The sequence below is a fragment of the Artemia sp. Qi Xiang Cuo genome, chromosome 10 (assembly GCF_049724085.1).
Source record: "Artemia sp. Qi Xiang Cuo chromosome 10, ASM4972408v1, whole genome shotgun sequence".
Classification (NCBI taxonomy): Eukaryota; Metazoa; Arthropoda; class Branchiopoda; order Anostraca; family Artemiidae; genus Artemia; species Artemia sp. Qi Xiang Cuo.
Window position 1 is genome coordinate 26,608,740 of NC_142803.1, and position 144,179 is coordinate 26,752,918.

At 36.5% G+C, this 144,179-nt stretch overlaps 2 protein-coding genes across 3 annotated transcripts in view; one reads left to right on the forward strand and one right to left on the reverse strand.

The window, feature by feature from the left end:
- LOC148947623 (uncharacterized) overlaps positions 1-15,055 on the forward strand; it is a 98,931-nt gene extending 83,876 nt beyond the window's left edge. For both annotated transcript variants that reach the window (XM_089096174.1, XM_089096173.1), the window contains exon 6: positions 14,699-15,055. In XM_089096174.1, the coding sequence (XP_088952300.1) occupies positions 14,699-15,004 (306 nt within the window). In that variant the 3' untranslated portion in view covers positions 15,005-15,055. The remainder of the gene's footprint in view (positions 1-14,698) is intronic.
- A 21,366-nt stretch (positions 15,056-36,421) lies between these two features.
- On the reverse strand, positions 36,422-118,463 carry LOC148947624 (ileal sodium/bile acid cotransporter-like). Its single transcript, XM_089095324.1, has 5 exons — positions 117,835-118,463; positions 57,525-57,696; positions 49,630-49,850; positions 46,049-46,313; positions 36,422-36,808 (listed from the first exon to the last, which is right to left on the reverse strand). Exons 1-5 carry the CDS (start codon positions 118,426-118,428, stop codon positions 36,474-36,476), a joined length of 1,587 nt encoding a protein of 528 aa, XP_088951450.1. The 5' UTR covers positions 118,429-118,463; the 3' UTR covers positions 36,422-36,473.
- Positions 118,464-144,179: the final 25,716 nt, after the last annotated feature.

Consider the following 144,179-nt stretch of genomic DNA (forward strand, 5'->3'; position numbering starts at 1 on the left):
GTGACCACGAATTGTCCGTTTTCCAAATGAGCCAGCGTTATTATTGGTTCTAAAGTGAGTGCCTTTTTGAGACGGTCTAGGGAAGTTTGAGCTTCCCGGAACAAGGTAACATTTTGGGAGTTCCCTTTAGTTAAATCCGTGAGGGGTTTCGCAATTTGGGCGTAATTGCGCAAAAATTTTCTAAAATAGCCAGTAAGGCCTAGAATTCCTCTTAATTCTTTCATAATTCTGGGGCGTTTGAGGTTTTTAAAACATTTTAATTTATCTGGGTCTGGGGATATCTCTCCTTGCCTCACCACTACTCCTAAAAATTCAATTTTAGGTTGAAATAAATTTACTTTTTCAGGCCGGCATAAATTGCCCTCTCTGAATTTCTCGAACACTTTAGCTAGTGTTGCTAAGTGTTGTTCAGCGTTTTCTCCTATACATATGACATCATCAACAAAGTGAATGATATTGTTTAATCCAATTAATAGATGCAATAAGGGTCTACATAGCGTGCTTGAACTTGTCTAAAGTCCAAAAGGTACTCTTAAGTATTCATAGGAACCGCATTCAGTTGTAGAAAACGCAGTTTTATAGACATCTTTTTTAGAAACTTTCTCTTGGTTATAACCTTGAGTCAGGTCCAGAAGAGTCATAAATTTGTTTTTACTTGAGGTAGAGTCAAGAATTTTATCTATTCTTGGTAAAGGAAATTTATCACTAACTACTTGTTTTTTAAGGGCTCTATAATCTACTACGAGTCTCCGGTCACCATTCTTTTTTGGGACCAAGATCACAGGTGCTTAATACGGACTTATGCTGGGACGTATAATCTCATTTTTTCTAATTCATGAATTTTATTTTTTAACCACTCTTTGTGCTTATACGGTACACAATATGGCTGTTCCGCGACAGGATTACCGGTCGTTAGAATTGAATGTTCATAAAACGGTATCAGTCCGATGTCATCTTCAGATTCGGAAAACACATCTTTGAAATTCTTCAATAATTCGCATAAATGTTTCTTAAGTTATAAGTCCGTAATATGATCTATATTAAATTTGTTTAAAAATTGCGATTTAGTTAGAGGGTATTTGTTAATTGACGTTTTAATGTCGTTAACTAGGTTTCTTTTGAAGTTCTCCCATCTATCTAAATCATTCTCCGAGATAACTTGGATTTGAACTAGACATGTTCCCTTTTTTATTGTAATTGTATCATTTTCGTGGTTATTAGTTACCCAAATAAAACCTTCTCCTTTGTCGTAAGAAATATTCTGTTCTTCGCATAACAGATTTTCAGGAATTTCATTCGACGGGATCGCGAGCCATATTTTGGATTTGCTATCCACTGGTTCAATCATCTGTGATATTTGAATTCTTTGCATCGTTTTGGGAGGGACTTTTGTTTTCCGTATTGCGAATCCATAATATTTTTCTTTATTTTGATTGTCTATTAAATTTAGACTGGCGCTATCCGGCAATAACATTGGTTGCGCCTGAACCGTATTTGGGTTCACTACTTTTTTCCATAATTCCACTATTTCCTTCATTTCATTTGACCTATATCGTCGCATATCTCCTATTTTTGTATTAGCCGATTTAATCTACTTATTGTTTAAATCTACGTCACTTTTTTAATGTCTCCTAGGAAAAGGCAGCACGATCCTGGTTATATCATTTCCACTGTGGCAGGAAACGAGTTGAGAAAGATTGTGTAAGTACACTACCATAAATTTTACTTTCTTTTGCGCCCGCTTCAAAAACTCGACTATGACCTGTTAAAGTAGGAAACTTGGAGTTTGCCGGGTATATGAGCCTTTCGTTCGCTACATCTAGTAATACTTTATTCGACCTAAAAAAAATTAGCGGCTATGATGGCTTCATACGGAAAATTGTTGCATATTATAAAGTATGTCAGAAAAATTCTATAATCCCTTTTTACGTCAGGGCAAGTTGAACCTTCTGTACTCAATTTTTGTCCCGTAACGCTTATTAAACTGTGGTCATCATCGTTTTCTCGTCGTGCGGTATACAAAAGCAATGTATTAAATACACATCAGATTGCGAAATTAACCATTGCACCAAAGTAAATAAGGGTCTTAAAGTGAATAATTTCCACAAAAAAAATAATTAAATATAGATAACTTATTATTACTGTTATTAAAGGACGGTACTACTATTGAAGTGAACCTATAAGATATTCTGGGCCCCTTCTGGGTCCAATTTATTATTCTGAGGGGCCTGACACATTTCCCTGCGGATCTATTTCATACGTCGGTGTCCGCAATAGGGACTTAGATTTGCCCTAGTGATCTCTAACCAAAGGATTTATATTTGCTTGCCGATTTCGCCATTTATCAATATGGTAGTTTGGTTGTTTCGCGCTACAACCAGGTACTGATGTGAACCGTAAATGCCACTGCCTTAAAAAATTTGCGTTTCCCGTCGGTAAATTTTTGGAATTTCTGTATATTATCCTTTCCACATTATCGTTCTGAAAAGTAATTTGGTTTTCGAATTGATAATTGTTTTGTCTATTGGGGGGAGGGCTACACAAATTCGGTTGGTACGCATTGTGAGGTACTGGTGGGTGTAATCTTCCCAGGCTATAGCCTTGTGCACCACTGGCACTAAAATTTGTTCTCCCGAACAAATGGTTGCCATGGTTGTGTGTAATACGGACAGTATCCCCTGGTACCATTATATCGCTGGGCTTAAAATATCACTCTCACAATATGTCCAAGTTGATTACAATTATAGCATATTACGATTGTGGAACTATTTGTATAATTGATTGGTTTAATGGGCTGAAAACGTACTGTTTTCTGCCTAGTGGGTTCTTGCGTTCTATTTCTTTGTGGCACTAGGGATTTATCCCTTGAAAAGAAATTTGGAGAAGCCTGATCTTCAAGGGAGGTTAGTCTTGCGGTCGATTCACCTAGGCTATTTATCTTTGTTTTACTGTGGTTTGCCACAATCATGTAAATTTCGACCCGTCGGCCGACCTCCTGTACAGCGATATCTAGCGTTTGAACATTTTTGGATACTACCATGCTACATAATTATGGGGTAAGTCTTCGCAGAAGGGTGTGCTGCATGATTTTTTCATAGAAGTCTCCTAAACCTTTTCCAAATATTGCTTCTACTGGAATTTGTATATGATGTAAATAGTTTCTCACAATCTATGAATGATCAAAGCTTGCAATTCCGTGTTTCAATTTTTTTGTTGAAATTGTTTCGATACATCTAATCTGAGCCTCGTTAACGGTATTTATAATGTATTTTTATGACAACATACATTATTCCCTAGAGCATTTTAAATTAGCTGTGGGAAGGCTAAAGCTTGCTCTTTTTATCTTAGGAGGAGCATACAGACTACCGTTTCTGCCTCTGTTTTTTTTTTAATTATAAAAATTTGTCCAATTGGATTTTAAACTCGTCGACATCTGTTTCTCCATCATATTAAGGAAAAGATTTTGTTATTTCTACATTTTTCGCGACCAACGTTTGTGCAATAAATAGTTCGCTTAATTCTTCTGACATTTTTGCGTTTGAAATATTTAAACCAACTTCACAAAATTATACACTCACAATACTTTTTCACTTAACCTATTTGAGGGAGACTGCTATCTCCTACGAGATATTCTAAAAGGGTTTCCTATTATAGCTTAGCGGTTATAGGCCTATACACTTTTTATTATAAGTCTGTATCTATCCAATGATTTAAATTTAAATTAAGAAGTTTGTAGCATAACTAGTTTGCATGTTTTCCTCCAAGTTTTCCAACAGCGTCACTTGTACCGGGGGAATTTTCTACCGGCTGCGCCACTTGCACCGGGGGAATTTTGTGTGGTTGTCGGCCCTGTACCACTTATGACCGTGGCACTTTTGACATTAAGGATTTAAGCTGTATTATTAATTATCGCGCCACCTGCGCCGTTATGGAATTGCTGCACTTGTACCGCTTAGGTTTTACCTTAAGCCGCTAAGTTGATATAAACTTGTGCCGCTAAAGGCTGCATCATTCGTAAGGGGGGAAAGGGATGAGTATAACGGAGGGGTAGAAAAATGACCGCGCCACTCCCTATGAGAGAAAATAAAATATGTAACTACAGTAGGTTAGAAGTTCTCCAACCATTAATCCAGGAATGTAACCACGCTTCCTTGGGTCTCCTTATGGATTACTTCTAGTGTTAATTAGAAATCAGATTCCTTAGGATCGTTTCCAATAGAGACATTTGAACTAGTTATCTACTTTGCGGTGAGATACAGGCATATAATAAGAACAAACACAAATAGAAAAGTAATGGGTTTATTGAGACTTACATTTTCAGGTATACAGCAACGTACAAATATAAGTAATGCGATCAGAATGATAAATTCAGAGTGTATCGCAGAATGGTAGGAATATAATGTCTCACTAAAAACACTTTTTCTTTACTATATCACATTCTCGAATCTGCGCTTTAATAGATATTTCCCTATTGGCCCAACGCCCGTGGATAGCCCGATAATGATTCATTATGTTTGAAACCTAAAATTATTGTACTAACTGACTGTCAAATAATTTATTTTCAATATTTTGATGATTAGACATTCATATTCCTATGATAACTTGAAAATTCCTCTGAAACTTTGTATAAGACATTGTCTCGTGATTTTTTTATTGCCAAGTATTTTCGCGAAATTCAAAACCGTCTCCCTTGATTAATGCCGTAATTCGACCGGTAGCTTTTCCACACTTCACATATATAAAACAAAACGTCTGGAATGCTGCGAGGCATTTATATTGGAAGTATCCTTAGAAGGAAACAATATTTTTATATTTTAAATATATCACATATTATTCACGGTACAATGCCATCAAGTTCATGCCTTCACCCCCTCCCGACTCATAAGGCTTGTAAGATTTTATGAAGTTTGGTTTATTCTTTGTTTTTTTTTTCATGAAGTTCGGTTTATTCATTGCCTTTGAAAAATAAATCGTTTTGCTTAGGATCCAGATCAAGTCCTAAAGGATAAGACAAGCATGGAGTGAGGGGGAAGCATACTTGACTTGTGAAGACTTGACCCAAGTTTGACTTGTTTTTTTTTCTTAATGTCAAGTTTGAGGCACGTGTTTGTCTTTTTATCCTTTCTTTGGATGGAAAAAGCACAAATGTAGACAATAACTAGATTTTTTTGCTTGGGAAACTCAAAGGGATGCAGCCATCTTTGATCCGCTTCACCAACAGAAAAGTTGCGGGGACTACACTGGTTTCGTTTTTCGCAATTAACTAAGTGCAGTTACTTTTGACGAATTGCCTATTGTAAATTACATATTTGATAGTAGTATTAGTAGTATACATAAGTAACTACTGTGTTTCTTTGTCCAAAAACATAAAATTTAGCTAAATTTTTGCTGTCATTTCTGAAAGCAAAGCATTTGAAATCGAAGGCTACATTACTTTGCCTAAAATACAACACCAATTATTTGATCCAAGTTTATTTTGTGGAAAGCCGTGTCCAGAGCCCCCTCCCCTCCAAAAAGTGTCTCAGGCTCCTAGAGTTGTCCTTAAAATACAGTAAATAATAATTGTTCCCCTATAACGCTAAAAAATATTCCTCCGATTTTAAATTGGTTTTTAAAAATACAGGGGTTAAAACTCTTAATCCTCAACCCGTGGAATACGACGTTTTGGGTACCCCTTCCCCTTCTGAATAAAAATCCTGGACACGGCCCTGATTTGGTTGTAAAAACAGACTGATTTTTTTTTTTATTTACTACAAGATTTAGTGTTTCCCACATATATAATTGGTTCCACACATGTAGAGTGTTTCCCACGTATATAATGTCCCACATACATAACCATTAGTGTGCAGGACGAATATTTTAGCCTAAACGATTGGAAACGATTAAAAGGTAGACAAGTTCAAAAATTTATGTCCCTGAAGATGAACAGCTTTATGGCTCTTGTTTACAAGTCAATCTTCGTGATACTGGAGGAATCCTTCAATATTTATACTTAACATTTGGACTGTAAAGACGAAAAGTCAAAATTTCAAGCGCATCTTGACATTTTGTTTTGGCATTTCAACGCTGAAAATCTATTCTGTCTATTTGATGGTGCAAATCACTTGCTCTGTAAGTTCGTAGTAGATCTGAGCACTCTCATGCAGAAGATGGACTATGCCTGTTAAAATCATCCTTCTCATATCTCATTGGCCTAAAGTACTTGCCTCGCAGATTTCAAGCAAATTGATGAAAAAAAGCCTGTTTGTGTTTTTTGTTGAAAAGTTGTTGTTGTTGGATATGACACATGCCCTCTTTGCTCCTCCTATAATAGAGATTGAAATTTTCCATATGATTCTTTTCAAGTAGGATGCAACTTTTACACTTTTTGATAAAAAGCTGAGTTGGATAGGGGAGAAAGGGATATTAGAGGAGTCAAGGGCCCATTTTACTCTTTAAAGGATATAGATTGAAACTATTGCACGGCGTAGATTGAAAAAAGGTGAAACATGGTTACCTTTGGGCTGATAGTCTTGACGTGGAGGTATAAAGGGCGTTGGTGATGCCCAGTCCTCAATTGGTTGTCCAGTCATAAAGATAAAAAGTTTTTGTAGGATTTTGGTTCAAACAAACTCCGGCATGAATAGGTTTGTTTTGAAACTTTGGTGGGAGAATTGGGGTAGGCTCTTGTCCACCTTAGTTCTTTAATCATAATTATTGAAAATCCGTGTGTAATTCTGATTCAAATAACGGGTAATATGCCTACCTTCCTCCTAGGAAGTTGGTGATAAAAAAGGTCGAGGGCTGTTACAGAGTTGGAGGATAGGGTCCAAGGCCTTACTTTGTGTCTTGAATCATAAAGACTAAAGACATTTGCAAGATTCCGGTTAAACCAAATTCAGAATGCCTACCTTTGTGCTAAAGAAAATTCGATAATGGGGAGTGAAAAATTGAAGGGCCTCTGGTACTTCGGTTGTTTATCGTACCAATTTAAATTCTTTATGTTATTCCGGGCCAAACAAGGGGCGTGGTGGCTATCTATCTGCTGAGATGTTCGCAATGGGAGGAAAAGTGGTTGGAGGAGCTACGTGCCTACTTTGTACCTTAAATAATACTGCATTGAACATGTTTGTATAATTTTTGTTCAAACGAGGTGCCCATGCCTAATTTTTTATTAAAAAGTAGAGAAAGGAAGTGAGGGAGAGGCTTTGGGCCCATTTTGGATTTCTTGTCATACAGGTTAAGAATGCTTGTATGATCAAACAAGGTGCACTAAGCATGCCTTTCTCCTAATAATCTGGAAATGGGGTAGGGGCCCACGGTGTGTTGGAGGAGGAGAGTTATAAGGGTTAGTCGCCCACATTGTTTCTCTATTCTTACAGACTGCATGATTTCTGTTCAAACAACATTCAACATGCTAAATTTTATGTTAAAAAGCTACCGAGGAGGGGGAGGAGCATTCAGCCCACTTAGTGCCTCCTGCTTACTTGTACCAAATAAGAACTTAGCTGATTTTAGCACAAACTTTCAATCGATTTTTCTTTCTTGTTAATTAAAAAAACTTTTTCCACAAAATAAGTTTTTCAAAGAAAAGTAAAGAACTCCATTAAACCAAAAATGAACAAAAATAAAATCAAATAATCTACCAAGCGTGAAACTACCACAAATTAGCATCGATAAATAAATGAGACCCAAAACGAACAGAAATTTCAATAAAAAACCGAGTTAAACTCAAAACGAGCAGAAATTAAGATGAGTAGGGCTCAAAATCCCTATGCCCTCCCAAGGCCAGAATATAATTTGCACTTGACTGAAAATATATAAATGTTTACTTTTATAACTTTAATAAATCAAATAATATTAACATCTTGATTACTAAGTATCAGTATTTGTATATTAAACTGACAATGCACATTCATTTGTATTTTTTTTCAGTAAAGTGCAAATTATGTTCTGGCTTTGGGAGGGCATAGGGGTTTTGAGCCCTAGTCATGTTAATTTCTGTTTGTTTTGAGTTTGACTCGGTTTTTTATTGTAATTTCTGTTCGGTTTGGGTTTCATTTATTTATCGATGCTGATCTGTCGTAGATTTCACGCTTGGTGGATTATTTGATTTTATATTTGCTCATTTTTGGTTTAATGGAGTTCTTTACTTTTCTTTGAAAAACTTATTTTGTGGAAAAAGTTTTTGTAATTAATTTCTGTTCGTTTTATAGTCTTTTCAGGGAAAAGGAAAATAATACGTTAAATCTTTTCGTTTTTCAAGACTTTATAGATTGGCCTGCAATTTGTAGGCTGGAGCAAAATTTTCAGCAATTTTTAACAACATACACCCTTTTAAAAATCTGGACACCAAAAGTAGTGCTTAATTTGGTTTCACACCTCCTCTAGTTGATCTGAAATAGAAAACTTGATACCATTCGCAAAAAAAAATCTGTTTACTTTCTTTGATAGCTTGGATGCACTTACACTGTTTTGATTTGGTAGAATTTTACGAGCAGAAGTAGCCCCAAAAGTTTGAATTTAATACCGTCAGTCATTCTTGGGATACTGCTAAGAGGGCTTATTGGGAATTAGCATTAACACATTGAATTTTGATTTAATCTTAAGGCAACATTTAGTTTTTAAACATAATGGGCAAATGGGAGGTTGGGCGTGGGCGGGGGATTAGTTGCCCTCCAATTACTTTCAACTATTAAAAAGGGCATTAGCCCTTTCCATTTCCAATCGAATGAGCCCTTTTCGAAGTTTCTAAGAAAACTTCTTCGATACGAAGTGCCCTGGTCTAAACAAAAAAACAATAATAATACGTTGTACCCACATCGGTCTTTACTATAAAAATGTCAAGCCTTCCAATCACTTTTGACTATTAAAAAGGGCACTACCCCTTTCAATTTCCAATCGAATGAAACCTTTTTGATTTTCTGCGACAACGCTTTCTATAAACACCTTATATGCCCCCAGGATATAAATTAAACCCTTTCCCTGAGGGCTGTGAGGGAGTTGTCATCCTCAAGGACCTAATTTCCAGAACTTTCTACTACGTTAAACAACATGGATATCTCAAAATTTATATTGGATATGTTTGGGGAAATGGTGGGCTTAGAAGGGAAATTAGTTGCTATCCAATCACTTTCAACTATATAAAAAGCACTAGCCCTTTCAATTTCCAATCGAATGATAACTTTTTGAAGTTTCTACGACAACACTTTCTATAAAAACCTTATATACCCCAGGGTATAAATTACAACCTTTGCCATGAGGGCTGTGGGGGGATTGTCATCCTTAAAGACCTAATATCTGGACCTTTCAAACACCTTTAACAAAATGGCTATCTCAAAATTTTTATTGGATGTGCTAGGGGAAATAGTGGGCGTGAGAGGGCAGTTTCTTGCCCTCCAATCACTTTCGACCATTAAAAAGGGCACTAGACGTTTCAATTTTCAATCGAATGATTCCTTTTTGAAGTTTCTACGACAACACTTTCTATAAAAAAACCTTATATGCCCTCAGGGTATAACTTACAACCCTTGCCCTGAGGGCTAGGGGGGGGGAGTGTCATACTCAAAAACTTAATTTCTGGACTTTTTTAACTACGTCGAACAAAATGGCTATCTCAAAAATTTGATTGGACGTGTTTGGGGAGATGGTGGGTGTGAGAGGGATATTGGTTATCCTTCAATCACTTTCGACTATTAAAACGGGCACACGCCCTTCTAATTTCCAATCAAATTAACCCTTTTTGAAGTTTCTACATCATCACTATCTATAAAAACCTTATATGCTCCAGGGCATAACTTATAACCCTAGTCTCGAGGGCTCTGAGGGGGTTATCATCCTCAAAGATCTAATTTCTAAAATTTTTAATTACGTAGAACAAAATGGCTGCCTAAAAATTTTGATTGGATGTGTTTGGGGAAAAGGTCAGCTTGAGAGGGGGGTTAGTTGTCCTCCAGTCGCTTTCGAATATTAAAAAGGGCATTAGCCCTTTGAATTTCTAGGTGAATGAGCCCTTTTTCAAGTTTCTACCGCAAAGCTTTCAAAAAAACCATATATGCCCCTAGGGTATAACTTACAACCCTTACCCAGAGACGGTAGGGAGGGGGGTTGCCATCCTCAAAGACCTAATTTCCGGAATTTTCAACTACTTTGAACAAAATTGCTATCTCGAAATTTTGATTGTATGTGTTTGGGGAAAAGGTGGGCGTGAGAGGGGGGTTAGTTGTCCTCCAATCGCTTTCGACTATTAAAAGGGACACTAGCCCATAGAATTTCCAATCGAATGAGCCATTTTTGAAGTTTCTGCGACAACGCTTTCTATAAAAATCCTATATGCCCCAGGGCATAACTTACAACCCTTGCCCTTAGTGTTTGGGTGGGGGTTGTCATCCTCAAAGACTTAATTTCCAGAACTTTCAACTACGCTGAACAAAATTGCTATTTCAAAATTTTGATTGGATGTGTTTGGGGAAAATTTGGGTGTGAGAGGGGGGTTATTTGACCTCCAATCACTTCCGACTATTGAAAAGGGCACTAGACATTTCAATTTTCAATCGAATGAGCCCTTTTTGAAGTTTCTACGACAACGCTTTCTATAAAAACCTTATATCATCTTCAAAGACATAATTTATGGACCTTTCAACTACGTTGAACCAAATGGCTATCTCAAAATTTAGATTGGATGTGTTTGGGGAAATGGTAGGCTTGAGAGGGGGGTTACTTGCCATTTAATTACTTTCGACTACTAAAAAGGGCACTAGCCGTTTCAATTTCCAATCGGATGGTTCCTTTTTGAAGTTTCTACGACAACGCTTTCTATAAAAAAAAACTTATATGTCCCCAGGGCATAACTTACAACCCTTGCCCTGAGGACTGTGGGAGGAGTGTAATCTTCGAAAACATAATTTCCGGACTTTTTAACTACGTCGAACAAAATGGCTATCTCAAAATTTTGATTGGACGTGTTAGGGGAAATGGTGGGTGTGAGAGGAGTGTTAGTTATCCTCCAAGCACTTTCGACTATTGAAAAGGGCACAAGCCCTTCTAATTTACAATCGAATGAGCCCTTTTAAAGTTTCTACAACATCAGTATCTATAGAAACTTTATATGCCCCAGGGCATTACTTACAACCCTTGACCTGAGGGCTCATCTACTTTGAACAAAAACAACTTTGAGATTTCAAAGTAGTTTTCAAATGGCAATAGCCCTTTGAATTTCCAATCGAATGTGCTTTTTTTCAAGTTTCTATGACAAAGCTTTCAATAAAAACCTTGTATGCCCCCAGGGCATAACTTACAGCCCTTACCATGAGGGCTGTGGGGAGTTTCATTCTCAAAGATATGGTTTCCGGACTTTTCAACTACTTTGAACAAAATGGTTATATCAAAATTTTGATTGGATGTCTTTAGATAAATGGTGGGCGTGGAAGGGGTGTTAGTTGCCTTCCAATCACTTTGGACTATTAAGAAGGGCACTAGTCATTTACATTTGCAATCAAATGAACCCTTTTTGAAGTTTATAAGACAACACTTTCTTTAAAAACTTTTTATGCCCCCTGGGCATAACTTACAACCCTTACCCTGAGGACTATGGGGGGGGAGAGGGTTGTCATCCTCAAAGACCTAGTTTCCAAAACTTTCAACTACGTTGAACAAAATAACTATCTCGAAATTTTGATTGGATGTGTTTAGGGAAAAGATGGCTTGAGAGGGGTTTAGTTGCCTCCAATCACTTTCGAATATTAAAAAGGGCACTAACCCTTTGAACTTCCAATCGAATGAGCCCTTTTTGAAGTTTATACGACAACATTTTCTATTAAAATCTTATATGCCCCCAGGGCATAACCTTAAACCCTTGCCCTGAGGGCTGTGGGGGAGTGTCCTCCTCAAAACATAATTTTTAACTGGAAATCAACTACGCTGAAAAAAATGGCTATCTCAAAATTTTGATTGGATGTGTTTGGGGAAATGGTGGGCGTGGAAGGGATGTTAGTCTCCTTCCAATCACTTTTGACTATTAAAAAGGGCACAAGCCACTCCAATTTCCAGTCGAATGAGCCCGTTTCTATGACAACTTCTTCGAAACGAAGTGCCCTGGTCTAAAGAAAAAAAAATAAACAGTACATTGTGCCAATATTGTTCTTTACTTAGGCAGCGCGATTGCGCTGCCTATGTTGTGTACCAAAACACTGAAGTTTTCTGTCTCTTGAAGTTTTGAAAAGGGTGTGTCCCATGATCGAATTTTGTATGAAAACTTAATATAAAATGTTTTTATCAGCTCACCAAGGACCATTGTTTAGCACTGAAAAATTTGTAACCCACTTAGCTTAGAAGTTTTTCTTGGCTTTTGCCCAACTTTCTAATATTACTACTAACAAATGAACAAAAACTAAGCTCCAATTTCCTTAGCGGTGATAGAACTATCAAATTTTAGGATATACACGTGATGCCATTTCTTTGCCTCAGTCCCAAACGTAGAAAATTAAATGACAAATTCAGCCGAAATCATAAACAGAATTAGGTTTTAAAATTAGATGGCAGCACTTTTGAACTGATGGGAACATTCTTCCTTTTTCGGATCTATTCATTTATCTACTGTTTACTCTAAGAAATTATTTTGAATGGGGCCTGGGAGCCATTATAAATCTTAAGCACTTTTAAATTTTAACCTACCTTCAATTAACACTTGCCTCCTTGAACGGAGCTTTTTATTTGAAAGCAGAATCACGGCTCGAAGAAACTAACTTTGGGGGAACAACTTCAGAATGTTGTCACTGACAGAGACTAAAATTTCTCTTCAGCTTTCACATTTTAGGCTCTGGCTTAAGGATAGAAGAAATCTGTCTTTTTTGGACCCTGGCAAGAATTGTATGCAGCTGTCCAAAATGTAAAGTCTCATTCATCATTCTGGCTGGAGGTCCACAATTGTCACAAGAACAAAATTAGTTATGCGCTTGCAACATTCTTATAGTCAACTGAAGCTGTCGGTATAATAAAAAAAAAGTGCTGGTTCCACAACAGAATGTGATAATGCATATTAGAAAAAATACTAATTGTTATTCAAATGATCAGTTGTAAACAAAATAAAATATTTTCATATCTTTTAGAAAAAGCATGAACTATCTATAAAAGAAAAAACTCTACGTAAAACTGATAAACAATGGTCCCGAATCTCAAACAGCTAGTCAAAAAGACAGAAAAAGATACTTACTTTAGTCATAAAGGGTCATGAATTATGAAGAATAAGATTGTTGATATTTTTGATTGGACTGTAGTTTAACAGTGATATTCAGAAGAGTTCGCAAAATGCTGCCAAAGGTCCAAGAGATAATCTGTTTTTTTTTTTTTTTTTTTTTTTTTTTTTTTTTTTTTTTTATAAATGACTTAGCTTAAAGTAAGAATAACGTGTATCTATATGTAAATTAATATTCAATGAATTTAGAAAATAGTATTTATAAAATATTTCATGATAAATTAAAACATAAAAAACATTTTAAAGGCAAGAAAAGTGGAAATCTGCTTTGGATTGACATATATGGATCCTCTTCTCACTATTAAAGAAATCTCTTTACCATCAACAGTTTTAAATATATTCACATGCATAAAATAAAAGTGTTTATACTTCTCGAATAAATAAGGTTAGTGAAGAGACTTCACATACAAAAATTATACATAACCAGTCTTGTTTTCTATATTCAGTTTTCAGTTCTTTTTTAGTTCTCAGTTCGGTTCTTTTTCAGTTTTCAGCTTTCTGTATTCAATATTCAGTACTTGTTTTCTATATTTCTATTTTCTATATTCAGTAGCATAATTATCAGGAATTTACAGATTCTTTTCTTTCACTTCATTATGTTAATTTACAACTTAATTGCTCCTTAATTGTTAAGGGAAAACCCTAGGAATAACCCCCCCCTCCCATATTTTATTTACCAATGTGTCACACAGGGGCCACAAGAACTCTGACAAAATATTGAAGCACTTCGCAAATTGTACTGGATATGACAGTTTGGTGCTCACTAACCTTGCTTTATACTCTACACCTCTTTTATCTCATTCCTAAGTCAGTTTGATATTAAAGAGGAGTTTTCTAAAGAGACTAGAGAGGTGATAAAAATTGGTTCTTGAAAATAGGTTTTAAAAATATAACTTCTAGTGTATATTATGTTTTAATTACATGCTTTAAATTCCTCTATGGGGGTATTCCTTTCCAACCCGGATTTATTTTAGGCTTTACTATCTCGTCCTCCTTGAATTTAGGGCATAGATCCCTTCTTATCTGAGCTCTTCCAAACCTTTTTTGTCTTTCAAAAGATTTTGTCTTTTTTTTCTTAAAGTCTTTCAAAGATTGGCCTACCTTTCATGTCTTTCAAATGTTTTTTTTTTTTTTGCAGTGTAGAGCTCGATCATTCTGTCAAAGGAAGAATCTGCGTAGACTTCTGCTCTTTTCAGCCAGTAAATTTATTTCTCTAAGAACAGCCCCTTTCCATTCATAGAAGTTTTAATAAAGAATATGATAAAGTGGACAAACATACTGACATTTGAGTAAAAAATATACTACTTCTGAAGTGATGACACTCCGAAGTACTTCCAAAAATATTATGAAGTTTTGAAATTAGTGCAAGTGTGTTTGAAGGGTATTTTTTCAGTTAGGTTTGCCAGAAAAAAATATTTTAGCCAAAAAAATAAATTGTTGCTTTTCTTGAGGACCTTATGTTTTTAGATTGTGCTTGCGATGAACAAATCCAGACAAAGAGTAGAAAAGGTGTCGAGACTTCCACAACCACTAGTCTTGCCATTACGGAATGAAGTAAATGACAAGGCTGATTCCTCGAAGCTCATTCGTATTTTTCTTAAGAAACAGGAAGCAATGAAGGAGGCTCGAACAAGGAAAGAAAGGAAAGCTGATGAGGAAGCTGAAGACTTTTATGCGGAAGAGGCAAGACTTAGAGCAGAAAAGCATATTGAAAGCCAAATGGAAAGGTTTTTTCCTGAAGAATACGATGCAACAGAAGACGGTTTTAAGTAGCATTTACTCGTGTGTATTTTTGTTGTTTTTTACTTGAATAAACTTTGATAGCTCAAATGAGGAATTTGAAGGGAAAAGGAGAAATGAAAAAAAGAAACAAGACAATTGCGAAAAGCGAAATAAAATGCAAAAAAAAGGAGAGTCAAAGAGAGAGAGAGAGAGAAAAAAAATAGAATCCATTTAGAAGGAATAATTTGAAACTATGTTAATTGGACAAATATAATGAAACTTGTCAAAAGATGTAAATTCTGAATATGTATTTTTGTCTTAGAACTTAGTTCCGCCTATATTTGAGGGTGATTGTTGAGGTGGTCTGTTAAGCAGCTCTTCGAGGTATCAGGCTCAGACCTCCTCGACAGATCTTTTGCCAGCTATTTCATTTTATAATCGGTGCAATGCCCAGGAGCTACCTACTATTTCCGCTTCCTCGTCTTCGGTCGCTTACGCTCAACCAGCTTCAGCTTGTCTGTTCGAGTGCTTTTCTTTACTGATTTATTAGCGGCTTTGTATTTTTCATTTTTGAGTATCAGGTGCTCATAAATTTATCTCTGGAGAAGGGTCAGCTATATTTTCTTTCTTTCAGTGATAAGTTACCAGGTTTGGTCTGACAGTCACTGGTCTTCGGGTTTTTTGTTTGCCTTGCTATTCCAGGCAACTTGTTGGTAAACCAATATTTAATAAACTTTTTGTTAGATCAACTATCTGAGCTATGTGAATTGGGTCACTTGCCTGACACTCTAGGTAGTTGGGGCCCCACTTTTAGCATTTGGACGCTTGTTTGTCTGTCATTCCAGGAAAATTAACGGTCCTGTGTCAATTTTAAATTTTTGGTCAACCTGCCTGAGACCATAGGTGGGCGTGCCTTGTTTGTCTGTCATTCCAGGCAATCTAACGGTCCTGTGTCAGTTTTAGATTCTTGGTCAACCTGCCTGAAACTCTAGGCGGGCGTGCTTTTCCAAAAGCTAACACACAAGTATTTTTCCAATAAGAGAGTCATACTTACTTCCGCCGTTTACCCGTGCCATTTAACCAAACACTTGAATCTATAAGTCTCGTCGTTCGCCAGCGAGTCCAGGGGACTTATTGGTCATTTGTCAATCCTATGACACGGTGTTCCACCTTCAGACTACAAGCGGCCAAGCCTATTAGGCTTGCGTCACTTGTTCGCCTGTGAGTCTAAGCAAATTCAGTCCTCCATTTTGCATACAAGTCCAGTGGACATAGTCTCTCACGTGTCAATAAAAATCAATCCGATCTGTCATGCCTTAGTCCTATGACTATCTACCTTAGTTCTGCCCTAGGAATGATGTATGAGCGGATGGATGATATACTTATCTGTCAACAAGTGAAATTACATAATTTTTATACAGTCCTAAAAAGGGCTTATGCGAGATTTGCCTCTCACCCAGACTATCTGCCTTGATTAATTAAAATCAAGTAGTTGCAGGCATCAAGTATTGGCTAATTGTAGAAGAAGCCAAGACAGATAGTCTGGGTGAGTGAGAGACAAATCTGGATAAGCCCTATTTAGGATTGTATAAAAATGATTTCAATTCACTTGTTGATAGATAAGTCTATCATCCATCCCGTAAATACATCATTCCTTGGGCAGAACTAAGGTAGATAGTCATAGAACTAAGGCATGAAAGATTGGATTGATTTTAGGTTGAAGCGTAACGGACAATGTCCACTGGACTTGTATGCAAAAGGGGGGACTGAATTGGCTTGGACTCACAGGTGAACAAGTGACCGAAGCCTAATAGGCTGGGTGTAAGGCAACTTTTTGTTGCCTTTGCTGCTTTGTTTTAACACTTCTTCGCGTTTTCCTGCCGTTGCTCATTGTCTGCACCGTCTGGTATGGACATGGCTTCAAATCGGTTTGAAACCTCGATTTGAAAGGCTCTCTTTACTATCCTATCCAGTAATTTTTGCAATTCGATAAGTGGGTTGGAGGGTGTCTTCTGGCAGTGTTATTCCTTTCAATTTCAGGCACGGTTTTGCTATCATCAGGTTCAGGGCAGAGTCGATTTCAGATCCTCTATAGGTTCGTATATCTCTTAGGCTTGAACGCCATGTTCCGGAAAGTCAGTGGTCAATTTGGTTTCTCGTATGGCCGTCAGGTGACGTTCATGGGTATTAGTGTATGTCACGATGCGGGAACAAAGTCCGTCCTATTAAGAGGTCATTGAGGATCGCGAAATCAATCAGCAGCTCTCTATTTTCCTTTCTTTGACCTAGTCCATGTTTTCCAGGGTCTCGGGGTAGAAAGATCGACCATTTCCGACATTTGCATTAAAGTCCCAGAGGAGGTTAAAATTGTCAATTTGATACGAACTCTCAGGAATCTTGCCACAATTATCCTTGGTGATACGGGGGTCTATTTCAGTGAGAGTACTATGTGCTTGTTTAGTCATCAGGAGTTCTGGTTTCTGGTCAGCTATATACAATGACGTGGTCATCGTCGAGCATTTTCTGTCCAGAACCAAGCTATGGTATTAAGAGGTTACTCTTAAGAGGTTACTAGCCCTTTGAATTTCCAATCGAATGATTCCTGTTTCAAGTTTCTACGACAAAGCTTTCATTAAAAACCTTATATGCCCCCTGAGCATAACTCACAACCTTAGCCCTGAAGGCTTTTGGGGGAGTGTCATCCTCAAAGACCTAATTTCCAGATCTTTCAAATACGTTGAACAAAATGGCTATCTGAAAATTTTGATTGGATGTGTTTTTGGAAATGGTGGGCATGAGAGGGGGGTTATTTACCCTCCAGTCACTTTCGACTATTAAAAAGGGCATTAGCCCTTTCAATTTCCAATTAATTGATCCCCTTTTGAATTTTTCCAGACGATGCTATCTATTAAAGCATTAGATGCCCCCGGGGCAGGGTTTACAACCGTTGCCCTCAGGGATCTCGGGAGCTTGTCGTCCACAAATATATAATTTCCGGAACTTTGAACTACATTTAACAAAAGGATCATCTCTAAACTTTGATTGAATGTGTTTTAAAAAGGGCACTAGCCCTTTCAATTTCCAATCAAATGAGACATTTTTGACGTTCATACGACGAAACTTGCTGTAGAACCCCTATAGGCCCCTAGGGCAAAATTAACAACCCTCGGCCTAAGAGCTCTGAGGAGGTTATCATCCTCAAAGAATTAATTTCCAGAACTTTCAACTACGTTGAGCAAAATCGATATCTCAAAATTTTTATTTGATGTGTTTGAGGAAATAGTGGGCGTGAGAGGGGGGTAAGTTCCCCTTCCGTCACTTTTGACTATTAAAAATTGCACTAGCCTTTTCAATTTCCAATCGAATGAGCTCTTTTTGAAATATCTACAACATTGTTTTCTATAAAAAAAACCTTATATGCCCCCAGGGCATAACTGAAAACCCTTGCCCCGAGGGATATGGGGGGGAGGTTGTCATTCTCAGAGAAATAATTTCTAGAATTTTCAACCATGTTGAAAAAAAGGTTATCTCAAAATTTTGATGGTATGTGTCTGGGGAAATGGTGGGCGTGAGAGGGGGTTTGTTGCCCTCCAATCATTTTCAACTATTAAAAAGGACACTAGCCATTTCAATTTCCAATCGAATTGGCCCTTTTTGAAGTTTCTACAACATCGCTTTCTATAAGAACCATATATGCCCCCAGGGCATAACTTACAATCCTTGCCCTGAGGGCTGTGGGGGGGGGGGGTGTCATCCTTACAGACCTAATTTTCAAAACTTTCAACCATGTTGAACAAAATGGCTATCTAAAAATTTTGATTGGATGTGTTTGGGGAAAAGGTGGGCGTGAGAGGGGGGTTAGTTGGCCTCCAATCACTTTCGACTATTAAAATGGATTGAATTTCCCTTTGAATTTTCAATCGAATGAGCCCCTTTTTCTCAAGTTTCTACTACAAATCTTTCAATAAAAACCTTATATGCCCCCAGGGCATAACTTATAATCCTTGCCCTGAAGACTGGGGGAGGGGGGGGGAGTATCCTGCTCAAAGATATAATTTCCAGAACTTTCAACTGCGTTGAACAAAATGGCTATCTCAAAATCTTCGTTGGATATGTTTGGGGAAATGGTGGGCGTAGAAGGGGTGTTCGGTGCCTTCCAATCACTTTCGGGTCTTAAAAAGGGCACTAGCCTTTTCGATTCCCAATCGAATGAGCCCTTTTTGAAGTTTCTACGACAACGCTTACTATAAAACCCCTATATGTTCCCGGGTATAACTTACAACCCTTGCTCTGAGGGCTGTGGGGGGGGGGGTTGTCATCCTCAAAAACCCAATTTCCAGAACTTTCAAATATGAACAAAATGGCTATCTCAAAATTTTGATTGGATGTGTTTGGGGAAAAGATGGGCGTGATAGGGGGTTAGTTGCCCTCCAATAACTTTCGACTATTAAAAAGGGCAGTAGCCCTTTGAATTTCCAATTCAGTGAGCCCTCTTTGAAGTTTTTACGACAAAACTTTCTATAAAAACCTTATATGCCCCTAGGGTATAACTTACAACCCTTACCTTGAGGGCTGTGGGGTGAGTGTCGTCCTGAAAAACATAATTTCTATCTGGAAATCAACTTCGTTGAACAAAATGGCTATCTCAAAATTTTGATTGGATGTATTTGGAGAAATGGTGGGCGTGGAAGGGGTGTTAGTTGCCTTCCAACCCCTTTTAAAAAGTGCGACGATTAAAAAGGGCACTAGCCATTCGAATTTCCAATCGAATGAGCCCTTTTCGAAGTTTCTACGACATCTCCTTCGATACGAAGTGCCCTGGTCCAAAGGAAAAAAAAGTATAAATAGTACTTTGGGCCAACCTCGTTCTTTACTTAGGCAGTGCTATTGCGCTGCCTATGAAAGTCTGCTATCATTCTTTCTAGTTAGTCTAGGTATTTAGTTGCCAAGTTATCCTGATAGGGCGGAAGAGTGTGGTGGTGACAGTTGAACTGGTAGGCACTACGGTCTAATCTCAATAGCAAATTTTGAAATGCATGTTTGCTGATACATGATAAAATTGGTTGAACTATTCTACTGTATAAGAACAGTTTCCATTTCATCGGTTCCTAGAATTAAAGGACCCTGTAGGTGATCGCCAGTATGGATTTCACCGGAAACGCACAACATTAGACTGCCTAGGGGCCCAGCATCAGGAGTGGATCGAACTTCTGGCATTGGGGTATGATATTCGGTTATTGTCATTCGACCTTGCCAAAAATTTCGGCAGAGTGTGGCACCGTGATCTGCTATAGAAACTCCATGTGTATTGTGTTCGTGGATGTCTGTTAAAAGTGATTGAGAGCTTTCTTTTAGACTGTTCACTGCAGGTTGTCCTCGACGGGTTTATTTTCCTCAAATATTCAGTAAAAGCAGGGGTTCCCTAAGACGGTGTCTTGGGACCTACTCGTTTCCTTATCTATATAAATGACATGGGAGACAACCTCGCAAGCCCTGTGAATCACTTTGCTGATGATACCACGGCACACTCAGTCTACACAAGCTTCCCTTTCCCTACCAATGGATCTTTTTAAAACTGAAAAGAGGTCTGATGCATGGAAGATCGACTTCAATGCATCGAAAACAAAAGAGCTTCTTATTACCCAATCAAAGGTGCTAAGCGAACACTCCAGTTTCATTTTCAAAAATCAAACTATAAACAGAGTCGACGAGCTTCCTCTACTAGGATTCATTTCTCCACCGATCTTTTTTGGTATTCCAAGAAAGTTATGCCCAGGGGGCATATAAGAACGATATTGGCACATTGTATTATTTATTATTTTTTTCCTTTAGACCAGGGCACTTCGTATCGAAGAAGTTGTCGTAGAAACTTCGAAAAGGGCTCATTAAATCGGAAATTGGAGTGGATGTGTGTCCTTTTTAATAGTCGAAAGTGATTTGAAGGCAACAAACACCCCTTCCATGCCCACCATTTCCCGAAACACATCCAATCAAAATTTTGAAATAGCAATTTTGTTCAGCGTAGTTGATTTCCAGATAAAAAATATGTTTTTGAGGAGGTCACTCCCCCACAACCCTCAGGGCAAGGATTTGAAGTTATGTCCTGGGGGGTATATAAGAACGATTTTGACACAATGTATTATTTATTATTTTTTCCTTTAGACCAGGGCACCTCGTATCGAATAAGTTGTCGTAGAAACTTCGAAAAGGGTTCATTCATTTGGAAATTGGAGTGGCTTGTGCCCTTTATAATAGTCGAAAGTGATTGGAAGGCAACTAACACCCCTTACATTCTACGCCCACCATTTTCTGAAACACATCTGATCAAAATTTAGAGATAGTCATTTTGTTCAGCCTAGTTGATTTCCAGATAAAAATTAGGTTTTTGGGGAGGACACTCCCCCACAGCCCGCAGGGCAAGGGTTGTAAGTTATGCGCTGGGGGCATATAAGGTTTTTATAGAAATTGTTGTCGTAGAAACTTCAAAAAAGGCTCATTCGATTGGAAATTCAAAGGGATAGCGCCCTTATTAATAGTCGAAAGTGATTGGAGAGCAACTAACCCCCCTCTCAAGCCCACCTTTTCCCCAAACATATCCAATCAAAATTTGGAGATAGCCATTTTATTCAACGTAGTTTTAAGTTCTGTAAATTAGGATTTTAGAGGATGACAACCCCCTCACAGCTCTCAGGGCAAGGGTTTTTAGTTATGCCGTGGGGGCATATAAGGTTTTTATAGAACGCATTATCGTAGGAACTTCAAAAAGGGCTCATTCGATTAGCAATTGAAATGGCTAGTGCCCTTTTTTATAGTCGAAAGTGATTGGAAGGCAACTAACACCCCTTCCACGCCCACCATTTCCCCAAACACATCCAATCAAAATTTTTAGATAGCCATTTTGTTCCACACAGTTGAAAGCTCTGGAAATAATACCTTTGAGCAGGACACTCCCCCCAAAGTCTTTAGGGAAAGGGCTTTAATTTATGCCCTGGGGGCATATAAGTTTTTATTGAAATCTTTGTCGTAGAAACTTGAAAAAGGGCTCATTCGATTGGAAATTCAAAGGTCTAGTGACATTTTTAATAGTCGAAAGGTGCTATGAGCCTCATATACCTTTAACATTTCTAAAATTTTATAGCATTTCTAAAATTATATAATACATAAGTACTACACACTGCTTCACTTAATAGTGTTTAGTAACTCTAAACACTCTAAACTTAATAGTGTTAAGTTTATCATAGTTTAACTTAATATTTGTTAAGTTTAACTTAATAGTGTTAACTCTTATCAGTGTTTAGTAAAATTTCCAATCAAAGGGCTCATTTGATTGGAAATTCAAAGGTCTAGCGCCATTTTTAATAGTCGAAAGTGATTTGAGGGCAACTAACCCCCCCCCCCCCTCTAACTCCCACCTTTTCCCCAAACACATCCAATCAAAATTTCTAGACAGCCATTTTGTTGAGCGTCGTTGATTTCCAGATAGAAATTATGTTTTTGAAGAGGACACTCCCCCACAGCCCTCATGGCAAGAATTGTAAGTTATGCCCTTGGGTCATATAAGGTGTTTATAGAAAGCGTCCTCGTAGAAACTTCAAAAAAGGCTCATTCGACTGGACGTTCAAAGGGCTAGTGCGCTTTTTAATAGTCGAAAGCGATTGGAAGGCAACCAACCCCCCTCTCATGCCCATCTTTTCCCCAAACACATCCAATCAAAATTTTAAGATAACCATTTTGTTCAACGTAGTTGAAAAATCTGGAAATTAGGTGTTTGAGGATGACAATCCTCCCATAGCCCTCAAAGTAAGGGTTGTAAGTTATGCCCTTTGGGCATATAAGGCTTCTAATAAACGCGTCGTCGTAGAAACTTCAAAAAGTGCTCATTCGATTGGAAATTTAAATGGCTATTCCCCTTTTTAATAGTCGAAAGTGATTGGAAGGCAACTAACATCCCTTCCACGCCCACCATTTCCCCAAAAACATCCAATAAAATGTTGAGATACCCATTTTTTCCACGCAGTTTAAAGTTCAGGAAACTATACCTTTGATTAGACACATTCTTCAGGGCAAGGGTTATAAGTTATGCCCTGGGGGCATATAAGTTTTTATTGAAATCTTTGTCGTAGAAACTTGAAAAAGGGCTCATTCCATTGGAAATTCAAATGGCTAGTGCCGCTTTTAATAGTCTCGAAAAAAGTAGAAGGTCAGTATTTTATGGAATTACTTCGGTTGAACAAACTGTCATACTGAAATGTAAAACTGACTGTGACTGTGAATGCTTGCACTTGTGGCTTTGCCAAATTGCGACTGTAACTACTTGTGATTACGAATACAAGCCACTATGACTACATGTGACTGTTACTATGACTAAGGCTACTTGTGATTGTGACCGTGACTACTTGTAGATATGACTACTTGCGAATGTGAAAGTATGCGACCGTGACTGCTTGTGACGGTGACAACTTAAAACTGTGAATCCTTGCGCCTGCGACTACTTGCGGCTGCGAATCCGAATACAATCTGACACTTTGACGACTTGCAACTGTAACTACTTCTGATTGCGAATACAAGTGACTACGACTACTTGTGACTGTTACTGCGACTAAGGCTACTTGCGATTGCGACTTCGACTACTTGCACATATGACTACTTGTGAATGTGAAAGTATGCGACCGTGACTACTTGCGACGGTGACAACTTAAGACTGTGAATACTTGTGACTGCGACTACTTACGGCTGCGAATACGAATACAATCTAACATTTCGTCGACTTGCAACTGTAACTACTTCTGATTGCGAATACAAGTGACTACGACTTCTTGTGACTGTTACTGCGACTAAGGCTACTTGCGATTGCGACCGTGACTACTTGTAGAAATGACTACTTGGGAATGTGAAAGTAGGCGACCGTGACTACTTGCGACGGCGACAACTTAAGACTGTGAATACTTGCAACTGCGACTACTTGCGGCTGCGAATGCGAATACAATCTGACACTTTGACGACTTGTGACTGTTACTGCGACTAAGGCTACTTGCGATTGCGACAGTGACTACTTGTAGACATGACTACTTGCGAATGTGAAAGTATGCGACCGTCACTACTTGTGACGGTGACAACTTAAGACTCTGAATACTTGCGACTGCGACTACTTGCGGCTGCGAATACGAATACAATCTGACACTTTGACGACTCGCAACTTTAACTAATTCTTATTGCGAATACAAGTGACTACGACTACTTCTGACTGTTACTGCGACTAAGGCTACTTGCGATTGCGACTCCGACTACTTGCGCATATGACTACTTGTGAATGTGAAAGTATGCGACCGTGACTACTTGCGACGGTGACAACTTAAGACTGTGAATACTTGTGACTGCGACTACTTACGGCTGCGAATACGAATACAATCTAACATTTCGACGACTTGCAACTGTAACTACTTCTGACTGCGAATACTAGTGACTACGACTACTTGTGACTGTTACTGCGACTAAGGCTACTTGCGATTGCGACCGTGACTACTTCTAGATATGACTACTTGTGAATGTGAAAGTAGGCGATTGTGACTACTTGCGACGGCGACAACTTAAGACTGTGAATACTTGCAACTGCGACTACTTGCGGCTGCGAATGCAAATACAATCTGACACTTTGACGACTTGCAAATGTAACTACTTCTGATTGCGAATACAAGTGACTACGACTGCTTGTGACTGTTACTGCGACTAAGGCTACTTGCGATTGCGACCGTGACTACTTGTAGATATGTCTACTTGCAAATGTGAAAGTATGCGACCCTGACTACTTGCGACGGCGACAACTTAAGACTTTGAATACTTGCGACTGCAACTACTTGCGGCTGCGAATACGAATACAATCTGACACTTTGACGACTTGCAACTGTAACTACTTCTGATTGCGAATACAAGTGACTACGACTACTTGTGACTGTTACTGCGACTAAGGCTACTTGCGATTGCGATTTCGACTACTTGCACATATGACTACTTGTGAATGTAATCGTGACTACTTGTGACGGTGACAACTTCAGACTGTGAATACTTGCGACTGCGAATTCGAATACAATCTGACACTTTGACGACTTGCAACTGTAACTACTTCTGATTGCGAATACAAGTGACTACGACTGCTTGTGACTGTTACTGCGACTAAGGCTACTTGCGATTGCGACCGTGACTACTTGTAGATATGACTAGTTGCGAATGTGAAAGTATGCGACCATGACTACTTGCGACGGCGACAACTTAAGACTGTGAATATTTGCGACTGTGACTACTTGTGGCTGCGAATACAAATACAATCTGACACTTTGACGACTTGCAACTGTAACTACTTCTGATTGCGAATATAAGTGACTACGACTACTTGTGACTGTTACTGCGACTAAGGCTACTTGCGATTGTGACTCCGACTACTTGCGCATATGACTACTTGTGAATGTGATAGTGACTACTTGTGACGGTGACAACTTCAGACTGTGAATACTTGCGACTGCGAATACAAATACAATCTGACACTTTGATGACTTGCAACTATAACTACTTCTGATTGCGAATACAAGTGACTATGACTACTTGTGACTGTTACTGCAACTAAGGTTACTTGTGATTGCGACCGTGACTACTTGTAGATATGACTACTTGCGAATGTGAAAGTAGGCGACCGTGACTACTTGCGACGGTGACAACTTAAGACTGTGAATACTTGCGACTGCGACTACTTGTGGATGCGAATACAAATACAATCTGACACTTTAACGACTTGCAACTGTAACTACTTCTGATTACGAATACAAGTGACTATGACTACTTGTGACTGTTACTGCGACTAAGGCTACTTGCGATTGCGACTCCGACTACTTGCGCATATGACTACTTGTGAATGTGAAAGTATGCGACCGTGACTACTTGCGACGGCGACAACTTAAGACTTTGAATACTTGCGACTGCAACTACTTGCGGCTGCGAATACGAATACAATCTGACACTTTGACGACTTGCAACTGTAACTACTTCTGATTGCGAATACAAGTGACTACGACTACTTGTGACTGTTACTGCGACTAAGGCTACTTGCGATTGCGACTTCGACTACTTGCACATATGACTACTTGTGAATGTAATCGTGACTACTTGTGACGGTGACAATTTCTGACTGTGAATACTTGCGACTGTGAATACGAAAACAACTCGAATGCTATTGTAGCTTCTTGTGGCTGTGACTATTTGCAACCGCGACTGCTAGTGTGACAACTTGCGACTCCAAATGTGACAACTCTTTACCGTAACTGCTACTACTTGTTACTCTGATTACTACTACTATCAGTACTGCTACTGCTGCTGCGTTTGCGACTGTAACTGCAAACACTAATGCAAATTGTGCTATTCCAACTAGAACGATTAAACTAAATCAAAAGAATTTAACTGCATCCTGCATAGTTCATCCAGGTTCTCAAATGGGCTTATCTGCAATATTCTCACAAATGACCAAGAATATTAAGTTGAAAATTTCAAGGAAGGCTGAGGGGAATGTTATACTAAATCAAAAGACACTATATTCATCCAAGATGTCAAATGGCGCATCTGGGCGCATCTATATTGATCTCATGAACGCCTAAGGGTATTAAGTTTAAATCTTCACTTAATCCTAAGGGGGCTGTAAGTAAAATAAAAAGACACCATATGCATCTAGGTCGTCATAAAGGTACATCTGCAATATTTAAAGAACAGTTAGGGAAGGGTATCAAGTTTAAAGAGTCTGAGAACTTTGAGGGAGTTGAACTTGAAGATGCTATGTGCATCTCAGTTGTCAATGGAAACAGCTGCAATATCTCAGGAATAGCTAAAAATTATTAGGTTGAAGTTTTCAGGAAATGATGATTGGGATGTTGAACTAGATCAAAAGACACCATATGCATCCTGGTGGTCAAATTGGAATGTCAGGAATATTTCAGGAACAGGTAACTGTATTAAGTTGAAACTTTCGCAGAATGTTGAGGGAAGAGTTGAACTGAATCAAAATAGTGCTCAGCATCCCAGTTGTCATAAGGGCGTAGTTGCAACATCTAACGATCGGCTAATGGTATTTAGTTGAAGCTTTCAAGGGATGTTGAGTTAAATCAAAAGATGTGAATTAGAACTAATAAATTAGAATCTTAGGATATTTTAGTTCTTAAATTAGAATCTAGGATATTTTAGTTCTTAAGCCAATGACCTGAAAAACCGGGGGAATATTCATTATAGTAACTAAAAATGAAGCTTGGGCAATCAAGAACGATCAAAAATTGATAAAAAAAAAACTCTGAAAAGAAGTTTTTCAAAGGAAAGTAAAGAACAATATTAAATTTAAGACCAGCGGAAATAAGTTCTATAATAATTCAAACTCAAAACTACCAGAAATCACTATCAAATCACAAATAAAACCCAAAACGGACAGAAATTGAAATAAATGACCATATCAAACATAAGGGTCTCAGATACTGATATGGATGAATAAATGAGTTCCAAAGCCAGTAAAAATTAAATTGAACATTCAAATCAAGCTTAAAACGAACAAAAATTACTAAAAATAGGAATTTGGCTACTGCCCTCTTCCTCCTACTCTAAATGTAAAGGTTTTGAAGCCTCATTTGCGTCATTTGCGCTTTACTGAAAACAAAATACATTATAAACACTGTTTTTCATACTTTTGAAAGGGAAAAATAAACGATTATTGTGAAATAGAATCTCGAATTGTTGGAATTTCCTGGAATTAGTATCATTATATATTTGGCTTTAATATTCAGTTTTTTCATTAGTTTTTCCAGTCATCATTATAGTGATTTATTTTTCGTTAATGTCTTGAAAAATTAAAGGACACTGTTGAAAAAAATTTGAACAGTGACTCCGGTTATTTGGTTTGAACGGGGGCAAGTGGCGTGACTGTAAGCTCAGCCAGAATCGACCCAGCTCCGAATGCGTTCCCGGAGAAATTTGGGGAAGGTAAACAGGGAGGGTGGAGGAAAGCAAAGGATAGCTGGCGCCTACCCCTCATTGTACTTCCTTGCTGAAGCGCCATGAAATGGAGATCATCACCGTCGTTAGGGACTATAAAGTCCAGTGCCGTATCTTTTTTTACCTATACAATCCAAAATATATATAGTTTTCAGTAAACGCAAATAACGCAAGAGGCTTTAGAACTTTTACGGTTGAGGCAGGGGGAAAGGGGCAGTAGAAAAACTTCTGTTGGTGCTAACTTCTCTTCGGTATAAGTTTGATTTGAACATTCAATCTGATTCTTACTTTGTTTTTAAATTTATTTATCAGTAGGCCTATTTGTTATCATTATGTTTGATATAACTATTTATTTCAGTTTCTGTTTGTTTTGGGTTTCATTTATTCTTTGATAGTAATTTTTTTTCGTTTTGATTTTGAATTGTTATAGGACTCATTTCTGCTGATCTTAGGTCTAATATAGCTCTTTACTTTTCGTTGAAAAACTCCTTTTTCGGGAAGTTTTGGTTTTTAACTATTTCTCTAAAAAATTCAAACAAGCTCAGTTTTCAAAAGTGCTAGTCTTTCAGATTTCTGCGAATTTAGGGATATAACACAAGTCAGTTTATTTGAGCTGATTTTGTAGATATATCTTGCATAAACTGTGAAGATATAATTTTGTTCGTTTTAAGTTTCAATTTCACTCTTTCCTTCTATCAGAAAAACTTCGTTTTTTTAATTATGTTTAACTACTTGATAGGAAATAAAATTAGTGCCTTATGTGTGTCTTTTCGGTGTCCGAATACAATATGTTTTGAATGCACGCCGTGCCGAGCGATAGTTCATTTCAGTTGAAAGAGTTTAGTGTTATTGCAAAGGATTGATTGAAAGTATTGGACTACGTTTTTTGGAATATTGTTGGAGTTTTGAGTGGCGTCTACCTTTGCAGGAATAAGATGTTTGCCGTGCTTAACGGCTAAATGTATTGGACGCTGGCAACATCATGGGTAAACAATCGTTGCAAATATAGGTAAGATTTATCTGTTCAATTCTGTTGTTTTGGTCACAGTTAGAGGTGGGAAGAAAAGACAAAAAGTCAAGACAAGATGTGTCCGGTGATGATGAGTTTTCTGCGTCATCACCATTGAATGAGTCAAATATTACGATTTCAAGCCTGGCCGAGGGTTTTGGAGAAATTTTGTCTGTCGTTAAAGATAATGGAAAAAAATTGGACAGTATAACGGAACAGTTTAAGTGACTTGAAGCCCGAGTAAAATCGGCTGAAGAAACTCTTGCTTCTATGCACAGGAATTTTAGAATAGAATCAAAATACGGTGTTATCGTTAATGAAACAGCTAATGTAAAAACCCAGATAAGCGTTATTACTCCGGGAACGCAAATCCTTCGTAAAGAAAATGCTGATTTAAAAAATAGAATGTTGTGCTGCGTATACAGGATGACCAAGCAAAATATTATTGTATGGAATTTTCCTTGTGACAATGAAGAGCAGGAAACAGAATCATTTAAATCTACTTGTGAACAGGGTCTGGAGGTGCATATGATACCCAATTATAGTTTAATTGATGTGAAAAAAGATGGTCACAATTTCAAAGTGGCACTTCCGTCAAGAAAAGATAAGACTAATATTTTAAAAATAAGCAAGAAATTAAAGGGAACAATTATTAGTGGAAATAAGGACATATTTCTAAGTGATGATGCGCCGCTAGGATTGAGAATTGTTAGAAAGTGTCAGTATGAACGAAAATTGAAACTTCAAGAAATCTGTGTGGAGGCTTGGGTGACAAAATCGATTCCACCTTTATTATGTTTTAATAGGCATGGCAGAAAAGTGGCTTTCTCGTTGGATGACCCTATACCTGATTTGGGTGTTTCAAGTTAATGTTTTTTTTTTACATTTTCGGGATATAGAAAAATAGAGCTGTCTTTTGCAGTTTTTTGGTGTTTTAATCCTCTCTGTTTTGCTATTTTAAGGGATAAGAAAAAGAGTTTAATTTAGTTGTAATATTGTGGTCGGCACGGCTAATTGTACGGATCGTTTGCTGTTTTGGAATGATTGCATCGTGGCTTTCAAGGCTATTATACCCAATTTTTTTGTAAGTGCTATAATGAATATGATCGTGATATTAATTGTTTTTTGTTTTCATTTAGATGTGGTTACGTATTGCAATGACATTCACCTTTTGGATTGCGAACAGAATATGATTTTTTTTTTTTTCTGGTTCTCCCATTATTCAAATCCATCAACAAGGTATTTTTTTGGTAATGGTTAATTTTGATTGGAATTTATTAAGGGAAACAGAGAATTATTCACTCACTCTTGTGGATGTAGGAGGTGGAGTTCTTCATCGGGATTATGATTCTAATGGTGCTGGTGAGCTATATCTGATAGCCACTTATAAGTTTCTTCCAAAACTTTACCGTGATGTTAGACCGAATTGTCTTTCTGTTTTTCATCTGAATTGCCAGAGTATTGGCACTTCTTTCCAGCACTTGCAGGATCTCTCACGTGAAAGCGTACTGCAAGTTATGGCACTTACTGAAACTTGGTTAAATAATCATAATTCGTCGTTGTTAGATGTTCCAAATTATCAGTTAGTTATGAAAAATAGAGAGTTGCATCAACTTGGAGGTTTGATGGTGTATATAAAGAATGATTTAAGTGTTACAATTAAGACAGAATTAACAAAGCACAGGTAAATGGTTTTTGAGTCGTTAGTGCTATAGTTGTCTAGTAATAAATTTAAATGTTTGTTGTGGTGATTTATAGGCCTCCATGAGGAAATGCTTTAAATTTATTTGTTTAATGGAAGAGCAATTCAATATGTTACCTTTATGTTACCTTTAATTCAATATGTTAGCAATATGTTAATTCAATATGTTAATCAGCCGTGTTTCGTATGTGGTGACTTTAATTTGTATTTGCGACACTTTAATTCCAATCAGCGAGTTCAAGAGTTTCTTGATTTGATGTTAAGTTGGGGTCTTAAGCCAGCTATAAAAATATGTACCCGTATGACTCCGAATAGTTCCTCAATATTGGATAATATCTTTGTGAATATTGATTATGAGTACCCATCAGTTTTACTAAGTGATGTTTCTGACCAAACTCTGATTTTAGTTTTTGAAGGATGAAATGGATATTAATCATAAGTTTGATAAAGTAGTTGTATTATAATTATAGTTGTATTATAATTATAATTATGGGTGTATTTGGTATTATAAAGTAGTTGGTCTTCTCTAAGAGTTTAGGATTAAAGACGAACCAAGATATGGCGGGCGTAAAAAACCTTGGGTCACCAAAAGTTTATTATTATCTATGAAGAAAAGAAGACAGATGTTTTCAGATTTCTTTCAGAAGAAAGGTGTGAATGAGGAAGAATGTAAGTCTTATAATATATATTGAATAGTTTGTTACGAAAGTCTAAGGCTGAGTATTTTGCATTTAAGTTTAAAGAACAGAGGGTAATCCAGGAAAAACCATGGAGGCTAATCAAATCTGGGATTAAACCAGATCAGTCTCGTGTGGGTGAAATTATTCCGGGCAGTGTGAATATCGAATCAGTTTATGAACATTTCTCTACCGTTGCATTTAAAATTGGATCGAGTGTCTCACCCGAGCATGATGATGGTGAGCTTACGCAGTTCCTTCCTGAAGAATGTGATGTGTTAGCTTATTTGAAGCCAGTAAAATTAAATGAAGTATCTGAAGTTGTTAAAAATATGAAAAATGGTGCAGCCCGATCTGACCTCATTACTCTAAAGGTTTTTCGTGGTGTTTACCCAGTGATCTGTATGGGATTCGTTTTTTTCAATTAATGAGTGTTTCAAATTTGGAGTTTTTCCTGATTGTTTATTTAAAGCACAGGTGAAACTTTTGTTTAAAGGAGGTGACTCGGAAGACATGGACAATTACAGACCGATATCGCTACTTCCTGTTATATCTAGAGTAAATGAAAAGTTAATATATGAGCAAATTGTGAAGTTTCTTCAATCAAGCAAACTTTTTCGTTCTGCTCAATTTGGTTTTAGGAAAGCCATGTTGACTGAGCAAGCTATTCTACTTTTCAAGTCGTTTGTTACTAATGCGTTGGACTGTGGTCTAAAAGTCGCGTCAGTATTCTTAGATATCAAGAAGGAGTTTGACAACGTGGATTATGAAATATTAGTGAAAAAATTGGAGAATTGTGGTATTTAAGGTAATTCAATGCTATTATTAAGTTTTCATAAGAACAAACGGACCTAGTGCGTAAAAATATGGAATTTTAAATCGAGTGGCAAAAGTATAACTTTTAGCGTTCCTCAAGGATCAGTTTTGGGCCCCCTATTGTTTTAGACCTATATAAATTATTTGGATAAGTGCCTGGTAATTTGTGGTCTGTTAACTAATGAAGTATCTAAGGTTAAGGCTATTTTACCGAGCTTTGCAGATGATACCCATTACATGGTGGACACAGACAGAAAAGAAGTAGCTAAATCTTTTGAAAACTAGTATGCTATACATTGAAAAATGTATGAGACTAAATAAACTAGGATGAGACTAAATAAACTAAAGTTGAACCACAAGAAAAGCTCCTTGGTGATATATGGTAGAAGTCCTAATTATTATCCTTGGATTGAGCAGATTCAGATAAGAGGAAACATCATCTTACGTGCTAAATCAGTGAAGTTTCTTGGAGTTGTACTGGATGAGTGCCTCAGCTTTAAGAATCATGTACGTCACATTTCTGCCAAGATTTCTCGTAGCATCGGAACAATAAGAAAACGTAAGCATATTTTCCCGGATAATATCCCACGGACACTTTATTTCTCTCTGTGTCTAAGTACCAATATAATTTGTTGTCAAAGTTCTTCAACGAACTTTTTTACCCGTCTCAAGTGTTTCCGAGCATAATACAAGTAGTTCAAGTCAGTAGACTATAGGACTTACCTATCCTAGAGTAGTTACTACACGACCAAGGTTGTCTGTGCGCCATGTTTGTCCTAGTGTCTGAAATATTTTGCCACACAAAACTATGCAGGAAACAAACCTGAGTAAGCTCAGACGTTTGCTGAGACACAATTGCTTTAGGGTGTATGAAAAGGATGGGTGGTGATCTCTTTGGTTTCTTTATTTATTAAGTTACTCAAACTGTTTGATTTTTTTTTTTTTTTTGTTCCGATGGATTGATGATGGGAGGTACCAAATGATTTTTTTTTTGTGGTTTCTTGTTTTGTTTTTGGTATATAATTGTCGTCGTCTTTCGTAAGTTAATTTATATAGGCCTAGCAGGTGATTATTTACCTAAACACGCTTTGCTTCAGGTTTTGTTATGTTTGTTGTTATAATTTATTATGTTTACTGTTATGTTTATTTTGTTACGTTTATTGTTATAATAAACCCTTTCTTTCTTTTTAAAAACAAAAAAAAAGGAATTTATAATTTCTTGTTATTAGGGCATCTACTAGCAGTGATTGTCGGCCAGACAAGAAGAGCGTCTGGTCCAGAAGAGACCTTGAGCAAATATGGGAAGAGTAAGAGGTAAAGTTTTAATTGTTCCAATAGGAAATAAAAACTCAACCCAACATTTGATGGATGTAAAAAACGATGGGATATTTTTTCTTGTGCATTAGGACCTGTTTATCCAGGGACTTGCGGTTTTAAAGTTTCAGCTCCTTCAGGACAAAAAAGTTTTCTTTCCGTTCTTTTTAGTTCCCCAGTTTCAGGGAAATAAGATGTTTCATTTCAACTTCTTTTTCTGTATTCAGGATCCCTTGACTGAAGGGCTTTGAGATATAAGTGTCGAGTAAAAATAGAAATTCTCGCCCTATTTTTGGGGCGAAAATACATTTTTCGGAAATCTATTTTTTCCTTTTTTGTGCATGAAGATGTCCTTTACGCACAAACTTATAGACGGAAGACTCGATTTTTTTGGAGGAAAAAATACCCCCCTACCCACTAGACTAGTTTTTCATTAGACTGTTCTTTATCCAGGGCATTTCGGCTGTATGTTTCAAACTGACCAGAAACAGTAAGTTGTTCTGTCTATTTCTGATCCCCGAACACTCCTCTCCGAACCCAACGTAATATTTGGCTCCTTTAGCCGAGAGAACGATTTTTCAAAGTTTCAAACCAATACAGGGAAGAAAAAATATACTTTTTGGCCCCTATGGCTGGGAGATTTGTGCCAAAACTAAAAAATAAGGATTTTTAGTGACTTTTCGGGGCCAATTTTTGATGGGAAATGAAATTTTCTTTTAAAATTTTTCTTGCGCATGAGGCCCTCGGGGCTACTCGTATAAACATTGAAGATATAAAATTACAACCGATTAGAATAAATGATTGGCCCTTTCCGGGACCCTTTGTATGGTGGGCCTACGTCCCCAAAATAAACATGTTTTACGTTTGGTTCCTCTTGGCCCAAGTCCAGGATATCTTTTCAAAGAGGGATATTGCTTATATACTCCTGTAATACCATATAAATATCTTTTGGTTCATTACTGCCTCCATCAGTCGCTTATACAACAGCATTAACCATGATTGATACCTTCCACTTGCTGGTCGTAAAGTGTTTAACTAGAATTTCATTATTAACACCTTCCCGACGTAAATAAGACTTAAAGGCGTCCTTGTTCATCATGAGCCTATTCCCAGCCCATAATAGCCCACCGTTTTGTACATGAATAGACAAATTGAATGTCGCCTAATTTCATGCTTCTTAGCCGTGGGAGACGGGTTCTCTAAACTCCTCAAAAATTTGAATTCGTCAAGCAAACTTTCATACTAGTTTTACTGTTTATCATAACTTCTTCCTTTTAAATAAATCCCCTTCAAATGCATGCAATTATTGTTAAATCATTTATTGATCCGCCAGCTCAAAATCTTGCCTCCACTATATAGATTGCTTCAAAATTTAGACATAAATTTTCTGTATGTTTGAACGAAATAGTATCAAAAGAAAAAGCTTTAACAAAAATTGTCCTTTCAATATAGAAAATTTGAAAGTTTAATTTTTTTTTTCCAGGTAATTTTGATAACTAGTATCCTTCTATTCTTCTTGTTTTGTTGTTTTGACAAATAAAAATCTCAGTGTTTGAAATACACGTCGTTATCAGTAAAGCAAGAGTGACATTCAAACCTTTTAGACAATTTTAAAGAAAGAGAAAGAAAGAGGGGGAGAGGCAAAGAGGAAGAGGGAGGGTGGCAGTATCACTATTATATGTGATAGACCTTATTTTTAAATATTGCTTTTGCTTGTAATAATGTTTTTTTATATTGTTGTTGATGCTATGACGAAGAAAAAACACAAGTCTGGAAGCACAAAACGCTTTCAGTAAAGCGTAAATGACATTCAGGCCTTTGGATGGCTTAGGAAGGCTGTAGTCCTACTCTTGTTTGTGGCAGTTTCAGCTCGTTTTAAGTCTTACTTGACTAATAATTTTAATTATGTTCATTTTAGGTTTCATATATTCATCCATAGCAGTATCTGTTATCTTTATGTTTGATTGTGATTATTCATCAAGTATTGATTTGGTCTCCTTGGGGAGGAAGAGATTTTTTCTCGTCATAAGTACATCAACCAAAAGGGGGCGAAAGATGACAGGCTCATAGCTGTGCCAATAGACTTTACTTTACTTGGCTTCTATAGAGGGGGGGGGGATATCAACATCTATTTTCAATAGTTTAATTGCTGGGCGGGTTAGCAGAATTCATTCAATAAAATCTCATCTAAGGCTACACTTATGGCCTCAGGTGTCTCTGCTGTTTTGGACTTATGTGAGAGAAGGGCTACATTCTTGTCATTTACATCTATAATCAGGGCCCATTGGATAGCAATGAAATTTTGAAAAACATTTCACCTTGGAGTTTTGTCTTGCCTTTAACTGTTTCTAGTCTGATCTGATAGACATTGTCAATTATACTGCTCCACAACTTACATCCATGGTGCGCAGTTGATGGAACAATCCATGGGGCCTTGATACTGGAGGCTTAGTGACTTCAAGTTTTCGGCTTTTCCTATCTACATTCAGTATTGACTAGCTATTTATATGTTTATTCTTCTTGCTCCTATTAGGAGGACGGATTATTTATAGATAAATATAACCTTGTCACAATTTTTTAGGATAAATATTTATTTTATACAAATTTCATTCGTGATTTTCTTCTGTGTATTTGTAATTCTTTTTTTTATTGGATGTTATAAAGTTAAAAACAATTACTATGCATAATTCGAGATGTTTAGGAAGTTATTCAATCTCAAACATTTTTTTCATTGTTTTTTTCGCATTAAAATAATTTATTTTCATCATGACAAACAAGTACAAATTCTAAGCAAAATAATATTATAATCCTTACTGTTGAACCTTCTAATTTGGAAACGTAGTTAACTAGAACTGTAATACTTGCTAGTATTGGAGTACTAGATTTTAGGCTGAAAACACCTTCTACTTTGACTGTCTATTTAATTTTTAACAAGATCTGTTATAAAATTATTATATTTCATATACTTTTTCTTTAAATAAAAATAGTTCAATGTAACTCGTAATAAGTTTGCGTTTCAGCGTCGGAAATTTGACGTGTTAAACCACGACGGCCAGTATAAGGAACTCCTGGGGGGTAATAAACTTCTGGGACCATTTCTGTATATTGGCTAGGCTTTGACCATGATTCCTGAATGTTCACCCCGTTTCCAAAAAATGTTGGTGTAATAGGTGTAATTGGAGTCTCAAGTAGGGGAGCTTCACTTAATTGAGTGGGTAAATCAGAGCGATTTCTTTTTACTGCTCCTTCTTTCTCCCCTTTTTGGTAAGCAGAGAGTTTCCGATAGCACATATAGATGCAATATACTCCAATTAGTGTAAAACCTGGAAAATAGAAATGTGCTGATAACATAAAAAAATTATACAGCTTTGTGAAATATATACACTTTTCTTTTCTTGTGTTCTGTGTCAGAATGAACTCATTGAGGTGTTCTTGATGCGAAACCACAGCAGAAATATATATATTTCAAATATATTGCGTTATATATATTTCTGCTGTGATGCGAAACAAATTATAAATATTCAACAGTAGCGAAAATCCCTATACTCTTCATTAAAGATTTTTGGGATATATCATTCCCTCACCTTTCTTCATGACTCCAACCTCGCGCACGTGCAATGACAAATTTTTAGCGTATTACGATGGGATTATGGGAGACCTATTGCTTTAACGTAGTGGTAACTTTCCTTTCTGCGCGCTGTGATGTGTCCCATTTCTGTACCAAATTTTCGCTATGTTTAATATTTATACTGTGATGCGAAAGAAACAATTCAACTGACGTGGGTATTAAGCGTCAGTGTTTAACAAATTAAGTGATGAAAATTCTACATTTAAGCTCAGTTCACGCCTTTATTGTCTGGTCAAGTCCTCGTAAATAATTTGTTAGAACACACTGCCTTTACATCTGTTATTAAAATGAATGAAAGTAGGTATAGTCAAAATATATAATGACGGATAAAACTTTTAATTAAGACAGTGAGAAAATGCTGGAAAAAGATACAAATAAAATCCCAAACACTTCGGCTTCACGTCCTAAACCTTTATCAACAGAAATAAAATCTCGACTAAACAGTTCAACATACAAATGATCTCGAGTTTTTCCCTTTTTATTAGTATTAATTAAAAAAAAATTTTCACAAAATAAATTTTTCAAAGAAAAGTAAAGAACTGCATTAAACAAAAATGAGCAAAAATAAAATCAAATAAACTACTAAGCATGAAACTACCACAAATCAGCAATGATAAATAAATGAAACCCAAAACGAACAGAAATTACAATAATTAACCGAGTCAAACTCAAACGAGCAGAAATTAACACAATTTGGGCACAAAACCCCTATGCCTTCCCAATGCCAGAACAAAATTTGCACTTTACTGAAAAAATATAAATGTTTTTACTTTTATAACTTTAATAAATCAAATAATATTAACATTTTGATTGCTAAATTTCATTATACGTATATTGAACTGACATTGCACATTCATTTGTATTTTTTCAGTAAATTGCAAATTATGTTGTTGCCTTGGGAAGGCATAGGGGTTTTGAGCCCTACTCATGTTAATTTCTGCTCGTTTTGGGTTTTACTCGGTTATTTATTGTAATTTCTGTTCTTTTTGGGTTTCATTTATTTATCGATGCGGATTTGTGGTAGTTTCATGCTTTGCAGATTATTTTATTTTATTTTTGCTCATTTTTGTTTAATGCAGTTCTTTACTTTTCTTTGAAAAACTTATTTTGTGAAAAAGTTTTTTTAATTAATTTCTGTTCGTTTTATATTGTCACAGTCTTTTCAGGGAAGAAGGAAATAATACATTAAATATTTTCTTTTTTAAGAATTTATAGTTTGGTCTGCTATTTGTATGCTGAAGAACAATTTTCAGCAATTTTTAACAACATACACCCTTTTAAATATCTGGACACAAATAGTAGTCTTTAATTTCGTTTCATACCTCCTCTAGTTGACCTGAAATGGAAAACTGGATACCATCCACAAAAAAATCTGTTTACTTTCTTTGATAGCTTGGATACGCTTACGCTATTTTGATTTGTTTGGTTAAATTTTAAGAGCAGAAGTAGCCCCGAAAGTGTAAACATAATACCCTTAGTCGTTCTTGGGATACTGCTGAGATACCTTATTGGGAATTAGCATTAGCACAGTGTATTTTGATTTAATCTTAAGGCAACACTTAGTTTTTAAACATAAAGGAAAATGGGAGGGGGGGCTAGGGAGGGGGATTATTTTCCCTCCAATCACTTTCGACTATTAAAAAAGGCATCAGCCCTTTCTATTTTCAATTGAATAAGCCCTTTTTGAAGTTCTTACGACAACTCCTTCGATACGAAGTGCCCTGGTCTAAACAACAACAACAACAACAACAAAATAATACATTATACCCACATCGATCTTTACTATAAAAATGTCAAGCCTTCCAATAACTTTCGACTATTAAGAAGGGCACAAGGCCTTTCGATTATATATACTTTATGCCAGGGCATAAATTACAACCCTTATCCTAAGGGCTGTGAGGGTGGTTGTCATCCTCTAAGACCTAATTTTCCGAACTTTCAACTACGTTAAACAAAAATGGCTATCTCAAAATTTTGATTGGATGTGTCTGGGAAAATGGTGGGTGTGAAAGGGGTGTTACTGGCTCTCCAGTCAATGTTAACTGTTCAAAAAAGAACTAGCCCTTTCAATTTCCAATCAAATGAGCCCTTTTGAAGTTTCTACGACAACGCTTTCAATAAAAACCTTATATGCCCCCAGGGCGTAACTTACAACCCTTGCTCTGAGGGCTGTGGGGTTTGTCATCCTAAAAGACCTAAATTCCAGAACTTTCTGCAACGTTGAACAAAATGGCTATCTGAAAATTTTGATTGGATGTGTTTTGGGTAATGGTGGGCGTGAGAGGGGGGTTAGTTACCCTACAATCACTTTCTACTATTGAAGAGGGCACTGACCCTCTCAATTTTCAATTGAATGGGCCCCTTTTGAAGTTTTTACGACAACTCTATCTATAAAAACCTTATATGACCTCAGGGCATAACTTACAACTTCTGCCCTGGGGGATGTGGGGGGTTTGACATCCTAAAATACGTAATTTCCAGAACTTTCAACTACGTTAAACAAAATGACTATCTTTAAACTTTGATTGAATGTTTTTGGGTAAATTGGGGGAGTGAGAGGGGGTTCAATCACTCTTCCTTTATTTTCGTATATTAAAAAGGTCAATTTTAATTTCGAACCAAGTGATCCCCTTTTTACATTGCTACTACAGCTTTCTATATAAACCTTGTATGCCCCTATGGCGAAACTTACAACCCTTGCGCTGAGGGCTCTGATTGGATTATCATCCTAAAAGACCTAGTTTCCTGAACTTTCGACTACGTTGAACAAAATGGATATCTCAAAATTTTGATTCGATGTGTTTGGGGAAAAAGCGGGTGAGAGAGGGGGGTTAGTTGCCCTCAAATCACTTTCGAGACTATTAAAAAGGGCACTAGCACTTTGAATTTCCAATTGAATGAGCCCTACTTCAAGTTTCTACGACAACGATTTCAATAAAAAGTTTTATGTCCCCAGAGCATAACTTATAACCCTTGCCCTGAAACTGTGGGGGAGTGTTCTAATAAAAAGTATAGTTTCCTGAACTTTAAACCGCGTGAAAAAAATGGCTATCTCAAAATTTCGATTGGATTTCTTTGGGGAAATGGTGGGCGTGGAAGGGGTGAAAAAAATGGCTATCTCAAAATTTCGATTGGATTTCTTTGGGGAAATGGTGGGCGTGGAAGGGGTGTTAGTTGCCTTCAAATCACTTTCGATGATTAAAAAGGGCAATAGCCATTTCAATTTCCAGTCGAATGAGCCCTTCTTGAAGTTTCGACGACAACGCGTTCTACAGAAACCTTATATGGCTCAAGGGCATAACTTACAACCCTTGCTTGAGGACTGTGGGGGGATTGTCATCCTCAAAGACCTAATTTCCAGAACTTTCATGTACGTTGAAAAAAATGACAATCTTAAAATGGCGATTGGATGTGTTTGGGGAAAAGGTGGGCAAGAGAGGGGGGTTAGTTGCCCTCAAATCGCTTTCGAGACTATTAAAAAGGGCACTAGCCCTTTGAATTTCCAATCGAATGAGCCCTTCTTCAAGTTTCTACGACAAACATTTCAATAAAAACTTATATGCCCCCAGGGCATAACTTATAACCCTTGCCCTGAATACTGTGGGGGGAGTGTTCTAATCAAAGGTATAGTTTCCTGAACTTTAAACTGCGTGGAAAAAATGGGTATCTCAAAATTTTTATTGGATGTTTTTGGGGAAATGGTGGGCGTGGAAGGGATGTTAGTTGCCTTCCAATCACTTTCGACTATTAAAAAGGGCAATAGCCATTTCAATTTCCAATCGAATGAGCACTTTTTGAAGTTTTTACGCAACGCGTTCTATAGAAACCTTATATGCCCAAAGGGCATAACTTACAAGCCTTACTTTGAGGAGGATGGGAGGATTGTCACCCTCAAAGACCTAATTTCCCGATTTTTCATCTACGTTGAACAAAATGACTATCTTAAAATTTTTATTGGATGTGTTTTGGGAAAAAATGGGCATGAGAGGGGGGTTGGTTGCCTTCCAATCTCTTTCGACTATTAAAAACGGTACTAGCCCTTTTAATTTCCAATCGAATGAGCCTTTTTTGAAGTTTCTACGACAACGCTTTCTATAAGAATCTTATTTGACCCCAGGGAACAACTTACAACCTTTGCCCTTAGGGTTTTGGGGGAGTGTCCTCCTCAAAAACATAATTTCTATCTGGAAATCAACTACGCTGAGCAAAAGGGCTATCTAGAAATTTTGATCGATTGTGTTTGGGGAAAAGGTGGGAGTGAGAGGCGGGTTAGTTGCCCTCAAATCACTTTCGACTATTAAAAAGGCCACTAGCCCTTTGAATTTACCATCGAATGAACCTTTTTTGAAGTTTCTACGTCAGCACTCTCCATAAAAACCTTATTTGACACCCCAGCATAAATTACAACCCTTTCTCTGAGGGCTTTGGGGGAGTGTCCTCTACAAATACACAATTTCTATCTGGAAATCAACGAAGCTGAACAAAACGGCTATCTAAAAATTTTGATTTGATGTGTTTGGGGAAAAAGTGGGCGTGAGAGGGGGGTTAGTTGCCCTCAAATCACTTTTTACTGTTAAAATTGCCGCTAGACCTTTGAATTTGCAATCGAATGTGCCCTTTTTCAAGTTTCTAGGACAAAGATTTCAATAAAAACTTATATGCCCCCAGGGCATAACCTATAACCCTTGCCCTGAAGACTGTGTCTAATCAAAGGTATAGTTTCCTGAACTTTAAACTGCGTGGAAAAAATGGGTATCTCAAAATTTTTATTGGATGTTTTTGGGGAAATGGTGGGCTTAGAAGGGATGTTAGTTGCCTTCCAATCACTTTCGACTATTAAAAAGGGCAATAGCCATTTCAATTTCCAATCGAATGAGCACTTTTTGAAGTTTATACGACAACGCATTTATTAGAAACCTTATATGCCCAAAGGGCATAACTTACAACCCTTACTTTGAGGGCTATGGGAGGATTGTCACCCTCAAAGACGTAATTACCAGATTTTTCAACTACGTTGAACAAAATGGCTATCTTAAAATTTTGATTGGATGTGTTTGTGGAAAAGATGGGCATGAGAGGGGGTTGGTTGACTTCCAATCGCTTTCAACTATTAAAAAGGGCACTAGCCCTTTAAATTTCCAATCAAATGAGCCTTTATAGAAGTTTCTACAATAATACTTTGTACAAAAACCTTATATGCCCCCAGAGCATAACTTACAATCCTTACCCTAATGGCTGTGGGGGGGTGTCCTCCTGTAAAACATAATTTCTATCTGGAAATCAACGACGCTCAACAAAATGGTTGTCTAGAAATTTTGATTGGATGTGTTTGGGGAAAAGGTGGGAGTGGGAGGGGGGGCTAGTTGCCCTCAAATCACTTTCGACTATTAAAAATAGCACTAGACTTTTGAATTTCCAATCAAATGAGCCCTTTTTCAAGTTTTTACGACAAAGATTTCAATAAAAACTTATACACCCCCAGGGCATAATTTATAACCCTTTCCCTGAAGACTATGGGGGGAGTGTCCTGCTCAAAGGTATAATTTCCTGAACTTTTAACTGCGTGGAACAAAATGGCTATCTAAAAATTTTGATTGGATGTGTTTGGGGAAATGGTGGGTGTGGAAGGGGTGTTAGTTGCCTTCCAATTACTTTCGACTATAAAAAAGGGCACTAGCCATTTCAATTGTTAATCGAATGAGCCCTTTTTGAAGTTCCTACGATAATGCGTTCTATAAAAACTTTATAAGCCCCCACGGCATAACTAACAACCCTTGCCCTGAGAGCTGTGAGGGGGTTGTCATCCTCTAAAAACCTAATTTACAGAACTACGTCGAATAAAATGGCTATCTCCAAATTTTTATTGGATGTGTTTGGGGGAAAGAGTAGGCGTGAAAGGGAGGTTAGGTGCCCTCCGATCACTCCTAACTAATAAAATGGGAACTAGCCCACAGAAGTTCCGACTACACGAGCCCTTTTTGTAAGTTTCCATAAAAACAACTTCAATAAAAACCTCACATGCCCCCAGGTCCTGGCCTGCAGCTTTTGCCCAACAGGCTGTGGGGGAGTGTCCTCCTCTTAAACATAATTTTTATCTGGAAATCAACTAGGCTGAACAAAATGGCTATCTCAAAATTTTGATTGGACGTGTTTCAGAAAATGGTGGGCGTGGAATGGAAGGGGTGTTAGTTGCCTTCCAATCACTTTCGACTATTAAGAAGGCACAAGCCACTCCAATTTCCAAATGAATGAGCCCTTTTCGAAGTTTCTACGACAACTTCTTCGATACTATGTGCCCTGGTCTAAAGGAAAAAATAATAAATAATACATTGTGCCAACATCGTTCTTATATACCCCCCCAGGGCATAACTTAAAATCCTTGGCCTGACGGTTGTGGGGGAGTGACCTCCTCAAAAACATATTTTTTATCTGGAAATCAACTACTCTTAACAAAATTGCTATATCAAAATTTTGATTGGATGTGTTTCGAGAAATGGTGGGCGTGGATGGGGTGTTAGTTGCCTTCCAATCACTTTCGACTATTAAAAAGGAGACAAGCCACTCCAATTTCCAATTGAATGAGCCCTTTTCGAAGTTTCTACGACAACTGCTTTGATGTGGGGAATGATAGGTGTGGGGGGGGGGGGGATAGTTGCCCTCCAATCACTTTCGACTATTAAAAAGGGCTCTAGCCACTCTAATTTCCAATCGAATGAGCCCTTTTCGAAGTTTCTACGACAACTCGTTCAATACGAAGTGCCCTGGCCTAAGACCGAGAAAAAAATAAATAATACATTGTGTCAACATCGTTTTTTACTTAGGCAGCGCTATCTAAAGACTACCAGACATGAAGGAGAAATATTCGGGTTTTTTTACTGCTAATTTATCGGCTATTATGTATTTTCATTTCTTTTTTAATTTCAGAAGCCAAGGCCGTACCCAGGATTTTTTTTCGGAGGGGGTTTTACTCCATTTTTTTGGGGGGGGGGGAGGGTTACACAAAGATAACCTCAAAAAACGCATACAAAATTTGTTTATACCCATTTTTGTTATGTTTTTACGAGTCAGACAAAAATTTCGGGGGGGGGGGGGGTCAAACGCCCTACCCCCCCCCTGGATACGGCCTCGTCAGAAGCCATCAAGCTTTATAAAAAGAGTCTGATAAAAAAATGTTTTTAACGGACAGTTACAACTTTGCAATTGAACCTGAATTAGCCTTTGCATTTACTTATAACCTAGTGAATAAACGAACTAGTGCAATCCAGCAATAGTACTAAAATATTCAAAGACAACAGCGGAAAACGGAGGGAAGAAATTCCATGTTATAAACTGAAGTTGGGCTGCAGCAAGATTTAGCATGTGCCTTACATGGGCACGCTAGGGGGGGCGGGGGGCGCCCGTCCCTCCCCCCTGGCTGAATGATGCTGCCTTAATTTTATATTTTGTTCTGAGATTTCTATTATATAGCATTAAAAGTGCCCATTATAAGAGGTTTGCCCCCACTGGAATTCAGCTTATGGGCGCCCATGGTGCCTTACCTTGTCCTTGTATTTTTTGTTATTATGTTTCCGATTGAAACTAATTATTAAAAGCTAAGGGCAAGGTGTTTTAATCTGGTTTAATTAACTCCAGTTGGTCCTGTAAATTAACGTAACTTACTTATAATGAAATTTGGGCTAAATTCACCTTTATCCTTCCGTTGTTTTCATTACCACTTCATCCTCTAAAAAAAGAAAACTCTAGATATAAAATAAAATGCACATATCCTATTATTCTGATCGTGACATAGGGAATGTTTTTATTACCCTTTTATCCAGAGAAGAAGAAAAAAACATAATTGTAAAATGAATTAATTATATAACAAAAGGTGTTGTTACTCCCACTTCCTCCCAAAAAAAAGGAATCTAAATATAAAATAAAGTTTATATATCCTGCTTATCTATTTGTGATATAGAAGATATTTCTATTACCGCTTTATCCTTAAAAAAAAATTGTAAAAAGAAGTTTAATTTTCTTTTTATTTAGTTTTAATATTTTGTTGCTCCCAATTCCTCCTAAAAAATGAATCGGAATATAAAATGAAATTTATATATCCTGCTTTTCTTAATTTTAAACTAGAAGATGTTGTTACTCCCACTTCCTCCTCAAAAAAAAATTCTAAATATAAAATCAATTTTGAATATCCTACTTATCTAATTGTGATATAGGAGATGCTTTATTACCAGGGGAGAATCCCCAGCATTTTTATTGGGGGGAGGGGGAGCAAGAGAGGTCCATATCCAGATCAAAGATCCAGTCAAAGGGCACGGAATGTATAATAATTTTTTCCTTCACATTATTGGGAGGGGGGCAACTGCCCCCCTTGCCACCCCTAAACGACGCCCCTGTTATTACCACTTAAGGGCTAGGCACACGTAGCTGATTTCAGGAACCCATTTCAGCAAGGGTGTCTAAGTCTAGTGATTATAGTTAATGATGCTAAGAGGCGGGGCTTAGTGACGTTTTTTAGTGATTAATCATCATTAATTACGATTAATTTACGATAATCATTAAATACGATTAATTACATGCCTAAAGCTCTAAAGCCCTAGTACACTCCTTGTCTAGAACGTAATTAATGATGATTAATTACCGAAAAACGTCACTAAGCCCCGCTTCTTAGTTTCATTAAGTAAAATCGCTCGACGTGGAATACACCCTTGCTGAAATCGGTTCCCGAAATCAGCTACGTGTGCCTAGCCCTTTAATTCTAAAAAAAAAAATTATAAAACGAAGTTATATATTACGTTTATTTAATTATAATACGGAAGATATTTTTCTCCATTTCTTTAAAAAGAACTCGTACTATAAAATCAAGTTTGTAAAACCAATTGATTTAATAGTTATGTAGAAGCGAAAGGAATACAACTTATAGGCAGGGCGACCTCTTACTTACTTGTAAATAACATAGCAGAGATGGCAGGCAAAGCGGCGAGGTCGCTATAAGGTGCAGGCAAGGACAACTTCAAAATGATATAGCCAACACTGCCGTTCTGGAGAGCGGTTTCAAAAGATATAGCAATGATTTGTGGCTTCTTTAACCTACATATCCAGGCAAAAGTGGCACCGAAAGCGTAGCCAGCCCATCCAAGAATCATGCCAGATATGACTATACTCCGGTCGAATAAAACAAATATGTGTGACAAGGTGTAGAAAGCGAGCTGCAATTTAAAATGAGGATTTGAAACTTTCAAAGAAGGATAAGCAAGAGGGCCTTCTCAAATATTCTTCAAAAGGGCTGAACATAGTCAAATCTTCGCATTTGAATTAGTGAGCTAGTTGAAATTACTATACATTATGGGATAGTATGTATGTATGTATGTATAAATTTATTGCCCATCATAAATGTAAAATACAGCACTGATGGAGTATAAAGAAAGAAAATGGAAGAAAAACAAATAAATTTTGACAAATACAAACAGAACCAAAACAGAGAAGAAGAAAAAAAATTACAAATAGGGGCAATTATATGTAAGAACAAACATATTATCAAAGACGGACAATTTCAGAGGTGCTTTCACCAATAATCTGCCTCCGATATCTCTCATTTCTTTTCTGTACCGCGGACACTGGACTTGCAACTCCATACCGCAAGGATAGTGAGCTGTTATTAGTCCAGAGAGGCAGCCTTAGCAAATATTTCGCATACTTGTTGAAACACTTCTGTATGTCCCTAATATCTGAAGCAGTAAGAAGAGACCAAAATGGTGCAAGGGAAAGTAGATACGGAACAGCAAATCCATTATAAACGCTATCTAAGATACGACGGTTAAATTTAAGCTTTAACGAAACTAGTAAACCATACGCACTCCTGGATATTCTGACAAAAAAAAACTTTCAGAATTTTACCCGTGGTGCGAAGATTTGACCCAATCAGTACACCAAGATAAGTCAGTGTATCTTGTGCTTTAATAACATGTTCACCTAACTCAAAATTTGTCGGGCAATCTGAACGGTGATTGAACACCAGGAACTCAGTCTTACTCACATTAAATCGAAAACCAATGCGTTTTCACTCCCTATCGAGAATTCCAAAATTTTCCTCAAGTCCAAAGACTGTTGTATTAATATCACGGATGTTATCAGTATAGTTAGCTAGTGAAATATCTATACCATTAAATATACACGTGGTAACAACGTTGTGCTGTGGCACAATGACAGTATTATTAAACAGGGGGGGGGGGGAGAAGTAACAGTGCCGTATTTACTTTGAAATCAGTCAAAATTTCGCAGTTTATTTAAAATTTAAAATGATTTGAGAGAATGACATTATTGTTTTGTTAGGTATATATTCCCTCAGAACCAAGCAATTTTCCGAAATGCTGCAGCTATACTTACACCAAAAGGACAATAGACTTATACCATATGATTTATTGGTCTCAGATGTATCCATTTAGTGAGCCATTATTATGATACCACTTGGATTTTTCCTTGGAGAAGGATGTAATTCTGCTTAAAAAACTGGAAAATTTCCTTTTTTTAAACAACTCTGAGCTAATATTCCACGTATTTTCAATATATAAAAAACCATGTACGTCGAATTCCAAAACTGTGGTTCCTTAGATAGATGGCACTGAATCTCAGCTTTGGACTGATATTGAAATTGTCGTCTTTCGTTGATGTATTAAAACCGTAGGAGAGCAGGAAAATAACCAAAGGCCTCTTGGCCTTAAAAGGAGGGGGAATACGCATAATTCAATTGAGTACTAATCAATAAAGAAGAAAGAGAATCATAAAATCACCTAGTAAAAAAAGAATAATAAACAACTAAAAAACCAAATAGACTCCAATCAACCTTTGATAAAAAAAAATTAATTAAAGAAAAGCCAAAACCTTTAAAATAATTATTTTTAGTATACGCTCTGTCTAACTTTCTTAAATTACTTTTTATATATTTCCAGATTTTAAACCATAATTAATATCGTTTATAAAGTAGCAACATGGATACATTCTCTCCACGATAATGAATTTAAGTATAATGGCGATTTCTCAATCGGAGGAGACTTCAATAATGGAAACATTTCTAGGCCAGTAAAATAAATTAATTATAAAATCGGATGTTTTAACAGGATCCAAATGAATAAAAAAAATCTACAAGTTAAACAAGGAAGAATATTTTTGCTGGGAACATAATTTATCGAAATATAAAAGTAAGTGTACAAAGGACCTCAAAATGAGGACCTTATCCAAATTTCAGGGCTTCAGAGTTACGCTTTTAAAATGTAATGTAGTAGATATTAAATTAGAGGCCGCTTTTTATTTCAGGTTTATAATCCTGGGTTTCTGTATTTAAAGCAAGAAGGCACCTACTACTTATAGGTCCCTCAAACTTTTTTCTTTCAAATTAATAATATTGTGAATCGATCCCCTTTCCCCTTAAATAGGATGCTTAAATAGGCTAATATTTTGTGGTTACACTTTCTCTTAAATTTGTTCTTTAATCTGTAACCATATAGATGCACCTTATAACATTCTAACGCCCCAAAATCCATAACTTTCTAACATCCCAGAATCTTTTTTGTGATTTCTTTTTCGTTGATTCTTTGGAAAATTCGATTTCGAATGCCAAATTTTAATGTTTGTGTTGTTTTCCAGAATTTTTGGTTTGATACCTGTTGCATTTTAATCGAGCAGCACTATAAAAAGCACGCAAGATGGCATAAGCTATGTTATATACAAAATCGCTTCGTTCACTTATAGATGATTTTCAAAGTAGTTGACGTACCCAAGTGTTTTATATCCAGGAGGCCACTTTTCCCTAGACAAGGTATAATGTTTTCTTGACGTGGATATATAGATATTAATCTTCTAAGAACTGTAGCGAACATGGTTTTCCAAACATAAAATTCCTTCTGCTTCTTTTTCTATTTTTAAGTTTGATTTTTGTGGGTTACCGTTTTGTAAGGTCAAGGTGTAATTAGAGAACTTTTATAATAAGTTGTGCGTGTATGAGGTAATCTTCAAACTCTGTATATCCACCTTGTTTTGTTTTGACCTGTGTTCTATTTATTGCGGTTACTGAAAATCATTGAAACGGTTCAATGTGTGAACTTGTATTACTTGGTGTAAGGTTGATTTTTAGATGTAGAAGAGTGCATGTCTTCTCGCATCCTTTTCATGGCATTAAGCATCTAAAATATAATTAATATCTATCATAATTCATCAGAAAACTTGATACGGGAGAAGACACTTTTATTACCTGTAAGATATACTGGCATGTGTTGCTCCGCAACAGTAACCCATGCGTCACAAATGCTCCATAGGGCCTTGGCATCGGATGTGCCAATAAAACCTCCTATTTTAAGTGCTCCTTCCAAGGAAGATCGCAAATATCTCATTGCAACAGGTTGTACAACGTACAGGACATGTCACCAAAAATGCCCTTTGGTATCACGTGGTTCCATGAATTATTAGATTGTTTTCCTTCAAGAGAAACAACAAGATAAGGAATAAGATAAGGAGAAAACATATACTCACAGCTGTCATAGCGATCATAAGAATCAGTGAGGTTGGCTTTACAACATGATCTGTTATGAAATCTGCCCAATTCCTTTTGTATTTTCTAATCAGGAGACCAACTCCTAAAGGTAATGTCAATGTCACCAATGACATAATCAGATTGTCAAAGGGAACTTTTACATTGCCGTAGTCGTTTAGATAGTATCCTGATAACAGCCAAATCCAAAGTGGCATCATGCCTATAATATGTAAGTAAATCTATTAAATTCAGTAAATTAAGTGGCTGTAAGTAAATTAAGTTGTTCTCTGTTTATATTTATACCAAAATAATTAATCTTTCCAAGATAGAGAATTGCAAACTGGCACAGTAGTAGACTACAAAAAGATTGAACATTGTAACTAAAAAAGAATATTCAAAAAATTAAAACTGGTAAGATTTCATGATTTAACCGATCCATTGCCTAGGCTTCCCGATTTTGGGATGCCTAAGCGTAGATCATTAGACAGTAATAACTTCAAGAGTCACGAACTAAGAAAAATACATATTTTCGAGAACTAACAGTGCCATTTATGAGGGTTGAAGACCCCAGCCTGTCAAAGCAAATTGAGTGATACTTAGGGTAGCTGTGTTGGGCTTGGGATTTCTCATGTTTTCGATTTAGCTGAGGAGATGAAGCTCAAAAGTTTTTAGGATTTTTTAGGTTTTAGTTCAAACTTAAGCCTAAAGAAACAATACCTGCCAAAAAACAACAAAAATTGAACGTTACTTATTTTGTCCTCAGTGGCCACGCAAGAAAAAAAACAACAGCTCATGTTTAAGAAAAACTCACAGAAATGGCTGAGACCACTCTATAGGCGCCATCTAAGTATTTTTTAGTGTCTGATGTAGTTCTCAAATACAATGCCTCCACTGACTTTTATTAATATTGATTTAAAAAACTCTTTCTAGGAAAGAATTTTTTCAAAGAAAACTAAAGAGCTACATTAGACCAAAGACAAGCAGAAATTAAGTCGAGCAATAATTCCAGCTTAAAACGCACATTAATTATTATCAATAAATGAAGGAAACCTGAAAGAGACCGAAATTACAATAAAAACCAATACAAGCTTTATTGAACCAATGTTCAATAAATTGAACACAAACTACTACATGCAGGAGTAGGACTAACGCCCCCCAAACCCTCTAAAGACCAAAGCGTCATTTACGCTTTATTGAAAACAAACATTTTAAACGTTTCCTCCTTTGTAACGTTAATAAAACTGAAAATGCAGGAATTAATGTCAATGTAAACTGTCCATCTACATCAATTGATATTTTCCGTAGTTTTGGTTACTTTGGTGATTTTTATAGCAATAACACTCAAATTTGAAGGATTATCTATCGACAATCTGGGTTCTAAATTTAAGTTGCCAATGGTATTACGAATCCCAGCAATCAAGGATCTGGAATCAGCGCTGACAAGTTGATTGAAATATTTACTGTCGTATATCTATTTCCGGAAAAATTCAACAGAAAACCAAAGAATACTATAGAACGGTCCTTTTGAACATTATAGAAGCTATAAATAACGAATAAACGTAATGTAAGACTCAATTATCCACCTTGCAGTCAAGACTGAGAAACTGAATATACATCAAAATTAAGAAATCGAAAAATGTATGCTTTGGTGATTTGTCCTTCTACTGGTAGTGAATTTCTTCTCAATTAATGACAAGATTAGCTTGGTGTTGCCCACACGTTTCCATCCTATAAAAGTGTTGTGATGTGTATTTTATGGTATTCGGGTGATGTGTATTTTATGGTATTCGGGTGGTGTAGTCGTAGATGCCTTTATTTCTCCCTTTATAGGGGAGGTAAACTCTGCTTTACCACAAAAGCTTTATTTTTATTTTCTTGTTCCAATTTATCCTGTTTTCATAGCCACATATTGAAAGTGTATCTTTCGATTCCAATGATCTTTTAATCTTTGATGGCAGTCACCCTCTCCGACTCAATGCATTTGGTTTCAAAATATAAAAGACGACAGTATTCATTTTTACTATTACATTTTTTGTTTTTTCTAACACTGAATGTATAAATAAATGACTAAAATAACAATCAAACAGCCCATGGTAACTGTAAGTAAGGAGGGACATGGGCTAATAGCGACCAGAACTGTAAAAAGGGTTATTTTGATAACAGTTAACACATCAAAAGAATTGGTTTTTATGCTGATACAAGATATATAAAATTCATTAAGTTCGAAATCAAACAGTTCGTGGTAACGAACTGTAAGTAAGGAGCGACCCGGCTCAATAGTAACCGAAACTCTAAAAAACGGGAATTTGGTACCAATAGATGCATCAAAAGAATCAGATTTTAATTCTTATTTCAAATATATAAGTTTCATTAAGTTTAATTCTACCCATCAAAAGTTACGTGCCTGAGAAAATTTGGCTGATTTTCGAAAAAAGGGGGAAAGACCCCTAAAAGTTATAGAACCTTAATGAAAATCACACCATCATATTCAGCGTATCAGAGAACCCTACTGGAGAGGTTTCAAGTTCCTATCTACAAAAATGGGGATTTTTACATTTTTTGGCAGAAGAAAGATCATGGATGCGTGGTTATTTGGTTTTTTTTTTTTTTTTTGTTTTTTTTTCCCCAGGGATGATCGTATCGACCCAGTGGTCCTAGAATATCGTAGGAGGGCTCATTGGAACGGAAATTAAAAGTTCGAGTGCCCTTTTTAAGTGACCAAAAAAAATGGAGGGCAACTAGGCCCCCTCCCACGCTCATTTTTTTCCCAAAGTCACCCGATCAAAATTTTGAGATAGCCATTTTGTTCAGCATGGTCGAAAATATGATAAAAATGTCTTTTAGGATGACTTGATCCCCCAAAGTCCCCAGGGGGAGGGCTGAAAGTTATGAACTTTACTCAATGTTAACATATAGTATTGGTTATTGGGAAGTATACAGACTTTTTCAGAGGAGATTTTTTCTGGTAGGTGGGTGAAGGAGAGTGCCGGGGGATATATGGAAGGATCTTTCCTTGAAGGAAGTTGTCATGTGGGAAGGGACATTGCTATGAAGGGGGCGCCGGATTTCCCAGCATTATTAAAGAAAAAGATCAGGAATTAAATAAAAAAAAAAAAAGTTTTTCAACTGATCAACTGATTGTGATTAAGAGGTCATTTTTAAAGAACTGGAAAAAAAATTCGAACTAAAGTTTAAAGAGCAGGGTATTGACTAGGGGGCGAACCCCCTTATATACGTGTTAAAAATTTATGAATATAGAAGTTCGTTACGTAAGTTAATTCTAAGTTACGTATATTTATTACTAATAAAAACGTTCGTAAATAAAATTAAACAAGTTTCGAGAAAGCCATTTAACCAAATATAATATGCAAATTTTGTTTTAATTATTCATGTACGGTGAGCCAAAATCAAAACCTGCATTAATTCAAAAACGTTCAAAAATTAAATAAAAGAAACAAGTTTTTTTTAACTGAAAGTAAGGAACGACGTTAAAACTTAAACCAAACAGAAATTATTCTGTATATGAAGGGGGCTGTCCCCTCCTCAACGCCTCACTCTTTACGCTAAAGTTTGACTTTCTCACAACTCTATTTTTTTAAACAATAAAAAAACTTTAGCGTAAAGAGCGAGGCGTTGAGGAGGGGACAGCCCCCTTCATATACAGAATAATTTCTGTTCGTTTTAAGTTTTAACGTCGTTCCTTACTTTCAGTTAAAAAAACTTGTTTTTTTTATTTAATTACCTATCAAAAGTCACGAGCCTGAATTCTTTTTTACTGATTTTCGAAACAAGGAGAAATGCCCCCGTAAAGGTAAGATCTTGATAAAAATTTAACCGTTATATTTTTTACACCGGGCTAATACTATAGAGATTTCAAGCTCCCATCTACAAATTGTGGAGTTTTGTATTTTATTTTTATTTTTTATTTTTAGAAGAAAGATCACGGGTGAGTGTTTATTTGTTGTTTTTCCCAGGGATGATCATGTCGAGCCAATGGGCTTAGGAGGTTGGGATAAGACTCATTCAAACTGAAATCAAAAGCTCTAGGGCCCTTTCGAAGAGGCCACAAACATTTTGCCACAGAATATGGCATTTTCTACCATTTTGCGGTGCTAAGTTACAATTTTGCCCCAAAGAGGAACAATTTGCAATCGATTGAAATTCTCAGATAGTTAATCAATTTTAAAGTGTTGGAAAACTATATATTTGAGCTTCTCAGTTGCATAGGAAGTAATGTTGCCCAATTACAAATTGGTTCCAGAAAAGTCACGTAGTCTATACAGGATGATTGAACATTGTTAATTCACTTAATTTTTCATTAGATTTTAAATATAATAATTGACATGGGAAAAAAACTACCCATAAAGGTTAAAGATATGAATGTTGTCAATGAAAAGTTCATTCTTCTCATTACAATGGCCACCACTAGCGCTCGTGGTTTAAATTTTTTTTTTTTTGTATTTGAGATCTATAATAATTTTATCAAATTTAGGCTTTGAGTAACTCACTTAAATCTTATACCTGGGAAACAGTTTGTTCTGCCGTATTTGGTAGTGCTTGCAATATCAAGTGCTGCACCAGCCATTGCAACCTGCTTTACAACCAATTTACAACCAAAAAAGAAATTTTTCATTTAAATATTGTTGGTATTTTTGATATTTGTCTTTGATTTTACTTCGATAATCATAATCATAGGTAGCGCAATAGCGCTGCCTAAGTATCGAGCGAAGTGGGCTCATGGGCGCCCATATGGGGGGGCAGGGGGGGGGGCTCCCTCCCCCATGGCTGAATGATGTTGCCTTATTTTTATATTTTTGTTATGAGATTTCTATTATATAGCATTAAAAGAGCCAATTAGACGAGGTTTGCCCCCCCCTGGAACTCAGCTTATGGGCGCCCATGAGTGGGCTCTATGTGTTATTTTTTATTATTTATAAATGTTAATTATTTATTATATATAACGCTTAGTGTTAGTGTTATTGTTTATTTTTGTTTATATTTTTCCTTGTCACCAAGCCACATCGTATGGAAGGAAATGCCATAGAAACTTTGGAGCGGGCTCATTTGATTGCAAATTGAAAGTTCAGGTACCATTTTTTACAGTCAAAAGTGACTGGTGGCTAACCAGCCCCCCCCCCTCTATACCACGTACCTATTTTGCCCTAAATTTCGAGATAGCCGTTTTGTTCACTATAATTGAAAGGTCCAATAACTATATCTCTTAGGATGAAATGACCGCCTAGGCCCTTGGACCTAGGGCTATAAATTATACAATTTGCCCATTGTTTACATATTGGATTCTTTATTGGTAAAGGGGGGCATGTTTCATCCTAGTTGCCTAAAAAGGCTAAGGGTACTAAGGCAAAGCTTTCAAGGAGTCTGGAGGGGAGTGTTAAACTACATCAAAACCCACTATGTCCATGCAACTTTTCAAAATAATGTATCAGCAATATCTCAGGAACGGCTTAGGGTGTTAAGTTGGAACTTTCAGGTAATGATGTTCAACTGAAAAAAGGCAGTATGTACATGCTGCTACTACTACTATTACCACTGCTACTGCTACTATTTACACACTGCTTCTACTACGACTTGTACTACTACCAAGGCAATGGTATTAAGGTTGAAGTTTCGGGGAATGTTTCGGGGGAAATTGAATTAAATCAAAATACGCTATATTCCTTGCAGGTTGTCAAAAGGGCCTATCAGCAATATATAAGGAACAGCTTAGAGTATTAAGTTTGAACTCACAGGGAATACTACTCCTTAATTTAAACTCTTCCCTGATTTAAGTTAATACTTTTTGAACAAAAAGTGCGAACAATATTTATTTCCGTATTTTTTTTGCCTGCCCTTTAAGATATGATTATGCGCAAATACAAATACATTTGATAGCTGTGAATTTCTACTTTTATTATATATTTACCAATATTTTCAGCTGATAACGTCATAGCTGATAACTGACTTTATAAGAATAGGTTGAAAAACCAGTTGAAAAAAGGAAGATAGCTAAAAAAGCCGTTGATAAAAGGTAAATGGTTGAAAAATCTGGAAATAAACAGATGTAATGACAGAATAAAAGTCAAACAAGAAGCAATTATCCATAATGTCTTGGAAAGACTTAGCTCTAATCCAAGAAAATTAATGCTGAAGCTTATTGACAATTTATAATTTTTGGTGATTACTTATTAATAAAGATTTCATAGGTATGATAGAACTTTCTGGTAATGTAAGGTTTTGTGAACTGCCAATATAATTTCAGCCCCCCTGCCCTTCATCAAAGAATCGGCCTATTATAATGTCAGTATAGAAATTACTTTGGTAATTTGAAAAGAAATATTCAGATTGAAAAAAAAATAATGCAAAAGAAAGTATTTAAAATCTAAGATTGAATAAGGCATTCGAAAAAGTAGATTTTTTTTTCCGAAAACGGCAAACAACTTAAAGATTAAATGAGAAATGTTATATCAGTTTGTGTATTTGTGCAAGAAACGCTCTTTATCTTTGATTTCAGGTAATGATGAACCCTTCTGAATTTTTACTGAAAGTCATGAAGGAAATATTTGTTCAATTTGCTTAAATATTCTACAGCATCCTCTTCAGTCTCCATCTAGTGAGCATACATTCTGTAATATATTTATTAACAAATGACTACTTGTAAACGCCATCTGTCCTATGGACCGAAAAGCCTTAGCTGTGGTGGATTAGAAATCGCTACCAAATATGAGGTGTTTATACAAAAACACTGTTGTCAATGGAACTGACTCTAGCAGTCCTGGAGTCAAGGACTCAACGAAAAAGAATTGGAAAGAAACAACTGAATCACATTTTAAGTACATTTTCGTCACATTCAGCTCATTTCTTGGGATGGAGAAGAGTATTTAAAAATAAAAGTGATAGCTTTGATTAATTAATTAACTTAAATTTGTTTTAAGTTAATTGCCGGAGAGGGATCTCTTTTACTACATAAAAGAGCATTCGAACCTAAATTTCCATTGGTAAAATCATTCACAATGCGTATTAAGTCTTAAGTCTTATGTTAAGTTTCCGGATATCTTGTGTGCTATACGCAGTGGCGGTTCTGGCCTCTCTTATGCCTGGGGCAAAATCTTGATTAGGGGGACCCCTGTCTCCCAAAAATTGTTAGGCCGAATTTTAACAAATTTTTCATCTATTAAAAATTGTTCATTTGTTAACGAAATTTTCCATTTATTTAAGTCTGCCTAAAATTAATTAATTTCAGTCTACTTACTTTTATTTTTAAGGAATGGTGATGAAGACATCCGTAAAAATCAAAATTTTACATCCAATTTGCTTATATTTACTTCCAACTACGCCGTCTACTTTATTAAAAAAAAATACAAAAATTACAAAATGATTATAACTGTTAGTATTTTTTATTTGAAATTTGGCCTTCCCAGGGAAAATGCCCCTTCTGTATCCTCCCTAAAATTGTGTCTGGTCACACGTAATTATGCCCAAAATAAAAGAAAATATTCGATATGTTTATTATTATTATTTTTGCATTTGAGGAGAGTGAAAAAACAAGTTTTGAAGATTTTCGACCGTCATCTTTCAAGAATTTAATTATAAAATTGGTAAAATAGTCGAATTGTATAGAATTAAAATCTATGTAAAACAAATGTCAGTATGAAGTTGAATAATATAACTTTATTGTGGTGTACTGTACACTACTTAATGAGATAGTCTTTAAGTTAAAAGTACTATTTTGTTTCTTTTTGCCTCTCTTTTTTCAATCTACCTATTTTTTTAACCTTAGCGAAATAAAATTGGTTCTGCAGAAATGTCCAAGTCCCGTGAAATGACTGCTTGGAGCATAGTAATTCTTATTGTGAGTAAATTTTTAATGTTGTATTGAAAAAAGAAAAAATCTTACCCATTGCAGCAATAGTAGAAACAAAAGTCATAGTTATGCTAAGATTTACGTCACCATTAAACAGAAGAGTCCAAAAGTTCGAAGCAACGCCACCTGGACAGACTCCAATAACAAATAATCCAAGCCGCAGCAGATTTTGGTTGAAAACTACCCAGGAGATTCCAAAGCCAAACTGTACATCATTAAAAATCATTATTAGATGGGTAAGATTGCCATAGCTAGCAGGATCAACAACATAGTTAAACAAAATAATTGATTTGTGTTTGATATATCAAAATAGTTGTGATTTATACGTGATCAGATGGGTCCTACCATATAAACTGAGCTGTCCCTCAAATAAAAAATAAAGGTTTTAAATTTTGGGGTAGACGATCATGTTTTTTGTGAGTAGCAAGGGAGAATTCAGGAGGGGTTTACTACACTAAAGAAGTGACTTAAGGTTGACCCTAACTACCAGTCCCGCCCTACAGAGTTAGCAACTACGCACGCAGTGTAATTCCAGGAAACTCAATTTCATAGGTCAACTCAATGCTACTCAATTTCTACGCCATTTGGGTCCACTTATCAGCCCGTAATTGTTTTACACAAAAACTACTAATGTGTAAGCGACAGAATCTCTTAAGGCCTTAAATCTCAACTTCGAGGAGGAGGGGATCCAGAGAGGTGACCGCCCCCTTTTTTATTTTGGCTGACAGACCAAAAGAGTAGTCGAAATTCCCGCCTAGGAATATGCTGAGAAAAATAAGTAAAAAAAATGGGTCGTTTTGAATTAGCCATGCACCCTCTTATTAAACAATTTGTAAGTCCTCCAGATATTAGTTCCACCCCGGTAGATGTGAAGAGTCCCAAAATATAAATGTTCTTACTTTAATAACTTTAATAAATCAAATAATATTAAGATTTTGATTACTAAATATCAGTATGTGTATAATAAACTGACAATGCACATTCATTTGTATTTTTTTCAGTAAAGTGCAAATTATGTTCTGGCTTTGGGAGGGCATGGGGGTTTTGACCCCAACTTATGTTAATTTCTGCTCGTTTTAAGTTTGACTCGGTTATTTATTGTAATTTCTGTTCTTTTTTAGTTTCATTTATTTAGCGATGCTGATTTGTGGTAGTTTCACGCTTGGTAGATTATTTGATTTTATTTTTGCTCATTTTTTGTTTAACGGAGTTCCTTACTTTTCTTTGAAAAACTTATTTTGTGGGAAAAGTTTTTTTTTTAACTAATTCCTGTTCGTTTTATATTGACATAGTCTTTTCAGAGAAAAAGAAAATAATACTTTAAATCTTTTCGTTTTTTTAAAGATTTATAGTTTGGCCTTCTATTTGTATACTGGAGAAAAATTTTCAGCAATTTTTAATAGCATACACCCTCTTAAAAATCTGGACACAAATAGAAGTGTTTAATTTAGTTTCATACGTCGTCTAGTTGACCTGAAATGGAAAACTTGATACCATTCGCAAAAAAATCTTTGGTTAAAAAATATTTTATTTGGTTAAATTTTAAGAGCATAAGCAGCCCCAAAATTTTGAACATAATACCCTCAGTAGTTCTTGGAACACTGCTGATATGCCTTATTGGGAATTAGTATTGAAACAGTGCATTTTGTTTTAAACCTATGACAAAATATAGTTTTTAGACATAAACTTAAATTGAAGGGTGGGCGTGGGAGGGGGATTAGTTTACCTTCAATCACTTTCGACTATTAAAAAGGGCATCAGCCCTTTCTATTTTCAATCGAATGAGCTCATTTCGAAGTTCTACGAAAACTCCTTCGATACAAAGTGCCCTGGTCTAAACAACAACAACAACAACAAAAAAATAATGCATTATACCCACATAGATCTTTACTATAAAAAGGTTGCTCCTTCTAATTATTTTCGACAATTAAAAAGTGTCCTAGGCCTTTCTATTACAAGTCGACTGAACCTTTTTCGAGTTTCAATAAAAAAATTTTCTATAAGAACTGTATTGGTCCCACTAGCGTAAATTACAACTCTTACCCAAAAGGCTGTGAGGGTGGTCGTCATCCTCCAAGAGCTAATTTCCAGAACTTTTAACTGCGTTACACAAAATGGCTGTCTCAAAATTTTGATTGGATGTGTCTGGGAACATGGTGGGCATGAGAGGGGCGTTAGTCTTTCTCCAATAACTTTCAACTATTAAAAAAGGCACTAGCCCTTTCAATTTCCAATCAAATGAGCCCTTTTGAAGTTTTTACGACAACGCTTTCAATAAAAACCTTATATACCCCCAGGGGATAACTTACAACCCTCGCCCTGAGGGTTGGGGGGGGGGGTTGTCATTTTCACAGACCTAATTTCGAGAACTTTCTAATGCGTTGAACAAAATGGCTATCTGAAAGTTTTGATTGGGTAGGCATGGAGGAATAATGGGCATGAGAGAGGGGTTAGTTACCGTCCAATCACTTTCAACTATTAAAAAGGGCACTAGCCCTCTCAATTTCCAATTGAATGAGCCCCTTTTGAAGTTTTTGTGACAACTCTATCATTAAAAACCTTATGTGCCCACAGGGCATAACTTACAACCTTCGCCCTGGGGACTCTGAGGGGTTTCTCATCCTTAAAAACATAGTTTCAAGAACTTTAAACTACGTTGAACAAAATGGCTATCTATAAACTTTGATTGAGTGTGTTTGGGGAAATGGAGGGCGTGAGAGGGGGGTTAATTACTCTCCACTCACTTTCGACTATTAAAAAGGGTAATTACAATTTCCAATCAAATGAGCCCCTTTTGAAATTTCTACAACCGCTTTCTATATAAACCTTATATGCCCCCAGGGCATAACTTAAAACCCTTGCTCTGAAAGCTCTGATGGGGTTATCATCCTAAAAGACCTTATTTCCAGAACTTTCGAATACGTTGAACAAAATGGATATCTCCAAACTTTTATTGGATGTTTTTGGGAAAATGGAGGGCGTGAGAGGGGGTAAGTTGCCCTTCAATTACTTTCAACTATTAAAAGGGCAATAGCCCTTTCAATTTTCAATTTAATGAGCCCTTTTGTATGTTTTTACAACATCAATTTCAATAAAAACCTTAAATGCTCCCAGGGCATAACTTAAAACCCTTGCCCAAAGGGTTGTGGAGGGGGTGGGTTGTCATCCTTAAAGACCTAATTTCCAAAACTTTCAACTGCGTTGAATAAAATTGCTATCTAAAAATTTTGATTGGATGTATTTGGGGGAAAGATGGGCGTGAGAGGGGGGTTAGTTGCCCTCAAATCGCTTTCGAGACTATTAAAAAGGGCACTAGCCCTTTGAATTTCCTATCGAATGAGCCCTTTTTCAAGTTTCTACGACAAACATTTCAAAATAAACGTTATATGCCCCCAGGGCATAACTTATAACCCTTGCCCTGAAGACTGTGGGGGGAGTGTCCTGCTCTAAGGTATAATGTCCTGAACTTTAAACTGCGTGGAACAAAATGGCTATCTAAAAATTTTCATTGGGTATGTTTGGGGAAATGGTGGGCGTGAAAGGGGTGTTAGTTGCCTTCCAATCACTTTCGAGTATTGAAAAAAGCAGTAGCCATTTCAATTTCCAATCGAATGAGCCCTTTTTGAAGTTTCTACGACGACGCATTCAGTAAAAAAACTTATATGCCCCCAGGGCATAACTTACAACCCTTGCCCTGAGGGCTGTGGGGGAGTGTCTTCCTCAAAAATATAATTTTTGTCTGGAAATCCACAACACCGAACAAAATGGCTATCTAAAAATTTTGATTGGATGTGTTTGAGGAAAAGGTGGGCCAGAGAGGGGGGTTAGTTGCCCTCAAATCACTTTCGACTATTAAAAAGGGCACTAGACCTTTGAATTTACAATCGAACGAGCCCTTTTTCAAGTTTCTACGACAAAGATTTCAATGAAACTTATATGCACCAAGGGATAACTTATAACCCATGCTCTGAAGACTATGAGGGGAGTGTCCTGCTCAAAGGTATAATTTCCTGAACTTTAACTGCGTCGAACAAAATAGCTATTTCAAAATTTTGATTGGATGTGTTTGGGGAAATGGTGGGTGCGGAAGGGGTGTCAGTTGCCTTCCAATTACTTTCGACTATTAAATAGGGCACACGCCATTAGTAGAAGGCTATCTTATACTCCCACCCCTCACCCCTGCTGCCACCTACAACTTTTTTACATAGTTTATGTCTGTTTGTTGTCAGTAAGAATGAAAAAACAGGAATTTTCTCACCTTGATGGATGTTTTATTTGATGGTTATGTGTGTTGGTCAATTTATTTGATGTTTTTAATGGATGTCAACATCGATTCATGTCTGTTTTATGGTTTTTGTCAGTGAGAATGGAAAAACAGTATTTTTCTCACTTGAAAAAAACAGGAATTTTCTCACATTGATGGTTGTTTCATGGATGTTTATGTGTTTTGGTCAATTTATTTTATATTTTTCATGGATGTCAACATCGATTTATGTCTATTTTATGGTTTTTGTCAGTGAGAATGAAAAAACAGGAATTTTCTCACTTTGATGGTTGTTTCTTGGATGGTTATGTGTGTTGGTCAATTTATTTGATGTTTTTCATGGATGTCAACATCGATTTATGTCTGTTTTATGGTTTTTGTCAGTGAGAATGAAAAAACAGGAACTTTCTCACTTGATGGATTATTGAGTCTAACGGGTACCGGAGTCAATGACCTAAATTTCCAACATGTCGATGTTCAATAAAATTGCTTCGAAATCGAAAATGTTCCTATTCTTTTCTGGTTAGGACTAACGAATCTGGGTCAGTTAGAATCAGCAGACTGAGCGAAAGGACTGAATAATTAATAAATTTGAAAAAGAAAAAATTAGACCAAATCTAGTGTTTTTGAAAAAACATTTGATTTTGGATGATGGTTTTCTCGAGTTATCTCTTCAACGCAGGATATTCTCTCAGGGAACACTTGACAATATAATGAAAACTGATTCTCCCCATTGGACTATTGTATGAAACTTTTAAAATGTGATTCAAATGCTTATACTCAATTTATTGATATATTAATTGGAACAAAGCCGAATCATATTGTGCATATACTTTTGAAATCATTGCCAATGGATTCAATGTGGATGGCTCCTCCTTCGAAAGAGGTAACGTCACAGAGTTACTCCTCTCCCTTTCCTACACTTTGAATTTATCGAGCGAAGACGATCAGTTTCGTTTTAGCTGTGAGAGAGTTGACATCGGAAATCAAAAAATGTTCTATATATGCCCATTGTGCATGTACACTCTTGGCAGTTGGACTCAATGTTGGGTACAATTCTGTACAGAATTGTACAATTATTGATGACTATAGTGAAAAGTGTAAATTATGTAATCCTTGCAAATTACATAGAGGCTATGCAGTACAAATTAAAGGATGTAATTCATGTCTTGAGGAGGTGTGTGACTCTCACCTTAAAGGGCACCTGTGCTCCAATTGTCACCATGATAAATGTGATCAGTGGGAGAATACTTACCCCGCTATGATTGGAAAGAATCCTAAACATGATTTTAGTTTATTTCTACGAGATTGGTATCGTCGTGGATTTAAATTATTCTTGGAAGAGTAATCTGGTCTACGATTCAACTGTTGGGGTAACAAAAAGTTTATTTTCTATGTCATCGCTGTGACAACACTGCCTACTATGACTATAAATCAAGGGATTTTATTTGGCAGTTACCGAATGTGATTTACCACTTGAAATCACTGCATGTGATATTGCTTCAAATAGACAGATTGAAACTCGTGAATTTCATAATATGAATGCAAATAGTATCATTGACTATACAAAGAGATATGACAAGAGTGAAGTAACATTGTACTGCAGAAAATGTGTCCCTGACTTTGCAGTCAATCAAGATCAATATACAGTGAATCCAAATGATTTACCAACATTAGTAGTTCACGACAGTTGCCTATACACCGATGAAGAAATCTAAAAGTGAAGATTTAAAGACATTGTTGTATATATACATTTTATTAATAAACAAATTCAAACATTTTTTAAGCACTTTACTCTTAGGGCACTGAAATCAATACTGTATAGGTCCGAGAGAATATTTTCCACTAGAAAGTCGTTCAGACGTAGATTGTCACTATAAACGTAGAGAAACTGCTTGTAAGTATAGCCGCGACATCGGAACACAAAATAAAGTAGTGCATGGAAGCCGAAGCTTTTAGTCGCTAGATCCTGCACCCTCTTTCGATTTTGTATAACAGTTTTCCCGCTGCTCTCACTATAGCTGCTGATGTGGGGTGTGTAGAATGTATAGGGTAGGCCAAGAGGATCAAAAAATTCAATCGTCTTCATTGTTTGAAAGATGCACAACCAATGACCCGTCAGCACAGTCGACGGACTGCTATTAACAATAATCAAGGTATTGTTGACACTTTGAATTTTTCCAAGATAGTCCGAGGGTAAACAATAGGATTTGTACTGGGACATGTAGGGGTCCATATTAAATACATTGATTATTTGACTGGTGTTCATGGCGCTAAGTCTAGTAGAACACTGCCTTCGGGAGTGATTTCCCAATAGGTTTCATATTGATTTAGTGAGATTAGTGCAATACTCTCAGCCAATGGGTCGGCAAATGTACACTCTAAACGCCCAGTCCCCGTACGTAGCAAACATTTCTTCGGTTATACCATTTTCAAATAGTTGCGAATCATGATCTAGGGTTTGCATGGTCAACACATGCAATGTTTAATAGGATTTATCAAAGGATAGATTGTAGAGTGGGATACCATTTACTTTGCATACAAGAGATGAAAGTCCAAACATCTCGAATTTATGTGGATATTCAGTCCACGATCCTATTGCACTGGCGCTTTTTATAAATGCCAATGCAATTTTCGAGGGGATTTTGCCACTGATAAGGCATGAATCGGTGAATGTGCGTGACCCCATGGCAATATAAAGTTGATTGGTGATTGTATGAGGAACATGTGGTTTAATATTATTTCCATTGGCTCTCAGTTTTTCCACGGCCAAAGCAACAGAACTCATAACCTGCTGTTTGCGTACATGAAGTATTGCCAAGGTGAGAGAGAGACTTACATCGGGATTGGCAGCAAGTTCCTTTCTCAATATGAAATTGGATGGGGCAAGCGTCAATTTTATATCCACTTTAACTTTGGGCGGCAACCATCGGGGTATATTAAATATTTCATTATATATTTTTCCAACTAGATGTAATTCACTAGTTGTAGCATTTTTAAGTGCATCTGTACTATCAGTATTAGTAATATATTCATATCCATAGGAGGCGCCTCTCAATTCCTTGTATGACTTGGGTGTCATCAACATAAATTGCATATAGCTTGCATAGTTTGAGAGATTGTTGTTTGTGCTCAACAGCGTGCCATTGATGTAGACACTAATTTGACGAAATGAATTATGTAGTATACAATTTTCATAGGATATCCCATCGGCTCGAACTGGCATTGTATTATCGAATTTCCGGACTTTCATTTGTAAATCTATAAATGTTGAAGACATGTCCATAAGGTAATCTTCATTGGAATAAATTTGAAAGTGGATATTATCGGAGAGGGGTTGTAGTGGATAAAATTGTTCATAGTATCCATGCTTGACACTCACATCAACATTTTCGGCATTGAATAGATTCAATGAGGCAGTAATTGAATGTTGAGAATCCTCGTGTGGTAGATAGAACATTATCGGGCATGCAATCTAGTTTTGATCTAACAATGTTCTTCTTGGTGCTTCTGGTTATGATACTTTTTGGCCGTTTCATTCTTTCTTTAGAAGAGAGGGGTGATGTCTATCTTTTCCGTCCTCAGTAGATACTGATGAGCGATGTGGTGCTTCTTGACGTTTTTAAACATTTACCATTTTGTTTTAATTTCTCGCCAAGGGTTCGCGCACTCGACCTAAGATTTTCCGTAGTACTTTTTTTAAAATCCTTGCCCAGAGCCCCAATCGTATAGTGTAGAGGATGCAAAATCTGTCGCAGCCGGTACAAGATATTTTCTAGCCAGTGGTAGTGAAGAGCGAAACAGCTTATCAAACCAACTGCCAAGACCGTAGCCAGACATTGACGAGCGACCTTTGTCATAGTCCATTCCTTTTCCCTGTTGTCTTGGGCTAAGAGCATTAACATAGCAGTCAATATCAGGACAAGTGAATACCACTTTTCTATTAGACATCTTGCTGTTGAACGATGGGCCGAAAATGACATGTAATCACAGCCAAACCCTTTGAAATTGCTATTGGATCACCTAATTCAGTTCTTAGTGTTAACTGACAGAGTTCCAAATAGGAAGTGTTTCCGGGAATATACTGAAGATGCTTTATATTGTAGTGGTGAATATGCTCTTGATTGGTTTTTCGTTCAAGAACTCGTAGGAGGGGGACATTTGAATTGCCAACCCGAGATGTTTCCACAAATGAGGCGTAGAGAAATATACAAGTGTCTGTGGAGAAGGCAGGTGGGTAGTCAGCGAAAATGAAATTAGTGTTTCCGGCACTTTTACCATTGATTATATTGAGCTTAAAGCCAAGAACATCCTTTAGGTTATCATTGAGAATAACCTTTTTGCTGGCAGTAGGTAAACTAATGTAGATCTTGCCCTCCTCCTTTGAATAGTTGAAATGAAAAGCTCCTTTTTTACGAGCGGAAATTCTTTTATTAATAGAACGACATAAATCATTCATACAGGTGAGTTCCTCGTAGGGTAATTCAATATATGGATAATCCATCCAATTGATTTTTTGAAATTGTTCTTGATCACCTGGTGGTGGCGGCCAATCATAGGGTCTAATTTTTATTTCATATTTACGATCCTTTCGCAGGACGTCATAAATATTTTTGAGAATAGGGTCGACAAAAGCCACTTCATACTTCCCCTCGAATTTGATGGTGGGGAAGAGTTTCGTCCAAACATCACTTGTTTTATTCAGATCATTGTAAGGAGGATTAGAAATATTGGACATGAAGGTCACATAGAAATCATTGAGTATTGTTAATATTTTAAGCACTGACACAAGAATCAAAATCAGAGTCGCATCCTAGCCTGCGAACAAACAACTGTTACTTGCCCCTACGAGTACGACTATTTAATATCTTTTCAATTTGATAAATTTCACTACTGTTCCTAATTTTTTGCAGTTCATATTCATAAAAACCAACGAGAATCTCATCACCTTTGGTGTCTCGCAGCCTATACTTCGTGTGTTTAGTGTCTATAATATCGGACACTTTAAAAAGTTCGATGCTCCATAAATAATTCCCCTTTTCAAAATTATTTGTGCTTCTATTAATTCGAAGAGTATCACCAACATTGAATTTCTTCTTCTTTTTCTTCTCATTGCAATGGAAGTATTGCTTTAGAAAAGCATCAAATGTAATTTCACTACAATGAACATTCCGATGACTAGAGTTTGATAAAGATCGATGTTGTTGATGGTCGTAGATCCGCATGATTTTATCTAAATCTTGAATAAAAGCCGATGTACTTTTCAGTGTACAATATCTTGAAATTAATAGACGAATCGTTCTTATTAATCGTTCGGCCAATGCAGCCTTTATCGGACTGTGACTATGATAAAGTGTTGTATTATATTTCAATAGAACCTTTTCCACATGGGGGTTAACAAATTCACTACCACAATCCGATTCAATTTTTCTATAGGAATCCTGTTCAAGAATACTTTCAATGGCCTGAGCAACTTCAACACCTCTCTTTGACTGTAATGGGATGGCATAGGCATAGCGACTAAGGACACTGATTGCCACCAGAATATATTTGTAGGGTGCATTGTGACGCCGTTGAATTGCATCTAAAGTTAAAACATCCGTTTGCATTATATGCAGAGGGAAAAAGGCTTTAGTTTGTGGATATTGTTTGCCGCAAAGCCTGTGATTCCGATGCAGTGTGTAACTCGGTTCATTCTGTAGATACTCTTTTGCCTTTTTTAATGTGCTGCCAGAGACAATTTGAGAAAGCTTTTTGGAGGAAATTAAACATCCCGCTTGTCCAATATTTTTATAAACATGTTTCAGAATCTCACAAAGATTTTGAATTCAAACACCTAGTGTCATTCCCATTCCTCCTTTTCACACTGAAGGGTGAATCAATTCATCGCCGCTTTTGACTAGCAGCCACAGGGGTTGCTGCTGATGCTGCTAGTATTTTCAAATATTGAATCTTCTTCTTTTTAAATGGTGGTGGTGGTGTTGGCGCTGGCGTTGTTGGAGGACTATATTCTCTTAGTTTCTTTAGAATTTACTTATTGCCAATAAGACTCTTGGGGAAGTTTGATACACTTAGAAAGGTGTATAGATTATTGTCAAAGGATAAAAGTCCTTTACGATTCGTCACCATATCACAAATTAAATCAACTAGATCATAACTTCGTCCTGAATTAAAACTCTTTTCCCTGTGCTGTCGACTTGAACTTGATGTTCACCAGTTTGCAGCATGACATAAGGTAATACTCTTTTACTCTGTTCACGATAGGTGAGTGGTAATAGGTTTCCAATTTTCGATACAATTGAATTCATTTCCTTCTCCTTTGATTGCACTGCTGCTGCTGCTGCTGCAGGGTCTTGAGATGTTTTCCCGTTTGGAGGGATCGGTGACGGTGACAGCGGCGGGTCTTTCACGATAAGGTCTATGTTTGTCCACACGTCGCAATGCATCTTGAAGTAAAAGCAGTTTTTTGTTATCGGCAATATTCTCATCATTAATGAATTTGCTTAGATTGTCTTCAAAATGTTCGACGGGCGAGAGGACAAGTTCAAATGGTGTCAATTTATAGGGTTTGGCCATTCTCTAGAGAAAACTGTTTACAAGTCCTGCAATTATTGGCAGTAGAAGCGTGAAAAAACTACCACCCGCTTGAAGGAGACATTTTCTTTTAAAAATGTTTCCCTTGTTTTTGCAAGCCAAGGCGCATATAGTGGAACAATGTTGCTTTGTCTGTTGTCTAACACCTTTTGACAAGTGTACATTGCCCTCGGTTAAATTTAAACAAAGTTCAGATATTAGATGAATGAAATCATTGTCAACACCGTGTTTGAGTATAGCCCTCCTGAGTGGAGGTCTTGAAGTGCTTAAAACGGAAAATAAATGCCGTTGTTCGTGTAGTTTTTTTCAGTGTCATAATGGCAACTAATAGCTTTTTTTACTGTTCACCGGAAGATATACTGTAATTTCTTTGTCGAAAATGTCGGTGACTACACGTAGATCCTCGGTTGTGCTCTGATTAAGATCTAGCAAAATGTAGCCGTAGGGTATATTTGTCACCTGAGTGTATGCTGACAGCAGAAATTTAGGGGCACCGGGGTATATTTGTTTATTGAGAGTTATTAGCGAGCTAGAATCACGAACAACTCGATAGATAATATAGATGGTGCAATTCAATGCAAGGGTTCGCATGCATTTGCTCTGATGAAACAGATTGTGTAGAACTAGGGTTATGGAAATCTGTTCATGATGAGAGCGAACGGTGAACAGTTGTAGCATTTCCTGTGAGAACTGTTCAATGGATTCAGCTAAATCATCAATAATCAGCCACGAGTTCGGTTCAATACTATTGAAAACATCAAGTCCTCGTATGAATTGTATTGGTATGGTTGTGGCAGTAGCTTTTATTTGATCGTAGGACTCCTGCCAAATACTGTAGCAATAATAAATTTTCTTTGGTTTTTCCAAAAACATTTTCTGACAATTTTGAATTATTTTAGTTAAGAGTGTTGTTTCCCCCAGCATTGATGGGCCACACAGAAACGATCTGAAGGGTGTTTTAAATTGATAAATGCTGTTGCTGAAGTTGAAAACAGTTGGACTACAACTAATCGTAAATCATACGTGTCCAATGAATACGTAGTAGTAGTAATAATTTTCCCATAGATCTATCTAGTACGTTAACAAGAACAACAAAAACAATATTTCATGGTCATTTATTCAACATGAAAACTCTATTTGTTCAACATGAGCAACAACATAAGAATGACACTTGTTCAACAAGAACAAGAACACCAATATTTTCATAGACACCTTTCAGAACTTCATCCATTTTGAACGTAAACATGTAGTGTAATGTCCACTCTCCTTTTGCACACTGGAGGGTGAATCAATTCGTCTTCGCTTTTGACTAGCAACCACAGGTGTTGTAAAATCAGTAGTGCTAGTATTTTCAAATATTGAATCTTCTTCTTTTTTAAATTGTGTTGACGTTGTTGGTGGACTATATTCTCTTAGTTTCTTAAGAATTTGCTTATTGCCAATGAGACTTTTGGGAAAGTTTGATACACTTAGATAGGTGTTTAGATTATTATCAAACGATAAAAGTCCTTTACGATTCGCCACCAAATCAAAAATTAAATGAACTAGATTATACCGTGTTCACCGAATTAAAACTCGTTTCCTGTGCTGTCGACCTGAACTTGATCATCAGTTCCCAATATGAGATATGATAACATCCTTTTACTCTGTTCACGATAGGAGACTGGCAAAAGGTTTCCCATTTTCGATGCAATCGAATTCAATTCCTTCTCCTTTGATTGTGCAGAATCTTGAGGAGATGTTTCCTGTTTAGAGGGATTGGCGATGGGTCTCTCACAATAAGGTTTATGTTTGTCCACACGTCGCAATGCATCTTGAAGTAAAAGCAGTTTTTTGTCATCGGCAATGTTCTCATCATTAATGAATTTGCTTAGATTGTCTTCAAAATGTTCGACGGGCGAGAGGACAAGTTCAAATGGTGTCAATTTATAGGGTTCTGCCATTCGCTAGAGAAAACTGTTTACAAGTCCTGCAATTATTGGCAGTAAAAGTGTGAAAAAGCTACCGCCCGCTTGAAGGAGCCGTTTTCAGTTAAATTTGTTTCCCTTGTTTTTACAAGCCAAGGCACGTACAATGGAACGATGTTGCTTTGTCTGTTGTCTAACACCTTCTGGCAGTTGAACATTGCCCTCAGTTAAATTTAAACAAATTTCAGATATTAGATTAATGAAATAACTGTCGACACCATGTTTGAGTATTGCTTTTCTAAGCTAGTCTTTTGGAGTGCTTAAAACCGAAAATAAATGCCGTTGTTCGCGTAGTTTCTTCAGTGTCAAAATGGAAACTAAAAGTTTTTTCTACTGTTCACCGGAAGATATACTGTAATTTCATTTTCGAAAATGTTGGTGACTACACGTAGATCCTCGGGTGTGCTCTGATTAAGATCCAGCAAAATGTAACCGTAGGGCTTGCTAGTCGCCTGATTGTACGCTGACAACAGAAATTTTGGCGCACCAGGGTGTATCTGTTTATTGAGAGTTATGAGTAAGCTAGAATCACGAACGAATCGATAGATAATATAGATAGTGCAATTCAAAGCAAGGGTTCGCATACATATGCTCTGATGAAACAGACTGTGTAGAACTAGGGCTAAGGAAATGTGTTTATGATGAGATCGGATAGTGAACAGTTGCTACATTTCCTGTGAGAACTGTTCAATAGATTCAGCCAAGTCATCAATAATCCGCCATGAGTCCTATTAAATACTTTTGAAACCATCAAGTTCCCGTATGAATTGTATTGGTACGGTTGAGGCAATAGCTTTTATTTTATCATAGGACTCCTGCCAAATACTGTAGCAATAGTAGATTTTTTTCGGTTTTTCCAAAAACATTTTATCGCAATTTTGAATTATTTTAGCTAAAAGTGTTGTTTTCCCCGACATTGAGGGCCCACACAGAAACGATCTGAAGGGTGTTTTAAATTGATACATGCTATTGACAACAGTCGGACTATGACTAACTGTAAATCATATGTGTCCAATGAATAAGTAGTAATTTTCCCATAGATCTATCTATTCAACAACAACAAAAAAACAATATTTCATGGCAGCATTTATTTCTGCAATATAAAAAAATATTTGTTCAACATGAACAATGATAAAAATAACACTTGTTCAACAAGAACCTGACAAAATTTCATGGTCGACATGAAAACTCTATTTGTTCAACATGAACAATGATAACACTTTATGAATAAAAAACACTTTTTGTCCATCAATAACACTTATTGTCTTTAAACACTTTTCTGTACAACACTTTTGTCCATCTACACCACTTATTGTCTTTAAACACTTTTTTGTACATCAACACTTTTCTATACAACAACAAAATACACTTGGAACATGAACTAGCACAGTTGAACATTACAGCGAATTTAAAGGTAGGGCCCCCACTCCCCATCCCCCCCCCCCCCGTGGGCGGCCGTGGGTGGGATCCCCCACCCCCCCGGGAGCCGACCGCGGGAAGGGTCTCCCACCCCCCAGGAGCCGCGATGGGAAAACAATAGTTGTCGTCACTGCTAGAGGTTAGTGGTTGGGTTAGTTGGGTCAGTGGTGGCGGTGGTGGTTAGTTGGTTAGTCAGATTAGGTTAGTTTATCCATACCAAGTTGATTGCGAATGTCTATGCATTCAACTCGGTCTGAAATACGATTGTGGCCATGAGACAGGACACTCACACCATTCTCGAGCACATAGACTTTGTCAGATATACATGACATTGCATTCTTTTCCACTCTCACAGTATAATTTCTATACGGTAGAGAGCGAATTGCAAGCACTTGTGCTCTCGGCAAAGGCTACTTTCTACACAGTCTCTGTACGCGCTCATGTTGAAATTGCTCTTTACAAAATGTGTAGGCACCCCTTTAAATGTCTTCTTTTCATCCCTACTGTGTGTTTCAACGCAATAAACTTTGGGACCCGTGAACACCCCCCTGGATATCAAATCACTCCCCGTCCCGGATTTTAACATTAATAGTTGGTTGGGGGCTTGACGTTTCACCAACTCGGGGTAGAGAGATGGATTCCAGTTGGTGAAATCCATCCGCGAGCTGATGTGTTTCCCCCTTTTCTAAATCACCCAATAAATCTTCAGCCCCATTTACCTTTAACAGCAGAGAATCTGTATCCCCATAGTAAACTTGAACCTCCCCCTCTCGTGGCCATTGCACCTTGCACACATTGTAAAAGAACGACAACATGAGCTTTTTTGAAATTTCTAGTACTGAACTACCGCCTGCTATATTCTTGTTCAGTACCACAGTTCGCTTTTTCCTGTGTAGAAGAACCATGCCAGCCTCGACGCTCATGAATGATGTAAAATTGGGATCGGTAATAATTCCTGCACACTCTAGAGGGTCAGTCACGACGTCACAACGAGATTTGTTACGGACACTTTCATACAGTTTTCCAAAAGCTGAATTTAGAATGAACTTGTATAATTCCTTCTCTACCTTGGAGTTTGCCCTAGGACGTTTATCGACAAAAGTATCGATGAACGCTTTCAAATAAGGTTTCTGATTGAACTGCAGGACCCTATGTATTTTGGTGATCTTGAAACCATTGTTCACTATCCAGTGTGAAAGCACATGGTAAACAACAAAGGTCTCTTTAGGATCCGAGTTCGCAATCATTTTCGGTGTGGGGGTGGTCCAATTCATTCTCATATTAACCACCTGTAAATTGTTGTTAAGGCTAAATAATTTCCTTCTCCCTTGTCAATTGATGTCGTGAAAAACAAAATCTTTTACATAGTCTTGCAGCATCCGCGGGCTGTGGCTAATGTACATAAAGTGTTTTTTTAAGACAATAAGTGTTGTTGTTGTTGTTGTTGTTCTTGATGAACAAAAGTGTTTTTTTATAATAAATGTTGTACATAAAGTGTTTTTTATCGTGGTTCATGTGGAACAAATAGAGTTTTCATGTTTGAACAAGTGTAATTTTTTTTTGTTCTTGTTGAACAAGTGTCATTCTTATGTTGTTGCTCATGTTGAACAAATAGAGTTTTCATGTTGAATAAATGACCATGAAATATTGTTTTTGTTGTTCTTGTTAACGTACTAGATAGATCTATCGGAAAATTATTACTACTACTTATTCATTAGACAAGTATGATTTACGGTTAGTTGTAGTCCGACTGTTGTCAACCGCAGCAGCAGCATGTATCAATTTAAAACACCCTTCAGATCGTTTCTGTGTGGTCCATCAATGCTGGGGAAAACAACACTTTTAGCTAGAATAATTCAAAATTGTCAGAAAATGTTTTTGGAAAAACCAATGAAAATTTAATATTGCTACAGTATTTGGCAGGAGTCCTACGATCAAATAAAAGCTATTGCCACAACCATACCAATACAATTCATACGGGGACTTGATGTTTTCAATAGTATTGACCCAAACTCGTGGCTGATTATTGATGATTTTGCTGAATCCATTGAACAGTTCTCACAGGAAATGCTAAGACTGTTCACTGCTTGCTCCCACCATGAACACATTTCCATAACCATAGTTCTGCACAATCTGTTTCATCAGAGGAAATGTATGCGAACCATTGCTTTGAGTTGCACCATCTATATTATCTATAGAGTTGTTCGTAATTCTAGCTCACTCATAACTGTCAATAGACAAACTAATCCCGGCGTCCCTAAATTTCTGCTGTCATCGTACACACAGGCGACAAATAAGCCCTACGGCTACATTTGGCTAGATCTTAATCAGAGCACACCCAAGGATCTAGGTGTAGTCACCGATATTTTCGACAAAGAAATTACAGTATATCTTCCGGGGAAAAGTAGAAAAGGCTATTAGTTGCCATTATGAAACTGAAGAAACTACACAAACAACGGCATTTATTTTCCGTTTTAGGCACTTCAAAACCTCCATTCAGGAAGGCCATACTAAAACATGGTTTTGACGATGATTTCATTAATCTAATATCTGAACTTTGTTTAAATTTAACTGAGGGCAATGTACACTTGTCAGAAGATGTTAGACAACAGACAAAGCAACATCGTTCCACTGTACTCGCCTTGGCTTGCAAAAACTAAGGACAAATTTTTAAAAGAAAATGTCTCCTTCAAGCGGGCGGTAGCTTTTTTACACTTATAATGCCAATAATTGCAGGACTTGTAAACAGTTTTCTCTACAGAAGGGCTAAACCCTATAAATTGACGCCATTTGAACTCTTCCTCTCGCCCGTCGAACATTTTGAAGACAATCTAAGCAAATTCATTAATGATGAGAATATTGCACTTGACATAAAACTGCTTTTACTTCAAGATGCATTGCGACGTGTGGACGAACATAGACCTTATCGTGAGAGACCCGCCGCTGTTACCGTCGCCGATCCCTCTAAACAGGAAACATCTCCTCAAGATTCTGCAGCAGCAGCAGCAGCAGCAGCAGTGCAACCAAAGGAGAAGGAATTGAATTCAATTGTATTGAAAATTGGAAACCTATTGCCAGTGACCTATCGAGAACAGAGTAAAAGAGTATTATCATATCTCATGTTGGAAGCTGATGAACATCAAGTTTAAGTCGATAGCAAAGGGAAACGAATTATAGTTTAGTGAAAAAGTTATAATCTAGTGGATTTAATCTGTAATATGTTGACGAATAGTAAAGGACTTATATTCTTTGACAATAATCTATATACCTGTCTAGGTGTATCAAACTTTCCCAAGAGGCTCATTGGCAATAAGCAAATTCTTAAGAAACTAAGAGAATATAGTCCTCCAACAGCGCCAGCGCCAACACCAACACCATTTAAAAAAGAAGAAGATTCAATATTTGAAAATACTAGCAGCATCAGCAGCAACCCCTCTAGCTGCTAGTCAAAAGCTGAGATGAATTGATTCACCCTCCAGTGTGCAAAGGAGGAGTTAGCATTACACTAGATGTTTGCATTCAAAATCGTTGTGAGGTTCTGAAATATGTCTATGAAAATATTGGTGAAGCGGGAAGTTTAATTTCCCCCAAAACCCTTTCTAAAGTTGTCTCTGGCAGCACATTACAAAAAGCAAAAGAGTATCTAGAGAATGAACCGAGTTACACACTGCATCGGAATCGCAGGCTTCGTGGCAAACAATATCCACAAACTAAAGCCTTTTTACCTCTGCATATAATGCAAACGGATCTTTTAACTTTAGATGCAATTCAACGGCGTCACAATGAACCCTACAAATATGTTCTGCTGGCAATCAGTATACTTAGTCGCTGTGCCTATGCCATCCCATTACAGTCAAAGAGAGGTGTTGAAGTTGCTCAGGCTTTAGAAAGTATTCTTGAACAGGATTGCTATTGGATCGTGGTAGTGAATTTGTTAATCCCATGTGCAAAAGGTTCTATTGAAATATAATACAAAACTTTATCATAGTCACAGTTCGATAAAGGCTGCATTGGCTGAACGATTGATAAGAACGATTCGTCTATAAAATTCAAGATATTGTACACTGAAAAATATACCCCATTTTATTCATTATTTATATAAAATCATTTAGATGTATAACATCCAACTCAATCTATCGTTGCCCAATCCAAACTATTAGGAGCTCAAATACACTGAAAATACATTTGAAACTTTCCTAAAGTAATACCCAAATGGTGACAACGAAAAAAAATGTAAATAGGAAATTCAATGCTGGTGATATTATAAGCATGAATACAACCACCAATATTTTTGAAAAAGGGAATTTTTTATGGAGCCCTGAACTTTTTAAAGTGTCGAAAATCCTAGACACCGAACCCACAACATATCGACTGCGAGACACAAAAGATGATGAAATTCTCGGCGGTTCTTATGAATATGAACTGCAAAAAGTTAGAAACACTAGTGAAATTTATCAAATTGAAAAGATATTAAAGAGTCGTACTCGTAGGGGCAAGAGACAGTTGCTTGTTCGCTGGCTAGGGTACAACTCATATTCTGATTCTTGGGTCAGTGCTGAAAATATTAAAAATGCCCAATAATTTCTATGTGACTTTCATGTTCAATGTTTCTGATCCTCTCTACAATGACCTGAATAGAACAAGTGATTTTTGGACAAAACTCTCCCCCACCATCAAATTCGACGGAAAGTATGAAGTGGCTCTTGTCGACTGTATTCTTAAAAATACCTACGACATCACGAGAAAAGATCGTAAATATGAAATAAAAATTAGACCCTATGATTGGCCGCCACCTCCATCCTCAAGTGATCAAGAACAAATTCAAAAAATCAATTGGATGGATTATCCATATATTGAATTACCCTACGAGGAACTCACCCGTATGAATGATTTATGTCGTTCTATTAATAAAAGAATTTCCGCTCGTAAAAAAGGAGCTTTTCATTTCAACTACTCAAAGGAGGAGGGAAAGGTCTACATTAGTTCACCTATTGCCAATGAAAATGTTACTCTCAATGATAATGTAAAAGATGTTCTTGGCTTTAAGCTCAATATAATCAACGGTAAAAGTGCCGGAAAAGCTAATTTCATTTTTGCTGACTACCCGCCTGCCTTCTCCACGGACACTTGCATATTTCTCTACGCCTCATTTGTGGAAACATCTCGGGTTGGTAATTCAAATGTTCCCCTCCTACGAGTTTTTGAACGAAAAACCAAGAACATATTCACCACTACAATATAAGTTATCTTCAGTATATTCCCGTAAACACTTGCTATTTGGAACTCTGTCAAAAAACATTAAGAACTGAATTAGGTGATCCCATAACAATTTCAAAAAATTTGGCTGTGATTACATTCCATTTTCGGCCTATTGTTCAACAACAACAAGATGTCTAATAGAAAAGTGGTATTCATTTGTCCTGATATTGACTGCTATGTTAATGCTCTTGTCCCAAGACGACTAGGCAATGGAATGGCCTATTACAAGGGGCGTACTACAATGTCTAGCTGCGGTCTTGGCAGTTGGTTTGCTAAGCTGTTTCGCTCTTCACTACCACTGGCTAGAAAATATATTGTACCGGCTGCGACAGATTTTGCCTCCTCTACTCTATACGATTGGGGCTCTGGCAAGGATTTAAAAAAAGTGCTACAGAAAATCTTAGATCCAGTGTCCGAACCCTTGGCGAGAGATTAAAACAAAATGGAAAAAGTTTAAAAAGCTAGATAAATAATGTGTCACTCATGAGTCTCTACTCAGGTCAGAAACGACAGACATCACTACTCTTGTCAAAGAAAAGAAGGAAAAAGCCGACGAGTACTGTAAGCACTAGTAGAAGAAGAAGCCCCAGGAAGAGAATTGTAAGATCGAAACTTGATTTTTTTTCCTAAGATGTCCTACCTACCGCATAAGGATTCTCAACCTTCAATCACCGCCTCATTGAATCTATTCAATGCTGAAAATGTTGATGTGAGTGTCAAGCATGGATACTATGAACAATTTTATCCTCAAGAACCCCTCTCCGATAATATCCACTTTCAAATTTATTCCAATGAAGACTACTTTCTGTACATGTCTTCGACATTTATAGATTTACAAATGAAAGTCCGGGAATCTGATAATACAATGCCAATACGGGCCGATAGAATATCCTATGAAAATTGTATATTATTTAATCTATTTCTTCAAATCAGTGTCTACATCAATGACACGCTGGTGAGCACAAGCAACAATCTCTCAAATTATACATCCTATATGCAATTCATGCTGATGACACCCAAGTCATACAAGGAATTGAGAGGCATCTCCAATGGATATGAATATATTACTGATACTAATAGTACAGATGCACTTAAAAATGCTACAACTTGTGAATTACGTCTTGTTGGAAAAATATATCATGAAATATTTAATATACCCCAATGGCTGCCGCCCAATATAAAAGTGGATATAAAACTTACGCTTGCACCATCCAATTTCATATTAAGAAAAGAACTTGCTGCCAATCCTGATGTAAGTCTCTCCCTCACCTCGGCATTACTTCATGTACGCAAACAACAGGTCATGAGTTCTGTTGCTTTGGCAGTGGAAAAACTGAGAGTCAGTGGAAATAATATTAAACTACTTGTTCCTCATACAATCACCAATCAACGTCATATTGCCATGGGGTCACGCACCTTCACCGATTCATCTTATATCAATGTCGAAATTCCGTCAAAACTCGCTTTGGCATTTTTAAAAAGCGCCAGTGCAATAGGTTCATGGACTGGATGCCCACATAAATTCGAGATGTTTGGACTTTTATCTCTTGTGTGCAAAGTAAACGACATCCCACTCTACAATCTATCTTTTGATAAATCCTATAGAACATTGTATGAGTTGACCATGCAAACCCTAGATCATGATTCGCAACTATTTGCAAATTGTATAACTGAAGATATGTTTGCTAAAACACATGGTATCATTGTACTAGATTTGTCTGGCACGCAGGATATGAGTATAGTACGTACGGGGAGTGTGCGTTTAGAGTGTATATTTGCCGACCCATTGGCTGAGAGTATTGCAGTAATCTCACTAAATCAATATGAAAGCTATTGGGAAATCACTCCCGAAGGCAGTGTTCTACTAGACTTGGTGCCATGAACACCAGTCAAATAATAAATGTATTTAATATGGATCCCTACATGTCCCAGTACAAATCCTATTGTCTGCCCTCGGACTTTCTTAGAAAAATTCAAAGTGTCAACAATACCTTAATTATTGTTCATAGCAGTCCATTGACTGTGCTGACGGGTCATCGGCTGTGCATCTTTCAAACAATGAAGACGACGATTGAATTTTTTGATCCTTTTGGTCTACCCTATACATTCTAAACACCCCACATCAGCAACTATATTGAGAGCCGTGGGAAAACAATTATTCAAAATCGGAGGAGAGTGCAGGATCTGACAACTAAAAGCTTTGGCTTCCATGCACTACTATATTTTGTGTTCCGATGTCGCGGCTATACTTACGAGCAGTTTCTCAACATTTATGTTGACAATCCACGTCTGAACGACTTTCTAGTGGAAAATATCCACTCAGACCTATACAGTATTGATTTCAGTGCCCTATGAGTAAAGTTCTTAAAAAATGTTTGTAAATTTGTTTATTAATAAAATGCATATATATATATATACAACAATGTCTTTAAATCTTCACTTTAGATTTCTTCATCGGTGTATAGGCAACTGTCGTGAACCACTAATGCCGGTAAATAATTTAGATTCACTGTATATTGACCTTGATTGACTGCAAAGTCAGGGTCACTTTTTCTACAGTATAATGTAACTTCACTCTTGTCATATCTCTTTGTATAGTCAATGATACTATTTGCATTCATATTATGAAATTCACGAGTTTCAATCTGTCTATTTGAAGCAATATCACATACAGTGTTTTCAAATGGTGAATCACATTCGGTAACTGTCAAATAAAAATCACTTGGTTTATAGTCATAATAGGCAGTGTCGTCACAACGATGACGTAGAAACCAAATTGTCTTGTTACCCCAACAGTTGAACCGTAGACCTGGCTCCTCCTCCCAGAATAATTTAAATCAATGACGATACCAATCTCGTAGAAGCAAACTAAAATCACGTTTGGGATTCTTTCCAATCATAGCGGGGTAAGTATTCTCCCACTGATCACATTTATCATAGTGACAAGTGACAAGTCTAGAGTGAGAGTCACAAACCTCTTCAAGACGAGAAGTATCTCAGTTTAGTTGTACTGCATAGCATACCCGTAATTTGCTTTGATGACCCAACTTAAAACTTTCACTATATTCATCTGTAATGTTGTGCGTTTTCCACTGAGTCCAACCTACAAGTGTGCACATGCGCAATTGACATAAGTAGAACATTTTTTTGGTTTTTGATGTCACTTGATACTCTCACAGCTAAAACGAAACTGATCATCCTTGCCGACGGATAAATTCAAGGCGGAGGAATGAGAGAGGAGTAACTCTGTGACGTCACCTCTTTCAAATGGTGGGGGGAGCCATCTACATTGAATCCATTGGCAATGTTTTCAAAAGGGTATCCACGATATTATTCTGCTTTGTTTTAATTAATATACCAATAAATTGAGTATAAGCATTTGAGTCACATTTGCAAAGCTTCATACAATAGTTCAATGGCGGAGAATCAGTTTTCATTATATTGTCAAGTGTTCCCCGAGAGAATATCCTGCGTTGAAGAGATAACTCGAGAAAATCATCATCCAAAATCAAATGTTTTTCCATTAACACTAAATTCGATCTAATTCTTTCTGTCTAAAATTTAATCATTTTTCAATTCTTTCACTCTGACTGCTGACTCTAGACTGACCATGAATTATTAGCCCTAGCATTCTAACCTAACCAGAAAAGAAAGGGAACATTTTCGATTTTGAAAGAATTTTATTGAATAATTACAACAACAATAATACTAAGCATGTAAAATTATCGATACAGTTTATTGTCTTCGATATGTTTCACTAATGCACTTAAAGCACTTTGGAGTCTATTCACATGTGCTATATCAACTTTTGCAGGAAAACATAATTGATCCTCCATTTTAAATTTGCTCAAGGATAACACATATCTTGCATATACTTCATCCCATTCCAGACAAAGCCTTGATCCTCTTGTCATTTCCACCGCAATGTTTGGTGCTCTTGTATTATTGCCATCAACTTCACTATCAACTTCTAATAGGGTAAACATTCCATTCATCATCATCAACACAAATATATATCCAAATGAGTAAAGTCAAACGGTTCTTCTCACTCCTTTGAATTCTATTCACAGACTAATAAAAAAAACTATAGCAAAAATCCTTTCCTTATATTCTCTGCAATCCTCCCCCGCTAATATGTACCCCGCCCTCTTAGCGGCTTATAAGGTTATGTAACCGACTCTCTGATTGGTTTAGAAGGAGGCATGTACTTCCTGTTTCCTATTTTTGGATCAAAACATTCTCCCTAGCGTTAATGCGCATGTGCAAACTTCGCCCCGGAGACAATACACATGGAAACAACAAATAAATCGACCTTGAAACATCCATCAAAGTGAGAAAATCCTGTTTTTCCATTCTCAGTGAGAAAAACCATAAAACCTCCATAAATTGCTGTTGACATCCAAGAAAAACAACAAATAAATTGACCAACACACATAAGCATCCATGAAACATCCATCAAAGTGAGAAAAATCCTGTTGTTTCATTCCCAGTGAGAAAAACCATAAAAACAGACATAAATTCCTGTTGACATCCATGAAAAACAACAAATAAATTAACTAACACTCATAACCGTCCAAGAAACATCCATCAAAGTAAGAAAAATCCTGTTTTTTCATTCTCAGTGACAAAAACCATATTAACAGACATAAATTGCTGTTGACATCCATGAAAAACAACAATAAAATTAACTAACACTCATAACCGTCCAAGAAACATCCATAAAAGTGAGAAAAATCCTGTTTTTCAAGTGAGAAAAATCCTGTTTTTTCATTCTCAGTGACAAAACCATAAAAACATGCTCATATATGGTGTGGGGTCACGAACTGACAGCACAAGTGTACTCTCTATGGACTCTATGCCCATATATGGACTCCCGCTCGGAGCTCATGATAGGTCCCTACTCATATAGTATTGGTTATTTGGAAGTATACAGACGTTTTCAGGGGAGATTTTTCCTGGTAGTGGGGGGGGGGGTTGGGTCGGGGGTTATGTGGGAGGATCTTTCCATGAAAAACGTTTTCATGGGGGAAGGGACACTGCTATGAAGGGGACACCGGACTTCCCAGCATTATTTAAAAAAAGATCAGAAATTTAATATAAAGAAACGAGTATTTCAACTGCAATAGCAGCAACATCGAAACTTTAAACGAACAGAAAATATTACATATATGATTGGGTTCACCCTGTAGTCAATACCTCGCTCTTTAAGCCAAAGATTGATTAGTACTTACATAAGAGCTATTTATTCTAATTAACGGCCTTTGTGATTAAGCGGTAATTTTTAAAGAATTGGAACAAAATTTGAACTTTCGCTTAAAGAGCAAGGTATTGACTAGGGGGCGAACCCTCTAATAAACGTAATAAAAATATATGAATATAGAATTTCGTTACGTAAGTTCATTCGTAAGTTACGTATATTTATTACTAATAAAAACGTTCGTAAATAAAATTAAACAAGTTTCGAGAAAGCCATTTAACTAAATAAAAGTAAATTAATATGAAAATTTTGTCTTAATTATTCATGTACGGTGAGCCAAGATCAAAACCTGGATTTATTCAAAAACATTCAAAAATTAAATAAAAAAACAAGTTTTTTAAACTGAAAGTAAGGAGCGACATTAAAACTTAAAACAAACAGAAATTATTCCGTATATGAAAGGGACTGTCCTCTCCTCAATGCTTCGCTCTTTATGCTAAAGTTTAACTGTGTCTCACAACTTTATTTTTTAAAACAATAAAAAACTTTAGCGTAAAGAGCGAGGCGTTGAGGACGGGACAGCCCCTTTCATATGTGGAATAATTTCTGTTCGTTTTAAGTTTTAATGTCGCTCCTTACTTTCAGTTTAAAAAACTAGTTGTTTTTATTTAATTATATTAAGAAGCGAACGGCAGTCCATAGTATCTGAAGTAATTAAAGGAATCATTATATACATGATTATTTTAATTATATTCCTTAAGAAATCATCATAAGTAAAAATCTCCCATACCGGGAATTGAACTCGAGCCAACTGGGTGAGAGCCAGCTATCCCAACCACTAGACCATGTAGGATATATGTTAATTAGTATTTCAGTTACTATGAGCAAGTATTCGTTCTTTTCTATAATAATTAAAAAAATTCCGTTTTTTTTTCTGTTTTGAATTAAAAAATTAAAATTATTGCTCAGACATTATAAATATTTTTGCTGTTTGTGTTAAATTTTATTTTATGTAAAATTTTCAGGAATTATTCTAGTTTCCGTTAAAAAATAATTTTTTTGTTAACCCCCCCCCCCCCCCAAATTAGTGCATTTTAAATAATAATGGTTAATCATAGGCAACGCAATCGCGCTGCCTAAGTAAAGAACGATGTTGGCACAATGTATTATTATTTTTTGTTTGAAATACCACGGCACTTCGTATCGAAGGAGTTGACGTAGAAACTTCGAAAAGGGATCTTTCGATTAGAAATTTGAGTGGCTAGTGCCCTTTTTAATAGTCGAAAGTGATTGGAAGGCAACTAACACCCCTTCTACGCTCGCCATTTCCCAAAACACATTCAATCCAAATTTTGAGATAGCCATTTTGTTCAGCGTACTTGATTTCAAGAGAGAAAATATGTTTTTGAGGAGGACACTGCTCCACAACCCTCAGGGCAAGGGTTTTAAGTTATGTCCTGGGGACATATAAGAACGATGCTGACACAACAATGAATTATTTATTAATTTTTTCCCTTAGAGCAGGACACTTTGTATCAAAGAAGTTGTCGTAGAAACTTCGAAAAGGGCTAATTCAATTGGAAATTGGAGTGGCTTGTGCCCTTTTTAATAGTCGAAAGTGATTGTAAGGCAACTAACACCCCTTCCACGCCCACCCTTTCCCGAAACACATCCAATCAAAATTTTGAGATATTCATTTTGTTGAGCGCATTTGATTTCCGGATAGAAATTATGTTTTAGAAAGTGTTGTCGTAGAAACTTAAAAAAGGGCTCATTCGATTGGAAATTCAAAGGGCTAGTGCTTTTTTTAATAGTCGAAAGTAATTTGAGGGCAACTAACCCCCCTCTCATGCCCATATTTTCCCCAAACACATCCAATCAAAATTTCGAGATAGCCATTTCATTCGACGTAGTTTTAAATTCTGGAAATTAGGTCTTTGAGGATGACAACCCCCCTCAGCCCTCAGGGCAAGGTTGTAAGCTTTGCCCTGGGGGCGTATAAGGCTTTATAGAACAATTTGTCGTAGAAGCTTCAAAAGGGGCTCATTCGATTGGATATTGAAATTGCTAGTGCCCTTTTGAATAGTCGAAAGTGATTGGAAGGCAACTAACACCCCTTACACGCCCACCATTTCCCCAAACACATCCAATCAAATTTATGAGATAGCCATTTTGTTCCACGCAGTTTAAAGTTCAGGAAATTATACCATTAATCAGGAAACTCCCCCTATAGTCTTCAGGGCAAGGGTTATAAGTTATGCCCCGGGGGCATATAAGGTCTTTTTAAAATCTTTGTCATAGAAAATAGAAGAAGGGCTCATTCGATTGGAAATTCAAAGGGCTACTGCCCTTTTTAATAGTCGAGAGTGATTTGAGGGCATTTAAACCCCCTCTCACGCCCGCCTTTTTCCCAAACACATCCAATCAAAATTTTTAGATAACCATTTTATTCAACGCACTTGAAAGTCTTGTAAATTATGTCTTTAAAGATTACACCCCCCCCCCACAGCCCTCATGGCAAGGGTTGCAAGATATGCCCTGGGGTCATATAAGGTTTTATTGAAAGCGATGTTGTAGAAACTTCAATAAGGGCTCATTCAATTGAAAATTGAAAGGGCTAGTGCCCTTTTTAATAGTCGAAAGTGATTGAAGGGCAACTATCCCCCCTCTCACGCCCACCATTTTCCCAAACACATCCAATCAAAATTTTGAGATATACAATTTGTTCAACGTACTTTAAAGTTCTGGAAATTAGGTCTTTTAAGATGGTAACCGCCCTCAGAGCCCTCAGTGCAAGGGTTGTAAGTAATGCCCTGGGGGCATATAAGGTTTATATAAAAAGTTGTTGCAGAAATTTCAAAAAGGTCTCAATTGATTGGAAATTGAAATTGCCCTTTTTAATAGTCGAAAATGAGTGGAGAGTAATTAACCCCCTTTTCACGCCCACCATTTTCCCAAAAGCATTCAATCAAAGTTTTGAGATAGCCATTTGTTCAGCATAGTTGAAAGTTCTGGAAATTATATATATAAGGGTGACAAACCCCCCAGAGCCCCCAGGGCAAAGGTTGCAAGTTATGCCCTGGAGGCATGTAAGGTTTTTATAGATAGAGTTGTCGTAAAAACTTCAAAAGGAACTCATTCAATTGGAAATTGATAGGGCTAGTGTCCTTTTTAATAGTCGAAACTGCTTGGAGGGTAACTAACCCCCCTCTCACGCCCACCATTCCTCCGAGCACTTCCAATCAAAATTTTCAGATAACCATTTTGTTCAACGTATAAGAAAGTTCAGGAAATTAGGTCCGGAAATTAGGATGACCCCCCCCTCCAGGCATCAGGGCAAGGGTTGTAAGTTAAAACCGGGGGGCATATAAGGTTTGTATTGAAAACGTTGTCGTAGAAACTTCAAAATGGTTCATTTGATTGGAAATTGAAAGGGCGAGTGATTTTTCTGCTTCCTTTATAAGTCAATATAATGCCTCTGTAATTACCACACACATTCTTATCATTTTTCTTAAGCACAGGTTCAATTAAAGTTTTCTAAAATCGATAGGTACTTCCGGCTTTTCAAAAATCATATTCATAATCTTCAGTAATTTATCTCTAAATTCACAACCACCATATTTAAAACTCATTTACCAAACTATCAGCACCTGGGACCTTATTATTTTTAATTCTTTTAGTATAGCCTTTAATCCTTCTTCACAAAATAAATCTTCCTTCACTTCGAAAGTGTCACAAACTTATTCCTTCTTTTCATAGGCAGTGCGCTAGCGCTGCCTAAATAAAAAACGATGTGGACACAATGTGTTTTTGGTTTTTTTCTCCATACCCGGGCACTTCGCATCGAAGGAGTTGTTGTAGAAAGTTCGAAAAGGGCCCATTCGATTGCAAATTGGAGTTGCTAGTGCCCTTTTTAATAGTCGATAGTGATTGGAGGGCAACTAGTCCTCCCCCACGCCCAGCATTCTTCCAAACACATCCAATCTAATATGTTAGGTAAATATCAGGATTAGCGCGGCTAATTTCTAGAGAGAAAAAATCTGTATGAGTAGGACAATCCCCTAAAACTCTTAAGGCACTATGGGCGAGTTTTGCCCTGGGGGGATATAATGTTCTGGTGAAAAGCATTGTTGTAAACAATTCAAAAAAGGCTAATTCGATGGGAAATTCAAAGGGCTAGTGCCCTTCTTAATAGTCGAAAGTGATTGGAGGGCAACTAGACCCCCCCCCCACGCCCGTCATTCCCCCAAACACATCCAATCAACATTTCGAGATAGTCATTTTGTTCAGCGTAGTGGATTTCAAGATAGAAAACATCTTTTTGAGAAGGACACTCCCCCACAACCCTCGGGGCAAGGTATTTAAGTTGTGCCCTGGGGGCATATAATGTTTTTATAGAAGGCGTTGTCGTAGAAACTTCAAAAAAGGCTCATTCGATTGGAAATTCAAAGGGCTAGTGCCCGTTTTAATAGTCGAAGTGATTGGAGGGCAACTAGCCCCCCCCCCTCCGCCGCCCATCATTCCCGCAAGTACATCCAATCAAAATTTTTAGATAGCCATTTTGTGCAGCGTAGTTGATTTCCAGATAGAAAATATATTTTTGAGGAGGACACTCCCCTACAACCTTCAGGGCAAGGGTTTTAAGTTATGCCCTGGGGGCATATAAGGTTCTTATAGAAGGCCTTGTCGTAGAAACTTCAAGAAAGGCTCATTCGATTTGAAATTCAAAGGGCTATTGCACTTTTTGATAGTCAAAAGTGATTGGAGGGCAACTAGCCCCCCCCCCACGCCCATCATTCCCCCAAACACATCCAATCAAAATTTTGAGATAGCCATTTTGTTCGGCGTAGTTGATTTCCAGATAGAAAATATAGTTTTCGAGGAGGATAATCCCCCACAACCCTCGGGGCAAGGGTTGTAAGCTATGCCCTGGGGGCATATAAGGTTTTTATAGAAGGTTTTGTCATAGAAACTTCAAAAAAGGTTCATTCGATTGGAAATTCAAAGGGTTAATGCCCTTTTTAATAGTTGAAAGTGATTGGACGGTAATTAACCCCCCTCTCACGCCCACCCTTTCCCCAAACACATCCAATAAAAATGTTGAGATAGCCATTTTGTTCAACTTAGTTTAAACACAAACAGGAAAAAGCTTATGACTTCTTCTTAGTTGGAATAGTTAGAGACGATCCTCAGTATGGCACTATACCCCAGACAAATAACTTTTCAGTTAATGCTTGCATTATCTTAACTTTTAGTTACCGTTTGCCGTGGTTTGTTCTTTATTAGGTTTCAGATATATCAGATGAAACTTAAACTGTCCTCATTTATTATGAACTAAAACGATCCTTTATGTAACAGTATAATAGCACGAACACTCTAATAGTGTTTCAGTTACTATTATATTAATATATATCATTATAGTATAATTTTGTATAGTATAATATATTATATATTACATAGGATATAATAGTATAATAACACTATTATATTAATTAATATTTCAGTTACCATGAGCCACCTTTTGTGTTTTATTTTAAAACTTTTTAAAAGATAACTTAATTATATCAATTTTTAGTTACTATATGCCTTAGTTTGTACTTTTCTAGTTTCACACATCTTTATAACCATGATATCCGTGTCCACATTTACATTGAACTATACAGATCCCTTTTATAAAAATAAAATAAAAATTTCTTGTCGAAAGATAAATTTGTATAAATATTGCATTCACTTATTACGTCATATATTATTATACGAGAAAAATAAATTCCTTTGTACCTTTTCAACATATTGTAAACAGTAACCTTTTCAATGTGATTATATGTAACTTATTTTTCATAAGTCTGCAAGGGTACAATGGTAGGCATATTGATTGTTAGGATAGCTGGCATTCATCAAGATTGGCAATAAAAATGCAGTTTCTAATGGAATTTAAATAAAAAAATCTTAATTTAGTTAAATTTTGTTATTTAAATTAAAAAGTCACTCGAACTTATAATTTCCGTTCGAATAAGCCCTCTTGCGACATTCAAGGGTCACTGGTCGACATTGCAAGGGTCACTAAACAAGGGTCGACATTGCAGATAGAAGTTTGAAACCTCTACAGTATGGTACGCTGATACGCTGAATCTGACCGTGTGGTTTTCATCAAGATTCTATGTCTTTTAGGGGATATTTTTCCCTTTTTTAAAAATAAGGCAAATTTTCTCAGGCTCGTAACTTTTGAATTGGTAACAGTAAACATGATGAAACTTATATATTTAAAATCATCATAAAAATCCGATTCTTTTGATGTATCTATTGGTATCAAAATACCGTTTCTTAGACTTTCGGTTACTATTGAGCCCACTCGCTCATACACTTTGTTACCATGAACTGTTTGATTGTGTTTCCAAAGATCATCTTTTAATGTAAAAAAAAGATACCGTGTATGCAGAATATCGTGGTTCCAGCCACTTTTCTTGATTTTCAAGCCAATATATTTTCCTTGTTTTTAATGCCAAGGGACAGTTAGTTCCCTATACAGGGGAACTGGAAAATACAGTTCTAACAGCGTACTTCGTTTTTTGATCTGATTCTAGTTTTAGGAATTATGGGCTATTTTATTTTCTACTATAGGGCGTGATCGTCTCTTACTAGGTTGCTAGCTACCGCTTCAACCTGGATTATATATCTAAAACCAGCATAAAAATACGATTCTTTTAATGTATCTATTGGTATCTAAATTCCGTTTTTAGAGTTTTTAGAGCTAAGTACCGTATTTTCTCTCTAGTTTTGCATTTTATTCCAATGATCGTCTTTTAGTGTAATCATAGTAATATTTATTCTATTTAAAAAATTATTTGTTTTAATTACAAAAGGTTTTTAACCCCATTAATTTCCTTTAAAATGAGCCATTGAACAGCTCTTTACGATGTTCCAGTGCCATGCTATCTGTGGAGAAAAAAAGATACCGTTTAGGCGGAATGCTGTAGTAGCGGCCACTTTTCTTGATTTTCAGGCAAATATATTTCCCTTGCTGTTCAAGGCAAATGGCAGAAAGTATCCTAAATAGGGGTTTAGTTCAAGCCAAGGGACAGAAAGTTTCCTATATAGGGGTTTTGGACAAGGCGGCTCTAATGGGGTACTTTTTGTTTTGATCTGATCTTTTTTTAGGAGTTATGGGTTTTTATATTTCTTAAAATTAGACGTGATCGTCTCTTACTAGGTTGAAAGCTACCGCTGCAAACCGGATTATTCCAATGATCGTCTTTTAATGTAAACTAAAAATGATGAAACTTAAATATTTAAAATCAGCATAAAAATTTGATTCTTTTGATGCATCTATTGATATAAGATTCCGTTTTTTAAATTTTCGACTACTATTGAGACGAGTCGCTCTTACTATACAGTTCGTTCCCACGAGCTGTTTGAAGTTACAATAAAGTTCGTGAACACGAACTGATTCACAATACTAATGGTTGAAGTTCGGTCTTTAAGTTGTCTTTAAGTTGTATTGATTAAAGTCTTTCTTATATGAACATTTCTTGGTGTAGTGGTTAGCACTTAGGACTTTGAATCCTGTGATCTGAGTTCAAATCTTGGTGGGTGGTTCATATGAAATGTAGCTTACTTATAATACCATTTAGGTTTCTGCCGTAATTCTTTCTTTCGTTACTATGGCCTAGGGTTAGTTCTTTACCATATCGTAACAGTTTATTTTATAATAATAATAATCTTTAATAATTACAAAATGTTTCTATATACAGCAATTTCCTTTAAAACGAGCCATTACATAGCTCTTTAATATGTCCACGAACAGTTTGATTTAATACTTCAGTTACTATGGGTTACAGTTTGTTCCTTATTGTAAATGATTACAAACAGGAAAATGCCTAAGGATTTTTCTTCTTTGAAATAGAAAGAGACGAACTTCAAACAATCAAGTAGATAACTAAATCGAATCTATACAATGATTTGTTATTCCAGGGATCGTCTTTTAATGTAACGTTTGTGGAGAATATCGTGGTTAAAGTCAATTTTCTTGATTTTCAAGCCAACATATTTTCCTTGTCATTCAAGCCAAGGGACGGTAAGTTTGCTATATAGAGGTTTGGGACAGTGTGGTCCTAATAGTATATACTTTTTTGTTTTGATCTGTATCTTTTTTCAGGAGTTATGGGTTACTTTATTTTTTACTATTGAGCGTGATCGTCTCTTACTAGGTTGCTAGCTACCACTGCAACCCAGATTATATAAAAAAAACTAATTGACAAATATCATTTATCATGACCTATATTGGTCTTTTATATAAACAAAAATCAAATATCTTTGAAAAGACCGCAACATGAAAATACATCAAAAATGCAGTTTTTTTGACAAAATTGATTGTACTTTTAAAAATATTTTATTTTTAGTTACAAAGGGCACTAGATGTAGCAATTTCCTTTAAAATGAGCCATTATACAGCTCTCTATGATTTTCCAGTGCTCAGCTAGCTGAGGATTCAAAAAAAGCGGAAAGAAAAAAAATGCTGTTTCTGGAGAATATCGTGGTTAAAGTCAATTTCATTGATTTTCAAGCTAACATATTTTCCTTTTTATGCATGCCAAGAGACAGTAAGTTTGCTATATAGTTTTTGGACAAGGCAGTTCTAAAAGTGTGTTATTTAGTTTTAATCTGATTCTTTTTTCAGGAGTCACTGACTAGTTTAATGTTTACTATGGGATGTAATCTTCTCTCACTCGGTTTCTGACTACTTCTGCAACCCGGCTTAACTATAATTCTATTAATAAATACTACATGACACTCACCTTCTTGACTAATAATACCGCTGCTACCTGATTAATATAAAAATCTCAAACAGGAAAAATCCTATGGCTTTTTCTTATTTGGAATAGTGAGAGACAGAATTAAGAGAATCAGGCAGCGAACTAATTCCAATATGTGCCATGGTTTGCTTTTTATTAGGTTTCAGCCTTATTTACCGTCATGATACCGATGAAACTTAAATAATCCCTATATATGATTAACTAGACTGATCCTTTATATAATTATACTTAAAAAATCCATCCCTCTTAATCTTTTCAACATATTGTAAACAGTAACCTTTTCAATGTGAATATAATAACTTTATTTTCATTCTTTATTATAACTTTGAATTTAGACCCTTTTTAAACCCAGAATTTAAAGTCTGAAGGTCCTCTTGGCCCTCCAACGTCCTTTGAAAGCTTTAATTTGACTTCCAAGCTGTTTCTGAGTAAATGCAAATACACTATTCTTATAACCTAACACACGTGGTTTCATTCGGTCTACATAACTATTTCACCGAAAATAGGTCCTAGACCCACAGGGGCTCATAGCGACAAAAATTTTGAACAACATATTAGAGACCTAAATCTTTAGACTATTTCCCTCTGTCCCTTCCTCAAGTCCACCTCTATCCCCTAAAATTCAGGATATAATTGCTCCCCCAACGCTCCCCGAAAACTTCGTCATGATTCTTTTAGCGGTTTGCAGGATATTGTACATACACCGCATGATCACCTGGCAACATTTAGTGTCTTTTGATTTTCCTCAATATTTCACCGCGAAAATTCTTAGGCTCTATAGGGACTTACAGTGCAAAATGTCAAGGTAGAACAAAAAAATTTTTGTAGCTATCCAAACATAAAATTTTATGTCCCGCACCTCTCTCTTCTCTCTTCTCGCGATACCAGAAAGTTTCATCTCCATCCCTCGAGCCGTTGCTGAGACATTTCAGATTCGGTAATTTGATAAACTGGATGCAAGTAGAAACTTCGATTTATTTTTAATTTTTCCCTTCAACTTGTTTTCAGAATCCACTAGCCCCCATCACTCAATACTTCCTGAAAGTTTCATTTTAATACCCGAAGCTCTTCCCGAGAAATTTCAGATACGAATTTTGGTAACTGAAAATGGTAGCTTATGGTGTAAAATATTTTAGTGGATCAGACACAAAACGGGGGAGAAAATACATAAACAAAATTACAGTTTATTCGGATACTTTCAGCAATTTGAGGAGTACGGTATTTCCCTTCCTATGCATCTGTGATATAGAAAAGAAGGAAAAATCTTGTGACACTTTTGAAGTAAAAGAAGATTTATTTTGTGAAGAAGGATTAAAGGCAATACTAAAAGAATTAAAAAATAATAAGGTTCCAGGTGCTGACAGTTTGGTAAATGAGTTTTAAATATGGTGGTTGTGAATTTAGAGATAAATTACTGAAGATTATGAATTTGATTTTTGAAAAAGCGGAAGTACCTAACGATTTTAGAAAATTTAATTGAACCCGTCCTTGAGAAAAGTGATAAGAGTGTGTGTGGTAATTACAGAGTCATCACATTGACTTATAAAGGAAGCAAATTACTTAGTATGATGATAGCTTTTCTATCAACAGAAGAAAACTAACTAATTACTAATTCAAAGGAGCCCTGAGATCCCTTTAGTCCTATGTCTTATAGATAACTCGTTCAGACTTCGGCCCGGCCGAAGTCGTGACTCTGGGGCGTGCTTGGAACTTGTTTCTTGCTAAGATTTGGCAGTCCCGAACATTTGGCTTCTTTAAGAGATCATATTACTGACATCATTACTTAACAGTGATTTCTTATATAAAAATTTAAATAATCCCAATTTGTCCTGAGCTATATTTGTCCTTTATGTTAAAACAGGAAAAAGCCTACAGCCTTTTTAATGTAATTACTCTAACCGTCATCGGTCTGATCTGATATGTTTTTGGTCTGATCTGATCTGTTCTTTGTTTAATGTGAAAATACAAACAGAAAAAGGCCTATGGCTTTTTCTTAATTGGAATAGTAAGAGACGACCTGGCTACAACTTACGATTATGACGTCGTTGATCAATCTTTTACATGAAATATGCAGTTTTTCGTAAAAAAATTTATTCAATTTTAAGAATAATTTTTTTAATTTTAAAAATAAAAATACTTTATTCAAATTTTAAAAATAATTGGCAGAATTCTGTAGTAGCTTCCACTTTTCTTGATTTTCAAGTCAATATATTTCCCTTGCTGTTCAAGCCACGGGACAGAAATTTTTCTATATAGGGGTTTCAGACAGGGTGGTTCTAATGGTGTACTTTTTGTTTTCATCTGACACTTTTTTTTAGGAGTTATTGGTTTTTATATTTCTTAATATTGGACGTGATCGTCTCTTACTATCGTCTTCTTTTGACACCATCTCTTTTCAATATATTCTCTTGTGACCTTCTCTATTTTATCATAGGAAACGCAATAGCGCTGCCTAAGTAAAGAACGATGTTGGCACAATAATATATATATATATATATATATATATATATATATATATATATATATATATTTCTTTTTTTTTGGTTTTAGACCAGGGCACTTCGTATCGAAGGAGTAATCGTAAAAACTTCGAAAAGGGCTCATTCGATTGGAAATTGGAAGGGCTTGTACCCTTTTTAATTGCCGAAAGTGATTGTAAGGCAAATAACACCCCTTCTACGCCCACAATTTCCCCAAGCACATCCAATCAAAATTTTGAGATAACCTTTTTTTAAACGTAGTTGAAAGTTCTGGTAATTAGACCTTTTAAGATGACAACCCCCTCCACAGCCCTCAAGGCAAGGGTTGTAAATTATGTCCTAGAGGGCATATAAAGTTTTTGTAGAAAGAGTTGTCATAAAAACTTCAAAAAGGGCACATTCGATTGGAAATTGAAAGGGTTAGTGTCCTTTTGAATAGTTGGAAGTGATTGGGGGGCAACTCAGCGCCCTCTCACGCCCACTATTCCCCCAAACAAATGCAATCAAAATTTTGAGATATCCATTTTGTTCAACGTAGTTGACAGTCCTGGAAATTAGGTCTTTGAGGATGATTACCCCCCTCAGAGCCCACAGGGCAAGGGGTTGTAAATTTTGCCCTGGCCGCATATAAGGTTTTTACAGAAATCGTTGTCAAGAAAACATCAAAAAGGGCTTATTTGATTGTAAATTGAAAGGGCTAGTGCCGTTTTAATAGTCCAATGGGATTGGAAAACAACTAACCCCCCTCTCACGCCAACTATGTCCCCAAACACACCCAACTAAAATTTTGAGATCGCCATTTTGTTCAATGTAGTTGAAAGTTCAGGAAATTATGTCTTTGAGGATGAAAAACTCCCCACACCCCTCAGAGCAAGGGTTGTAATTTATGCCCTGGGGTTATATAAGGTATTTAGAGATAACGTAGTTGAAAGTTCTGGAACTTAGGTCTTTAAGAATGACAACCCCTCCCCCAGCACTCAGGGCAAGGGTTGTAAGTTAAGCCCTGGGGGCATATAAGATTTTTATTGAAAGCGTTGTCGCAGAAACTTCAAAAAGGGCTCATTCAATTTGAAATTGAAAGTTATAGTACCCTTTTTAATATTTGAAAATAACTGGAGGGCAACTAATCCCCCTCTCACGCCGACCATTTCCGTGAATACATCTAATCAAAATTTAGAGATATCCATTTTGTTCAACGTAGTTGAAAGTTAAGGAAATAAGATCTTTGAGGATGAAAAGCCCTCCCCCTCCCCCACAGCACTAAGGGTAAGTGTTGTAAGTTATGCCCTGGGGGCATATAAGGTTTTTATAGGAAGAGTTGTCGTAGAATCTTCAAAAAAGGGCTCATACGATTGGAAATTGAAAGGGCTAGTGCAGTTTTTAATATTAGAAAGTGATTGGAGGCAAACTAACCCCCCTCTCACGCCCACCATTTCCCCAAACATATCCAATCAAAATTTTTAGATAGCCATTTTGTTCAACATATTTTAAAGTTATGGAAATTAGGTCTTTGAGGATGACAACCCCCCCAGACCTCAGGGTATATGTTGTAAGATATGTCCTGGGGGCATCTAAGGTTTTTATATAAAGCGTTGCTGTAGAAACTTCTAAAATGGTTCATTCGATTGGAAATTGAAAGGGCTACTGTGTTTTTTAATAGTCAAAAGTGATTGAAAGCCAACTAATCCCCCTCGCACGTCCACCATTTCCCCAGACACATCCAATCCAAATTTTGAGATAGGCATTTTTTTTCAACGTAGTTAAAAGTTCTGGAAATTAGGCATTTGAGGTTGCCCCCCCCCAAATACCTCAGGTTAAAGGTTGAAATTTTTGCCTTTGGGTATATAAGGTTTTTAAAGAAAGCGTTGCTGTAGAATTTCTAAAAAGGCTTATTGTATTGGAAATTGAAAGGGCTACTGTTCTTTTTAGTAGTCGAAAGTGATTTAACTGCAGCGAGGAATATTAGTGAAAAAGCTTTATGTTTAATAGAGAAAGGGCTTGTACATGAATCATTTGAATGATAGATCGTATGAAAATAAGAGGAATGTAAGGAAAATGGAGCAAGTATTAAAATATAAACTAAGGAGGTGTGAAGTGGAGGCCATGGATAAAATTTCCGAGGATCTGGAAGATGCAGCCAGATGGCATAATAATAAAATATTGTACTGGCACGTTAACAAATTGAGATGGAGTAGTCAATCCGGACTTGTCCCAGTAAAAGATAGGAATGGGGTCGCAATTAGCGACAAGGAAAAAACTAAAGAGAGATGGGCCGAACATTTTGAGAGCTTGCTTAACCGAGATAGAGTTGCAGGAAAAAATATAGAGGAAAATGAAAATGTTTGGGATACTTTGTATGTGAAGGAAGATTTGTTTTGTGAGGAGGAATTAGCAACAGTACTAAAAGGATTAAAGAATAATAAGGTTCCAGGTGCTGATAGGGTGGAAAATGAGTTTCTTAAATATGGTGGCTCTGAGATCAGAAATAAGCTATTGAAGATTATGAGTATGATTTTTGAAAAAGGGGAAGTACCTAACGATTTTAGGAAAACCTTAATTAAGCCACTTTATAAGAAAGGTGATAAAAGTGAGTGTGGTAATTATTGAGGCATTAGTCTGGTCTCTGTAGGTAGTAAATACTTAGTAATATGATACTTTTTAGAATGAGAGATCCCGTTGACAAAATTTTAAAAGAAGAACTGTGTGGTTTTAAAAAAGGTAGAGGATGTGTCGACCAAATTTTCACTCTTAGGCTAATAATTCAGAAGTGCCTGAGTTTTCAAGCACCTTTGGTCCTCAGTTTTATAGATTATGAGCAAGCATTCGATTCTGCTGATAGAAGAGCTTAAGCAAAGGTTTTATCCTTGTGTTGTATACCAGAAAAATACATTAAAGGGAACAGAGCTATGTACGAGGATAACACTGTTACGGTTAAGGTAGGAAATGAGGTTAGCAGCTGGTTTCGAATTAAGTCAGGCGTTAATCAAGGTTGTGTTCTATCCCCCTTTATATGGATTATTTTGATGGACTTTGTTTTAAGGAGCACAGGAAAGGCGATGGGAGACCACGGAATCAAATGGGGAGGAAAAAGTCTCCTGGACTTGGATTATGCTGATGATTTAAGCATCCTAGATGAAAGTGTGAGCAAAATGAATGAAGTTTTAGAGGTTTTGCGAGTTCAGGGTGCTAGAATTGGTTTGAAAATTAATGTTAGGAAGACTAAGTCACTAAGGCTAGGAATAAGTGAAGATGAAAAGGTGACGTTGGGTAATGAAAAGATTGATCAAGTGAGCAGCTTCACTTACTTTGATAGTATTATTAGTAAAGATGGTGGGAGCAGTGAAGATGTTAAAAATAGAATAGCCAAGGCTCAGGGTGTTTTTTCACAGTTAAAAAAGTCTGGAAGAAAAGAAGATAAGTCTGCAAACCAAGATTAGAATATTAGAAGCTACAGTAATGACAATGGTCAAATATGGCTCTGAAGCATGGATGCTCCGAAAAGCGGATGAAGATTTGCTAGATATTTTCCAGAGAAATTTTTAAAGGATTGTACTGGGTACCCGGCTGACTGACCGTATTTCAAACAATAGGCTATACGAAAAATGTTGTTCAGTACTGTTCTCTAAGTCTATAATGAAAGGAAGGGTGATCTGGCTAGGGCACGTTGTACGGATGAAGGGTGACAGAGTGCCGAAAGTTGTTCTTTTCGGCCAACCGTCTAGAGCCAAACGAACACAAGGTCGTCCCCGTCTGGGGTGGGAGGACGTCATAAAGAAAGATTTAAAGGAAATGGGAAATTCGTGGGCGGGTGTAAAAAGGGAGGCTTTGAATAGATTGGGATGGAGGAGGATCATGCGTAGCCCTGTTGGCCTCAGGTGGCTTGGTGCTGCGGTGAGTTGTTCGTAGTAGTAATAGTAGAAAGTGATTGAAGGGCAACTAATCCCCCTCTCATGTCCACCATTTACCCAAACACATCCAATCAAAATTTTAAGATAGCCATTTTGTTCAACATAGCTTATAGTTCTAAAAATTAGGTCTTTGATGATGACAACCCCCTCCCACAACCCACAAGGCAGGGTTTTGCAAGCCGTGTCCTGGGGGCATATAAGGTTTTTATAGAAAGTGTTGTCGTAGAAACTACAAAAAGGACTCATTCGATTGGAAATGGAAAGGGCTTGTCCCCTTTTTAATAGTCGAAAGTGATCGGAGGGCAACTATCCCCCCTCTCACGTCCACCATTTTCCCGAACACATTCAATCCAAATTTTGATACAGGCATTTTGTACAACATTGTTGAGAGTTCTGGAAATTATGTCTTTGAGGATGACGAAACCCCCGAAACCCTCAGAGCAAGGGTCGTAGTTATGTCATGGGGCATATAAGGTTTTTGTAGAACGCGTTGTCACAAAAACTTCAAAAAGGGCTCATTCAATTTGGAACTGAAAGGGCTAGTGCCCTTTTTAATTGTCGAAAGTAATTGAGGGGCAACTAACCTCCCTCTCACGCCCACCATCTCTTCGAACACATCCAATCACAATTTTATGATGGCCATTTTGTTCAACGTAGTTGAAAGTTCTGGAAATCAGGCATTTGAGGATGAACCCCCCCCCTACAACCCTAAGGGTAAGGGTTGTAAGTTATGCTCTTGGGGCATATAAGGGCTTTATAGAAAGGGTTGTCATAGAATCTTCAAAAAGGGCTCATTCGATTGGAAATGGAAAGGGCTAGTGCAATTTTTAATAGTAGAAGCTCAATTTACCCCCTCCCCCCCCTCACACCTACCATTTCCCCAAACACATCCAAGTGAGTGTATTTAGCAAACAAAAAATAAAACTAATTCTAAAAATTTTAGGTATTTTTCTAGTTTGAATTTGAACATAAAAATTATTGCTCTGACACCGTAAATATTTATGCAGTTTACATATTAACTTTAGCGATTCTGAACTGGGAACTAAAATAAAATAAAATTTATTTGAAATTCTTTTTTTTCCTATAGAAAAATAGCACAGTCTTATAGAGATGGGCACTTTAGAATTTAAGCCAAAATGTTTGGTTCCAGGAGACAATTTTAATTTTGAACTGGCAAATGAAATAATCTTTTAAGTAGTTACAACATAAGAAAAAAAAATTGTAATTTTCAGGTATTTTTCTGGTCTGAATTAAAAAATTGAAATTATTTCTCAGACATCATAAATATTTTTGCAGTTTGCAACTAAATAAAATTATTTTACTTAAAATTTCACGGAATTATTCTATTTTCAGTTGACAAATCAGATCTTTTGTTGCAACCCCTCCAAAAATTACTTTATTTTATATAACTACGTCTACACGCTTTTATAACGGTAGAAATCCTATTTTGATTTTCGTATACAGGAACATAATAATAACATTTGCTACTACAGAACTATAGAAAAATGCAGTTTTCAAAATAAAATTATTTTCCTTGGTCATCCTCTAGTATATTCAGGTAAATCCCCTCGCCCCTCCCACTCTAATACAAACTCCACTATGCTATCTTTATACTCACTAGAAAACGTAAAATATGTTCTTTTTACCACCTAAACCCCCCTCTCTTTATGACTGTAATTCTTTCATTGGAAATAATTCTATTTCTCGAAAAGGTGACTTTTTCACCGTCTGCAATTTTAGTGCACCTTTCTGTATCCTAGCAAAAGTGACAACTGACATCCGTCGCTCTGTTGTCATTAGACCGCTCTGTTTTGACATAAAGCTCCGCGGAAGTTTATAATTAGTTTGTGTGTTTACGATTTTCCTGTGTGTTTACGATTGCGGCATAGCCAAAGAGATTGTTTTTCTCCGACAAGTTAAAACACTTTCAGACAATTGCAATAATTAGGCTAGGTTACGCTACCTGTATTTGGAGGAGTGAAACGAGATATTTCCCAAAAATAATTGCTAACAATATATTTAGAACATTGCTGAAAAGGGGGGAGGGGGACTTCATTGTGATAAATGCATTCTATACAAAATTATGGCTAGGTTATGGGCATACTAATTTTCCTTCTGTAAAAAAAAGGGGGAAACTATTTCAATACTAACTTTTTTCTCTTCTTTTAAGGACAATTATGAAGAATATATTGCGGCCCCTCCACCTGTAAAGAGAGCAAGGGAGGGTGAGGCAGCCCCACAGCACGCCAGCCACTGGTTGGAGAACCCTGCTGCCACATCGGTGCAAGAATGTAACGCCGTCGGCCCGTTCACTTTCCATCATGCGTTGCCTTCAAGAGCTGCCCCACCAACACAAGGTCAGGAGGTCCAGCTTGCTTCGCCTGGGCCTTCAGACACCCAACAGCAACCGGGATATAAAAATGTGAGCATTTTTTTACCTAACTTATAGAAATATCTAAACAAACCCATTTTTCATCGCGCTATAAAAGTGTGCGTGTGTGTGTGTCTCAGAGATATTAAAATATTAACCCCCCGCCCCAACCATTGTTTTAAATTTCTCTGCTCGGCCCTCCCTGAGAGATATCTAAATATAATGTAATTTTTTTGTTTTTGCCTTGTCAAAGAAAACCACTCTTTTTTTTTAATCTTTCCAATTTTCTCGGGCCCCACTGTAGCCATAAACTGTTTTTATCTCTTCGCTATCTCATAATAATATTTTTCATTAATTTCTAGTCAATTACTTATAGAACTAGATTCTTTTTATCTCAAAATGCTGCTTTTTTTTACTAGAATATTATAGTTTATCGTATACAGGGGGGCGATCGCTGTGGGGGTCGGGAGACGCAGTCCTGTGCAACCTGTATTTGGAGGAGTTAAACGAGCTACTCCCCAAAAATATTTGCTAACAATATTTTTAGGGCATTGCTGAAAAGGGGGGAGGGGGCCATGCCTCAATTCTATCGCCACAATTGTAAAGTGAAAAAACAAAACTGTTTCTTCGCGTTAGGCAGTAAGAGGGCCGAGGGTTTCTAAGAAAAAAAATAGCTTTATTATGTGTACTGTATAGATACCATTTACATCCAAGATTGTAATTTCGGCCTATAACCAGATAGGCTAACAATCATTTTCTATTTTAAAAGCCTATAGAGCATCAGTTCTATCACCATATTGTAAAGTTAAAAAACAAAACTGTTTCTTCGCGTTTCGGTAGTAAGAGGACCGGGGGTTTCTAAGAAAAAGACAGCTTTATTATGTGTAGTGCATAGATACCATTTACATCCTAGATTGTAATTTAGGCCTATTACCTGCTAGGCTAACAATCTTTTTCTATTTTAAAAGCCTATTGACGGGGAAGATTTTAAAAAATATTTTCTCAGCAAGGTAAAAATAGTAGCATTTCTCGCATATTTTACCTTTTTGCTTTGCTTTTGGCTTAGGGGGTGGGGGCTTCTTAGTGATAAATGCTTACAACACAAACTTATGGTTAGTGGGGCTGGGGGATACTAATTATTCTTCTGTAAAAAAGGGGGAAATTATTTCAATACTAACTTTTTTCTCTTCTTTTAAGGACAATTATGAAGAATGTATTGCGGCTCCTCCACCTGTAAAGAGAGCAAGAGAGGGTGAGGCAGCCCCTCAGCACGCCAGCAACTGGTTGGAGAACCCTGCTGCCACATCGACGCAAGAATGTAACGCCGTCGGCCCGTCCACTGTCCATCATGCGTTGCCTTCAAGAGCTGTCCCACCAACACAAGGTCAGGAGGTCCAACATGCTTCTCCAGGGCCTTCAGGCACCCAACTGCAGCCGGGATATAAAAATGTGAGCATTTTTTTACCTAACTTATAGAAATATCTAAACAAACCCATTTTTCATCGCGCTATAAAAGTGTGCGTGTGTGTGTGTCTCATAGATATTAAAATATTAACCCCCCGCCCCAACCATTGTTTTAAATTTCTCTGCTCCTCCCTCCCTGAGAGATATCTAAATATAATGTAATTTTTTTTTGTTTTTGCTTTGTCAAAGAAAACCACTCTTTTTTTCTAATCATTGCTATTTTCTCTGTTCCACTGTAGCGAAGCACCGCGGGTCGGGGAGCGCCGCGGGGCCCGCTAGGCCTACTCGGAGGAGAGCATTAAATAGTGGAAATTGAAGGGGAGGACTTGTTTGAACAAAATCAAAACCTACTATGTAATGTTTTAGATTTGCGTTCCGTTGGAACTTTCAGAATATATTGAATAGTGTATATGCTACAGCTATTAAGCGTGTTTTTAAGCAATAATAATCCAATTTTTTAAAAACAGTAGGGGTGATTTAGACACTTTGAAAATAAGCTGTTTTTTTATAGGTTGTCTTGGTTCCACATTCGCCATCATCATCCTCATCAGTTGGAGAAGGAGAGGACGCGCCTATGGGGCTCTCCAACAATTCACCATGGGATGATATCATTTTACATCAAATTTCAGATAACTATGATGACTTATTAGCTGATTATTTTAATGTAGATAATATTGCAGTTAAGCAGGGGGACCTGAGTCCAAACACCTTGAGCTTTTAGATGATTTTACCCGGGAATTAACAGGGAACCCTCCTCCTCTAGCCCCTGATAACCTATTTCCACTTCAAACGAATGAAGTGGCTTAGAACAACTCTATTATTGAACAATGTAGGGGAGGGGGTGGTGATAATAGGCAAGAGGGGGAGGAGGAGGGTAATACCTAATTTACATCAGTCCAAGAATTTCAGCTATCGAATAAAATTTTAAACAGCATAGTTATCTATGCTGCGACTTTTGGGGACCCTTTTAATTCGCTTTTGAATGTTAATTTTGTGTTTGAACCCGTAGAAATTTTGCATAAGTATGTAGATAGAATTCGTGCACTGCTGGAGAACCAAATTCAGTTGTGGGGAGGGGGGAGGGATTCAATTAAGGTTTCTATTGTTTTAAAGGTGTTTTATTTAAATGAGAGGAAAAAAGTGAAGTTTACCACCATTATGTACATACTGAGATGCGTGTGATTTATCCAAATTTAAAGAATTTTGAGGGTGCTTTTTCCGAGTGGATAGGTCATATTATTATGCATTTTGAGAATTATAATGAAAATGGGAGCGGGTCTGTAGTTCTTTATGTTGAAAATTTAAGTGTTAATATTTATAAATTTAAGAAAGCTATTATTTTAAGAGGAGGGCATAGAGATAAGGGTACAATTTTAAAATATTATCCTGATTTAGAAGATTGTCAAGGTGTCCAGCGAATTCCTTTTGAAACAGATCAAAAATATTTCAAGTACGCTTTCCTCATTTCAGCTTTCCGACCATTGAAAGATGAAGCCTCAAAGATGAATTTAGATAACTTTGATGTACATGGGAAGGACGGGTCCAATTTCCCACGTGTAGATTTCACTTGTATAGATACCCAGTAACGCTAAGATCTATTGATATTTTTGAAAGGCCCAATACCCATTTAAATATCAGCGTTACTGTGGTTCAGTATGAAACTGAATTTGAAGATGGGTTTCCTTCAAAAGAGAAGGGGGTGGTTTTCCCAGTAAGGGGTCCTTCAATTGAATTGGCTAAATACTGGGCATGGCTGTTGTACACATCACAATCTAGTAACCTTGCCCATTCAGTCGGCCATTTCAATCCTCTTACAGACCTCACTAGAGTTCTGGAGGAGGGTACGACAAGGGGGGTATGTTTCTACTGTCCGACATGCCTGTCACAATTTCGTAGCGATATAAAACTACGGGATCATATGAAGCACTGTAGACGGCATGGCTACCAGTGAGTGGAAACGGTTTCAGGGGATAGGGCCATTTTACGCTTTAAAAATTTTCAAAACACCCTCCTCCAGAGCAACAAAATATCTTTGGATTGTGAGGCAAAGCTGGTGGAAGTGAACGATCCTCGATTTCCAAACCGAATCAAAGAACATCAAGCTATTGCAGTGTCCTATGCCCATGCGCAAAGAGACAGTTATAACACCATTGTTGTTAGAAATAGTAGAAACATTGGATAAGGGAGAGTGTATGATCAAGGCACTGACTAAATTAATTGGCACGGCTAATGGCGCTATTTCTCGGTTGAGAAATACGCATTACCCAATGCTGTTGTCTGCAGAGGATTGTCTCGCGATTAAAAATCAAAACATATGTTGGGTTTGTAAGGGGGAGTTTGAAGAGGGGACTAAGGGGAAAGGCACAAGAGGGGGGAAGGGGAAAGTCGGAGACCATAATCACTTTTGGCAGGAAATATCATCTGGGGGTAGTAATTTTAGAGGGGTAGCGCATCAATCGTGTAACTTAAATGTTAGCCAGCAGTTTTTTATCCCAGTTTTTATCCACAATGCAAATTATGATTTAAAATTTATTTTACCGGCACTGGCACGTATGCACAGGGAGGGAGGGGGAGTAGATAGTCCATGGGTAAATAATTCATTTAAATATAACATTATTCCCAAATCGGCCGAGAAGTTGTTGCTTCTCGAGCTGAAATGGCAGATAGTAAATAATGGGCATACGTGATGTAGTAAAATCAGTTTTTTGTATTCCTTTAGTTTTTTTCCCAAGGCATTGAGTCAATTGATTCAAGTGCAGAAAAGTGACAATATTGATAGCCTTCCTTTGCTTAAACATCACATTAAAGACAGTGAAATGTATGACCTATTGATCTGCAAAGGTGTATACGCATACGACTATTACTGTTCTGGCGCTCGCTTAAGCGAGTTGAAACTACCTCCAATTGAAGCTTTCTACAATTCACTCACCAACAGTGAATGCACAGCCGAGGACTATGAGTTTGCCAAGAAGGTGTGGTCTAAGGGGAAGTGTAAAAATGGGTGGGATTATTGTAGACAGTACTTGACCAGTGACGTTTTAACTCTGTTAGATATAGTCTGCAAGAACACAGACCAAATGTATTCAGAGTTCGGGTTAGATATAGGTTATTATTTTTCCACACCGCATTTGGTGATGGACTTGATTTTAAAAATTAGTAGGGAGGAAATAGGTCTAGTCACCGATGTAGATCAACACCTTTTTGTAGAGCATTCAATGAGGGGAGGGTATGTTTTTCATGGGGATTGCGTCTTGTCAACCGATCCGAGCGGACAAAACACCGGTGCAAAGTCAAATGCAGTGTTCTTGGACGTGAACTCATTGTACCCCTCGGCAATGTCTCACTACTCTTTGCCGTGTGGGAACTATCAATGGCTTGAGAATCTTTATGAGTTCCCCGACATTTCCACCATCGAGGACAATGGGCCACAAAGATGGTTCTTTGAAATTGATGGGCATATTCCACTGGCGATTCATGATTCAGTCAGAGATTTTGTTTTTCCCTGTATCAATCGACCATTGATCAGGGACTCACTGAGCCCCTACAATCGATCATCGGTCGAAGAAATGGGGATGAACTGGACCCCATCTAAGCAAAAACTGATTGCAGATTTGGACCCTAAGGTGAATATTGTTGTTCACCGTGTGCTTTTGCACTGGATGGTGAACAATGGTTTCAAGATCACCAAAATATATAGGGTCCTGCCATTCGGTCAGAAACCATATTTGAAAACGTTTATCGACACTTTTGTTGATAAACGCTCTAGGGCAAACTCCAAAGTAGAGAAGGAAATGTACAAACTCATTCTAAATTCAGCGTTTGGCAAAATGTGTGAAAGCGTACGCAACAGATCTCGCTGCGACGTCGTGACTGATCCTTTAGAGTGTGCACGAATTATTGCCGACCCCAATTTTACATTGTTCACGAGCATAGAGGCTGGCATGGTTCTTCTACACAGGAAAAAAGCGAAATGTGGTACTGAACAAGAATATAGCAGGAGGTAGTTCAGTACTTGAAATTTCCAAAAAGGTCATGTTGTCGTTTTTTACCATGTGTGCAAGGTGCAACGGCCATGGGAGGGGAAGGTTCAGGTTTACTATGGGGATACAGATTCTCTGCTGTTAAAGGTAAAAACCGAGGATTTATTGGGTGATTTAGAAAATGGGGAAGACATCAGCTCGCGGATGGATTTCACCAACTGGAATCCGTCCCTCTACCCCGAGTTGGTGAAACATCAGGCCCCCGACCAACTACTAATGTTAAAATCAGAGACAGGGAATGATTTGATATCCAGGGGGGTGTTCCCGGGTCCTAAAGTTTATTGCGTTGAAACTCATTATGGGGATGTAAAACAGGCGTGTAAAGGGGTGCCTACACATTTTGTAAAGAGCAATTTCAACATGAGCGTGTACAGAGACTGTGTTGAAAGTAGCCTAGTGCCGAGAGCACAAGTGCTTGCAATTCGCTCTATACAGTAGAGAAATTATACTGTAAGAGTGGAAAAAAATGCAATGTCATGTATATCTGACAAAGTCTATGTGCTCGAGAATGGTGTAAGTGTGCTGCCACATGGCCACTACCGTATTTCAGTCCGAGTTGAATGCATAGACTATCGCAATCAACTTGGTCTGGATAAATTAACCTAACCACTAACCAACTAACCTAACCTAACCACTAACCTTTCATAAATTAAATGCTCTAACCCTTTCATAAATTAACTAACCTAACCCAACCTAACCAACTTAACCATGACTCAACCTATCGTGCAGCAGGGACGACAACTATTGTACTGTTTCGAACCCGTGGCTCCCGGGGGGTGGGGGGTCCCGCCCGCAGCCGGCCCCAGGGGTGGGGGGTCCCGCCCGCGGCCGGCCTTCGGCCCCCGCGACCCTGGGGGGGGGGTCCCCCATTTAAATTCATAATGTTCAACTGTGCTATCAGTTTTTTTAAAGTGTTTTTATTGTTTTCAAGTGCTGTTGTACAAAAAGTATGCTACTGTGTTAATGTACATAGAGTGATGCTGGACAAAAAGTGTTTTTTAAGACAATAAGAGTTGTTCTTGCTGTTCATGTTTGAACAAAAGTGTTTTTTTATGTTGTACATAAAGTACAACATTTTTATGTTGTTGTTCATGTTGAACAAATAGAGTTTTCATGTTGAATAAATGACCATGAAATAATGTTTTCGTCAGGTTCTTGTTGAACAAGTGTTATTCTTATGTTTTTGTTGTTGTTCATGTTGAACAAATAGAGTTTTCATGTTGAATAAACGACCAAGAAATATTGTTTTTGTTGTTGCTCTTGTTAACGTAGATAGATTTATGGGGAAATTACTACTACCTATTCAATGTACACATATGATTTACAGTTAGTTGTAGTCCGATTGTTATCAACAACAGCAGCAGCAGCATGTATCAATTTAAAACACACTTCAGATCATTTCTGTGTGGTCCCTCAATGTCCGGGAAAACAAAACTTTTAGCTAAAATCATTCAAGATTTTCAGAAAAATGTTTTTCGAAAAACCAAAGAAAATTTACAATTGTTTTAATATTTGGGTGTAGTCTTATGATCAAATAAAAGCCATTGCCACAACCATACCAATACAATTCATACGGGGACTTGATGTTTTCTATAGTATTGAACCAAACTCGTGGCTAATTATTGATGATTTGGCTGAATCCATTGGACAGTTCTCACAGGAAATACTACAACTGTTCACCTTTTGCTCCCACCATGAACAGATTTCCATAACCCTAGTTCTACACAATCTGTTTCATCAGAGCAAATGTATGCGAACCCCTGCATTGAATTGCACCATCTATATTATCTATCGAGTTGTTCGTGATTCTAGCTCGCTAATAACTCTCAATAAACAGATATACCCTGGCGCCCCTCAATTTATGTTTTCAGCGTACACTCAGGCAACTAATAAGCCCTACGGTTACAATTTGCTGGATCTTAATCAGAGCACGCCCGAGGATCTACGTGTAGTCACCGAAATTTTCGACTATGAAATTTACAGCATATCTTCCGGTGGATCATAGAAAAGGCTATTAGTTGACATTATGGCACTGATAAAACAACATAAACAACGGCATTTATTTTCCGTTTTGGGCACATCTAAACCTCGGATCAGAATGGCTATGCTAGACCTGGTGTCTACAATGATGTCTTTAACATAAGTTCTGAACTTTGTTCAAATTTAACCGAGAGCAATCTTCAACTGTCAGAAGGCTTTAGACAACACACAAAGGAACATCGTTCCACTGTACGCGCCTTGGCTTGTAAAAATAAGGGAAAAATTTTTTAAAGAAAACGTCTCTTTCAAGCGGGCGGTAGCTTTTTCACACTTTTACTACCAATAATTGCAGGACTTGTAAACAGTTTTCTCTAGAGAGAATGGCTAAACCCTATAAATTGACACCATTTGAACTTGTCCTCTCGCCCGTAAAACATTTTGAAGAAAAGATAGGCAAGTTAATTGATAATGTGAATATTCCCGATAACAGAAAACTGCTCTTACTTTAAGATGAGTTGAGATATGTAGATAATCATTAAACTTATCTTGATAGACCCGCCGCCGCCACTTTCACTAATCCTTGTATACAGGAAATATCTCCTCAAGTCTCTGCAGCAGTGCATTCAGAGGAGAAAGGCTTGAATTCAATTGTATCGAAAATTCGAAACCTATTGCCAGTGACCTATCGAGAACAGAGTAAAAGAGTATTATCATATCTCATGTTCGAAACTGGTGATTAACATCAAGTTCAAGTCGATAGCTCGGGGAAATGAGTTATAATTCAGGGAAAAAGTTATAATCTAGTTGATTTAATTTGTGATATGGTGACGAATCGTAAAGGACTTTTATCATTTGACAATAATCTATACACCTTTCTAAGTGTATCAAACTTTCCCAAAAGTCTTATTGGCAATAAGCAAATTCTACAGAAACCAAGAGAATATAGTCCTCCAACAACACCAACAGAATTTAAAAAAGAAGAAGATTCAATATTTGAAAATGCTATCAGCAGCAGCAGCAGCAATGATTTTATAACACCTGTGGCTGCTAGTCAAGAGCGAAGACGAATTTATTCAACCTCCAGTGTGCAAAAGGGGAGTGGACATTACACTACGTGTTTGCGTTCAAAATGGATGAAGTTCTGAAAGGTGTGTATGAAAATAATGGTGAAGCGGGAAGTTAAAGTTCTCCCAAAACGCTTTCTAAAGTTGTCTCTGACAGCACATTAAAAAAAGCAAAAGAGTATCTACAGAATGAACCGAGTTACACACTGCATCGGAATCACAGGCTTGATGGCAAACAATATCGACCAACAAAAGCCTTTTTACCTCTGCATATAATTCAAACGGATCTTTTAACTTTAGACGCAATTCAACAGCGTCACAATGCACCCTACAAATATATTCTGGTGGTAATCAGTGTCTTTAGTCGCTATGCCTATGCCATTCCATTACGGTCATAGAGAGGTTTTGAAATTGCTCGGGCCATTGAAAGTGTTCTTGAACAGGATTGCTATAGAAAAATTCAATCGGATCGTGGTAGTGAATTTGTTAATCCCCATGTGCAAAAAGTTCTATTGAAATATAATACAAAACTTTATCATAGTCACAGCCCGATAAAGGCTGCATTGGCTGAACGATTAATAAGAACGATTCGTCTATTAATTTCAAGATATTGTACACTGAAAAATACATCTGCTTTTATTCATGATTTAGATAAAATAATGCGAATATACAACCATCGACCTCATCGATCTCTGTCCAACTCAAGCCCTCGGGAAGTTCATGACAGTGAAAATACATTTGATGCTTTTCTAAAGCAATACTCCAATGGTGAAAAAAAATGTGAAGAAGAAATTCAATGTTGGTGATATTGTTCAAATTAATAGAACCAACAATATTTTTGAAAAGGGGAATTATTTATGGAGCACCGAGCTTTTTAAAGTGCCTAAAATTTTAGAAACTGAGGTCACAAAATATCGACTGCGATGCACCAAATCTGAAAAGATTACCGTCGTCTCTAACTACTTAGAATAGAATTGAGTGATACACGCCTACAAATTGTATCGACTCGAGAATGTATGAATGAGATGTAATGATCGAGGCACAAGACTGTTGCTTGTTCGCTGGCTAGGATACAACTCAGATTTTGATTCTTGGGTCAGTGCTGAAGACATTAACAATGCCCAATGATTTCTATGTGACTTTCATGTCCAGTGTTTCTGATCCTCTCTACAATGACTTGAAAAGAACAAGTGATTTTTAGACAAAACTCTCTCCCACCATCAAATTCGAGGGCGCGTATGAGGTGGCTCTTGTCGACTGTATTCTCAAAAATACCTATGACATCCTGAGAAAAGATCGTAAATATGATATAAAAATTAGACCCTTTGATTGGCTGCCACCACCTTCAGGTGATCAAGAACAAATCGAAAAAATCAATTGGATGACTTATTCATATATTGAATTACCCTATGAGGAACTCACCTGTATGAATGATTTATGTCGTTTTATTAATAAAAGAATTTCCGCTCGTATAAAAGGAGCTTTTCATTTCAACTATTCAAAGGAGGAGGGCAAGATCTATATTAGTTCACCTATTGCCGATGAAAAGGTTATGCTCAATGATAACCTAAAGGGTGTTCTTGGCTTTAAGTTCAATATAATCAACGGTAAAAGTGCCGGAAACACTAATTTCATTTTTGCTGACTACCCACCTGCCTTCTCCACGGACACTTGTATATTTTTCTACGCTTCATTTGTGGAAACAGCTCGAGTCGGTAATTCAAATTTTCCTCTCCTACGAGTTCTTGAACGAAAAACCAATCGAGAACATATTCACCACTACAATATAAAGCATCTTCAGTATATTCCCGTAAACACTTCCTATTTGGAACTCTGTCAGTTAACACTATAAACTGAATTGGGTGATCCTCTAGAAATTTAAAAACATTTGGCTGTGATTACATGCCATTTTTGACCCATCCTTCAACAACAACAAGACTTCAAACAGAAAAATGGTATTCATTTGTCCTGATATTGACTGCAATGTTAATACTCTTGGCGAAAGAAAACTGGGCAACGAACTGGACTGTTACAAAGGCCGCTCGTCAGTGTCTGGCTACGGTCTTGGCAGTTGGTTTGCTCAGCTCTTTCGCTCTGCACTACCTCTGGCTAGAAAATATATTGTACCGGCTGCGACAGATTTTGCATCCTCTACACTATACGATTGGGGCTCTAGCAAGGATTTTAAAAAAAAGTGCTTTGAAAAATCTTAGGTCCAGTGGGCGAACTCTTGGCGAGAGATTAAAACAAAATGGAAAAGGTTTAAAAAGGTCGAGAAACACTGCATCACTCATCAGTCTCCACTCAGGTCGGAAACGAAAGACATCACCACTCTTGTCAAAGAAAAGAAGGAAAAAGCCTACACGTAGTGTAAACAGAAGAAGAAACCCCATGAAGAGAATTGTTAGATCGAAACTAGATTTCTTTTCCTAAGATGTCCTACCTACCGCATAAGGATTCTTAACCTTCAATCACCTCATCATTGAATCTATTCAATGCAGAAAATGTTGATGTGAGTGTCAAGCATGGATACTCTGAACAATTTTATCCTCAGCAACCCCTGTCTGATAATATACACTTTCAAATTTATTCCAATGAAGACTACTTTATGGGAACGTCTTCGACATTTATAGATTTACAAATAATAGTCCGAAAATCTGACAATACATTACCAGTTTGTGCCTATGGAATTTCCTATCAAAATTGTATATTACATAATCTATCTCGTCAAATCAGTGTCGACATCAATGGCACGCTGGTGAGCACAAGCAATAATCTCTCAAATTATACAAGCTATATGCAATTCATGCTGATGACACCCAAGTCATACAAGGAATTGAGAGGCACCTCCAATGGATATGAATATATTACTAATACTGTTAGTACAGATGCACTTAAAAATGCTACAACTAGCGAATTACCTCTAGTTGGAAAAATATATCATGAAATATTTAATATACCCCAATGGCTGCCGCCCAATGTTAAATTGGATATAAAATAAACGCTTTCACCATCAAATTTCGTATTGGGAAAAGAACATTCTAGTATTCCTGATGTGACTCTCTCCCTAACCTCGGCCATACTTCATACGCACCTAAAACAAGTCATGAGTTCTGTTGCTCTGGCAATGGAAAAAATGAGAGCCAATAGCAATACTGTTAAAATACATGTTCCACATAAAATCACCAATCCACAACAAATTGCCGTGGGATCACGCAACTTCACCGACCCATCCTTTATCAAGTGTGAAATCCTATCAAAACTCGCTTTAGAATTTGTAAGAAGTGCTAGTGCACTAGGTTCATGGACTAAATGTCCACATAAATTCGAAATGTTTAGACTTTCATCTCTTGTGTGCAAAGTAAATGGCATACCACTCTACAATCTATCTTTTGGTATATCCTTTAGAACATTGTATGAGTTGACAATGCAAACCCTAGATCATAATTAGCAACTATTTGAAAATGGTATAACCGAAGATATTTTTGCTAAAACACATGGTATCATTGTACTGGATTTGTCTGGCACACAGGATATGAGTATAGTACGTACGGGGAGTGTGCGTTTAGAGTGTACATTTGCCGACCCATTGGCTGAGAGTATTGCACTAATCTCACTAAATCAATATGAAACCTATTGAGAAATCACTCCCGAAGGCAGTGTTCTACTAGACTTGGCACCATGAACACCAGTCAAATAATCAATGTATTTAATATGGATCCATACATGTCCCAGTACAAATCCTATTGTCTGCCCTCGGACTTTCTTGGAAAAATTCAAAGTGCAAACAATAGCTTAATTATTGTTAATAGCAGTCTGTCGACTGTGCTGACGGGTCATTGGCCGTGCATCTTTCAAACAATGAAGACGATTGAATTTTTTGATCCTCTTGGTCTACCCTATACATTTTACACACCCCACATCAGCAACTATATTGAGAGCAGTGGGAAAACTATTATTCAAAATCGGAAGAGGGTGCAGGATCTAACGACTAAAAGCTGTGGCTTTCATGCACTACTATATTTTGTGTTCCGATGTCGCGGCTATACTTACAAGCAGTTTCTCCATATTTATGGTGATAATCCACGTCTGAACGACTTTCTAGTGGAAAATATCCTCTCAGACCTATATAATATTGATTTCAGTGCCCTACGAGTAAAGTGCATAAAAATGTTTGTGAATTTGTTTATTAATAAAATGCATATATATATATACAACAATGTCTTTAAATCTTCAATTTAGATTTCTTCATCGGTGTATAGGCAACTGTCGTGAACCACTAATGCCGGTAAATCATTTGGATTCACTGTATATTGATCTTGATTGACTGCAAAGTCAGGGTCACATTTTCTACAGTACAATGTAACTTCACTCTTGTCATTACTCTTTGTAAAGTCAATGAAATTATTTGTATTCATATTATGAAATTCACGAATTTCAATCTGTCTAATTGAAGCAATATCACATACAGTGTTTTCAAATGATGAATCACATTCGGTAACTGCCAAATAAAAATCACTTGGTTTATAGTCATAATAGGCAGTGTCGTCACAACGATGACGTAGAAACCAAATTTTCTTGTTACCCCAACAGTTGAATCGTAGACCAGATTCCTCTTCCCAGAATAATTTAAATCCACGACGATACCAATCTCGTAGAAATAAACTAAAATCACGTTTGGGATTCTTTCCAATCATAGCGGGGTAAGTATTCTCTCACTGATCACATTTATCATAGTGACAATTGGAGCACAGATGTCCTATAGGGTGAGAGTCACAAATCTCCTTAAGACATGAATTACATCCTTTAATTTGTACTGCATAGCCTCTATGTAATTTACAAGAATTACATAATTTACACTTTTCACTATAGTCATCAATAATTGTACAATTCTCACATTGAATCCAACTGCCAAGAGTGTATATGCACAGTGGACATATATAGAACATTTTTTTTGGTTTCCGATGTCAACTCTCTTACAGCTAAAATGAAACTGATCGTCCCTGCCGACGGATAAATTCATGGAGGGGAATGGGGAGAGGAGTAGCTCTGTGACGTCACCTCTTTCGAAGGAGGAGCCATCTACATTGAATCCATTGGCAATGTTTTCAAAATGTGTATGTGGCAATGTGTATCCACGATATTATTCTGCTTTGTTCTAATTAATATATCAATAAATTGAGTATAAGCATTTGAGTCACATCTTAAAAGTTTCATACAATAGTCCGTTGGAGGAGAATCAGTTTTCATTATATTGTCAAGTGTTCCCCGAGAGAATATTCTGCGTTGAAGAGATAACTCGAGAAAATCGTCATCCAAAATCAAATCTTTTTCCATAAACACTAGATTTGATCTAATTCTCTCTTTCTCAAATTTATTCATTTTTCAATCCTTGCACTCTGACTGCTGACTCTAGACTGACCATGATTCGTTAGCCCTAACCTAACCTAACCTGACCCGAAAAGAAAAGGAACATTTTCGATTTCGAAACAATTTTATTGAATAATTACAACAATAATAATACTAAGCATGTACAATTAGCGATAGATTTTATTGTCTTCGATATGTTTCACCAATGCACTTAAAGCACATTGAAGTCTATTCACATGTGCTATATCAACTTTTGCAGCGAAACATAATTGATCCTCCATTTTAAATTTGCTCAAGAATATCACATATCTTGCATATACTTCATCCCATTCCAGACAAAGCCGTGATCCTCTCGTGATTTCCACCGCAATGTTTGGTGCTCTTGTATTATTGCCATCAACTCCACTATCAACTTCTAATAGGGTAAACATTCCACTCGTCATCAACACACAAATATATATCCAAATGAGTAAAGTTAAACTGTTCTTCTCACTCCTTTGAATTCTATTCACATACTAATAGAAACTATAGCAAAAATCCTTTCCTTATATTCTCTGCGATTCTCTCCCACTAATATGTAACCAACCCTCTGATTGGCCTAGAAGGAAACACGTGATTTGTTTCCCGTTATCGGATAAATAAAATTCCCAATCGATTACGCAATCAAGTTCTCGGAAATTCATTTCCCCTTCGATTACGCAATCAAGTTCTCAGAAATCCATTTCGCCTAGGGACTCTATGCCCATATATGATGCCCCCGTCACGAGCTCATGAGGTTAGGCTACGTTACGCAATCAATTTCTCGGAAACCTGTTCTCCCTGGGGATTCCATGCCCATATCTGGTGCCCCGCCCCGTCGGACTGACAGCACAGGTGTTCTCCCTAGGGACTCTATGCCCATATATGGTGCCCCCTCACGATTCGGACCACCCTCTCTACTAATAAGGCAAATTTTCTTAGGCTCGTAAATTTTGACGGGTATAACTAAACTTGACGAAACTTATATATTTAAAATCAGCATAAAAATACTATTTTTTTAATGCATTCATTGGTATCAAAATTCCTTTTTTTAGAGTATCGGTTACTATTGAGCCGGGTGGCTCTTACTATACATTTCGTTACCTCGAACTGTTTGACTTCTGGTCATTTTGAGTTTGAGTTATAGTAGGTGTTTATTTCGTCTGATTTTAAGTTAACAAAGCCTTTACTTTTCTTTGAAAAACTTCTTATTTGGAAAGTTTTGAGGGTCAAAAGGGAACATCGGTAATATTTTTGGATGGCTTACCGTATCAGGGGGGAACTCCTGGGGAATCATAAGGGGGATGTTCAACCGACTAAATACAACATATACCTGCTGCTACTGTTATTAATACTGCTGCTACTACTGTTGCTACTACTACTAACACAAAACTAATACTGCTACTACTTCCCCCGCTACCACCACAACTACTGTGCTACTAGTACTGTTAAGGCTAAGTCTATGCAGGTGAAAATTTGTGGAAATATTTAGGGCAAATTTGAACTAAATCAAAAGACACTACGTGCATTAAAGTTGTCAAAAGAGCGTACCTCATGAATTTTTTTGGTATTAAGTTGGAAATTTTGGAGAAAGCTTAAAGGAGAAAATCAATTGACCAAAAGGTAATATATACATGCTGTTATTTGTACTGCTATCACTGCTAAATTAACTAGTTCTACTACTTCTATTGCTCCAAATACTACTTCTATTACAACTACATGTAAGGTTAAGAGCATTAAGATAAAAATCTCAAGAAGTATATAAATATACAGGATGTCAAAAAGACATATCGGCAGTGTCATAGCAATAGCTTATTGTATTAAGTTGAAACTTCCATGACTTGATGAGAGGGATGTTCAAATCATCAAAAGGCAATATTTTAGTACTTCGGCTTCTACTAGTGCTATTGACATTAATACTACTACTGGTACTGCTGAAACTAACACTTCTACTATGACTACTAATACACCTATGCCTAAGGGTATGAAGGTAGAATTTTCTTTGAGTTTTTTAGGGGGAAGGTAAACTGAATCACTACAGACTGTCTGTATGCAGAGTTCAGAAGAGTATATTAGCAATATTTTAGGAACAGATTTGTTTGGGAAGTTGAAACTTGTAGGGCTTGCTGAGGGGGATGTTGAACTAACCAAAAGGTAATATTTGCATCCTAATACTACTGTTTCTACCCATACTGCTATTGCTACTACTACTGCTACTACTACCCATACTGCTATTGCTACTACTACTGCTACTACTACTCCTGCTACTACTATTACTACCGGTGCTACTACTACTGCTACTAAAGCCAGGGGTATTAAGGTGAAGATTTTCAGGCAATACTGAAACTTTATTGAACTAAATTGAAACACCCTATCCCCACACAGGTTGTTAAGAGGACGCATCAGCAATGCTTCAGGAACGATTGATTATATAAAGCTTTACTTTGAAACTTAATGAATTAAGTTTGAAGCTTTCAAGCAACATTTAGGTGGATGTTAAACTAAATCATACTGAGCTATGAGAATGCGGATTGTCGAAAGGGTGACAAAAATATATTTCAGGAGCAGAATACATTACTAAATTACATCTTTAAGGGTAAGCTGTGGTGAATTTTGAACTAGACAGAGGACACTGTGTCCATACTTTTAATACAACTCCTACGGTTACTGTAACTAATGACGCTAAGGGTATTAAGGTGAAACTTTTAGGGAGTGTTTAGGAGGAGTTTCAATTGAACAAAAATACTATATGCATGCAGGTTTTAATGGGCATATAAGTAATATCATAGGCAATGTTGCTCTATCATAGTTAGTGATATCATTGAAACTTGTAAAGGAGCTAATCTGATTGGAAATTAAAAGTTCTAGTGCCCTTTTTAAGAGTCAAAAGAGATTGGAGAGCAAGCAGTCCTCCTCCTTAGCCCACAACTGTCCAAAAACATCCAATCAAAATTTTGAGACAACCATTTTGGCCAGTATAGTTGATCAGTCCAGTAACTATCTCTCTAGGGATATTGGGTATGCCACAGCTATTCAATTTCCCCATTGGGCTTTAAAATTAAATTAAAAGCTACGGTGCGTATGCTGGGTGCCAATAAGACATCTCAGCAATATCCCAAGAACAACTAAGGGTATTAAGTTGAAAATTTAACTAAATCAAAAGAGTGCAAGTATATCCAGGTTGTCAAAGAGCATAGATATTATTTTTGGGAATGGTATTAAGTTTTATTTTTCTGGGCAACTAAAGGAGGTATAAAACTAAATTAAACAAAACTATTTGTGTTAAGATTTTTATGTTGTTAAAAACTGTTATAAAAGTTACTCCAGCAAGCAAATAGGAAGCTAAACTATGGATTCTTACAGAAACAACCGAAAAGACATAACATATTATTTTTTTGGCATGAAAAAGACTATGTCAATAAAAAACGATTAGAAATTCATTTAAAAAAACTTTTTCCACAAAATAAGTTTTTCCAAGAAAATTAAAGAACTCCATTAAACCAAAACTGAGCAGAAATTAAATTGAATAATCTACGGCGCGTAAAACTACCACAAATCACCATCAATAAATAAACAAGACCCAGGACGAAAATTACGATAAATAACAAAGTCGAACTCAAAAGGAGCAGATATTAACATGAGTTGGGCTGACAACCCCCATACCTTCTCAAGACCAGAACATAATTTGTACTTTACTGAAAAATACTGAAAGAAACGATGTTTTTGATAGTCAACATCGATGATGTTGATGATCTGCCGATATTGATGATGACAATGGCAAAAGTAGTCTCGGTAATAATGATAATGCTAGTTGTGATGACAAATTTAAACAAAGAAAATATGGAAAATGGGTGTAAAATTTTAAAAAGACAGTGGAAAAAATTTCAATAATAAAAAAGTTCAATATTTCAGCTTCACATCCGAAAATCTTTATTAACCGGAAACAAATAACAGGATTGATTAGACTCTTGATTAGACTCAAGTCTTGGTACAAGGGTGGTATTATTTTTAAGGATCTATGGGATGAAATAGCTTTAATTGTATCTTAAATTTTTGTATTTTAAAAATTGGGTTGTGGAGCACTGGAATTTATCATATTAAAAAGTGCAAATTGGGTATAAGACCAATTTTTCCTTACCATTGGCATGAAACAGAATTGGCTTAAAAATCCAACAGTTGGTCCAACAGGCTTTTTGAGAACTTCTTTGATAATGTTCAAATCCAGGCCACATCCCATATTGACAGTATTGACCATAATACAAACAGTTAAAACAATGGTAAAAATCTTGTCCGTTGCCTGACTTTGTGACACTGCTGTAACATTGTAATTATTTACTTGTAAATATGAACCAGGTTTAACTAATCCTTTTTGTTTTTGATAAACAGTAAAGTTTATGAATAGCTCCCCTAGGACGTGTATAATTAAAGGCATTGAAATATTGCCTTTCCCTGCTAATATATCTTTTTCTGAAATTGTAATTCCATTCCCTTCAAAATTGGCCATCCTGCTATCGGAAAAGCTGCTATTTAAGACATAAGATATTTCTTTGTCAATGGAAACGCCATTTAATAATTGGAAGTCAAACCATATGTCATATGTTTGACCTTGAGGCACTTGTGACAGAGAGCTTGGATGAACTGTTAAACTAATCCTTTTCTTTTGTGTTTGGCCTCTAATTCCTGGCATTAAAATCAGACACAGTCCTAAGAGCCAAAAAGGTTTGGTCTTCATTTTTTTGCACTTTGAAAACCAAGAAGAAGACTAGCTGGTTTCCTCTAGGTTTATGAAGATGAGACAATTGATAGATATTAATTTATCTATTCTGATTTATTATCTATCTTAGATTCTCGTAAGTAAATAGTTTTGATTGACACTTTAATTAGGATAAAAAATAAAGTAAATAGATAAAAATGAAAAATATAGCGCAGACATATTTTGGAAAAATATACTATTTGTTTTAATCTTTATTTTTTTTTTCTGTGAGTCAAAAGTAATTTTTGGCTTCAGAAAACATTCAACCCTTATAGGAACTAAGATTGGAGGCCGATGTATATCAGCCCTTTTACCATTGACGATACACGCCATCTCAGCTTTTCTTTTGTAGGAGAAGACAAGTTTAGTTTAGTTTAATAGGTAAGTTTATTAATAATCCTCATTCACAAACAAATAAATAAATTAAACAACACTTTCACGCTGGAGAAAACCTATGAAGGTTTGCGATCGCGCGAAAGTCCACGTAACTATTTACCTATTAACTCAACTATTTACTTAAACCTCAACTATTTAACTAAAACTATTATAAAAAAAGAAAACAGATAAACTATAACCTATATATATGAAAAAATACAGATAAATAAATAAATAATTGAATTAAAAATAATAACAGATAAATAAAATATAAAAGAATAATAATAATAACAAATCCATTCACCATCACTCATAATACTCAACTCCCTCTCCCCTCCCCCACCCTGCCCTTCCAACCTTAACTTATCCCCTACACACCCTTAGTAATTTTTCGGAAAGGGGCGGGGAAGGTAGCAGTAATAACTTGCTTTTACGCCACTTGAAAGGTCATTAAGACTCATTTGTTAAGAATCTCAAGTCCTGAAGGATGTAGACATGGGTTCATAGGTCACCTCCCAAATATTGTTCGTGACCCACCATCGTTTCTTCTAAAATTAAATAGAAAAAAAATGTTGTTTCATCCTAAAGTAAGGAGCAAAATAGAGATTCAAAACGAACAGAAAGTATTACGTATATGAGGGCGGTCTTCCTCTTCCTCAATACCTCGCTCTTCATGCCAAAGTTTTTTTTGTACTTTTGAAAAGGCTTCTTATTGGTCTATTTAACCTTGTGTTTCAGAAGTCGTTCTTGAAGAATATCACAAAAAGTTAAGCTTTATCTTAGAGAGTGAGGTCTTGAGAAAGGGATAACCCTCCTTCATATACGTAGATTTCTATTCGTTCGAAGTTTTAATGTTGTTCCTTACTTTCAGTTAAAAAAACTGTTTTTTATTTAATTTATTATCACTTTTTAAATAATGCCGGAAAATCAGACACCCCCTCCACGGAAACATCCTCTAGACGATTCAATCTCGGCAAAAATTTACCCTGGACAATTACCATTAACATCTCCACGTGTAAAATTGAGTCAGCAAAGAGAAAGTAAGATAAATGAAATGAGTTTCGTAAAGAATTCCAGCAAATTCCCCCAGTGCAAAATGTCCCTTGAAAAGTTCCCCTTCTAGAAACTTCTCCCCATGGAAAATGCCCCCAGCAGAAAATTCACCCTCCCCCCACTCGAAAAACGTGTGCATACTTACCGATAATAAATACAATATGTAAACAATGGGAAACATCCGTAACTTAAAGACCTTTCCCCAGGATCTGTGGGGGTCCATGCTGTCTCCAATGACTTTGTTATTGGACCTTTCAATTATGCCGAACAATATCTATCTCAAAATTTTGATTGAACACCTTTGGCGAAAAAAGGGGTGTGGGAGGGTGGCTACCTGCCCTCCAATCTTTTTGGTCACTTAAAAAGAGAACTAGTAATTTTGACTTCCGTTCGAATGAGCCCTCTCTCGATATAATAGGACCATTGATTTGATGCGACCACCCCTAGGGAAAACAAAACACACTAAAAAAAAAAAACACATATCCGTAATCCTTCTTTTAGAGAAAAAAAATGCAAAATTCCACATTTTTGAAGATGGGAGCTTGAAACCTCCACCTTTTTTCAAACTTGTGTAACTTTTTTCGAAAAATCAAGCAAATTGTCTAAGGCTCTTAGCCTTTAATGATTAAACTAAACTTAATAAATCTTATATATTTAGAATCAATATAATAATCCAATTCTTTTTATATATCTACAGTTATCAAAATTCTGCTCTTCAGAGATTCGGTTATTATTGAGCCACGTCGCTCCTTACTTACAGTTCGCTATCACGAACTGTTGAAAGAATATTGATGAAAAGCTTCTGATTCGTCACTGTTTTATACTATGCACTAGTTTCGTCTTTTATGATTGGTTGGTTTTATGAACAAGATTAAATGAAATTAGATTATTCATTGATTCGATTTTTTTTTTTTTTTACTCGACTCAGTTCTTCGACCTCTCTCTGTCCCTTTTTTGGGTCCCATTTTGAGGGGAACTAGATTTTTTCATTTTTTTTTCTTCTGAATTGGGGTCTCCTTAGTCCTAGGATCAGTGGATATTAGTTTTCAGTCCATCATTTTTTTTTATTTTTTTTGTAGCCTTTTAGGACTTGTATCACCAAAATTACATTTTTTTTTTAACATTAGGTTACTCTTGGTCTAAGGACTAACGGCCTTAAGTTTCCAATTGATAAGGGTAGAAAACTTTCTTTTTGGCCTGTTTTGGAGCCACTCACTCAACACTGACTCTCCTGCCAACAAACTATGTGGTCTTCTTGGCCCTAAAATTTCTGTAAGTTTCAAGCCAATCGCAAACCTAACATCAAACAGGTCCTCATTCCTCGCTACAAAATCTATGTACAAACAGTTGGCAATGTCTACAGTTTACGACCCTTACTCCTGGGGAGGGGGTGAGGCGGTTCATTCAATTTCAGGGTATATATTTATTGTTCTGTTTTACTATTCTGAGAAAAGGGCCCATCTCAAAATTTCGATCAAATATCTGAGTGAGCCCCCCACGGATCACTTTCGAATCTTAAAAAAGAGCATTAGAACCTTCAATTTTCATTCAAACGAGCCCTTCCAAGTTTTTACAACCACCTCTTCCATACAAAGTGGTTGAGGAAAAAGAAAGAAATGAAAAACGGTTAACTGAAGGCACATGACACTTTACTAAGGCAACGCTTTTTCATTGCCTCCGAAAGGCCTATGTGAAATTTTGGTATAAAAAAATATTTATATTTTTAGGGACAGGGGTAAACCCTATTGTCCTTTATCTATAGATCAATCCTTGAATTCGAGTGGTTAGATCCCTCAGCTTTATGTTTATTGGTTAGGTCTCACATAAATAGTTTGAAATTTTGGACCTATGTAGGCAATTGTTGTTGGTTGATGCTCATTCCTGTAAAAGATTAAATAAAAATGAACAAGTTTTTTCAACTGAAAGTAAGGAGCAGCATTAAAAATATGAGGGGGTTCGCCCCCTTGTCAATATATCCCTCTTTACGCTAAAGTTCGAATTTTGTTCCAATTCTTCAAGAATGTTCCCTGAATGCCGTTTTATTAGGCCGTTTAATTAGAATAAATAGCTCTTTTGAAAGTACTGAAAAACCTTTAGCGTATGGAATATTCCTCCCCCATGAAAAATTCCTCCATGGAGAACCCTCCCTTGTAACCCCCGACCCCAACCAGAAAAAATTCCTCCTGAAAACGTCTGTATATTTTCCAATAACCAATGCTATATATAAACAATGGGAGAAGTCCATAACTTGCAGCCCTTCTCCCGGGGAGTGTGGGGGATTAAGTCATCCTAAAAAACATAGTTATAAGATTTTTCGACTATGCTGAACAAAATCGTTATCTCGAAATTTTGATTGGGTGACTTTGGGAAAATAATGAGCATGGGAGAGGGCCTAGTTGTCCTCCTGTTTTTGGTCACTCAAAAAGAGCACTAGAAATTTTAATTTCCGTTTGAATGAGCCCTCTCGCGATATTCTAGGAACACTGGTTCGATAGGATCACCTCTGGGAAAAAAAAACAAATAAACACGCATCCGTGATCTTTCTTCTGGCAAAAAAAAATTTACAAAATTACACATTTTTGCAGATAGGAGCTTGAAACCTCTACTATAGGGTTCTCTGATACGCTTAATCTGATGGTGTGATTTTCATTAAGATTCTATGACTTTTAGGGGTTGTTATTCCTTTTTTTCGAAAATAAGGCAAATTGTCTTAGGCTCCTACTTTTAGATTGGTAACACTAAACTTGAGGATACGTATATATTTAAAATCAGCATAAAAATCCGATTCTTTTGATGTATCTATTGGTATCAAAATTCAGTTTTTTGGAGTTTCGGTTACTATTGAGCCAGGGCGCTCCTTACTCACAGTTCGTTACCACGAACTGTTTTATCAAATTCTCTTCAATATTTATTCTTGTTTCTCATTATTCATACATGATTAAATTTACTGGTTAAAAATACCTTTCTGATATCTAGATTACCAGGATTTGAAAGAGCATATTAAGAGATCAATAGAAACAGGAAAAGATTTCCCAAAATCGATATTTTCTGAAAACAAAAGTGTTGTTTTGTTTTTATAAATACTGTTTATCAATGCTAACTAGTTGAAGTAGGGGCACCAATTCACAAAAAAGTGGGGGAAGGGAAGGATTTTTTTATGAAGATACAAACAAAACAATTTTTCTAAATATAAGCTCCCCTTCCCCAAATTGGCGCCCCTGAGTTAACCTGCGAATAAAGATCGACAACTGATCATCCTGCTAGTTGCATCTAATATTTCAGACCAAACAAACACTCCTTCTTTAATGATTTTTGAAAATCTGGAAGTACTTAGTGATTTTACTAAAATTTTAATTATACCCCTTTTGGGAGAGGTGGTAAGAGAGAGTATGGCAAATACAGACGCATTCAGCCTAATTCTCTGGAAAACAAATTACTTAGCACTATGATGCTTAGGTGAATAAGAGGTGCTATAGATGGTATTTTACGAGGAGAATAGTTATGTTTTAAGTAGGGGAGAGGATGAGTCGACCACATTTTCACCCTTAGATTAGTAATTGTCTTGTGTATGAATCTTCAGGCCACTTTAATCTTTAGTTCTATTAAATAAAAAAAAAACAAGTTTTTCTAACTGAAAGTAAGGAACGACGTTAAAACTTTAAACGAACACAAATTATTCCGTATATGAAAGGGCCTGTCCCCTCCGCAACGCCTCGCTCTTTATGCTTAAGTTTTTTATTGTTTAAAAAAATAGAGTTGTGAGAAATTAAAACTTTAGCTTAAAGAGCGCGGGGTTGCGGAGGGCACAGCCACTTTCATATACTAATTAATTTCTGTTCGTTTTATTTTTTACCGTCGCTCCTTACTTTCAGTTAAAAAAACTTGTTTTTTTCATTTAATTTTTGAACGTTTTTGAATTAATGCAGGCTTTGATTTCGGCTCACCGTACATGAATAATTAAAACAAAATTTGTATATTAAATTTACTTTTATTTGGTTAAATGGATTTCTCGAAACTTGTTTAATTTTATTTACGAACGCTTTTTTTAGTGATAAATATACGTAACTTACAAATTAACTTATGTAACGAACTTCTATATTCATATATTTTTAATACGTATATTAGGGGGTTCGCTCCCTAGTCAATACCTTGCTCTTTAAGCTAAAGTTCGAATTTTGTTCCAATTCTTTAAAAATGACCACTTAATCACAAAGGCCATTAATTAGAATAAATAGCTCTTATGAAAGTAGTAAAAAATCTTTGGCTTAAAGAGCGAGGTATTGACAAGGGGGTGAACCCAATCATATACGTAATATTCTCTGTTCGTTTTAAGTTTTGATGTTGCTCCTTACTTTCAGTTGAAAAACTTATTTGTTTTTATTTAATTTCTTATCTTTTTCTTTAATAATGGTGGGAGATAAGGCGCCCCCTTCATGGCAATTTCCCTTCCCCCATGAAAACTTCCTTCATGGAAAGATCCTCCAATATAACCCCCGACCCCCCCCCCCACCACTTACCAGAAAAAAGCCCCCCTGAAAACGTTCGATAACTTCCCAATAACCAATACTATATGTTAACATTAAGTAAAGTTCATAACTTTCAGCCTTCCCCCCGGGGACTTCGGGGGATTAAGTCATCCTAAAAAACATAGTTATCACATTTTCGACCATGCTGAACAAAATGGGTATCTCTAGGTTTTGATCGGGTGACTTTGGGAAAAAAATGAGCGTTGGAGAGGGCCTAGTTGCCCTCCATTTTTTTTGGTCACTTAAAAAGGGCACTAGAAATTTTAATTTCTATTCCAATGAGCCCTCCCACGATGTTCTAGGACCACTGGGTCGATAAGATCACCCCTGAGAAAAAAAAAAAACACGCATCCGTGATATTTTCTTCTGGCAAAAAATGCAAAATTCCACATTTTCGTAGATAGGTGCTTGAAACCTCTACAGTAGGGTTTTCTCATACGCTGAATATGATGGTGTGATTTTCATTAAGGTTCTATATATTTTAGGGGGTCTTTTCCCCTTTTTTCTAAAATCAGCCAAATTTTCTCAGGTGCGTAACTTTTGATGTGTAAGACCAAACTTGGTGAAACTTATATATTCGAAATCAGCAGTAAAATCTGATTCTTTTGATCTATCTATTGGTATCAAAATTCCGTTTTTTAGAGTTTCGGTTACTATTGATCCGGGTCGCTCCTTACTTACAGTTTGTTAGCACGAACTGTTTGATTTATTATGAAGGGGCATTTGTGTCAGCTAATAGACAAAATCTATTGAAGGTCCAACCTTTTTTATACCGGATATGAATATCAAATTGATTAGTGATATGTGCGGGAATGATGTTGCTGTGGTTAAGGTAGGAAGTGACGTTAGTAATTTGTTTGGTGTTGAACCAGGATTAAAGCAGGGTTATATCCTACCACCGTTATGATTAAATAAAAAAAACATTTTTTTCCAACTGAAAGTAAGGAGTAACATTAACACTTAAAATGAACAGAAATTATTGCGTATATGAGGGGGGGTTCCCCCTCCTCAACACCTCTCTCATCAAGCTAAAGTTTTTCGGAACTTAAAAAAAAGTTACTTATTCTTCTAATTAAACGACCCTTGTGTTTCAGGAGCCGTTTAAAAAAAAAAATCAAACTTTACCATAAAGAGTGAGGTGTTGAGGAGGGGGCGACCCCCCTTATATACGTAATAATTTCTGTTCGTTTCAAGTTTTCATGTTGATCCTTACTTTCAGTTGAAAAAATTGTTGTTTTTTTTATTTAATTTCTGATTGTTTTTTAAATAATGAAAGGATATCTGGCTCCACCTCCACGGAAAAATCCCCCTTCCACGGAAATATGTTCTAGATAATTCAAATCCAGGTGAAAATTTATCCCGAACAATGACCTTTAACATCTCCCCGCGTAAAATTGAGTCGGTAAAGAGAAAGTAAGACTTATAAAGAAATTTCGTATAGAAATTCTAGCAAATCCCCCAAGTATAAAATTTCCCCTGACAAGTTCATCTCCCGGAAACTTTTGTCTCCGTAGAAAATTCTCCCCGTGCAAAATCCCCCTAGTTGAAAATTCGTTCTCCCCTTCCACCCGAAAAATGTATGCATACTTCCCAATAACAAATACCAGACGTAAAGAATGGACAAATTTTATAACTTAAAGGCCTTTCCCCAGGGGCTGTGGGGGTCATGCTATCTCCAACACACAAAGTTATTGGGCCTTTCAAATATACTGAACAAAATATCTATCTCAAAATTTTGATCGGACGATTTTTTGGGAAAAAAGTGGCGTGGGAGAGGGCTTAGTTGCCCTCCAATTTTTTGGTAACTTAAAAAGGGTACTAGAACTTTGTGTTTCCCTTAGAATGAACCCGCTTTCGAAGTTCTAGGCCCACGGGGTCAATACGATCACCCCTGAAAAAATAATCACCCCTGAAAAAATGCATCCGTAATTTTTTTTTTTTTTTTGGCAAAAAATATATAATTCCACATTTTTGCTGATAGGAGCTTAAAATCTTCGAAGTAGGGTTCTCTCGTACGCCGAATCTGATGGATTGATTTTCATTAAGATTTTAGTACCTTTAGGGGGTGTTTCGTTTTTTTACAAAAATCTTGCAAATTTTTGCTGGCTTGTAACCTATGATGGGTAACATTAAACTTAATGAAACTTATATATCGGAAATCAGAATAAAAACCTGATTCTTCTGATATATCTATGGGTATCAAAATTTGGTTTTCTAGAGTTTCGGTTACTATTGAGCCGGGTCGCTCCTTACTTATAGTTTGTTACCACAAACTGTTTGATTTTGATTGGCTTTATCCTAAGAAATATGGCAAACGCTATCGGAGAACATAGAATCAAATGGAGAGACAAAACTCTTATAGACTTTTGTAGATGATTTGAATGGCCCAGATAAAAATGTTAGCAAAATGAATTAATTTTTGGTGGGTTTGGGAGTTCAAGATGCAAGAATAGGTTTGAAATAGCCGGAATAAATTAGGGTAAACAGCTGTCGTTAGGTACCAAGAAAATCGATCAAGTAGATAGTTTCACATACATCAGTACCATTAGGAATAAAAATTGGGGGTGCAGTGAAGATGTAGAAAGTAGAATAGACAAGTCACAGGGTTTTTTTTACATGTAAAAACGTTTTACGGGTGAAGAATAACAAATTAATAGCCAAAGATTTTGGTTTTTGGCCATCCAGCTTGAACCCATATACCTGGTAATATATTATTACTTATTAGACGTGTTTATATATTTAAAATAATACATCTATGCCTGGGTCAAACTAAAAGCACGTCGTCCCCGAATAAGGTGGAAAGAGTACATACAGAAAGATTAAAAAAAAAAGAACTCATGGAAGGGGTTAAGAGTGAAGCTCTGAATAGATTGGGGTGGAGCAGGAGCGCACAAAGCGGTTTTGGTCTCTTGGCTTCTTGCTGCAGTGAGCTTCTATTAGTAGCAGTAATAAGAGTAGTAAACGAACCTCTAGGTCGTAAGGTAACATCATTACCAATAGTTTAGTTTTGCGATAGACCAATAGATAGTTATAATATTGATTATAATCATTGATCTAAATAATACATACTTATAATAATTATATACTAAATAAAATAGTTATTTATCTATGTTTTCCATTAAATATATTTCAAAACAAGTCAAGTTAATGTTTTTTGCAAGTAAGAATAAGGCCAGAATAATAACTACAGCTATATTATAAACAGGACGAGATACGCAACTTTGAATTATATACAACTTTCGAATAATATGCATTCATCTTGTGAAACCAATTTATTCAATACAATACATTATTTTCTTTTTGACTTATTTTATTATTACCAGGCGCTTAAACATAAATTTACTTTGAGCCGAGGGTAGGAATTAAAAAACACTCAAAACCCGTGAACTAATGGCAAATATGAAAAAAAACCTGGATGTTTGTGGACGGGAAGAAGGAGAAGTATAGCTTGGAGCCCTTCTTCCTGTGTTTATACTTGATCTTAAAATTTTATTGTCCTCTTAAACAAATTAAAGTATATAGCTAAGGAATTAAAAACTATAGCCCTAAGAGGCAAAAAACTCAATTTTTGGGAGGCATGTAGGGTGAAGTCCCTACACGCCAAACCCCAACCAGGAGGCAGTTGTTTTCAGTCTTGTACATTTACCCATCCCCCTCCAATTCTCTCATGAATCTGGCTCTCAGTCCATGTCGCTGTTCCCATCTCTACACCTCTACGCTTTCCTTGTACACGAAGCTACCGAGTGTGTAACTCTTTGGGGAATCTTATCTTTGTCGGTTTTCTTGTTGTAGTTTTTGTTGGAGTAAGTTGCAATTATTAAGATATGCCAAGTGAAAAAAACAAACATATTATTTATCCTGTTACATTTTGCATAACGTATAAGAAATTTATTTAGTAAAGGAATAGCTATAAATTGTATTTACAAAAAAAAGTTTATTCGACTGACCCTTGTATTATATCCGTCAATTTAGCAGATAATATAGAGATTATAGACAATAATTAAAATAAGCTAATATTTTGAGCCGAATTTTCTAGTATTCCTGCACATATTTAAATAAAATTCACTTTCTGCAGAGTACAAGGCCGTATCCAGAATGGGGGGTATGGGGTTTGACCCCCCCCCCCCAACAAAATTAAATTTTGCCCGACTCTTAAAAACCTAATAAAAATGCATATAAACAAAGGATGCGTTTATTTAAAAATAATTTCAATGCCCCCCCCTCCTGAACAAAAATCATGGATGCACACATAGCAAAGTATATCAACTTCCTAAATGCTCTTTCATTAATGATTAATAAAAAAAAGTTTTCAATGGGTTTGTCTTTTTTCCTATCAAGTTGTTTCAAACACATCTTTTGTAGTCAGTCTGTTTTATATTATCTGTTATATTTTAGTAACAAACAAAGCATTTGTCTTTATAAAAAAAAGTATCATTTTTTATTCCCTATCATTGAGTCTTCAGCATTAAAATGTTTTTTTCGAACTAGGCTAATCAGTTTTTTTCAAAATTATGTATTTTTTAGCGTATTATCAAAAACCTTCAACAGTAAAATAATTGGTCCAAAATATACTGAACTTGTCATTTTTTATGTATTATCATTAGTATTAAGCAGTAAAATAACTTGTCCGAAAAGGTCCGAGCTGCAGCCCTGTAAAACTGAACGTTGGAACATAAACCGAAAGCCACGTCGTAGAAACCTTTAAAGGGACGGGGAAAAAGAGCGTTTTATTTCAGTTTCAACAGCGTCCACCTTCGAATGAACGCATGAAGGCACAATATTTTAAACTTTTAAAATTCGGACGCTCGCTGAAGGAAGCCTGCAATACCAAAACCAGCACAAACAGGTTAAGTGAGATTGAATGGGTGTTGAAACCTCTGTTGCATGAATTTCTGCCAATCCAACATTGAAAATAATCAGACATTCTGCTATATTCCCTTTAACTCAAAAATGTAATAAACCAGGTAAAAATGCTCTATAGAGTGTTTATATAGAAAACGAATCCTAGGTCGACAGTGGATATCAAATAGCCCTTATTTCTAGTATTATTCAAACTAAAGAACTTCAAACTTATATATCTGTAACTGTCGCCACCGTTTTGAATACATGGGTTGGAAAATATAAGTCAAACCTCAATTAAATTTATCTCTGATTTGTTACTAAGCTTGTTTTGCCCCAGATGTTGCTCAGATCTAACTTGCTTGCGCACTGAAAATTGGTGATAGACCGATGCTTCAAAGATTAAATATAAACAAACAAGTTTCTTCTATAAACAAACAAGTTTCTTCTATAAACAAACAAGTTTCTTCTATAAACAAACAAGTTTCTTCTATAAACAAACAAGTTTCTTCTATAAACAAACAAGTTTCTTCTACTGAAAGAGAGGAGCAACATTAGAACTTAAAACGAATAGAAATGATTCTGTATATGAGGGGGGCTACCACTTTCTAAGACCTAGCTCTTTATTCTAAATCTTTAAAGTTCTTTAAAATATATCTCATTCAAATTCAACGGCCCTTGTGTTTGAGCAGTCTTTCTTAAAGAATTGTGACAAAAAAGTAAACTTTTAAGTAAAGAACGAGTGTTGAGGAAGAGGCAGCCTCCCTCATATACGGAATAATTTCTGTCTGTTTTAAGTTTTGCTTATCTTATGTTGAAACAACTTTTTTTTTATTTGAATTTTTGACTATGTTTTAAATCATGCCAGAAAATCCTCTCCCCCCATCCCAGTGTAAATTTTCTTCTGAACAAAAATTCTCCCGTGAAAAATTCCCCACCTCCGAAAAAATAACTTCCCTATATTTCCCAAGCACAAATACTACATGTGAACAATGGGCAACAACCCTTTCCCAGGAACTATGGGGAATCATGTAATCCCCTAGGCCATAGCTATTGGACCTTTCAACTATGCACAATCAAATGGCTATCTCAAAGTTTAAATCGGGTGTTTTGTGGTAAAAAGGGACGCTAGAGGGGGATAGTTTCCCTACAATATTTTGGGTCATTGAGATATGGGAGTAGAACGTTTCAATTTTAGTATGAATGAGCCCTCTCCCAATTTTCGAGGGTAATTGGTTTGATAAGATCGCCCCTGGAGAAAAAAAGAACACACACAGCAAAACACACAAAATTTCACATTTTTGTAGATAGGAGCTTGAAACTTCTACAGTAATAATAAATAATATATTTCAACCCTCTTTACATACATGAAATGCACTTAGAGGAGTACAAAAATACATTAAAATAAAATAAAGATGGAAACAATAAACAATAAAAAACTCATAGAAAACAAACAACATATCAGCTACTTAAGCAACACAATTATCCCCAGACGGTTAATCATTTTAATTGGCTTCTGTGAATCGTTTGAGATGTGCTTTAAAAAACCTTCAATCGACTCTTCAATAGACCCTTCTATCTTGACCAAAGTTAATTTCAACTTAAATTTTAATTCACGGCCAGATTTTTAGTTTCAGTTCAGAGTCGGGTACTGAAGTGTCTATCGTGTGTGAAATGCAGAATAATACTGTTTTGGCTATTATTGCATGTACTTTGGTTGCGCTAAAGCGGGAAAAAAAAAAGAAAAATGGATACATCGCTGGTCCAAGGAAAGGTATAAGAAGAGAAATCACTTCACTCATGATCATTTACTGAACGTTCTGCGCGATACAGAGCCAGAGGACTACAGGAACTATATCAGAATGGACCAAGATATTTGTGATTTTTTACTCAATTTAGTACGGCACAATAAAGAGAAGAAAGATACAAATATGCGAGAAGCAATTGTTGCAACTCAGAGACTTTCCATCACATTGAGGTACCTAGCTTGGGGCATGAATTTTGAAGATCCAAAATTTATCTGCGCCATTGCTCCCCAGTCTCTGGAGCTCATCATAATGGAAACATGCTCCTCAATTATCGAGGCGTTGAAAGATAACATTCAGGTATGTATTACTTTTCTGTTTGTTCTATACTGAAGTGCTTTTTTTTATTAATTTCTGATACTCACCCATCAACTATAATACATGGATTTTACCCAGTAGCTGAGTTTCTTCTAAGCAAAAGTGTTTTCTTATTAATTTCTCATACTTAGTCATCATTTAAAAGACTTTGAATTTACCAAGTAGGTGAATTTGTTCTATTTAAATGAGTTTTTTATTATTAATTTTTGATACTCACTCACCAATTAAAGGATTTGGAATTTACCACGTAGTTGAGTTAGTTCTATGCAAAACTGTTGTCATATTAATTTTTGATATTCATTCTTCAATTAAACAACGTCAAATTAACCAAGTAGCTGAGTTTGTTCTATGCTAAAGTGCTTTTTTTTATTAATTTTTGATACTCACTCACCAATTAAAAGACATAGAATTTACCAAGTAGGTGAATTTGTTCTATCCAAAATAATTCTTTTTATTAACAAACCTAAGACAAAATCAGTTAACATGATATAACCGAAGAGAAAAAACCCCTATGATAACGTCAATAGCTTTAATGAAACATAAAACATACATGATATAACCGAAGTGAAAAAACACTTTTGATAACGTCAATAGCTTTAATGAAACATAAAGATGGTAGTATATGGACAGGAATACAAAAACGGCACCATCTCTGACTGCAAATCAATAGATGTCGGTAGTAGGGATTTGAGCAAAGTATTTGATTTCGTGGACAATAAAAAAAATTAAAATAAATCAAGCATCGTCTTATGATATCCTTCCAAGAATATTCACTTCACAGAACCATTTGTTAATTGAGTTCATTGACTGCATAACTGTCGTAAACTGTTGATGATAGCTTTTCTTAGAATTGGCATTAATTTCTATGTTGATATTAATAAACATTCTAAACACTTGATTTGGAGTTTATCAAGTAGCTGAGTTTATTCTATGCTATAATGTGCTTCTTTATTAATTTTTGATACTCACTCCCCATATGAAAGACATTTGAAAGACAAACTCATCTACCAAGTAGATGAGTTTGTTCTATGCAAAAGTGCTTTTTTACACTCAGACATCAATTAAAAGATATGGAATTTACCAAGTAGCTGAGTTTGTTCTATGCTAAAGTGCTTTTTTATTTCTTTTTTATACTCACTCATCAATTAAAAGACTTGAAATTTACCAAGTAGTTGAATTTGTTCTATACAAAAGTGTTTTCTTATTAATTTTGATACTCACCCATCAATTAAAATACTCGGAAGCTACCAAGTTGCTGAGTTTTTTCTGTGTAAAAGTGTTTTCTTATTAATTTTTGATACTCAGTCATCAATTAAAACACTTGGGATTTACCAAGTATGTGAATTTGTTCTATACAAATGTGTTTTCTTATTAATTTTTGATACTCATTCACCGATTAAAAGATTTGGAATTTACCATGTACTTGAGTTTGTTCTATGCAAAAAAACTTTTTTATTAAATTTTGATACTCACTCATCAATTGAAAGACTTGGAATTTACCAAGTAGTTGAGCTTGTTTAATGCAAAAGTTTTTTCTTATTAAGCTTTGATACTCGTTCATCAATTAAAAGACATGGAATTTAACAAGTAGCAGAGTTAAAGTTCTTTTTTGATTAATTTTTGATACTCACTCATCAATTAAAAGAATTGGAATTTACCAAGTAGTTGAGTTTGCTCTATGCAAAAGTGTTTTCTTATGAATTTTTGATCCCCACTCACCAAGTTGAGTTTGTTCTATGCTAAAGTGCTTTTTTATTAATTTTTGTTACTCACTCACCAATTGAAAGACTTGGAATTTACCAAGTAGTTGAATTTGTTCTATGCGAAAGTGCTTTTTTATTAATTTTTTGTTACTCACTCGTCAATTGTAAGACCTGGAATTTACCAAGTAGATGAGTCTGTTTTATGCAAAAGTTTTTTCTTATTAATTTTTTATTCTCGTTCATCAAATAAAAGACATGGAATTCACCAAGTAGCTGAGTTTTTCTATGCTAAAATGTTTCTTTTTATTAATTTTTTATACTCACTAATAGTACAGTCAATCTAGCGTCAAATAGGACTCGACCGCAAACAAATTGCAACAGAAATGTTTTTTACACCATCTTGTAGAGAAAAAAAAACAGTACAACATATCAAAAGTTGAGAAACCCAGTGGGGTGCAAAATGAGTGTTTTTTAGCGTTTTCCGTTTGTTTTTTGTTGTTTTTAGCGGAAATTTTCCGTTATCCTAGACCTTAGCATTTACTTCATGGGAGACATGTTTCTGAACTAGTTTTGTGTGCTGAATTCGAATATCACATCAGATTCAAGTAATGTCCCACCGTTCGTGTTTCACATTCATCACCAAACAAGAAATTCATATTTCGTGGCAATATTTACCTTTTTTCGTCCTTTGGGGCGACTGAAGTCAGGAATAATGTCGCCCTATCGATTGAATACTATATTTATGGAAAGTTCCGTACATTCTAAGATTGTCGTCGTTAAGGTTTAACAGCATATACGGCCATCTAGTGGAAAATTTCATAGCGTATTTCGCTAAGGTCGGTGTTGGAACCCTTGGTCCCAGTTTTGTCAGATAAATGTCCCTCCCAGATTCATTTCTTTGGGCCCCTTCATTATTTTCCTTCTTTAAGTAATAAATGTTAATTTTCCTATTATTTTTTTACGCCATTTTGGGTCCTCTTACCTGCGGAGCCTGGAACTAAGTCCTGGAACTTGCATATGCCCCAAACACTATTCCCCATCTCCTAAGTGGAAAGGCTATTTCACGACCTGTTCGAGGTCTATTGCTAGTTGATAGTGCTCTACATGCCGTGCTGCTCTCCGAGTTATTTGACGATGATCCCTGTTCAGAACCTGAAACAAAGTTAGGCACCAAAGAAGTTGCAGACCTTAAAACACTATACAGCAAGCTAATGAATGGATAGGCAACAATGACGGAGGTTGAAGAAAATCCGGCACTCAAGCGGATCAAAGGTTTCGTCGACCAGAAGATACTTGATCTGTCTCAGCACAGAACTTCAAAGCTGTGGTTTCAGCTTATGAATATGGTTGGGATACTTCGTTCTTTCATCAAAGCTGAGCGGCTGGGGCTTTGGGACTTACACCTAAAGTCTGTGTCTGAAATGCTACCTTTTCTTGCGGCCTGTGGTCACAACAACTATGCCAAATCGTGCCGAATATACCTTCAGACGATGGTGAAGCTTGAAGAAACCCATCCTACTGTTCATAGTTCATTCCAACAAGGAATGCACGTCGTCAGACGATCTGATCGCAATTGGGCTGGCTTGTCGACGGATCTAGTTATTGAACAAGAGCTTATGCGTTCGTTGAAAACAGCAGGCGGACTGACTAGGGGTACGGGCATGACCGAAACCCAGAGGTCGCTGTGGGTTTTAGCACGCCCAACCTGCTCTGCTGTTAACCTCCTAATGGAAGATATGACGCAAATTCTCTATGGGACAAGCGAGCAGCACAAGGAGAACGCAGGCCCCAGACAAGAACGAAACTTCAAGGATACGCAGGCGATGGTCACGTACTTTGAAAATGGCTCACCATTCGGAGGGGATACCCAGCTTAGAAGCATTGCTACCGGTTTGACTGCATATGAATCTGCAAACGTTGACTGTGCGAAGGCTGTCGGGCTAAAAATCCTTCATGCTATGACTGGAAAAGTGGCGAAGGATTTTGTCTTCCGAAGAAAGGAACAGGCAGTCCAGATAACAACAAAGCAAACAGCTGGAGAAGATTGCAAGCGACTGGATCCAGGTTTGATATTCCAACGCTTCATTGCGTTAGCCAAAAGGACAAGACTTTCTGAATCAGAGTGCTTCCGGTATGGACTTTGTTCGTATCCCGCTGCTCTGTTTGACAGCTCATTTATGCCGAGAGTGCCGAACAAGGCCGAATTAGCCAAGGCCATTGCACTTGCATGCAAACTCGAAGAAATTCCGTGTATGCTGAACGACGGGACACACTACGTACTTGACGGCGGATCTCTATTGCACCAAGTCCCATAGATAAAAAATGACACGTATGCGGGTATCATACAGAGCTACTCTCTGTATATTTCGCGGAAGTACCCTGGCGCAACTGTTGTTTTCGATGGGTATGATAGTGGACCTTCCATCAAAGATATGTCCCATTCGTATCGTAATCGAACGATTGGTCGCGAGGTTTTCTTCACGAATGACATGCGTCTGAAAGTTAAGAAAGAAGAATTTCTCGGGAACAAGAAAAACAAGTCAAGATTCATTAGTGCGCTTGCAGTTCATCTCCGGCAAAAAGGCTATTTTGTAGTCCAAGCCCCCAGTGATGAAGACGTGCCTATTGTAAAAGCTGCTATCGAATCAGCTAAACAGAAGGTAACTGCCGTTATTGGAGAAAATACGGATCTTCTGGTCCTTCTCTGCTACCACTGTGATGTCTCCACTAACAAGGTGTACTTCGCCCCAGAGCCAAAGAAAAATAAAGAGCGAAGGTGCTGGGATGTTCATGAAATGAAAAAAGATTAGGCCAAGAAGTATGTGGTCTGATCCTCTTTGCCCGTGCATTCCTTGGGTGTGATTCTACATCACGTGTCCACAACATCAGAAAAGGTCTTACCCTGAAAAAAGTGATAGAAGACGAAAGTTTTCGAGAATCTGCCATGGTCTTTATGAAGAAGGCAGCAACAAAAATCGAAGTCAAGGAAGCCGGAGAAGACGCACTTCTTATAATATATGGTGGAAAGAAGGGGGGAAATCTGAACGATCTTCGAAAACAGCTCTTCGAAAGAAAGCTCGTCACAGCAACGGCTTTTGTTCACCCAGAGCAGCTACCTCCCACATCCAACTCTGCAGCATTTCACAGCTATAGAGTTTACTTTCAGGTACACGCCTGGAATGATGACCGTAATCTAGAATTGGACCCTCAATAGTGGGGCAGGAAGGACCGAAATGGTACATTATACCCTGTGATGACGGACCTACGCCCAGCACCTCCCCAACTTCTTAAGATTGTTAAGTGTTCCTGCCGTTCAAACTGCACCTCTGCTCGGTGCACTTGTGTAAGAAACGGCATGTCTTGCACTCTCGCGTGCAAAACTTGTCAGGGAGCAGAATGTGATAATTCTCCCAAATCAGAAGATCTCATCGACGATCTCGACGACGAAGTTTCAAACTACACTGCCAGTGATTAATGTCGCAAGTCATTTGAAAAGTTGCCTGCTTTTTACCAATGTGATTTTTGTTACCTGTGATTTTAGTCAGTTAATATATTAAGAGATGATTGATTATTTTGAAGAAACCTTTTGGTGATGAATGTGAAACGCTGTTGGTTGAACATATCCTTGATCTGATGTGATATTCGAGTTCATCGCATAAAACTACTCAAGAAATGCGGTCAAACGACTATGTTATAATAGAATCGCGAACTTCGTGAATGGTGATGAATGTGAAACACTTTTGGTTCACCGTATCTTAAATCTGATATAATATTCGAGTTCAGCACATAAAAATACATCAGAAATGTGTTTCCCATGAAGTAAACTCTAAGCCTTGAGAAAATCGAAAATTTAGGCTTAAAAACGAAAAATAAAACACAAAACGCTAAAAAATACTAATTTTGCACCCCGCTAGGTTTCTCAACTTTTGATATGTTGTACAGTTTTTTTTCTCTACAAGATGGTGTAAAAATCATTTCTGTTGCAATTTGTTTGCGGTCAAACCTTATATTGACTGTACTATAACCAATTGAATGACTTGGAATTTACAAAGTAGTTGATTTTGTTCTATGCAAAAGTGCTTTTTGATACTCACTCATCAATTAAAAGACTTTTAATTTACCAAGTAGTTGAGTTTGTTGTATGCAAATTTGTGTTTTTTATTAATTTTTCATACTCACTCACCAATTAAAAGACATTGAATCTACCAAGTACCTGATTTTTTTCTATGCTTTTTATGCTTAAGTGCTTTTTTTTAATTAATTTTTGATACTCACTCATCAATTAAAAGACGTGGAATTTAACAAGTAGTAGAGTTTTTTCAATGCGAAAGTGATTTCTTGTTAATTTTTGATACTCACCCATCAATTAAAATATATAGAATTTACCCAGTAGCTGAGTTTGTTCTATGCAAAATTGTTTTCTGAATAATTGTGTATACTCAGTCATCATTTTAAAGACTTGGAATTTACCAAGTAGTCGGGTTAGTTCTATGCAACAGTTCTGTTTTATTAATTTTTGATACTCACTCACCAATTAAAAGACTTGGAATCTACCAAGTAGCTGATTCTTTTCTATGCTTTTTATGCTTAAGTGTTTTTTTATTAATTTTTGATACCCATCATTTTTGATACTCATCAATTAAAATACCTGTAATTTACCAAGTAGTTTAGTTTTATCTATGCGAAAGTGTTTTCTTGTTAATTTTTTATCCTCACCCATCAATTAAAATATATGGAATTTACCCAGTAGCTGAGTTTGTTCTATGCAATAGTGTTTTCTGATTAATTTTGTATACTCATTCATCATATAAAAGCAATGGAATTTACCAAGTAGTTGAGTTTGTTCTATGCAAAAGTTTTTTTTTTATTAATTTTTGATACTCACTCACCAATTAAAAGACCTGGAATCTACCAAGTAGCTGATTCTTTTCTATGCTTTTTATGCTTAAGTGCTTTTTTTATTAATTTTTGATACTCACTCATCAATTAAAAGACGTGGAATTTACAAAGTAGTTGAGTTTTTTCTATGCGAAAGTGTTTTCTTGTTAATTTTTGATACTCACCCATGAATTAAAATACATGGAATTTACCCAGTAGCTGAGTTTGTTCCATGCAATAGTATTTCCTGATTAATTTTTTATACTCGGTCATCATTTAAAAGACTTGGAATTTACCAAGTAGTTGAGTTTGTTCTATACAAAAGTGTTTTCTTATTATTTTTGATTCTCACTCATCACAATTTACCAAGTAGGTGAATTTTTGAAGTCGAATAATTCTCCGTCCAAAAATTCCAAGTCAGAAAAAAAAGTGTTATAAAGTAGGAAATAATTTATTGGCTAAAATAGCACAAAAGCTAGCATAAGCACGTCAGAATTACAATAATAAAACAGATGTTAGGGGATAAACATAAAACAAAAATTATATCAATTATTAAAATGGGAAACAAAATAGGGGACAAAAGAGTTTTTGTACCTCCAGGTCAACATTTGGGGACACAGGTCCAGTTGGGTATTAGGGGCTCTTTGAGCATTGAGTCTTGTATTAGGAAGGATTGGGGGATTTTCTTTAAAGGAAGGGAGAAAACGTCGATGATAGTCTGAACTAAGGCACTTGTGACCAAAGTTCATGGTGAGGATGTGACGCCGTGATTCCAATGTAGTAAGTTCAAGTCTAGCCAAACCTTCATCATATGTAGTATAGGCCGTCCCAGGTATAATTATTTTTTGAATTTTAATTTGGATTTTGAATTTTTTAATTTTTTTTTAATTTTTTTTTCAATTTTAGAACATTAGTCTTTGGTCAACCCTGGGTGCCAGACAGGGCAAGCATATACCAAACAGGGTCTTATATAAGAACAATAAATTATTGTAAGGTTTTGGATTGATATTGAGAACCGTACGAGAAGGGAGAAAGATTAAAGGAGAAAACTACCAGATTTAAATAAGTGGGAAGTTTGTGAATTCCATTTAAGGTCGTTGTCCAACTGCACACCAAGCAGTTTAACGGTATTTAAATTTGGTATGCAATGGTTATTATTGATAGTGGGTATATTTTTAAAAAAAGAGAATAGCATGAAACTGCTTTCGGGTTTCCTTAAGTTGAGTTTAACATTGTCAAGATCATTCTTTAAATTGTTAATGAGTGAGTCAAGTGTAACATTCAAAGTATTAGATGTTCGACAAAGGTTCGGTAATGTCAAATCATCCGCAAATTTAAATGAGTTGCCAAAACTTGGTAAAACATTATTAAAAACAATTAAAAATGCTAAAGGACCTAATTTAGTCCCTTGAGGTGCTCCACAGGAAATCGAGGAAAAACCTGATGAATCCCCGTTAGCAAGGAATACACATTGCTCACGGCCAGACAAAAAGCTAGCTAACATACGTAAAACAAAATCTCTTGCACCTAAAGCCCTTGCATTATCTATAACTGTCAGATGATCTGGATTGTCGAAGGCTTTGCTGATATCCGCAAAAACAGCCTCAACGTAGGAACTATTCAACTCAAGATGTTTGAAAAAAGGGTCAAGTATATAAATTAAGCACTACGTGGTTATCATGAATATCGTCAAAAAGGAAATTGTAAATAAAACTTTCAAAAATGTTAGAGAAAATGGAGGTTTTTGATATTGGTCTTAAGTCAGAGGGAGCTTTCGTGGTCTTAGTTTTCGGTATAGGAGATATAATAGCTCGTTTAAAACACACTGAAAAATATCATCTACAAAACATTGGTTAAAAATAGCTGTTAGAGGTACACTTAAATACTGGGCACATTCCACAATCGATTTGGTAGGGATATCACCTGGGTATACTGACTTATTTGCGTCAAGAGTTTCGAGTTTAAGTTGAGTCTGATGAATTTCAATCACAGGAACGTCACTCACTGTTCTGTTGGCCGGCATATGTTGAAGGGGCGGGTGAATTTTACAAATTGAAGCAAAATGATCATTTATGACATCCGCACCCACTGGGTCACCATTACTGTCCAGTAAGAAAAACCTTTAAGATACCTTTCCCATGAGATCTTGGAAACTGTTGTGGAATTTCTTAGGGTCCGAGTACAATAACTTTTAACACTTGAGCACCATGCTCCATTCTTGCTTAACGGATTTCACTTACAACGATGTTTCTAAGTTTTCGAGATTCTTCGAAAAATCCTTCCTTTAAGAGTTTATCACGTTCATTTATTAGGCACAATTTTTTTTTATTTATCCACGGTTTGCAGTTAGATTTACGAGCAACATTTTTCACTGGAAAGGCGTCACAATATAACTGGAAAAGTTCCGCTGAAAAATTAGTAGCCATTTCATTACCATTGGTAAGACATAGGATATTGGCCCAAGATTTGAAACTAAGTTTTAATTTGAAATGGGTTACCTTCTCGTCAGTAATGGGTCTATAACATTAATTGATCAATCGTTTAGGGGGAAAGGAAGATAAAGGGGTCCAAAAGTTGCATAGATGGTCACTTGCCCCTAATGGAGGGGCTATTTTTGGGACACAGTAGTAATCTTCAATGCTGGTAAAAATTAAGTCTAGTGTTTTATCACCGCGTGTAGGCGACTTGACCACTTCATTAAGGCTAAGAGCAGAGCTAAGCCACTTTTGGTCTAGCTCATTAAAATCACCATATATTGTAATTGCAGCATAAGGATACTTGCAGCGAATTCTGTCAGTATAAAGTGGCAGATATGCCGTCAGCTCCTTCTTAAATCCACTACTAGGAGGGTCATAAATAATACAAAAAAAATTCAAGATACTTCTTTTGGGAGGTTTTTGGTTCTGGTCCAGACCCATAGAACTTCAGTTTTGGAGTTGTTCCCCATTTCAGAAAATGAAAGAATTCGATTTGGGAGGGTAGACCGACAAAAAATCCACTCCTCCACCATGAGATAGAGGGATCCCATCTTTGTCTATTCTGGGCTTAAAATGGGAGTCATAATTTGGAATGGAGCAAAAGTCTTCAGTTGCAGACCATGTTTCGGTAAGGCAAGCAATATCAATCTAGTTTTTGTCAAGAATAATTGATGTTCATCCATTTTATTTACCAGTGACCTTACATTCACTAGAAGGATTCTGGGAAATACGTAGGAAGAGGAGCAATATATCATACCAGGGTTTCTTAATTTACTATTGGAGACTTGTTGTAGGTTCTTGGGTTCATTTGATGCAAATAACGGGACTGAGGAGATAGACTGATTTGGCAATTGAAATGAGAGGGAGCTGGAACGTAACATGGAGGTCTTCTGAATGGGTTAGTTCGGTGCCGTTGATAGTTCGGATCCATGTTGCTTTTGAGGGCGGGTGGGAATAGTGGGCTGGTGTGGCGAACTCCGTTTTTTGGCTGATCAATATTCATAGTGATAATACACGGGAGAGAGTTAGACAGTTGATGGTAACTCTTTACGGTATTATTAAAAGCCATGCCATGATTCAAACGAACCCGGTCACAACCAAAACAACGACCATTTCCAAACTTAAAACAAATTATCTGGTGTAATAGTTTGCAGTCAGAGACCTTACACTCACCCCCAACATTAAAACTCTTGCAAACATGCAAATATTTACATTTTTTTGCCTTTTATGCAAATATCATTCCAGGCAAATTTTCTTACACTCTTATGTGTTTATGACCGCTTATCTTAATTGTCTTGACCTTTAGTTCGCATTCGTTAGCATTAGACTTCGTGTTCTCCAGGTCAGATGAACTCGTAATTATGTTATCACCAAGGTAACTGAACTTTTGAAAAATACAAGATTGTTCCATCACCTCTTTGTTACAGGAAACAATGAATATTTATCCGGGTGATATTTATTAATGATAATTTTATGATTTGAATCTTCATTTAAACCAGAAAACTTTGGAGGGATTTCATTTAGACGTGACCTAAGGTCTATGATTGCAGATATTTCCTTCTTTATTAATTCTAATTTATATCTCATTGCTATAAGGGGGAGGAGTGATAAGTCCAATAGGAGATTAGAACAACAAGTGCCACAAGTAGTAGTTTCAGTCTGGCAGGAGGCATTAGATTTGTTGACTTCGAGATGGTCGTTATTACTTGGAGGTTTGGAGCCAGAGGGGATGATTGAATTTCCATCACAATGTTCGCCAGGTCATTGCCCGATAGATGATGTGGGGGAGTAATTGGGAGAGGCTGGGGTTGACTGGAACAAGAATTAGCAAAAGCAACTACCTTTTTTGGACTATCCTTGTTTAAACTATCCTTTTTCGCAGAACAATCTAGGCATAGCCAACTTTTAGTCCATTGGAAACGTTCATTTTCAGAACACTGTTCGTGGAAGTATGATCCACAGTCATTGCATATCAAACAGTTTAAGGTTTCCCTGCAGCGAAATTTGGGGCACACTCTCCTAGTCATTTTTAGGTTTAGGATCAAATAAAGTTTAGTCTCTAATTAATTCCAAATATAATCCTTTTTTCAAACTTGTTCTAAAATTGAGATTTAATCCTTTTAAAAGAATAAATAGGTCTTAACAGGTCAGAGACGGAATTACTAAAAATATAATTTTCTAATAGTAAAAGTCACGACTAATACATCTATATCATTCTCTTTGTGTTTTTAAAAATATTAAATAAGATTTTTTTTTGTTTTAAGTATATTTCATGTCATTCTAAGAAATGTAAAATAGAAGTTGGAAAAAAATTCTATAAAATTAAAAAATAACTTAAAAAAAATCGAACTTTTTCCATCTTCTACTGAAAATTTAAAACATGGAAGAAAAATATGAAAAAAAAATTGTAAAAAAAAGTGTTACTGCAAACGTTATTTTTCAAATAGTAAAAGTCACAACTAACACATCCACATTATTCTCATTTTGTATTTAAACATATTAAATGTGAAATTTTTTGTTTTAAGTATACATCATGTCATTCTAAGACATGTAAAAAAATTTGAATAACAATTTCTATGTTAAAATATAAAAGAAAAAAAAATAAGTTTAAAAAAATTCGAACTTTTTCCATCTTCAACCGAAAATTTAAGACATGAAAAAAAAAGATAAAAAAAAACTATGTAAGAAAAACAAAAAAACAAAAAACTATGTAAAAAAACATTGTGGGGCACCTGGAGAAATGGGAGGGGAGGGGGCTATGGGAAGGAGGGGAGGGGTGTAGGGATGGGGTTGAGGGATAAAGGGGGGACTTGGGACCCAAGCATCAGAAGAAATTGTCTGTCCAGTATGCATCTCAAATCATCGTGGTATGCATATTCTCAAGATGATAACATAAATGATGCCCCGAAACAGATCACTGTTAGCACCTACCAAAAATCCACCTGATAAATCGAATGTGCAAATAACTTGTTACGATATTGTGACACTTTGCATCAGTTGGCCAATGTCCCGGAAACAATACATTGAATGTATTTCTAAAATCAAAATATTTTCAATGGCTTGTTGGATCAGTCGAGTAACGTGTCGTTCTTTAACCTTAGGAAATCATACAATAAAACATCAAATAAAACACCAATAAAATGAACAATAAAACATTCATACATCCATACACATAGAAATCCATACAATAAAATATTAACTAAAACACCAATACAATAAACAACAAAACATCCTAAAAAATGAGCAGAACGAGCAAAACAAAACATCCTCAAAACGAGCAGAAATTAACACAAGTTGGGAGCAAAACCCCTATGCCTCCCCAAGGCCAGAACAAAATTGGCACTTTACTGAAAAAAATATAAATGTTTTTACTTTTATAACTTTAATAAATCAAATAATTTTAACATTTTGATTACTAAATATAAGTATATGTATATTAAACTGACAATGCACATTCATTTGTATTTTTTCAGTAAAGTGCAAATTTTGTTCTGGCCTTGGGAAGGCATAGGGGTTTTGCGCCCAACTTATGTTTATTTCTGCTCGTTTTGAGTTTGACGTGGTTATTTATTGTAGTTTCTGTTCGATTTGGGTTTCATTTATTTATCGATGCTGATTTGTGGTAGTTTCGAGCTTGGTAGTTTATTTTATTTTATTTTTGCTTATTTTTGTTTAATGGAGCTCTTTACTTTTCTTTGAAAAACTTATTTTGTGGAAAAAGTTTTTCTAATTAATTTCTGTTCGTTTTATATTGAC

Excerpts from the sequence above, each read along its gene's own strand:
- LOC148947624 (XM_089095324.1), bottom strand. The coding sequence starts at position 118,428 with ATGAAGACCAAACCTTTTTGGCTCTTAGGACTGTGTCTGATTTTAATG. Across the intron at positions 57,697-117,834 it reads AATTCTGTTTCATGCCAATG|TTTGGCTTTGGAATCTCCTG; the intron begins GTAAGGAAAAAT and ends AATGATGTACAG. Across the intron at positions 36,809-46,048 it reads CTCTGCTATGTTATTTACAA|GTTTTACACTAATTGGAGTA; the intron begins GTAAGTAAGAGG and ends TCTATTTTCCAG.